A 144,179-nucleotide genomic window follows, 5' to 3' on the forward strand; every position below is an offset into this window, starting at 1 on the left:
GAGCCAGCAGTTCCCAGCTCGCCTCGTGCTCTTAGGAGAGTCTGGAGATTCCTCTCGGTGACAGCAAGAGCAGACGTGATGGTAATTCGTTTCAGAAGTACAGGGAGGAGTCAGCTAGAGAAAAGAATAGAATCTTACCTGTTGCCTGCACCCAGTCTTTTATGTAATTCTTCATGTTTTTCATCATTCTGCATTTTAATTGACAGTAATATATGTTTGTTAAAACAGCAAAGGCATTAAAGTATTGAGTCCTGTTATTCCCTATGCCTGTTACTCCTGTTTGCATTCACAATCGGCATTATCAGAATCACTTTAAACCAAAGCTTTTATATTCCCTGCACACATTGCCAAAATGATTGGCACTGTTACTTCTGCCCACCTGCTAGCTAATAGGATAGAAAGGATAAAGTAGGTACTAGTAGAGTCTGCAGCTCAGTCTACCCTTCAGGTAAAAGGAGAGGTGCTCCGTGTTTGCATTGAGGCAGCAGAATTCCCTTCAGCTCTGATGGAACTATATAGACATTGCAAACTGGAGCTTGTACACCGGCCAATCTTACTAACATCAGCTGACCATGGACACATTGACTAGCGATGCCTGAAGTTGGAAGTGTACTTTCTTCCTAGTGTCCTCACAAACTTATGATTGACTTGAAAGACATTTCAGGAAAGCTGTGAAGACATGTACATTATAGTCCGATGTCTGCTTTGTGCCATAGACACTTTGGAACATAAAAAAGAGTCTGCATTCCAGTGTATATGCAGCATTTGTCCACAAATAAGGATATCTGAGTCCCTTAATGACAGTTGAGAACAGTAAAGTTTGTGATTGTACTGAAAAGCACTTTTATGTTCATTTATTTTTTTTAGAATTTAATTTTTAAAAGCATATGTAACTAGTGGTGATTTTAGCATAAGCATTACTTAGAGGGGAAAGATAAGTAACAAAATTATATCTTAAACTCTAGTAGATACTTAGATTACAAAATGCCATATTCTAATTTTTCCAAAGACTTTTTGCCCACCTAGAATAAGAAGGGAGGACTAATGGAAACACTGAGATGAAAAGGCTTATGGGCAAAAGAAAGTGGGAAAGTGGGCCAAACCTTGCAATATACCCTATTCAAGCAAAAGCACCGTGTCTGAGGGTAAGAATACTTCTTTAAAAACATGATTGTTTTTAATACAATGTTCATTAGTAAAAGGTTTACATTTTTTCTATTGCTGTTGGTTTTAAAATTTGCTACTCTGCATTCAGAAATATTATAAAATCATTAATACCAAGAAAACTTTTAATGTCTGACATCTCTTACATTTCACATGGTTCTTTTTATTCAAATATCATCATAAATAAAAGTAAACTTGGATAAGTTTGAGAATAAACTTTAATTGTTACAAACTATAATTATCAATTTGTAAATTTACTTTTTGGCCTAATGTACATTTTTTTAATGTAGCCATTACATTCTTTATATTTAACCTATTAGTTTCTCTCTGTAAAAATTTTTAATCTCAGTTCAATGCTGGGCAGTTTATAATAATGTACAAATAATAATGTTTTTTTCCTACAAGGTTGACTTTTTGCACATTTTTGGAAGTTTTTAATTTGTACACTGATGTACTACTTTGACCAATAATTGTTGATGTGTGTATGAGCATCATGAATGTGTGCATTGAACTACTGTCTGTGTCTCTGTTTTAACTTCTGTCACCATGTGGTCGGTAACTGCACTGCTGTTACAGACTTAAATGGACCTTACTGCTTTTACAGCGGATGCTCATCTTGGTTCTCTCTTTGCTGAAGAACTCAGGAGTTCAACTCACTTTCTGATTTTATATGTATTTGAAAATCTATGACTAAGTTGAAAGTATGCTTGCAACTCCATGTATCAGGGGATGTTGTGTGTGGAAATGTCTCTGTCTGTCTGTAGGCACATTTATATATCCCAGAAATTTCTTGTTTTCATTTGTTTCTACATTTTTATGAACTTGTTTTTTATAAGGGTACTGTTTAGTTAGAATTAAATATATATAAATCTTTCTGAGAGATTATTTACTATATGAATATATTTTCAGCTGGCTGATCAAAAATATTTTTAAAATTTTGTTTTTAACCATGCAAAACTTGTTTGTATTTCCGAATTAGATACAAGTTTACTTAGATATAAGTTAAAAATACTCCTGGAAGGAAGAGCATTGATTCTCTTTTGAGAATTCTCTGAAGTGCAAATTAAGAGAAAAAAAGAGATCTTAAGCAGTAGCAAAAACACACTGCCAACTAAAATGGCCTTTGAATGCTCAGAGCTATGAAAAAACGTGAGAAAATAACTCATCTTGAAAAGATGCCAAGACTTTTATGTCTCCAGACTCTCTTGGCTGGTCCTACTGTTGTTGACTGTTTCCTTTATCCTACCCTAAAAGATGTTAACAGTTAGGTTTTCTCTTACTGGGCAAGGTCAGACCTCGTTTATGATTCTCTGCAATTGACTATAAATTGGTTTAGAAATGTCCAAACATACATTGAGTGTCTCTATACTGTACTGTGTATGCTAAGTAACTGGCAGAAAAAAGAATTGGCAATTAAATTTCCAATCTGACAATGTTATTGTACTTAAGGAAATCCTTGTTTTTAATATGCGGTACCACATAAGGTTACTTGTGTTAGGAATACAGTCCACTGTTGAAGTTGAATGTCACTAAGCTTATTATGTTACAAGAGCCAGTATGATTAACACCTCCCAGAAGCCAGATACAGCGTGGTATGTGCCACATTTCATGCATACTTTGACTTTGTGTTGTTCATTGAAAGTTGTGCTTGTAAAAATGTATAAAATTTCGGAGTTTTTATGTATTTGTTTTTCTTGCTGGTAAATAGCTTTTGAAAAATCTAATGTGAAAGAAACCATGTTTATATTTTGTTAGTGATCAGTGACTTTGTTTATATGGAAATTTGTATATTGTTGGCACACATTTTTTTAGATTTATCATGCATGAAGGCTGCAATAATTAGCACAATGAAAATTGCTTTTTTTTTTTTTTAAACATGTTAATTCATTTGAAAGATTGTGGTGCAAAGGGTTACTCTAAGTAACCTGGGTTATGGAATATAAATGAACGGCACTCTGCGTGTTAATAAAGCTAATATTTATTTCCACTGTGATGGTTTGTCCAAATCTGTTCTGGGACGCAGTGTGTTCCTCCTACTTGTCCCTCCCTGGCCTGAGCTGATCCCTTTCTAGGAGATCAAGCACTGACCAACCTAGAAACATTGCAACTAAGTCTTTCCAGGATGTAAACCTGTAATGTCCTACCCCCATGCTCTGGCATACCTTTTTCTGGACACCTTGATTACTCTAGTCAGAAGTTAACAGTGATGAGGAACAGCATAAACACTGCCTTTGAGCCTCACAGGTCTTGGGCGTAGCTTCATGGCCAAGCAACAGTGTAGAGTCCAAGGGCTTGTTATAAGGGCTCTTCAGCGCTCAACTGAACTGCTCTTTTAAAAACAAGGTACATTTCTAAAAAATAGCATGAACAAAGCCTACTTAGTCAAAGTGTAAGGAATGGGCGTTCCCACATTATTGGAGATCATTTAAATTATTCTTTTTTTATATTTATTTATTAAGTTGATTCGAGTGACATTGGTCAGCATAAACATATAGGCTTTAGGTGTGAGTTTGCATGTTACAAGATCTGTATATTACACCATGTGCCCACCACCCAAAGTCAAATCTTCTGTCACCAAGAGATCGTTTAAATTAATACTTTCACGTAGAGGGCAACTTAGCAATACAAGTTGAAAGCCTCAGAATCTTGTATATTTTCTAACCCAGCTATTCTGTATCTATGAATTAATTCTGTGGCAATGATTGCAACTTTTTTCTAACAATTGCTGGGTTAGAAAATATAGCTAATATATATAAAAGCCTAAGTGACCAGCTGGCCGCTAGCTATGACGTGCACTCACCACCAGGGGGCAGATGCTCAATGCAGGAGCAGAAACCACAGACATGGAAACATGAAACAGACTGATGAATCGAAGAGAGGAGGAGGGAGGGGAGAAGGTAGGAAGAGATTAACCAAAGATCCTATATGCATACTAGAGGCCCAGTGCATGGATTCATGCACCAGTGGGGTCCCTCAGCCTGGCCTGCGCCCTCTCGCAATCTGGGACCCCTTGGGGGATGTTGGAGAGCTCTTTTCAGCCTGCTCCCCGCAGGCCTGGCTAAGGGACCCCACTAGTGCACAAATCTGTGCACCGGGCCCCCCCCTCCCTCTGTAAGCAATATGCAAATTAGGCTGGGACGCCGTAACGGTCATGACCAGCTAAGGAGGAGGGGCCGGGCGTGGCCCGGAGCCTGAGAGAACAACACGAGGGGAGGTGTGCCCAGGCCACCACCCCCGCCTGCCGGCCCCAGCAGGCCCTGGAGTGGGAATGGTGAGGCAGGGGGGTGTGCCCAGGCTGCCTCCGCCACCTGCCCGGGAACAGGAGCAGAGAGGCGGGGGGGGGGGTTGTGCCCAGGCCACCACCTCCGGGAGACAGCGCCCCTGCAGTCCCGCCTCTGCACGTGAGCTGCAGAGGAAACACATTTCTGACCGCTCACTGGCTAAGCTCCCAGTACGCCACTCACACTGTTCTTGGTAACTTGGGTAATAAGAATCCAAGAAGGTGATATAGGGTTTTTCCACCTCACTCCTGGAGGAAAAAAAACGAAGGTCCACTGCTGGAGGGGATAAGAAATGTCATATCCTGCCCTAGCCGGTTTGGCTCAGTGGATAGAGCCTTGGCCTGCGGACTGCAGGGTCCGGGTTCGATTCTGATCAAGGTCATGTACCTAGGTTGCAGGCTCCTCCCTGGCCAGGGCCCAGGTCAGGGCTCATGCAGGAGGCAACCAATCAAAGAATCCCTCTCACATTGATGTTTCTCTCTGTCTCTCCCTCTCTCTTCCACACTCTCTAAAAATCAATGGAAAAATATACTCAGGTGAGGATTTAAAAAAAGAAAGAAAGAAATGTCATGTCAAGACCGGTTTGGCTCAGTGGATAGAGCGTCGGCCTGCGGACTGAAGGGTCCCGGGTTCGATTCCGATCAAGGGCATGTACCTTGGTTGCGGGCACATCCCCAGTAGGGGGTGTGCAGGAGGCAGCTCATCGATGTTTCTCTCTCATCGATGTTTCTGACTCTCTGTCCCTCTCTCTTCCTCTCTGTAAAAAATCAATAAAATATATTTAAAAAAAAAAAAAGAAAATGAAATTGCTATAGGATAATTAAAAAAAAAAAAAAGAAAGAAAGAAATGTCATATCCTCTGAAAGACACATCTTGAAAATGCCTGAAGTTGTCTTTTCGTGGTGAAGGGACTAGAGTCCGTGTTGATGAAAACACCTTGGCAGCCAGCAGTGGCAGCAGCAGCGGGGTGATGGGGGTGGCGTCTTCCACTGATCAGCCCACAGAGGGAGGTCAGACTGGTTTAGGCCTGCTCCCCGGACTGTGAGAGGGGGCAGGCTGGGCTGAGGGACCCCACCCACCCAGTGCACAAATTTCGTGCACCTGGCCTCTAGTCCTATATAATAAAGTGGTAGTATGCAAATTGACCCTCACACCCTCACAAGATGGCTGCCTATGACCAGGCCGGCAGGGGGGTTAGTGAGGGGCAACCAAACGACTGAACAAGCAGGCTGCGTGGGGCAACTAGGTCGGCAGGGGGGTTAGTGAGGGATGACCAAATGACTGAACAGTAGGCTGCATGGAGCAACCAGGCCAGCGGGGGGGGGGGGGGGGGGGGCAATTGGGGGCGACCAGGCCAGCGGGGGGGGGGGCAGTTAGGGGCAACCAGGCTGGCAGAGGGGGGCAGTTAGGGGTGACCAGGCAGGCAGGCAGGTGAGCGATTAGGAGCCGCAGTCCAGGATTGTGAGAGGGATGTCTGGCTGCTGGATGTCTGTTCTGGGGATCAGGCCTAAACCAGCAGCCGGATATCCCCAACGGGTCCCAGATTGGAGAAGGTGTAGGCTGGGCTGAGGGGACTCCCCACCCCCATGCACGAATTTCATGCACCGGGCCTGTAGTATAGCTATAAAAGCCCCAAATTGAGGCTGTATTCAACAATGGGGGTTACTGTAACCAAATACCACAGTCGGGCTGGTATCTTATAACATTAGAACTTTGTCAGCTCTGGAGGCTACAAGTTCAAAATCAAGGTGTGGGCAGGGCCATGCTTCCCGTGAAAGCACAGGGCAGGCTCCCGCTTCTCCAGCTCTCGGTGGCCCAGGTTCTCCGTGGCTCGTGCTGACAGCTGCATTCTCTGCCTTCTGTCTTCACACGGGGTCCCCCTCTTTCTGTCTACCCCTCTGTGTGTGTGTCCCGTTTTTATAAGGACACCACAGTCATATTGGACTAGGGCGCACCCTGATGACCTCATTTTAACTTGATTACCTCTAAAAACCCTGTTTCCAAATAAGGTCACGTTCCGAGGTACCAGAGGTTAGGACATCCAAACTTCTCTTCTGGGGGAAATGCAAATCCACTGTAGTCAGTTATGTGGCCCCTAAAAATTCACATTCTATTCACATGCAAAACACATTCATCCCATCCCACCATATACCAGTCAATAATTCCAGCATCCACGCAAAGGCCAATATTCGTCTGAACAACTCAAAATCATCATCTAAATCATTCAAATCAATCATTGGTTAGACTTGGTGTATGGTTCATGCTGGAGCAAAAGTCCTTTTCATCTGTGAACCTATCAAACCAGACTACTTAAGTGCTTTCAAGTGGGACAGATGGAGGGTAGACAGTTCTACTTCAGAAGGGAGAAAGCAGAAGGAAAAGGGCTTAGGTCCCAAGCAAGTCAAACCTAACAGGGCCAACAGACTTCAATCGATGGTAAGACTTGAGGGAAACCCTCATGGGCCCCTTGCTCTGTCCTGAGGAGCCCACTGGGTGGTGGCATTGCTCCCTCAGGACCAAGGAGGTGCCCCAAAGGCACCCCCCGCCCCCCCCCCCCCCGTGCCTGTGCCTCCCAGCCCATGCCCACAGCCACCCGCTAGCCTTTGAACTGCCTTCCAGTCACTCTTCCCTTTCCTTAAAGTAGAACGTGTTTGCAGCCAAACAGCTCCGTCAGTCCCTTTCCTGCCCACAGAGGTCCAGGTCTGGCAGCCTTCCTTCCTTTACTTCCTTCTGTCTAAACTGGCGGGGTTTCTGCCCCGATTGTTGGCTGTGCCCGTCAACCACAGCCTGATCTCTTTAGCAAATAGTTGTTCAGCCACACACCCTGCTGTTTTCTCCAGAGCATACTTTCTCATTATTTGTAGTATGATTAGGATGAGAATTTCCCAAATCTTCAAATTCTGGTTCCTTTTTGCTTAACAATTCCTTCTTCAACCAATCTCTTCCTTCACATTACTATTAGTAGCAAGGCTAAACCTTCAACTTGTGCTTCAAAGTTTTCAGCTAAATAACCAGTTTCATCACTTACAAGTTCTTTCCACACAACAGAACACAATTTAGTTAAGTCATCTACCATTTTAAAGCAAGGATCATTTTCCTCTAGTTTCCAATAACATTTCTCATTTCCATCTGAGCACTTAGCAGAATCACCTTTGATATCCATGTTTCTAACAACAGTCTCTTCAAGGCAATCTAGGCTTTTCCTATCATGCATCTCAAAATTCTTCCATCCTCTACCCATTACCCAATTTCTAAGCCACTCCCACATTTTTAGGTGTTTGTTACAGCAGCACATTCCTTTCATTTAAAAAAATCTGTATCAGCACTCTCCAGAGAAGCAGAACTTCTGGGTTGCATTCTAGAGGCATAATTTTTGTTTTTCTTGGGAAACTTGTCTTTGCTCTTAAGGCCTTCAACTGATTGGATGAGGCCCACCCACGTTGAGGGTGTTCTTTACTTAAAGTGTACTAATTGTAAATGTTACTTATATCTTAAAAATACCTTAAGAGTAATATCACGATTGGTATTTGACAAAACAACTGAACACCAAAGCCTAGCCAAGTTGACCATAATGGATTAAGCAAATAAATTGTAGGAGATCCATATAATGAAACTCTTACATTATTGATTAAAAGAGAGCAAGTTAGCCCTAGCCGGTTTGGCTCAGTGGATAGAGCGTCGGCCTGAGGACTGAAAGGTCCCAGGTTCGATTCCGGTCAAGGGCATGTACCTGGGTTGTGGGCACATCCCCAGTGGGAGGTGTACAGGAGGCAGCTGATGGGTGTTTCTCTCCCATTGATGTTTCTAACTCTCTATCCCTCTCTCTTCCTCTCTGTAGAAAGTCAATAAAATATATATATTTTTAAAAGAGAGAGCAAGTTACATGAGATGTATACTATGATCTCACTTTTTGTTTAAGAATAGAAAAAATATTGGGTGTCACTCAAGTGGTTGGAGGAGTTATAAGTGATTATTATTTTTGCTTATCTGTAATCTTAAACTTGTATGACAATGTGGGTGTTTTGCTTAGTACAAAATATTTTCTTCTTTTTCTCAGCTTTATTGAGATGTAAAAACTTACAACATGGTGTAAGTTCAAGGAGTACAATGTGTTGATTTGATACACATATACTGCAATATTACTACCATAGCATCATCCATCATACCACATAATTGCCACTTCTTTTTTTGTGGTGAGAACATTAAGATGTACACTCTTAGTAACTTTCAAGTATAATACAGCATTAACTATTATCAACATCTTGTAAATTACATTCCCAGAACTCACTCATCTTTTACTAGTAAATGGAAGTTTTACACTTTCACCAACATCTTCACATTTTCCCCACCCCTTAGACCCAAGTAACCACCACTCTACTCTGTTTCTAGGTCACATTCTCTTTTAGATTTCACATTTATATGATAGCATGTGGTATTTGTCTTTCTCTGCCTGACTTATTTCACTTAGCATAATGCCCTCAAAGTCCATTCATGTTACAATAACAGGATTTCCCATGGCTTGAATACTATTCCAGTGTGTGTGTGTGTGTGTGTGTGTGTGTGTGTGTGTGTGTGTGTGTGTGTGTGTGTTGTTTCCACATCTTGGCTACTGTGAACAATGCTGTAATAAATATGTGAGTGCAGCTCTCTCTTCAAGATTCTGGTTTCACTTCCTTTGGATAAAACCCAGAGGTAGATATCCTGGGTCATATGCTAGATCCCTGTTTAAGTTTTGAGGACTCTATACTGTTTCCCATAGAGGCTGCACCAATTTACATTCCCACCAACAGTGACAAGGGCTCCCTTTTCTCCACAGCCTCACCAACAATTTTGGCCTCTCATTTTTATTATGACAGCCGTTCTCACAGGTGTGAGGCAGTGTCTCATTGTGGTTTTGATTTGCGTTCCCTGAGGATCACTGCGGATGAGCACCTTTTCACGTGCCTGCTAGCCATTTGTATGTCTTCTCTGGAAACATGTCTATTCAGTCCCTTGGCCCAATTTTTGGTTGGGTTATTTTTTGCATTGAGTTGTATAAGTTTTAGTATATTTTGGATACTAGCCCCTTATCAGATGTGTGGTTTGCAGATATTTTCTCAATTTTGAGGTTGTCTTTTCATTTTGTTGATCTTTTGCTGTTGTGCAGAACCTCTTAATTTTCATGTAGTCCCACTTATTTTTGCCTTCATTACTTTTGTTGTCATATCCAAAAAATGTTGCTAAGATCAATGTCAAGAATTCCTTTCCCTATATTTTCTTTTAGGAGTTATATGTTTCCAGGTCTTATGTTTTAGTCTCTAATCCATTCTGAGTTAACCTTTGTGAGTGGTGTAAGATAGGCATCCCATTTCAGTCTTCTGCACGTGGTTATCCAGTGTTCCTAACACATTTATTGAAGAGACTGTCTTTTACCCATTGAGTATTGTTCACGAAATATTTTCTTAATTATGAAAATGTTATATTACTCATTCTTCCTCATCATCTCCTTCAGTAAAATAGAAGATTTGTTAGGAAGAGCTTTTAAAAGGACATGTTTGGCCCAGCCCTGTGGCTCAGTTGGTGGTAGCGTCATCCCGTACACCAAAAGGCTGTGGGTTCGATTCCTGGTCAGGGCACATGCCAATGTTTCAGGTTCCAGGTCGAGACATGTATGGGAGGCAACCAATCAATGTTTCTCATGTCAATCTCTCTCTCTCTCTCTCTCTCCCTTCCTCTCTTTCCAAAAATCAATAAAAACATATCCTCAGATGAAGATTTAAAAAATAGTTTTAAAAAGGACATATGTTTAACATTTCTATTTCTCAGAATTTGCTTTTAAGAAAACCACCCAAAATGCAGCTAAAGATTTATATCCAGGGATATCCATCACAGAGCTACTTATAATGAGATACACTGGAACCATCCCAATACCTGAAGTCATGGCGTGGGTAAGTAAAGAACGATATTGCCTACAGCGAAAAGTAGTCCTTGGGCATTCTTTTTAATGAAAGGTGAACAAAGCTTATGTCAGGAGAACATAAAATGATATATGTCCAAGTAATATCTTCATGGTGTAAAAGCACCTACAGGCAACATATATACATATATCCTGGACGAAAAGAAACCAAAATGCAAACTGTGGACAGCTAGAGGTGCTATGCGCGATTTAAGTAGCCTTCGCTATGCTTTCCTTTGTTTTCCAAGATTTTGCATGACATGTATTCCTTTAAGCGGAGAAAATAGTAAAATGCAAAAGCCAGTTTTAAAGGCTTGGCTCCTCCACTTCTTGAACAAGTGAAATTTATGTGAAGCAGGGACCAACACACCCATTCACTGAAGACATCTTCCTGAGACTGATCTCCGTGTGCACGTCCTGGGGCTGAACCTCAGTCTTCATTCACTCGGCTCATCACAACAGTTCCTCCACCGTGAACTACAACGGAGTGGAAGCAGGACTCCCAGGACCCTGCTTTTCCTTTCTCACGGACTGTTCCCCAGCTGGGGTGCCCAGTCCTCCCTCATCTGCCAGCCTCTTCACTGAGGTGTTCTCAGACCTTTCCTCCACACACAGGCATCCCCCAGGCAACCTTGATTAGTTCAACAGCTTCAGCACCAGACATGTTGACAGTTCCCAAGATTATATTTCTAGGTCCCAGAACTTCGGACTGATGTGCAACTGCTTTCTTGACATAGCATTTAATTGTCTAACAGGCCACTTCTATGGACTGGATTGCACCCTTCCCACAATTCATTTCTTAAAGCCCTAAACCCCAATGGGACTGTATTTGGAAATAGAGGCTGTGAGGAGGTGATCAAGGTTAAATTAGGTAATAAGGGTGGGGCCCTAATCCAACAAAGCTGATGACCCTATGTACGGCGTAAGGGACACCAGAGAGCTTGTCCTTCCCAACCCCCATGTGAGGGTACAGCAGAAGGTCAGAGGCGGTCATCTGTAAGCCAGGAAGAGAGCAAGACCTTGAGCATATATTTCAGTCTCCAGAACTTTGAGAAAATATATTTTTTAAAAATATATATATTTTTATTGATTTTTTACAGAGAGGGAGGGAGATAGTTAGAAACATCCATCAGCTGCCTCCTGCACACCCCCTACTGGGGATGTGCCCGCAACCAAGGTACATGCCCTTGACCGGAATCGAACCCGGGACCCTTCAGTCCGCAGGCCGACGCTCTATCCACTGAGCCAAACCGGTTAGGGTGAGAAAATAAATTTTTGTTGTTTAACTCATACAGTCTGCTGAATTTTGTTGTTACACTGGAGGAGACTAATACAGACCACTCACATTCAATACAGTATGTTTCCTAAGGACATCATTTATGCAGTTTCTCAGGCCCAAAGTCTTAGACTTATCCTTCCCTCCTCCAGCTCTGTCTTCAAAATACATTCAGAAGTGAACCACTGTTTGGGACCTTCACCCCTACCAACCACACTGGAAAAGCCAGCAATTTCTTTTATTTTTTTTAAATCTTTTTTCAGTTTATTTATTTTATTATTTTTTATTGCTTTCAGAGAGGGAGAGATAGAAACATCAACGATGAGAGAGAATCATTGACTGGCTGCCTCCTGCACACCTCACACTGGGGGATCAAGCCCACAACCCAGGCATGTGCCCTTGGCTGGAATCAAACCCGGGACCCTTTAATCCACTGAGCCAAACCAGCTAGGGCAGCAATTTCTTTTAAAATCAACTTTTTAAAAATTTCCGTTACAGTTGATATTCAGTATTACACTAGTTTCAGCCAAACCGGTTTGTCTCAGTGGATAGAGCGTTGGCCTGCGGACTCAAGGGTCCCGGGTTCGATTCCGGTCAAGGGCACATACCTTGGCTGTGGGCACATCCCCAGTAGGGGGTGTGCAGGAGGCAGCTGATCGATGTTTCTCTCTCATCGATGTTTCTATCTATCCCTCTCCCTTCCTCTCTGTAAAAAATCAATAAAATATATTTAAAAATATATATTACACTAGTTTCAGGTGTACAGCATAGTGGTTAGACACATAAACTATGAAGTGATCCCCCCCAATAAGTCTAGCACCCACCTGACACCATATTATTACAATATCATTGACTATATTCCCTAAGCTGTACTTTTACATCACAGGACTATTTGTAACTGCCAATTTGTACTTCTTAATCCCTTCACTTTTTTCACCCAGTCCCCCAAGCCCCTCCCATCTGGCAACCATCAATTTCTTCTCTGTGTCTATGAATATGTTTCTGTTTTATTTTGTCTTTTAGATTCCACATATAAGTAAAATCATATATTTGTTTTTCTCTCTCTGACTTTATTTCACTCAGCATCATACCCTTAGGTCCATAATATTGTCACAAATGGTAAACTGTCATGATTTTTATGGCTGAGTGATATTTCATTGTGTATATGCACCATATCTTTATCCTTTGGTCTTTTGACTAGAGCATTTAATACATTTACAATAATACAATAATTTGAAGTAATTATTGACAGGTATATAGTTATTGCCATTACATTGTTTTCGTAGTTTTTCTCTGTTCCTTTATTTTCTTGTTGTTCTGTCTTGTATGTTGACTTTCTGAAATTTTGTGTTTGGATTCCTTTCTCTTTATTTCTTGTATATCTCTGATTTGTGGTTACCATATGCTTCATATATACCAAACTATGTTTATAGCAGTCTATTTTAAGTTGATGATGGTTTAAGTTCAAACACATTCTAAAATCACTATCATTTTTACTCACTCTCGGCATTTGTTTTTGTCATTATTATTTTTAAAAAATATATCATTATTGATTTCAGAGAGGAAGGGAGAGGGAGAGATAGAAGCATCAATGATGAGAATCATTGATTGGCTGCCTCCTGCACATCCCCTACAGGGGATCAAGCCTGCAACCCAGGCATGTGCCCTTGACCGAAATCGAACCTGGGACCCTTCAGTCTGCAGGCTGATGCTCTATCCATTGAGCCAAACCAGCTAGGGCTTGTCATTATTTTTTACTTCTTTTGTGTATGTGTGTATTCCTTAATTTACTGTTGTAATTACACATGATCTTCCGACTTTTGCCTTTAAGCTTTGAACTAGCTTTAGTGTTGGTTGATCCATTGCTTTTGTTTGCCTTTGCCTGTGCGAATTTTTTTTTTTTGGAGATATTTTCTTATTCATATTTTTTATTCCTTTCTTCCCCCCCTCCCCCATTACTGTTAAGTCCCTTTAACATCTCTTATAATGCTGGGTTAGTGTGATGGACTTTAGATTTTCTTGTCTGGGAAGCTCTTTATTTCTCCTGTGACTCTGAATTTTTTTTTTTTTTTATAGCCTTTGTGAATAGACTCATCTTGGTTGTAGGTCCTTTGAATTGTGAACAAAAAAAAGGTGTGTGTGTGTGTGTGGGCGTTTTCCATGGAAAGTAATCTCTCAGGATAATCTGATCACAAATTCCTATCTGGGCAGGTCATGGTGGGCAGTCAAACCCCAGGCACATAGCTTTGTAGTAAAAGGCTTATCTTTGCCTTATGCAAGCCCTGCTCATTGTTTCTGTGCATCCAGGTTAACAGTTTTGAAATAAACTGAAACCACTCTCAAGAGAGCACATAATCTTGTTATCCAATTTCCACCCTGCTTTCTCTCACCTTCATGTTATCTTCCTTAGCTCCCTCCTTAATTTCAAATCTTTAAAAGATGCTGCAAAACTGTTATTCTTTGAAGCACTTGAGATCCTGCTCCCCAACGTATGTCATCAGTTTGGCTCAAATATAAAAATTCTCTACGTGTTTGGACATTTCTTACATTGATAGAGTATTTCATGCCAACCCCTCTGGCTTGCAGTTTCTGTTGAGAAGTCAGCTGATAGTCTTATGGGAGTCCCCCTGTAAGCTGCTTTTCTCTTGCTGTTTTTAAGATTCTCTCTTTGTCTCTGTCCTGTGCCATTTTAATGATTATGTTTTGCTGTGGGCCTCTTTGGGTTCATAAGCCAGACATTTCTCAACTCGAGTGCTGCAAAAAGAGGCATTTCAAAGGTGTGTTAACCTAGATGCACAAGAACAATGGACAGGACCCACTTAAGGTAAATACGGACCTTTGCTAAGAATACTAAAGGCCCAGAACATCACTGCCCACCCTGACTGCCCAGTTAGGGATTTGTAACCAGATCACCCTGTGCGGTTCCTCTTCCTAACTGCATTTGTCACATTTATTACAGAGCCCCATTTTGGTCCATACTCTGAACTGGCACACCTGCTGTGGACCTTGAGAAAGCAGGTACCTACTAAAAAGGGCTCAAATGAAAAAACAGCCACCACAGAGCCTAGCAGCCCTTTCCACAGGCCTCCCACTGCAAACCCCACTTCAGGGAGAAGCCTGCACACAGCTTCTGCCTCTGCGCTGAACTCCTGCCTGCTCAAGGCTCCTGCCAGCTGAGCAGCCTTACAAAGGACCGGGATCCTATTTCAACCAACAGACAGTGCCCATCCAACCAGAGCAGTGCAGTCTGCACCAAACTGGGAGGATTTATTTGATGAGGATGGACTAACCAGGGGCCAGGAAGGAAGACTTCTGTTTATACGTCAGCTCCTCTGGCTCAGGGAGCGCGCCTTCCCTGTGCACAGAAGAATGAAGATGGGGGGGTTTCCGCTCGAGACCAGCCTGGGGAGGGCAGAGCCAGCGCAGGGCAGGGGTAGGGTAGCGCAGCGCTGGGCAGGGCAGAGCCAGCGCAGGGTAGGGAAGTGTAGGGCAGGGCAGAGCCAAGGCAGGGCAGCGGGGGAAGTGTAGGGCAGGGCAGGGCAGGGCAGGGCAGGGTAGCGCAGGGCAGGGCAGGGCAGGGCAGTGTAGGGCAGGGCAGGGCAGGGCAGGGCAGGGCAGGGCAGGGAAGTGTAGGGCAGGGCAGGGAAGTGTAGGGCAGGGCAGGGTAGCGCAGGGCAGGGCAGCGCAGGGCAGGGCAGGGCAGGGCAGGGCAGCGCAGGGCAGGGCAGCGGGGGAAGTGTAGGGCAGGGCAGGGCAGGGCAGGGTAGCGCAGGGCAGGGCAGCGCAGGGCAGCGCAGGGCAGGGCAGCGCAGGGCAGGGCAGCGGGGGAAGTGTAGGGCAGGGCAGGGCAGCGCAGGGCAGGGCAGCGGGGGAAGTGTAGGGCAGGGCAGGGCAGGGCAGGGAAGTGTAGGGCAGGGCAGGGCAGGGAAGTGTAGGGCAGGGCAGGGCAGCGCAGGGCAGGGCAGCGGGGGAAGTGTAGGGCAGGGCAGGGCAGGGCAGGGCAGGGCAGGGCAGGGCAGAGCGTCTAGCTGGAGCCCCACAGCCTGCTGGGTCACAATGGAGCAGTTTTGCACTGAATATTGTTTCCCTTTCTGGGCATCCCAAGTTGGGGATTCCTATTGACATCGGATTGGCCCCGACGACATCTGTTGGACTGTTGCCCTCCCTTCCTCCAGCTCTTGGCCCCAATACCAGCCCCGGGGCGAGGGGTTCGCACTCTGGGCCCCGCTTCCTTTCGCCTCGGCTCCTAGCACCGGCGTGCGCCCGCGGCCTCCGTGGATCTCGGGGGCGGGCGGCCGGGTCCTGGCGTTGCTCGCCGTCCGGAGCGCGGCCGAAGCCCCGAGACCCTACCAGGCGCCCGAGGTGCTCCCGTGGCGGCGAAGGATGGGAGGAAACGCGCTCGGGTCACAGCTCTCTGCCGCCGGCCACGGTCCGGAGGCGGGACTTCCTGTGTCGGCACCGAGAATTTCCGGCTAGACCGGAAGTGTCCCGGGAACAGCCCTCGGAGGCCGCGCGTTCCCTGTGCGCGCCATGGGCAAGCGGGACCGGGCGGAGCGCGGTGAGCTTCCCCGCTTGGGCGCCTGGGGTGGGGCAGGGGCGCTGTCCGCCCGCGGGGCAGTGCGGGGGCAGTGCGGGGGCAGGGCCGGGCCCGCGGGGCAGTGCGGGGCGCTGGAGCCTGGCCGGCCGGGCTCCTGAGGGGCGGCCGGACCTCGGCGGCCCGGCTCACTGCGTGGGGTCCCGCAGACAAGAAGAAGGCCAAGAGGCGGCACTACGAGGACGAGGAGGAAGATGAAGACGACGCCCCTGGAAACGACCCGCAGGAGGCGGTGCCCTCGGCTGCGGGGAAGCAGGTGGAGGAGTCCAGCACGAAGCTGGACGAGTACGGAGCCAAGGACTACCGGCCGCAGATGCCGCTGAAGGACGACCACCCCTCCCGGCCCCTCTGGGTGGTGAGCGCGCGGCTGGAGCTGGCAGAGCCGGCCCGCAGGCCGCAGCGGTGCTGGCCAGGGGAGAGGGGCGGTGGCCTTCCTTCGTCTCTAATCCCTCCTTTCACTCTTTCTCTCCAGCTCTGCCGCAGATTTGGGAATACTTTTATCTACCGAATAAATGATATTTATGTAACATTTTAATTCCCAACTTTAAAATATGAATTGAAGACATATTTGCTAGGCAGTTTTTTTGCTCAACTTGGAGCAATTAATGTTCTACGTTCATTTGAAATCTAGCCAAACGGTAACTTGAAGATAGCTAGTGAGGTGAATTTTCATGTGAAGAGTAGTGGGAAGCAGCTACTGATTTTATAAACTTTATTCTATTTTCTCTGCACTGCTGTATCTGATCAAACTGGCCAACAGTTGGCCGAATGAATAGGCACAAAAATATCCCTGGTGTTGGGTAGGTTAACCAGTTAACTGCCACGTGTCCAAAACGGAAACTATCCCCACACGCCACAATATTTTGAATTTAATTTAAAAAATCAATTTGCAACGAATATTATAAAAAGAAATATATTTCAATTCGGGTGGTCTTGAATATTCTCAGTTGAAAATTCTTACAAAAATGATCTTAAAGCATCTATAGACGCTTATGGCGTAAAAAGGGTTAAAGACCACTTTTGGGGCAGCGTATCTTTTATAGGTATCTAGAGGCTTAATGCAGGAAATTTGTGCAAGAGTACACCTTCCTTCCCCAGGCTGTGGGCACCCTTCCCCTGCTTCTGGCACCAGCTTGCCTCTGGCACCTGGGACCAGGGCTTCCCTCCCAAACCTGGCTTCCTGGAAGGACATCCGGTCTAATTAGCATATTATGCTTTTATTATTATAGAGAGATGATATGGAAAAGAACCTAATAGTCTTTGAAACTCACTAGTTTCTTCGTGTCCGTTTGGTGTTTCTCAGGCTCCTGATGGCCACATTTTCTTAGAAGCCTTCTCTCCAGTTTACAAATATGCCCAAGACTTCCTGGTGGCTATTGCAGAGCCAGTGTGCCGGCCAGCCCATGTGCATGAGTACAAACTGACCGCTTACTCCCTGTATGCAGCCGTCAGCGTGGGGCTGCAGACCAGTGACATCACTGAGTACCTCAGGAAGCTCAGCAAGACAGGAGTCCCCGATGGAATTGTTCAGTTTATTAAGGCAAGTGGGGGCAAAGGCTGGCACTTCTGCTCTCCGTTGCTATAGTAATAATGGGGACAAGTGCGACACATGGTTAGCTGTGGAGCCAAGAAAGTGCCTGTCAGCCCTGGCCGGGGGCTCACTCGGTGGGAGCATTGTCCTGCCACCAGGAAAGTTTTAGGTTTGATTCCCGTTCAGGGCACATACCTAGGCTGCGGGTTTGATCTCAGGTCAGGATGTCTGTCTATCTCACATGTTTCTCTCTCTCTCTCTCTCTCTCTCAGGTCAGGATGTCTGTCTATCTCACATGTTTCTCTCTCTCTCTCTCTCTCTCTCTCTCTCAGGTCAGGATGTCTGTCTATCTCACATGTTTCTCTCTCTCTCCCTCTCTCCCTCTCTCCCTCTCTCCCTCTCTCCCTCCCTCCCCCCTCCCCTTCTCCCTCTCTTCCTCTCTCCTCCCTCTCTCCCTCTTACAGTCTCTCCCCCTCCGCCCCCCTTTCCCTCTGTCAAATCAATAAAAACATATCCTCGAGTAAGGATTAAAAAAAGAGAATGCCATTCAGAACTAGTGTGGGGAGCAAAATAACGGATTATTCCAGCTGCTACTCCTGTGGATCCAGCACTGTGTCCCTGCTGAGGCCACACTTCCCAGGAGCTGCCCTTAGCCAGTGGGCTCACACTGGCCAGGGTTATTTAGGAATGCAGCCCAAAGTTGTTGGTGTTACGTACTGAATTGTGTACTCTCCACAATTAATATCTTGGACCCCTAACCACTAACGAGTTGTATTTGGAGTAAGGAAGTAAGAGTGGGCCTGATCCAAAAGGATTAGTGTCCTTACAAGAAGAGACAGCAGAAGGCCTGTGCGCTCTTTCTCTCTGCATGTACATGGGAGTACACAGCAAGGAAGTAGCCTCTGTGAGCCAGGCGGGAACGGGGTCACTGGCACCTTCATTGTGGACTTCCAGAAGTAAGTTTCTGTTGTTAAACCACCCAGTCTTTGTTGTTCTATATAATAGCCAAGTAGACTAATACAGATGGTAAACTCCATCTAAGGTTGAGTATCTGCACCAGAAAACAGTCAACAATTTTCATTAGGGAAAGTCAGAAAGGACTTCAAATGTTGAAGTGGGCAGGGTTCCACGTGAAAGGCTATTGAGCATGCTTGGGTTTGTTATGCGCGATACGCGAATGCCGTTCAGAAGAGATGGACAATGGCTTTCCTTGCCCTCTGCTGACCTAAAGGAAGTTGGATTCAGACCCCAAGTCTGAGTGGCAGAAGGTGAGTGCCTCCGGCCTCCGGGGGACAGAATGCCTCTGCCCTCAGCAGCTGGCAGGCCCCGGGAGAGCTCTTCCCTTGTGTATGCAAGGCTGCCCAAGGAGAAGGGACTGCACCTTGCTGGCATGAGCCCCTATCACACCCTGCTGTCCTCAGTCCTTGCTGGGAGCAGCCTGCAGGAATGTGGGTGCAGTGGTGGGTCCTCTCAGAAGGACAGCAGCCCTGGGCTGAGGGGTGGCTTTTCGTGGACAACACCACCTCTGCTGCATACCACCCTGAAGACTGCTGGGACTGGGAAGGTTGTGCATTGTAGTCTGTCATAGAGAAGCTTGCAAGCTGTTGGGGAAATAGGGAATCTGGGAGGAGTCTAGGAGGCTTTGCATTTAATTTACACAGCACACAGTTACTGAGCACACGCACTGGCTAGCTGTGTGCTGGGAGCTGGAGGAATGTTGGTGAAGCAGGATGGACCTGTGGGTTAGGATGGGGCCTATGGGAGTGAAGAAGAAAGGGAATATAAAGATTGTAAGCCGTGTCTTAGTAATTAAGAGATGTGCATCAAAACTAACCAGGCAAGAGGAAGGTTTTGCTCTAAAAAAGAGGAGGCTGATAGAGAAAGCTCAGTCTAGGCAGTTCTGACCCTATTAGGATTGCATGTTGAGTCTCCCACACTAACTTGAACTCTCCACTTGGGTCATGGTGGTAGGACCTGGGAATGAGTGCGTTCTGAGTGAGCTACAGGCTGCTAATTTTGCCTTTTGATTTGTCACTTGCAGTTGTGTACTGTCAGTTATGGAAAAGTCAAGTTGGTCCTGAAGCACAACAGGTAAGGGATGCCATAACAGGCTCGTCGAAGGCACTTTCACTGGCCACCATGTTCCCCCAAGCAGTGGAGGTGAGGCTCAGATCCCGGCTTATTTGTCTTTAAAGTATGGCTTTGCCCACATCCCTCATAGGTTATATCATAGCCAGTGGTTCATAGCTCACACTTGGTGAAGGGTCTTGGGAGAGGCCTGAGGCCAGGTTTTTAGACCATGTAATTGAGCAGCGGAACCTTCTGAAAATGGTGGCTGGTCAGTAGGCACATCCTTTCTCTTGTAGGTACTTTGTTGAAAGCTCCCACCCTGATGTTATCCAGCATCTTCTTCAGGATCCAGTGATTCGGGAGTGCCGCCTGAGGAGCTCCGAGGGGGAGGCCACTGAGCTCATCACAGAGACTTTCACAAGCAGATCTGCTGTGCGTGAGCTTTTGGGTCCCTCTGGGGTGGGGGCATTTAGTACTGCAGCTCCCTCAGATGCTTCTAGTTCCGTCTTTGCAGCCTAGTGACCCTGCAATTTTCTTGCAACTATAGGACTTGCTTGGTAACAGTGGAGTTAAATGTTGCATGCTAATGTGGACCCTGTCTTTCTCGGACAGATTGCAAAGACTGCTGAAGGCAGTGGTGGGCCCTCCACTTCCCGGGAGGCAGATCCACAGGGTAAATCTGACATCCCCACGGACCTCTTTGACTTTTATGAGCAAATGGACAAGGATGAGGAGGAAGAAGAAGAGACACAGACAGTATCTTTTGAAGTCAAGCAGGTTAGTGAAGAGGTCCCCTCCTTGTTCCTTCTCTAGTTTAAAAAATGTGGCTCTCAGAAGAAATTTCAGTCGTACTGTTGATATTTGGCTCCGTTGACTGATGAGTTTGCCGATCACTGCCTTAGAATATGTGCTGCTCATGAGCAGGCTTTGGAGTTAAGACTAAACGCGCTGTGCTTCCTCCACAGGAGATGATTGAGGAACTTCAGAAACGTTGCATCCACCTCGAGTACCCTCTGTTGGCAGAATATGACTTCCGGAACGATTCTGTTAACCCTGATATCAACATTGACCTGAAGCCCACCGCTGTCCTCAGGCCTTACCAGGAGAAGAGCCTGCGGAAGATGTTTGGGAATGGGCGTGCGCGGTCAGGGGTCATTGTGCTTCCTTGCGGTAAGTCAGACTCAGTGAAGGAGGTGTCCAGGCTGCCTCCCCTCTCCCCGTACCCTTCTCTAAATCCACCCTGGCCAGGAGCAGCCCCGCTCAGACGACTCCCTGATTCAAGACTCGACAAGTATGTGAGTGCTGCTGTGCGCGGGCCCTGACCTCCACACTGGGGGGCTCCTGATCGTAGGCTGAGTCTCGTGAGGTGCAGGCAGATGCGGCAGCCCCTGGGCTCCTGTCAGACGGTGCTTGTCCTGAGTCCTGCCAGCTCCTGGCCTGCCTTCGTGGCCAGCAGTGGCAACAGACTCACCCAGTGGCCCTGTCCCTGACTTAAGGAGGCAGATGCTCAGGGGAGGGACCTGTGCCCTCAGGTGGTGGTTCTGTTAACGCTCCATGAGCTATTTTGATGCACATTCCTGATAAAGGAAGAATTGCTGTTTAGAGGAATAGCTTGATTTTTATCTTCATCTTCGAATGGTGAGTGGGAGTAAACGTGCAGGCTCTCCGTCTTCCCCAGCAGTGCCCACACCTGCACCTCTGATGTCTCAGCCAAGTTGGTTGTGGGGTGACAGCAGCTGTCCTGCTGTGGCCTCCGTGGTGCAGCCGTGTGCTGGGCAGACTGCCAGGCCCTGGCTTTAGTTTGACCATGTTAAAGTGGCAGTAATCGTGTCTCCTATCTCTGTTTTGAGATGTTAGCATTTAAACAAGATACACATAAAACGCTACAATAGGGGCTGGCACTTGTCTCTGCTTCTTACATTTGTGTGTAAAGTGGGCATGTGTCCTCTTTATCAAGAAGAAAACAGAGGCTCCAGAGCAGTTAGGGCCTCACAGTGTCAGCTGTGAAGATGGGTAGAAATAATTTGCTCAGATCTGTGTGCTCATGAGTCTGCCTGTCTCTGTCCCGTGTTTCAGGCTGGCCTTGGGTAGAATTATTCCTTGGTTTCTCGTAGGTGCTGGGAAGTCCCTGGTTGGCGTGACAGCTGCCTGCACTGTCAGAAAACGCTGTCTGGTGCTGGGCAACTCCGCTGTGTCTGTGGAGCAGTGGAAAGCCCAGTTCAAGATGTGGTCCACCATCGACGACAGCCAGATCTGCCGCTTCACCTCCGATGCCAAGGACAAGCCCATCGGCTGCTCCATTGCCATTAGCACCTACTCCATGCTGGGCCATACCACCAAGAGGTCCTGGGAGGCTGAGCGCGTCATGGAGTGGCTCAGAACTCAGGAGTGGGGCCTCATGATCCTGGACGAGGTCCACACCATACCTGGTGAGCAGGATAGGAGCTGAGCTGCCCACTCACTGTATGGCAGGAAGGGATTTCCAGCTGTGGGGTAGAGGGAGGGCCTTCCTGGGGAAAGCTTTTCCATAAGTCATAGCACGTGGGGTGAGGGCGGGCACAGTCACAGCTTCCTGAATCACTGGCCAGAGGAGTTCTTTAAGAGATGGTGTGTTTCTCCTCTTTGCATCTTACTGCTGGAGTTCAGCTTACCCTGCGAAAGGACTAGGAGTACTGAACATCCTTTGCAGTAGTGTTTGTTTCATTTGAAGGCTAACGTAGTGATCCTTAGTATGTTACTTCCAATATCGCAGGCAATCCATTTTTAGAAGTAGCTCTTCTGACAAAATTTATGAACTATAGCAGCCACTCATTACTAGCATACAATTCAGGATTGTTAGTGACTTGATGGAGCTGTATGCCGCTCACCATGCTCCAGTTTGAGACCTTCCTCCTCACGCTCATAGTCATCTCACTCCCCCCAGGCGGCCGCTGAGCTGCGCCGTGGCTGTAGCCTGGCCTTTTCTGAAACCTGTGAGCAGCAGCAGCCATCTCTTCCTGTGTCTGCTGCTTCCACCGCTCAGGGCTCTTCCCCGCTGGACATGTGTCGATAGTGTCCTCACTGCTGAGCAGTGTTCCAGGCAAACCTCTCACGACAAATTGGAGGAATTGGATGAATTTCATTAAGAATATGATTAATGAAATGGCAGCAGAGGCATTCTCACATGAGTATTCACAATATTGTCAGAATGGCTCTAGCATCTGCTCTGTGTGAATGGAGTACTCCACCTCTGGGTGTCTGACGATGCCTGGATGCTCACAGCACCAGGCGGAGATCAGGGCGCTCGGGTAGAAGGAACCGGGTGCCGGTCCTGAGGCGGGAGAGGACTTGGCATGGCCTGACCACAGCAAGGTGGCCCAGTGACCAGAGGGGGCAGAGGAGAGCAGTCAGGTTGAGGTGAGGGGCGGTGGGCAGGGTAGGCCTTGTGGTCACAGTAAGGCTGATACTCTTGGTGGGCGGGAAGCCATTGGAGGGATTGGAGCAGAGGTGACATGGCCTGACTCGGGCTGTTGTGCTGGCAGTCATCGAAGGAAGCGGGTAGAAGCAGCTAAGTGGGTTAGGTTGTGGAATCCCAACAAGAGGCGTGACCCAGTCAGAGTAAAGGTGGCCTGGTTCTGGATGTGTTGTGGAAGATCAGCTGTTGGATGTGGAGCTGAGGAAGAGAAGGTGAGATGGCTGTCGGGTGTGACGGGAGCACTTGGAAGGCGAGAGCGGACCTTACTTGGGAGGGGAAACTGGACTAGTAGAGGACAGGCCTGGAGAGTGCCGATGAGGATTGGGCTTCAGACGTGTTAATCGGATTGCCTGTTAGACATTCAGGCAATGGCAGAAATGGCAGAAATGGGCAGAAAACACGAAGAGACACTTGACCAAAGAGAATGTACAGATCCCTATTGGCCCTTGAAAAGGTCTGCATCACTAGCTCTCAGGGAAATGCATATTAAAAGCACAATGGAACACTACCACGCACCTGAGAGTGGCCAAATAAAAAGCTCGCAACCAAGTACTGGCGGAGCGCAGAGCAACTTCCACGCGTTGCCAGAGGAAGTGCAAAGCGCAGTCCCTGGGAGAGAGGGGCAGGGAGTCCCTGGGAGAGAGGGGCAGTTACCACGTGGCTCGCGGTCCCACCGCGGTGTCTGTGCCAGAGAAATGAAGATGTAACTTCACACAAAAACCTGTATGTGAATGTTTATTCCCGCTCTAGTCAGTCTCCAGAACAACCGTCATGTTCATCAGGAGACTGGAGATACAGACTCGGGCATCAGTCCCCGGACACTGCTCCGCAGTGAAGGCCACCCTGCTGCTGCATGTGACAGCCTGGCCTGTCTCAGGGTACTTAGTGTGCCGTGCCTGTGCTAGGACATTCTTTTTTGTTTGTTTGTTTTTGTTTAAAGTATTACATCTGTCTCCTTTTTCCCTGATTGATCCCCCTCCCCGCCACTCCCACCCCGAGGGCAGGTCCCACTGCCCCTGTGTCTGTGTCCATTCGTTATGCTAATTGCATGCATACGAGTCCTTTCGTTATCTCTAACTGCCCCGCCCTCCCCGCCCCTTGTCTCTGGATCTATTTTTGTTCATAAGTTTATGTTGATCATTATATCCCATATATGAGTGAGATCATGTGATATTTATCTTTCTCCAACTAGCTTACTTTGCTTAGCATAATGCTCTCCAGGTCCATCCATGCTGTGGCAAATGGTAAGAGTTCCTTCTTTTTTATAGCTGCATAGTGTTACATTGTGTAGATGTACCACAGTTTTTTAATCCACTCATCTGCTGATGGGCACTTAGGCTGTTTCCAAATCTTAGCTATTGTGAATTGTGCTGCTATGAACATAGGGGTGCATGTATCCTTTCTGATGGGTGTTTCTGTTTTGTTGGGATGTATTCCTAGAAGTGGGATTATTGGGTCAAATGTGAGTTCCATGTTTAACTTACTGCGGAAACTCCATACTATCTTCCACAGTGGCTGCACCAGTCTGCATTCCCACCAGCAGTGCATGAGGGTTCCTTTTTCTCTGCATCCTCGACAGCACCTGTCGTTTGTTGATTTGTTGATGATAGCCATTCTGATAGGTTGAGATGGTACCGCATTGTTTTGATTTGCATCTCTCAGATGATTAGTGACTTTGAACATGTTTTCATATGTCTCTCGTCTTTCTGTATGTCCTCTTTCGAAAAGTGTCTATTTAGGTGCCTTGCCCATTTTTTGATTGGATTGTTTATCTTCCTTTTGTTAAACTTTCTGAGTTCTCTGTAAATGTTAGAGATCAAACCCTTACTGGAAATATCATTGGCAAATATGTTCTCCCATGCAGTAGGCTTTCTTGTTGTTTTGTTGATGGTTTCTTTTGCTGTGCAGAAGCTTTTTATTTTGATGTCGTCCCATTTGTTAATTTTCTCCTTAGTCTCCATTGCCCCAGGAGCTGTGTCTGTAAAGATATTGCTACGTCATATGTCTGCTATTTTGCTGCCTATGGAGTCTTGTAGGATTTTATGGTTTCCTGTCTTACATTTAAGTCCTTTATCCATTTGGAGTTTGTTTTTGTGTATGGTTTAAGTTGGTGATCTAGTTTCATTTTTTTGCATGTATCTGACCAAATTTCTCAGCACCATTTATTGAAGAGACTGTCTTGACTCCATTGTATGCTCTTGCCTCCTTTGTCAAATATTAATTGAGCATAATGGCCTGGGTTGATTTTCGGGTACTCTGTTCTGTTCCATTGGTCTATATGTCTGTTCTTGTGCCAGTACCAGGAAGTTTTAAGAACCGTGGCTTTGTAATACAGCTTGATATCTGGTATTGTGATCCCTCCAACTTTGTTCTTTCTCAGGATTGCTGTGGCTATTTGGGGCCTTTTTAATTCCAGATGAATTTTTGGAGAGTTTGTTCTAGATCTGTGAAATATGCCATTGGTATTTTAATGGGGATTGCATTGAATCTATAGATTGCTTTGGGTAGTATGGACATTTCAATGATGTTGATTCTACCAATCCATGAACATGGTATGTTCTTCCATTTGTTTATATCTTTCTTTATCTCTTTTTTTCAATGTCCTGTAGTTTTCTGAGTATCGGTCTTTTATGTCCTTTGTTAAGTTTATTCCTAGGTATCTTAATTTTTTTTGGTGCAATGGTAAATGGAATTTTTTTTTTTTTCTTATTGGTGTATAAAAAGGCCATAGATTTCTGGGTGTTAATTTTGTATCCTGCTACATTGTCAAATTCATTTATTAGGTCTAGTAGTTTTTTGATGGAGTCTTTGGGGTTTTCTATGTACAGTATCATGTCATCTGCGAATAAAAACAGTTTTACTTGTTCTTTTCCAATTTAAATGTTTTTTGTCTCTTCTTGTCTGATCACTATGGCTAGCACTTCCAGTACTATGTTGAACAGGAGTGGTGAAAGTGAGCATCCCTGTCTTGTTCCTGTTCTTAGGGGAAATGAGTTTAATTTTTCCCATTGAGTATGATGTTGGCTGTAGGTTTGTCATATATGGCTCTTATTACATTGAGGTACGATCCCTCTATTCACACTTCGCTGAGAGTTTTTATCAAGAAAGGGTGTTGGGTTTTGTCAAATGTTTTTTTCTGCATCGATTGATAAGATTATGTGATTTTTGTCTCTCAATTTGTTTATGTGGTGTATCACATTTATTGATTTGCAGATATTGTACCATCCTTGCATCCCCGGAATAAATCCCCAATTGGACATGGCGTATGATCTCTCTAATGTAATGCTGAATCTGATTTGCTAGAATTTTGTTGAGGATTTTAGCATCTATATTCATCAAGGATAATGGCTTGTAGTTCTCTTTTTTTGTGGTGTGTTTATCTGGTTTTCGGATTAGGGTAATGCTGGCTTCATAGAAAGAACTTGGAAGTGTGCCTTCCTCTTGAATTTTTTGGAATAGTCTGAGGAGGGTAGGTTTTAGTTGTTCTTTGAATGCTTGGTAGAACTCCCCTGTAAAGCCATTCGGACCAGGGCTTTTGTTTGCTGGAAGATTTTTGATCGCTGCTTCAATTTCTTTGGTAGTTATCGGCCTATTCAGGTTTTTTGATTCTTCTTTATTGAGTTTTGGGAGCTTGTATTTTTCTAAGAATATGTCCATTTTATCTAGGTTGTCCATTTTGTTGGAATAGAGTTGTTCATGGTATTTTTTCATAATCCTTTGTATTTCTATGGGGTGGGTTGTTACTTCACCTCTTTTATTTCTGATTTTGTTTATTTGGGTCCTCTCTCTTTGCTTCTAGGTGAGCCTGGCTAAAGGTTCATCAATCTTGTTTATCCTTTCAAAGAAATAGCTCTTGGTTTTGTTGATCTTTTGTATTGTTTTTTTTGTTCTCTGTATCATTTATCTCTGCTCTGATCTTTATTATTTCCTTTCTTCTGCTTATGCTGGGCTTTTCTTATTACTCTCTTTCAAACTCTGAGTTGTAGGGTTAGATAATTTATTACCATTTTTTCTTGTTTTTCGAGATAAGCCTGTAGAGCTAGGAACTTCCGTCTCAGGACTGCTCTCACTGTGTCCCATAGATTTTGGATTGTTGTGTTTTCATTGTCATTTGTTGCCATGATGCTTTTTATTTCTTCTTTGATCTCTCTGGTAACCCAGTCATTGTTTAATAGCATGCTGTTTAGTCTCCATGTGTTTGATTTCTTTGGATTGTTTTTATTGTAGTTGATTTCTAGTTTTATGCCATTGTGATCTGAGAGGATGCTTGATATGATTTCAGTCTTCTTGAATTTGAAGAGACTTTGCCAGTGACCCAATATGTGGTCTGTCTTTGAAAATGACCCATGTGCACTTGAGAAGAATGTATATTCTGTGGCTTTGGGGTGAATGTTCTGAAGATGTCAATTCTATCTGATCTAGTGTGTCATTTAGGATTGATGTTTCTTTGCTGATTTTTTTTTGTTTAGAGGATTTGTCCAATGGTGTTAGTGGGGTATTTAAGTCCCCTACTATGAGTGTATTGCTGTCAATCTCTCCCTTGATATCCTTCAGAAGTTTTTTTTATGTATTTGGGTGCTCCTGTATTGGCTGCATATATGTTTACCAGAGTTATTTCTTCTTGTTGGATTGCTCCCTTTAGTATTATGAAGTGGCCTTCCTTATCTCTTGTTATGTCCTTCACTTTGAGATCTAATTTGTCAGATGTAAGTATTGCTACCCCAGCGTTTTTTTCATTTCCATTTGCCTGAAAAAGCTTTTTCCTTCCCTCTACCCTCAGTCTGTGTGTGTCTTTTTTTCTGAGGTGGGTTTCTTATAGACAGCAGATGTATGGGTCTTGTTTTCTTATCTAATCAGTTACCCTATGTCTTTTGATTGGGGTATTTAATCCATTTACATTTTAAGTTATTGATAGGTACTTGTCGCCATTTTTATTCTTTATGCCTGAGTTCCTTCTTCCCTTCCTATTTCTTCTTTTTACAGCAGATCCTTTAGCATTTCTTGCATTGCTGGTTTGGTGGTAATAAACTCTCTTAGTCCTTTTTTGTCTTTGAAGCTCCTGATTTCACCCTCAATTTTGATTGATAGCATTGCTGGGTACAGTATTCTTGGATTCAGTCCCTTGCTTTGCATGACTTTGTATATTTCATTCCAATCCCTTCTGGCCTGATGTGTTTCTGTTGAGAAATCAGTCGCTAGTCTGATGGGGGGTCCTTTGTAGGTAACTTTCTATCTCTCCAGCAGCCTTTAAGATTCTTACTTTGTCGTTGGTGTTTGCCAATTTAATTATAATGTGCCTTGGCGTTGGTCTTTTGGGGTTCATCTTGTTTGGGACTCTGTGAGCTTCTTGGACTTGTGTGAATTTTTTCTTCCTGATATCAGGGATGTTTTCTGTCATTATTTCTTCAAACAGGTTTTCTATTCTTTGCTCAGTTTTCTCTCCCTCTGGCACCCGTTTTATGTGGATATTGTTTCGTTTTGTGTTGTCCCAAAGCTCCCTTAGGCTCTCCTCCTGTTTTTTAAGTGTTTTTTTTCCCAGTTGCTGCTCTGCTCGGTGTTTTATCCTACCTTATCGTCTAGCTTGCTGATGCAGTCCTCTGCTTCTTCTAGTCTACTGTTGATGCTTTCTGTTGTGTTCTTTATTGCAGTGATGCCATTCTTCATTTCTTCTTGGTTCTTACACATCTTGTTGAATTAGTCTTCCATCCTTTTCAGCGACCTTATGACCATTGCTCTGAATTCTTTCTCTGACAAATTGCTTGCCTCCAAGTTGTTTACTTCCTTTTCTGGTGAGTCCTCCTTTTCTTTCGTATGGGGGCTGTTTCTTTGTCTCCCCATTTTCGCTCCTCTCAGGGTGTCTGGTTATGTTTTTCACTCTCTACCTGGTTGACCAAAAGGCACAAAATACAACTCGAAAAGACATGACACAGGGGGAACAAAACATGAATGTATTCACTATACCAATAACCCCAAATAAAGGTGACCACCAGAGGAAAGAGAATTAGGGGAGAGAAAAGAGCACAGAAGTGATACTGAGACAAGGAAAAAAAGGTAGGAGAGAAAAGGAAAAGAAGCAAAAAGAAGGGGAAAGAAATATACGTGTGTGGGGCGTAAACTCCATAAAGCCATCAACTAAACCAAAAAATGCAAACAATAAACACCCAGAAAAAAAGGAGGGGAGCTGAATCTGAAGAGGCAGAGCTTATTTCCAGAAGGTAAGGGTAAAGGAATTGAATGAATTGGGGGAATGGCCACGATTCAGTATAGAGGAGGTAGAAAGAGAACGAGTTTATGAGAGGAAAAGTAAAAAAATACTCAAAAAATTTAAAAAAAATATACTAGTATATATTAAATATATATATAAAAGAAAATTTATATATATTAAAAATAAAATTTTCTGCTTTCTTTGACCTATTTACATATTTATCTCTTTTTGGAAAAGGAGAATAGAGTAGAGAACAGATAGGCCTGAGTTTGGTGAGTGAAACTAATTAAGCTATTAGTAGAAGAGAACAGGCGAGGAGAGGAAAACAAAAGCATAAAGTAAAAAAACAAAAAACTAACAAACAGTCAAACAACCACAACAAGACAAAAAAAAATTGGCTAGTGAAAAAGAAAAGAGTAGGGTGCATGGACTTGATGCAGGGGAGGAAATTAGATATATGAGTAGGCCAACAGAGACTACTCTAATAGTAATGCATTGATAAAGTAGATAAAGAAAATCAATTGTTAACAAGGAGTAAAAAGAATAGAGAAAAAAACTAAAGCAGGAACGAGAAGAGAAACAATGAAAAAGGGTGAAGTGAGGAAGAAAGGATTGGCATAAAGGAAAGAATGAGATAGAGTAAAATAATGATAAAATTAGAATGTAGAACACTAATCCAAAAAAATTAAAAAAAAAGAAAGGTTAAAAAATAAAAATAATAAAAAAATAGGAGAAGGAAAAAAAATTTAGTTTAAGTTAAAATAAAAAGTGAAGTAGTGAAGTTTGTTCACTTCAGCTGAGTTTTAGTGTCCCATGGGGGCTGGTTTAAGACCTCTCTACTGTTCTGCCTGCCACGTCTCAGTTTCCTGTAGGTAGTCAGCACCGTGTTGAAGTTCCCAGCAATCCACTGCTCCTCTGTGTCTGTCTCCACAGCTTTGGTGTCAGGCAGGCCGGATGAATCTGCCAGCTTTATTTTTCTGCTGCTTTCAGTCGTATTTACACAAGCATCTATTTCTGACACGGCCTCTAGGTGGCGGTGTTTATTAGTTTCCCAGACCAAATAGCCCCTCAACCCAGTCCCCGAGGGCTCCCTGGGGGTATTTCAAATCTTTGTTTCCCTGCCCAGCTCAAGATGGTGCTGCTGCACTGCTAGGAGGGGCCTGGTCTTCAGGAGAAAAATGTCTGTTCAGGGTGGGAGGGATGGACTATCCCAGAGCTGGCTTCCTAATCGTCTCTCCCTATTTTGCTCCCCAGCTTCCACAAAACCACCTTCCCCTGCATTGCAGCCTCAGTGAGTGAGTGTAATTCAAAGATCCTATGCACTGGGTTTAGCGAGTAAAAACAAGGGAAATATAAAGACAGAGGAACCGCTCCGCTGCGCGTCTCATCCCCCCGGCACTGCACAGCCAGTGCAGAGCTTCAGGCTGCCTTTCTGGGCGCAGCCTCCCATGGCTGTGGTCTTAGATCTAGAGTCCCCTGCTGCCAGCAGCCCTGTGGACCCCCTTCCACATTTGAGAGCTACGCTGACCCCAAGGGACGTGGATTTGGTGCAGCGCAGTCTCCCTCTGAGACTAGTCCCAGCTGCGCATGTTTCTACCTCCAGCCCAGATCCCCGAGCCCATCTCTCTCCAGGCGACCTCTGACCTTTCTGTCCCCAGATTGTCTCACCAGCTGTGTTTAATTTGCCAATTCCGGGTGGATGTTATTCGATTCAGCTGTTTCTTCTATCTGTTCTGTGAGAAGGTGCAGGACCCATCTGCCTATTCAGCCGCCACCTTGTTTCCCCCTGGACAAACTTTTTAGGAGCCTGCGGCCGGGGAGGCTGGAGTCTGTGTTCATGGGTTCACAGCTGAGGCAGCCGGTCCCTGGGCATTGTGGCTGTAGGGTCCCAGGGGGTATCTGAAATCTCCCCAGGTGGAGGCCCTCAACTCTCCCCTTCAAGATGGCATGGTCTCTGTGGTAGAGCCGGCCGCTCCAGGAAAGATTTCAGTGGTAGTAGAGGCTTCCCAGCCAGGCGAGCCTGGTCCGACAGTCCCTGACAGTCCTGTGGAATATAACTCTCTAGGACATTCTTGAAAGAGAACTTTGGCGATGGGGACAGATCAGTGGGGGCTGAGGTGACTATAAAGAGAGGGCACAAGGGAGGATTTTTGGGGGTGATGGATTGGTCTGTATCCAGATTATGGTGGTGGTTACACAAATCTATACATGTGTTAAAATGTGTGATAACTTACAAACTAAACTAAAAACAATTGGGAAGATGGTAGGTATTTGGTCAGATTGGATCGGAAAATGAGGGTATAATCATATCATCTGCATTTGAAACTTAGGAAGGCTTGAGGCTTTCTGCCTGAATATGGATTTAGTATGTTCATGTTCCTCTTTCACATGGTCCCAGGTCCCAGCGGAGGGCAGCCAGGCTCGAGATCGGCTCTGTGGAGGTGAGGCTGTGCGGTGTGCCCCACACAGTCCACGCTCCCCTGCCTCTGTCTCTGCTGTGGTTAGTAGAAGAGGGAAACCAAACAGCTCTAAAGAGTTTTGAGGTCAGGCCCTCAGCTGAGCCGAGAGCAAATGTTAAGTAAGGGAATTCTAGCAAATTGGAGTTTCTTGACTGTTAGGCTGTGCTCTTTTACAGATCTTCCAAAAGGAGCCCTGTTAGGCCATTATATGAATAAGAAATTCTTAGTACAGTATTTGTATATATTAAGTGGTTACTGTATGGGAGGCACTGTGCCAATTTCAAGTATTAATATTGAGAACCTTTTAAGGGGCAGGCACTGTGCTTGGCACGAAACAAAGAATCACACAAGTAAATGTCAAACAGCAACTGACATAATGTGCAGCGAAACAGGCCACGCACAAGAAGCACCTGCTGTGACTGTTTATCTGAAATTCAGACATCCTGACGACAAGCCAGAGCCTTGGTGCCTTGAGGGAGAGCCTTAAGGGTGTTGACCAGCGGTCAGAGGAGAGGCTTTGGGTGCTAAGGTCACTCAGATCTTGACCTGGATGGCTCTGCAGGTGTGTACCTGTGTAAACATTTACCAGCCGTGTGCTTCAGCAGCTGGGAGTTCTTCCCCGGGGCAGCTGTCACGGCTGTCCGAGATGCTGCAGCCATGTCACTGGTTTGCAGACAAATGCTCCAGGAAGGGCGTGTTGGGGCTCGAGTACCCAGCAGCGTCCAACTCGTGCATCCCTGAAGCCGGTAATCCCTGGGCCATCTGTAGTGCTGCCTCCTGGGCCCACGTTAGGTTGGTGCCTCCATTGCCGTGGCAACCATGTCCTGATGTGGGGAACCTGGTCTGGAGTTCTCGGCTATTCTTTTGGAGCTACCCCAGACTCTGGTTTTTTGTTTGTTTCCCGTGTGTGTGTGTGTGTGTGTGTGTGTGTGTGTGTGTGTGAGTGATCCACGTTATGCTGCAGTATGTGGAACTCTGTAAGATCTTGTTGTTTGCCTGGGGTTGGACAGCCCTCTGCTATTTCACTGTTAGGTTTTGGTTCGTGTTTTGGTGTAGTCTGACCTCGAATTCCTCAGATCATTATCAGGTTTTACCTTTAACTGTGGTAAGATGAGCATTTTAACTTTCCTTCAGAGTACAGTTGACCCTTGAACAACTCGGGGGTTAGAGGCGCCGGTCCTCGTGAATCAAAAAAGCCTCTGTATAACTTAAGCTGGTCCTCAGCATACTCAGTGAGATTCCCCACCTCAGATAGAAAATACAGTGGTGTCATGGAGCCATGCATTTTAAACTTGTGGTGTTCAAGGGCCAACTATTAGAATTTGAAAAAGGTGAGCCCATGGAAACCCGTAAATTGGGTCTTTAAAAGTAAACCTCCTTTTATATGTTTATTTAATTTAATTTGATAAATCAGAAAGATACAACGTTCAAAAGAAAGGAAGACGGGAAGTCGCTGCTCTGCCAGCTGGTTGGAGGGCTGTGGAGAAGAGAGCTTCCTAAACCTGGCTCGCCCCCCTGCTCTCTCCTTGGTTTCTGGGGAGATGATGGGAAGCCATGCAGGTCTGGCTCCCTTGGTTCCTCTGGTCTCCATGTGCCCAACCATCTTGCTGGTAACCTCAGTGCAAGTCTCAGGGTGGCAAATCCTCTGGCTAATTCAGAGCTCGGTGGCATGGTCAGTGCTGTCGTTCCCACTTCGAATTGCCACTGGTGCTCTCAGGTAGGCAGTGCTGGCGTGCTCACATGGAGCTCCCTGGCAGCTGCTCCCTTGCTCTCCTGTCCCCCTTCTTTTTAGAGTTCTGGCTGTGATGACTGTGAGTCCCACATGGTCATTCCTGTCCAGACGGGCTCCTGTGGTCCAGGAACCCGGGGTCAGCCACGTATGTCACAGGCCAATGTGAAGTCGCAAGGCTGTATGTGGTACTTGAGCATTTACAAAAGTGACAGTGTGAATCACCGATTGTTTCCCCAGCCAAGATGTTTCGACGGGTGCTCACCATTGTGCAGGCCCACTGCAAGCTGGGTTTGACCGCAACCCTGGTCCGGGAAGATGACAAAATTGTTGACTTAAATTTTCTGATCGGGCCCAAGCTCTATGAAGCCAACTGGATGGAGCTGCAGAACAACGGCTACATCGCCAAAGTCCAGTGTGCTGAGGTAGCTGTCCCCTTCCTTGCAGCCTCTTGGGGAGTGGCTCCTCCTGGGGTCAGGGGAAGTGCATCAGGTACGTTCTTCCCAGACAGATACACAGCTCAGGTCCTGAGCAAAATTGCTGCCATCTCGTGCACCCTCTGTCCCCTGTGAGCTGGGTGCGGTTCTGCCACTTCACAGAAGTGGGAAACAACCACTGTCCAGGGCATGCAGGGAGTGGCCAGGTGAGGGCGCTAATCCAGGCTGGCTTGGCTCCAGAGTCCACTCGCCTCCTTTAGTGCCCACCTTCACTGGGCTGGTCCTACGTGAGCAGTCATCCTGGCCACCCCTACTGCCAAAGCCTAGTGGTCAACACCTGTGGCCCCCCATCACCTGCCAGTTGCCTCCCACAGAGAGAGACGACTGGCGGCAGGGGGCGGGACCGGCGAGCAGGCAGCGCCAGGCTGGCCAAGGCAGGTGCCAGCAGGGGGACCCTGATCGCCCCACCAGTCGCCCCACAGATCGGCCCTGATTGCCGGCCAGGCCTAGGGACCCTACCCATGCATGAATTTCGTGCATCGGGCCTCTAGTTGTTCTATAATGAATACCTACCTGCACAAGTATATGATAAAAATACATCCTCAAAGATAAGTCTTCTCAGAAGGAACAAGAACAAGAATTCTTTCTGGCACCTAAAAATGACTTAGTGGTTAGAGTAGGGTGGCCTTTGTCATGAAAGGGTGGAAAGGGGGCTGTTGGGTAAGGGAGAGTGTGAAGACCGTGTGCAGGTAGACTTGCTCTGTTGAAAACTTCCTTATCTCTAGTTGTGTCTCTGTAATCACCACCCATCCCATGAGACAGAGTTGCCAGAACCTTGGGAGCCCTGTCCCTCTCCAGTTGCATCTCCCCCTGCCTACAGCAGGGGGCCCGCTGTCTTAGGGCTATTAATCGTCCAATGTTGACAGACATTTGGGTTGCTAAGTTGTTTAAAGTTTTTAATGCTTTTATCAAAATTTAGTTTGCATTCTGCAACATTGACCTGTTTTAAGTAGATACTGTGATTTATAACTTATTTGATTTTAGTTAATGTATCCCCACAATCTTGTGTTAGAACATTTCCGTTATCCCCAAAGTTCCCTTGTGACCATTTGTAGTGAAGCTTTGCTTGTACTCTCGCTCTAGGTAGCCACTGATTTGTTCTCTGTCTCTATAGATTATAGCTTGTGACATTGCTGCAGATGTTTTTGTACCCATTTCCTGGGGCCCTCATGCCAGAGTTTCTCTAAAGCATTGTTGTTCACGCTGTGGACTGTGACATCACCATTTGGTGGGGCATGGTCAGGATAGAATAGAATCTACCAGAATGCATAATATGTATTAAGGGTATATATTGTTTCATAAAATTGTGTTTGTGTGTGTGAATGTTTAGTTTGTGATGTAACGTAATCCAGGTTTGTAGGCCACTGCTCTGGCACATCACCTCGAAGTGACACTGCCGGGTTGAAGGCTCCTCGTCATGCTCCGGCAGGCTTTCCCAGAGTGAGTGTGCCAGTGAACCCCATCGGGCGAGTGAGGGCATGCCACACCTCCGCTGCCCAGTAGCTACTTGTTTTCTTTAACTTTGCCAACCTGGTAAGTGTGAAATGGCATTCCTTTATGGTCTTAATTTGTGTTTGCTGCTTTACTAATGACAATGAGAGTCTTATCGGATAGTTACTAGCCATTTATGTTTCATATTTTGTGAATTGCAGGATTTTAAACACTTTACTGTGAGAAAAGAATTGCTGTGGTTATAAAGAATGAGAAATTCTAATGGAGTCATGACAGGAGATGACTCAGAGGAAACCAGGAAACATTAACCTTTTGCACTCGGATGTCGAGTGTGACTCAACACGGTTAGCATTAGAATAAAGGAATCGAGAAAAAAGCAAGCGAGTGCAAAGGGTTAACAGCAAAACTCACGGATTTGAGCGGCACGCAGGGGGTGGCAGCATGCAGTGGCTTGTGGTGCTCATGTGGAAGTGCACTGGTCCTGGCCAGAAACTCGGTCTGTTAGTGTGGTCTGTGTGGCCTGTTCCAGTGCGGAGCTCCCAGGGGGTCATTGTGTATTTGTATGCAGCCTTGAGACCTTTGAAACTCACAGCACATCAGTCATTGTATTTGCCTGAGCTTCCTTTAGCTTGTCAGCAGCCCAAGCCCAGGGCCTAGCACAGAAGAGGCCCTCGGCAGTGTTACTGTCATTCTTATTTGGGTGCTCAGATTGTTTTAGATGTGACCAACGAGGCAGACCACCTTCAAGCTGGCTTCTATGGCCAGATGACATGTCCCCATCATTCTGTGAGCACTTCCTTGCTTCCTGGCCCAGCAATATATTCCTGACTTATCTAATACTTGTCCTGCCCTCGCCCTGGAATCGGTCATTTTCCACGGAGCTCTTTCAGTGGAGAATGTAATTTGCAAACCAGTTTCTGAGTGTTAGGTGCATCCATTGCTACTAGGGTGTCATTCCTGGGCTCACTGAACAGGCAGAGCTAGGAAGTGTGTGTGCACTTCTCCCTGTGGAGGTGGGTCCAATTGAGAGGGACCCTCGCACTAGTGGTGGACAGTCTGGTGCCCTCGTGAAGCTGGTGTGAAAACAATTCCCTGCACACAGAGACACTGAAAGGTCTTCTGTTGTATCGCAAATCAGCGAGCTAGATAAGACGCCTTAATGAGCCAATTAGTTAGGAGTCATCTTTATTTGCGCTGCCCAGAGGGAGGTGTTTCCCAAATTTCTGAGCAAAAACATACAGGAAGTTTTCTGCATTTATACCTTTCGAGTTTCTTTGCAGATTTCACAAAGAGCTCTGTGTAGGTTATTGTTACAAACAGTTTGTAACCTTGAAAACCTAATGAATCAACACTTGGCATAAGAATATGGGACTTGCCGAAACCGGTTTGGCTCAGTGGATAGAGTGTCGGCCTGCGGACTCAAGGGTCCCAGGTTCGATTCCGGTCAAGGGCATGTGCCTTGGTTGCGGGCACATCCCCAGTAGGGGGTGTGCAAGAGGCAGCTGATCGATGTTTCTCTCTCATCGATGTTTCTAGCTCTCTATCCCTCTCTCTTTCTCTCTGTAAAAAATCAATAAAATATATTTAAAAAAAAGAATATGGGACTTACTATCAGTATTAGTCTGTTGCATCAGATGGCTAGCTTGTATGGTCAGACAGCTAAGTTTTTATCTTTTTTTATTATTCAAACTAAAACAGTTTTTTTACAGAATAAGAGACTATCTCCATAATAAAGAGCCAGGGTGTAGCAACCATTAGGACCGAAGCTTGACCAGACCGGAAGTCAATGCTGGGTTGCCATGGCAACCCAGAGCTGATTGCTTCAGCTGCAGGTGCGGTGCTCCAGCACTGACTGCTGAGGGGGCTGCGAATCAGGGCCAGAGAGAGGCCTGAAGAGAGAAGCAGGGACTGATCATTGCCTCTGTGGCAGCTTTGACCAGCACTTGCCTCTCTTTTTCTCTCCCCGTCTGGTCAGCAGCCGCGCCTCCATTTCTCTCCAGGCCTCCACCAGGGCTGCTGATCAACCCCACCTTTCTGGTCAGGCCCTGTTGATAGGCCCAGAGATGCTGACTGGCATAGAAACTGACCTATCAGAACCAAATCTGGGTAAGTGTGAGGAACCAATGGCTGCCTAGGAGGCAGAGCTTTTGACATTGACTGGCATAGAAACTGACTAATCAGAACCAAATCTAGGGGCTTAGAGGTGTTTCTGTCCAGAGAGAGGGGTTGATCCCAAGGCCGGCTCCAGCAATGGCCTTCCCAAATCTACAGAAAGTGCTCATCAGTGACAGCTTGGACCCTTGCTGCCAGAAGATCCTGCAAGATGGAGGGCTGCAGGTGGTGGAGAAGCAGAACCTGAGCAAAGAGGAGCTGATAGCCGAGCTGCAGACTGCGAAGGCCTTATCGTCCGCTTGGCCACCAAGGTGACCGCAGATGTTATCAATGCATCACAGGAGCTCCAGGTGGTGGGCAGGGCCGGCACTGGTGTGGACAACATGGATCTGGAGGCCACCACGAGGAAGGGTATCCTGGTCTTGAACACTTCCAATGGGAACAGTCTTAGTGCTGCGGAGCTCACCTGTGGGATGATCATGTGTCTGGCCAGGCAGGTTCCCCAGGCGATGGCTTCGATGAAGGATGGCAAATGGGACCGAAAGAAGTTCATGGGAACCGAGTTGAATGGAAAGACCCTGGGAATTCTTGGCCTGGGGAGGATCGGGAGAGAGGTGGCCGTCCGGATGCAGTCCTTCGGGATGAAGACTGTAGGGTACGACCCCATCATCTCACCAGAGGTCTCGGCCTCCTTCGGCATTCAGCAGCTGCCCCTGGAGGATATCTGGCCCCTCTGTGACTTCATCACCGTGCATACCCCTCTCCTGCCCTCCATGACAGGCCTGCTGAACGACAGCACCTTCGCCCTGTGCAAGAAGGCCGTGCACGTGGTGAACTGTGTCCTGCTCTGGGCCCTGCAGTTGGGGCAGTGTGCAGGCACAGTGCTAGACGTGTTCATGGAGGTGTCACCTCGGGACCGCGCCTTGGTGGACCACCAGTACGTCATCAGCTGCCCCCACCTGGGCGCCAGCACCAAGGAGGCCCAGAGCCGCTGCGGGGAGGAGGTCACAGTTTAGTTCGTGGACATGGTGAAGGGGAGAGCCCTCGCGGGGCTCATGAATGCCCAGGCCCTTACCAGCGCCTTCTCTCCACACACCAAACCTTGCATTGGTCTGGCAGAAGCTCTGGAGACTGATGCGAGTCCGGGCAGGGTTCCCCAAAGGGACCATCCAGGTGGTAAAGCAGGGCTTATCCCTGAAGAATGCCGGGAACTGCCTGAGCCCCGCAGTCATGGTCGGCCTCCTCAAAGATGCTTCTAATCATGCGGATGTGAATTTGGTGAACACCAAGCTGCTGGAGAAGGAGGCCGGCCTCAATGTAACCACCTCCCATAACCCCACTGTGCCAGGAGAGCAAGGATGCAGGGAAGGCTTCCTGAGCATGGCCCTGGCAGGTGCCCCCTACCAGGCTGTAGGCTTTGTCCAGGGCACCACACCTGTGCTGCAGGCACTCAGCAGAGCTGCCTTCAAGACCAAAAGTGCCTCTCAGCAGGAGTCTGTCCCTGCTCTTGTTCCGGGCTCAGCCCTCCAACCCTGCCATGCTGCCTACCATGATTGGGCTCCTGGCAGAGGCAGGCGTGCAGCTGGTGTCCTACCAGACCTCGGTGGTGTCCGATGGGGAGACTTGGCACGCCATGGGCATCTCCTCCCTGCTGCTCAGCCTGGACGCCTGGAAGCAGCATGTGACCAAGGCCTTTCAGTTTTATTTCTGACCTTGGGGCTCACCAGGACCAGCCTTGGGGGCTTTGTGATCAACATTGACAGGTCACATTCCTGGGGCTGACACCACTTATGTGGTCTGACCCCTGTGATAACCACTTAATAAACCGCCCCCCCCCCCCCCCAAAAAAAAAGGGAACCAAATCTGGGTCAACTGTGAGGAGCCAATGGCTGCCTAGGAGGCAGAGCTTTTGACTCTGACTGGAATAGAAACTGACCAATCAGAACCAAATTGGCTAGCAGGGGAGGACCATTGGGGGTGAGATCAGGCCAGCAGAGGAGGGCAGTTGGGAGCGAGATCAGGCTGACAGGGTGGGGTAGTTGTGGGCAACCAGGCCTGCAAGGGAGGGCAGTTGGGGGCAAGATCAGGCCAACAGGGGAGGGCAGTTAGGGGCAATCAGGCAGGCAGGCAGAGGCAGTTAGGGGTGATCAGGCAGGCAGGCAGAGGGGTTAGGGGCAATCAGGCAGGCAGGAAGAGGCAGTTAGGGGCGATCAGGTAGGCATAGGCAGTTAGGGGCGATCTGGCAGGCAGGCAAGTGAGCGGTTAGGAGCCAGTGGTCCCAGATTGCAAGAGGGATGTCTGACTGCCGGTTATCCCCCAAAGGGTCCCCAATTGGAGAGGGTGCAGGCTGAGCTGAGGGAACCCCCCTCAGTGCACGAAGTTTGTGCACTGGGCCACTAGTCTATATATATAAAAGCCCAGCCACCGGAACAGCAGAACAACTAGAACGACCAGAACGACTGGTGGCTGTGACCCACACTACAGCAAGCAGCCAACCAGCCTGATCCAGGCCTGATCGGCCCCCACCCCCAGGCTGCCTTGCCCCTGATCGGCCCCCAACACCTCGAGGGCAGGGCCAGCTGGCCAACCACCTTCAGCCTCTCTCACCCATTGGCCTGGCCCAATGGGCCCCATTCATGCACGAATTTGTGCACTGGGCCTCTAGTCTAAAAATAACAGAGTTGACCTACAGGATAAGAGACTAAGAATAACAGAGTAGTTCAAACAGCATTTTCAAACAGCAGTTTTCCAAAGGGGGGATCACTATGCTTCACTCCAAGCAGTGTTTTAGCATGTGGAGTGCCCTGGCTCCACGTTACCTATTAGGTCTGGTTTTGGTTTGTGTGGGTGTGTGTCTCTGTGTGGGTGGTGTGTGTTTACAGTTGTATTGAGATATAATTTACAAACCTTTGTTTTAAAGTTAATTCTGCTAAATGAATGGTCTTCACAAGTTTCTAATTGTGAAATATTTAAACTTGCACACTAACCTGTGATTCTTATTGTATCACAGGTTTGGTGCCCGATGTCTCCTGAGTTTTACAGGGAGTATGTAGCAATCAAAACCAAGAAACGAATCTTGCTGTACACCATGAACCCCAACAAATTCAGAGCTTGCCAGTTTCTGATTAAGTTTCATGAAAGGAGGAATGACAAGATTATTGTCTTTGCTGATAACGTGTTTGCCCTGAAGGAATATGCCATTCGACTGAACAAGTAAGAATTGAAAAGTTGAAGTGGGCTCCTAAGCCAGTTACCTTCCCTTTGTGAGAGTGCAGAAGTGCCTGGTTTTTTTTGAAGCTTTTAGGAACTTCTAGGATCCAAAGGTCTGGTTCTGTGGCCCCAACCCCAGGAACCAGGAAAGACAGAGGAGCAGGGACTAGAGTAATGCTGCTTTGGACCTGGACTCCCAAGGGTGGACAGAGGTTGGCATTGGGAGTTTCAGACCAAGTGAGCACTGTGGGTTGTGATGAGGTCAGACTGTATGGGCCAGGGACCAGGGAGGCAAGGCAGACTGGGCCAGCATCCCTCTTATGGCCTCCCATTGAGAAAGAGCTTCTTAGGACATATCAGAGTCCTCACCAGCCCACCTGCCTGTGTGGAAAGCCTGGCTGTTGTAAATTCCCTGCCAGTGAGGAGGATGAGGACTGTGCTCTGTCTATAATGGAAGAACTGCTGTGCTGGAGACACGCTTATGGGGCAGGTCTTGTTTCAGTGGGGCTTTGATGCTCACGGAGTCTGCTTCTTGAATGTGTCACTTATGAATGTGAGTAGTTGAAATCTGGTGTCATCTCACACTGACCACTAGGTACACTGGCTTCTAGATCTCCAATGGGGTGCAGGTCAGCTACTGTCTGAGGCCACCCAGCAGGAGCTACAGCGAGAAATGTAGTTTTCTCCTCTTTGCTTGGGGGTTGGAGGTTTTGGAGCTGTCTGGCAAGAGCTGCAGTTTGTTAGGTTAAGCTGCGATAGGGCTGGCCATTTATATGCAAAAGCCGCTGTGTGGAGCTTGGGTGTGTTTGTAGATTGTGCAGGGCAGGGTCTCAGGGCGTCACTAGGCTTGGGTGTGGCAAACAGCGATGGCTGCCAGTCAGCCGTCTCTGCGTCTCTGCGTTTCCAAGTCCCCGTGTCCCGCGCTCCAGCGCAGTAAACAATGATTGCTGGGCGCACCTCTGCAAGAAAGTCACCCTCACTTTCCGACCCGATGGCAGACAGTCCAGCTTCTCCCAGAGGAGTTTGGGTCCCCAGCGTCTCCCCAGAAACTGGAGTTCAGAGTAATTGGGAGCTTGTCTCCCTTCGGGTTAAAAAAAAAGTAGAGCACCCAGTTGCCCGCCGCCAGCCCGATTCGCGCGCCTCCGTACCTCAGCTTTTCAGCGCTTGTGCACGTCTCAATGCTCTTTTCTCTTTCCTTCTAGTTGTAGAACTTCCACTCAGCCAGCTTTCCCATGGTTCTGGGTGATAGACGTTTTGTCTTTTAGTTGTAGTTTTGAAATTGTTGTGCGAGGCAGCAATTTAGGTGTTTACCTATGCCGCCATCTTGGTTTCCCTTGATTTTGTCTTTAACTCTTGGAATTTTAATCATTTTTTGGTGTGGGCCTCTTTGGGTTCCTCGTTTGGGTCTTTCATCAGGTAAGGGATGTTTTCTGTCATTATTTCTTTCCATTTATATAAAATATATATTATTGATTTCAGAGAGGAAGGGAGAGATAAGAAACATCAACGATAAGAAAGAATCATTGATCGGCTGTCTCCTGTACGCTTCTACTGGGGATTGAGCCCGAAACCTAGGCATGTGCTCTGACTCTAGGAACCAAACCGCAACCTCCTGGTTCATAGGTCAACCCTTAACCAATGAGCCATGGCACCTGAGCTCTGTCATTATTTCTTCAAATAGGTTTTCAGTATTTTGCTCTCTCTCTTCTCCTGGCACACCTATAATGTGAATGTTGGTACACTTAAAGTTGTCCCAGAGGCTCCTTACATTCTCTTCATATTCTTCTGATTTTTTTCTTTTTGCTCTCCTGAATAGGTGTTTTTTGATTCCTCATATTCTAAATTGTTGATTTGATTCTTGAAATCCTCTACTTTACTGATGAATCTGTAAACTTCTTTATTTTAGTTAGTGTATGCTTAATTTTTGACTATTCCTTTTTCATGTCTTTAACATTCTCACTAAAATCCTTGAAAGTCTCACTGGGTTCCTAGAAGCTCTCATTAAGATCCTTGAGTTACCTTATTACCATGGTTTTGAGCTCTGTATCCAGTAGTTTGCTTGTTTCCATTCCGTCATTTGTAACATGTTTCTTTTTCTCCACATTTTGGCTGCTTCCCTGTGTTTGTTTCTATGTATTAGGAAGAGCTGCTATGTCTCCTGGAATTGGTAGAGTGGCCTTGTGTAGTAGGTGTCCTGTAGGGCCCAGTGGCTCAGCCTCCCCAGTCACCTGAGCTGGGCACTCTGGGTGCACCCGTGTGGGCTGTGTGCACAGTTTTGTAGTTGAGCCTCAATTGCTGTTGGCATCTCTGGAAGGAGTTGACCTCGAGGCCAATTGGCTGCGAGGACCAGCTCTGACTACAGTGGGAGAGCTGCTGTGCAGGAGACACTCTTATGGGGCAGGACTTGCTTCAGTGGGCTTTGGTGCTCACTGAGTCTGCTCCTTGCATGTGTTGCTTGTGGATGTGTGGAGTTGTAATCTGCTGTGGTCTGAAGCTGTCCACCAGGTGCACTGGCTCTGGTGCCTCCAGGGAGGGGCAAAGTCAGCCACTGGCTGGGGCCACCTGACAGGAGCTACAGAGAGATCTGCAGATAGGCTTGGAAGTGCCCAGGTGAGGCCCAGCTGTGAAGCAAGGCAGGCTGGTGCTAGAGCTAGGTCTTGGGCTTTTTATTTATAGGTTTGGAGTACACTGACACCAGCTGCTGCTTGTTCAAGAGATTTTAGGAAAGTCTGAGGCCTGAGCCAGAACAGGCCATATGGAAAGCTGTTGCAAACAGCTTGGGTAGAGCTGCAGGTTGGAATGGGATGGATTCTCGGGGAATTACCAGGGTGGAGCAAACTGTGTGAGCCAGGCTGATGGAAAGTCAGATATGACTGCCAGTCAGCTCAGTGACAGGGGAGGTCCTAGCACAGGAGCAATGACCCCTGAAGGCACACCCTCCTCCCCCCTGCCTCTTTCTGAGACGAGGCCACTGCTGAGTTCCTTTCCTGATGCCAGACAATGCAATTCCTCCCCTTATGTGTCTGGATCCCCCAGTACCGCTGCCCGGTGCTGGAATCCAGAGGAAGTGGGGCCTTGTAAGTTCATGTGCTGGCCCTTTAAGAGGAACTGCCTGGGGCTCCAGCAGCTTCTGTGTCACTCAGCCACAATCCCCTCTGGTTTTTACAGCCCAACATTAAGGGACTTTTCCCAGCTCTGGAATCCTGGGCTGGGGGTCTGGTATGGAGCTAGGACTCCTTGCTCCTCAAGAGGTCTCTGCAGTGGAGAAATCCCTCCTGATTAAAAACATGCCACACCAGCCTGTTCTGCACCTCTGCCCCTCCTACCACTCTCGTTGTGCCTTCTTCACTTCCCTAGTGGTAGGACTTTCATTCAGCCAGATTTCAGGCCGTTCTGAATGATGGTGGTTCTGTTTTAGTTGTAATTTTGACATGGTATGAAGGCAGCGAGTACTGGAGGTTACCTATGCTGCCATCTTGGTTCTCCCCAAGGCGAGCCACCTTCAACTCTATTCTCCATATTTCTAAGTAATAATTTATATAGCAATTTCTTTATTATTAACTATAGAGATTGCCTGTTAACTTTCTAATATGTGTTTAGGACTTAGCTCTCTTGCATGTATTGCCCCCATTCTCGCAGTATGTTTGGTGTTAAGTTAGAATTCAGTGACTGACTGTATATGTATTGTTCAAGCCAAGGCACATAATAGTGTATTATGACTACATTATTTTTGTAAAAATATTTTTTTCTGCCCCAGCTGGTGTGGCTCAGTGGCTGAATGTCAACCCAGGAACCAAGAGCTCCCTGGTTCAATTCCTGGTCAGGGTTCAGGCCTGGGTTGTGGGCTTGATCCCCAAAGGGGAATGTGCAGGTGGCAGCCAATCAGTGATGCTTCTCTCTCATCAATATTTCTCAATCTCTTCTCTCTTCCTCTCTCTTTAAAAATCAATGTAAAACAAACAAAAAAACACTAAGACTTAAAAAATATTTTTTTTTCTGGAGTTAGTAATTACCTTGTCATTGCTTTAGTTTTTGTGTGTTTTTTTTTAAACATACTTAATTGTTCCTCTTCAGACCCCTCCTGCAACCATGAACCCTTCTCCACAGGGTCAGACACATTAGTACTTTCTAAATCTCTCTCCCTGGTGGGGTGCCTACCAGCATACCATTCTCTGACTAGAACAGCTGCTCGGCAGAGTCGTGGGCTCCCTCTGACAGCACCCTGTCCTTCCCTGACCGCTTCCCTGTGTGGGAGCCCCCTTTTCTGTATCGCAGGTCTCCTCTTTCTTGGTCACTCATTTTGAAGGAGCATGTCCTCCAGTAGATTTCTGAGGGAAGAAACATTTTTGAGTCTTTCCTTGCAAATTACTTATTCAGCTTTACACTTGACGAGTAGTTTGGCTGAGCCTCAGAATGTTAAAGGCAGGCTCAGTGTTGCTGGGGCTTCCATTGTGACTGCTGGGAAGCCTGGTGCCCTTCGGATCCCTCTCTGCACAGGATCTGCGGTAGTACCTGTTTCCTTCTCAGAAAGCTTTTAGAATCTTTTTTTGAGATTTCAAAACTGTATGTCTAGGGTGGTCATTTTCTTTCATTGTGATGGGCAGTCTTTAACCCTTTTTTGGTTAATCCTCACCTGAGACACATTGATTGGTTGCCTCCCGCACACCCCCCAACCTACCGGGCCTGGGGTTCGAACCTGCAACCCAGGTATGTGCCCTTGACCGGAATTGAACCTGTGACCCTTCAGTGCTTGGGGCCGATGCTCTAACCACTGAGCACCGGCCAGGGACATTAGACCTTTTTAATATGAAAACTCGTTTCAGTTTTGAGAATTTCTGTTTTTTTCTTTGTTAACTCATCTTCTCTGTTTTTTTCTGTTCTGTCTTTCCTTGAATCCCTGTTGTAAGATGTTAGATCTTTGAACAACTTCCCCAGTTCTCTTTTTTCTATTTTTTTCTCCCTTTGTCTGCCAGCCCTTCTGTTGAAGCATTTGTTAATTGGAGGGCAGCAGGTCATGGCTCTCTCAGGGATACTGGAAAGATCATTACAACTTTTACTTCCCTTTCTTGTGTACCTCTGGCCTTTAAGTATATGAAGTGCTTTTGCTTGTCTTGTTTTCTTGCTTTAAAATGATCGTGTGGGTCCTGGGCATGTGCTTAGGACTGAGGTGGGGCAGGGAGTCTCCGAGCTCTGGTTCATCCAGCCTCGCTAAGAAAGGAGTAGGTGTCCCTCAGCACTTTGCAGGAGAGACTGGGGTTGTTTGGTATATGAGGTGGGAATGACACCACTTTGGATTCTGACGGCTGGATCTGACTCCCAGCAGCTCCTCCTGTTAGCTGTGCCCCCTCAGGAGTGCTGTGTACCTCTCCTGGCCTCCTCTCGCTCTGTCACGTGGGCTCACCTACCACCCCCCGCCTCAGGATTCTTGTGCCCAGCATTAATCGGTGCTCGGCTTATGTGAGGGGCTCCTCTGCAGGCCGGCTCCCCTTCTGTTTCATTTCCTGTGTGGGGAGTCTTCAGAAACAGGGCTCGCCATCATGTGAGTAGTTTCTTACGATGGGGGAGGAGGAGAACCACGTAAAACTTGGGTGTTGAGAGACAGGTTCTGAAGAGGGGTTTTCCCAGCATGACACGCAGAGGCAAGAACCAGATTTGTGTGGTGCCTGAACACTCTTGTAGGACTGGCTTGCAGTGTTTGGGGTGAACCAAGGCCATCCACCCGGGTGTCCATCTGTCCCAGGCCCCAGCCCGCTTCCCCACGGCAAGGGTTTTGTGCTCTCAGGTACACCCATTCCTCGTTAGCAGCACAGGGCTGGGAAGCGTGTGGAGGGTCAGAAACGGTGCTTCCTGAGCCTCCATGTAATGGCCTGAGCGGTGCACGTTTACACTTGGGGTCAGCCTCTTCAGTCTCCTGCCCCTCAGTTCCTCATGTGTGAGCGGGGAACGTGAAGCGTACCTTTCACAGGCAGGACGGTCGGCAGGGATGTATGAATTTTTTTCAACATGGTGTCTTGCGTGGTGTTTGGTGTGTGGGGGACCTGTGTATCAGGTGTCGTCCTCGTAATCATCATCATCACTGTTATCACCCTGGGAAAGCCACAGAAACTAGGTCATCCCATGAATGGCATTGCCAGGTGCCAAGAGGTGATGGATGACCAGCGAGGCCGGCAGATACGGTTGTGCTCTTTGGCCAAGAACTGGGAATTAAATAGATGGGTTTTGAACTTGGTGTTGAAGGAGGTCAGTAGAGAAAAGTCTGGAAGGGGCTCTTTGCGCCTTTCTACCCCTTTCTTGGAGGAGAATGTCTGTGTCGTTAGGAAAAGGGTTGTTTCCAAGCTTTGGTTTGCAAATAGCATTGTTCCCTTTGCCGTCCCCATTGAGCTTCCTGAAATCCGGGGGTTCTCTTTGTATAGACACTGAACTTGGAGCTAGAGACCCAGTCCAAAAACAGGAAAAGGTAAAGAAGGGAATCCCAGGGAGAATGGTGACCTTGACCCTCACTCAGCGGTGAAGGGTGGCGCGTGTGTGTTTTGGAAGGGGGTGGGGAAGATGCATTGCCACTCATGTTAATGGGCCTCCTCCAGGCGTTCTTGGGTGGCCGGCCTCCTGGGGGAGAGTACTGGGCAGGAGCTCCTTTTCCCGCTCGTGTTTCTAGGATAACTGCGAGTGATTCTGTGGTCTTCCTAATATGGTCTTGTTCTTCTCTAGACCCTATATCTATGGTCCTACATCCCAGGGCGAAAGGATGCAGATCCTCCAGAATTTCAAGCACAACCCCAAAATCAACACCATCTTCATATCCAAGGTCTGTCTGTGTGGCATGCAGTGGTGGGAGGCCCTCGCAGCCCGAGGCCTGGGGGACACTGGTGATATCTGGGCAGTGAGGTGGTGTTGGTTGAAGGAACACCATGTGTTGGTTTTCCTTCCCGTGTGTCTGGGCAGTAAAGAAGCAGGTTTAGGATTTATGTATTATGCAGAATCTCTGAAGTCCTTCTGCTTGACTAAAGTTTTCCCATCTCTTTTTGGGATGCAGGAATTTTAAGTTGTATTTTCTTTATAAAAGGGAAAAAGTTCATGACCTCCTAGGGCAAAAGTAGGCATTTGGATGAGATTCTCTATGGAGTTGGCGGTTCCTACAGGTGCAGGTGGCCTTGGGCCTGGCTCCTGCTGTGCTGTGGTGGTTCTGAGCTTGTGTCGGCCAGGCTTGGGGATGGCTTTCATTTGCAGTTAGAAGCTGTGGCCCAGCTGTTTGGAACAGTCATTCAGATTAGAATAGACCCAGAACCCCCCCAAAATGAGATTTACCCATAAAAGTGACCTTGGCTGGGTCTGGAAGTACCAAACTTAGATGTCGGGGGAGGGGAGGGGAAAAGGGGGGATCTCTGTGGTTGTAGCCCCCAAACTGACACAGTTGCTCTGAATCAGAACCCAGCCATTAGGTTACCTGTCTGACACGTGCTGCTGGTCCCAGTGGCCTCCGTTTAGGAGTAAGAGTGTGGGTGGTTTGATGCAGACGTATTTCTGTAGCAAAAAATAAGAAGAGCAACTCACCGACAGTCTGTGTTGACAGGACCCTCTTGTCTTGTCTTGGTCTGTTAGCAGCCCACAGAGTGTGGCTGAGAGGATGGTGGTGCCTGTGGGTCCTGATGGGTAAGGGGTACAGCTCTCAGGAGCGTTCGCACTGGGTTCGAGGGGCTGCTGCATCTGAAGGGCCTGGCATAGAGAAGAGGGTCATGATTGCTTTTCTAGATTATCTGCAGAGCTTACTTAATGTGAGGCCAGTTTATGTTTTTCTCTTGTCGCCTCATATATGAAAACCTTCCCAGACACACAGCTGCTTCATTTCTGTAGGTGGGTGACACATCGTTTGATCTGCCAGAAGCAAATGTCCTCATTCAGATCTCCTCTCACGGTGGCTCCCGGCGGCAGGAGGCCCAGAGGCTAGGGCGAGTGCTCCGAGCCAAAAAAGGTAAAGGTGGTCTTTCCCTTCTGCTCTGGGAGGTCCCTCCTGAGCCACCGCAGATGGGAGGGGAGGGCTGAGCTGCTGTGCTTGTGTGATGGTGACCTGGTGCTCCTGGGCCAGGCATACTCTGAGGACGGCAGTCCCAAAGCGAGGACTGAGGGGTCCTTGGCCCTTGTTATTTGTCATGCATTGGGGCTGAGTATGTGGATGTTTTCCATGACAGCTGCCTGGAACTCACGCATACCCTCTAAATTGAACTCTTACACACGTAGATAGTAAGAGGAGCTAGGATGCAGTGCTTAAGGACGTAGACATAGAAGGGCAAAAGCGGAGCTCGACCGCCGGTGCAAGTGTCAGAGCTGCAAGTTGTCCCCTGAACCTCCAGTTAGGAGTAACCACAGGTTACTGAGCAGCCCCAGGTGGCCACTCCCTCCCAGTCTGTGATTGTGGTGCCCTGTGAAAGGGGAAGCGCAGGGCGTGGGTGCTCTGCTTGTTAATTGTGGGCGGTAACAGGCCTTGGACTTCGGTTGTGCTCAAGGAATCCACGTACTTAGGAGGCATCTGGACCGGTAGGAGGTTTGAAAATGACAAAACGGGTGGGCACATGGTGGAAGCGTGCTGTATCTGAATATGTTTAAGAAGTATAATTGATTGTGTTGAAAGTGGACAACAGGGCAAATTAGAAATAGCAAGCATGGACTTGAGCACAGGCCACCGTGTGGCCTTGGACAAGTAATTTGTCCCTCTGAGCCTTGATTTCCCCTCTAAAGTAGGAGGCACAACCTATGTTGCAGGACTATTATGAGGAGTGAGACTTACATAGCAGAGTATAGTAGGCTGTTGGACAAATTATAGCCTGACATGCATAATCTGATTAACATATGTTAAAGTAATTTATGACTTATTCCTTACTTTTCTCCACAAAAAAGAAACAATTGTAATTTGAAAACCCCTTTGAATTTGAATTAGAATTAAAAAAAAAATATAATATATATATATATATATATATATATATATATATATATATATATATATATTTGACTTATTTCCCAAGTATTACTCTGATACCAAAGACAGAAAAGGACACTATTGAAACGAAAATTACTGGCCAATATCCCTAATGAGTATAGATGCAAAAATTCTCATTAAAACACTAGCGAACTGAATGTTGGCAAACTAGCAATGGTGAAAGCTTGAAAGCTTTTCCTCTAAGATCAGGAACAAGACAGGGATGCCCATTCTCATCACTTTTATTCAGCATAGTGAAGGCCTAACCAAAGCAAGCAGGCAGGAAAAAAATAAAAGTCATCAGAATTGGAAAGGAAGAAGTAAAATTGTTTTTATTTGCAGATGACATGATTTCCAATAGAAAATCCTAAAGACTCCACCAAAAAAACTGTTCAGATCTAATCAATGAATTCAGTAAAGCTGCAGTTTATTAAAATGGTAACACATAAATATTAGCATACAAAAATCAGTGTTTCTCTATATTAACAATGAATTTTCTGAAAGAGAAATAAAGAAAATGATCCCATTTACAGTAGCATAAAAAAATAATAAAGTACTTAGGAATAAATTTAACCGTGGAGGTGAAAAGATCTCTACACTGAAAACTACAAGACATTGATGAAAGAAATTGAACACAAGTAAATGGAAAGATATCCTGTGTACATGGATTAGAAGGATTAATATTGTTAAAATTAATATTGTTAAGATGTGCTACTCAAAGCCACCTATAAATTCACTGTAAAATATCTATGAAGACGCCTATGTCATTTTTTACAGAATGAGAAAAAAATCCTAAAATTTATATGGAACCACAGAAGACCCTGAATAGCCAAAACAGTCCCAAGAAAGAGGAAAGGGGGGGGCATCACCCTATAGATTTCAAGCTATATTATAAAGCCAAAGTAATCAAAGCAGTGTGGCACTGGCACAGAAACACACAGACAGTGTTACAGAATCAAGAGCCCAGAAAGAAACTTGAGGGAATATGGTCAGCTAACATGTGACAAGGGGGCCGAGAATACTCAGCGGAGAGAAGAAGTTTCTTCAGTAAATGGTGCTGGGAAAATTGGATATTCACATGTAAAAGCATGAAACTAGACCCCATTCTCATACCACTTAGAAAATTAACTTGAAATGGATTAAAGGCTTAAATGTAAGACCAGAAAATGTAAAACTCATGCAGGAAAAAAACTCCTTGATGCGTGTCTGCACCATGATTTTTTGGATAAGACACCTGAAGCCGCAAGCAAAAATCAACAGCTGGCCCTGCTGCTCAGCAGGTAGGGTGCCAGCCCGTGCACCGCAGGGTCTCAGGTGCAGTTCCTGGTCAAAGGTTCGATCCCCGGCCCTGGTTGATGCGTGTGCGGGAGGCAGCCAATCACAGCCAATGTTTCCTTCTCCCCCCCCCCCCCCCACCTGCTCTCTAAAAGTCAATGGAAAACATATCCTCTGGTGAGGATTAAAATAAAAAGTTGAAATCACCTCAAACTAAAAAGTTTCTGCACAGTGAAAGAAATGTTCAGCAAACCTATGGCATAATCAGCAAAACTATGGAATTGGAGAAAATATTTGCAAATGATATCTTAAGAGGTTAATATGAAGACCTCATACAACTCAATAGCAAAAAGCCAAAATAAGCCCAATAAAGACATACAAATGGCTGACAGGTACGTGAAAGGATGCTCATCACTAATCATCAGGGAAAAGCAAAGCAAAACCACGGTGCCTGTTAGAATGGCTGTCATCAAAGAGACAGGAGAGAAATGGTGGCAAGGATGTGGGCAACAGGGCACCCCTGGTGCCTACTGTTAGTAGGATTGTAAATTGGTACAGCCCCCATGGGAAGCAGTATAAAGATTCCTCAGAACCTTAAAGGTAGAACTACCATGATATCCAGCAGTTCCACTTCTGGGTATATATCTGACAGAATTGAAAACAAAAGGTCCGAGGAAACCCCACCTCGTGTTGATTGCAGCATTGTTTACAATAGCCAAGACGGTATAATCGAAGTGCTCTGAGAGGTAATGTGTAAAGAGAATGTGGTACCATACATGCGAAGAGTGTTCTGTAAAGTCCTGCCATTTGCAACAACATGTTGGACTTTGAGGGCGTTATGCTAGGTGAAGTAAGTTAGAGAAAGACTAAACTGTATGATCTCACTTATATGCGAAATACAAACAAAAACCCAAACCAAACTCATAGAAAAAGAGTTCAAATTCAGGGGCAAGGGGTGGGGCTATTGGATGAAGGTGTTCAAAAGGATTACACTTCTAGTTATAAGTTACTGGGGATATAATGTACAATATGACTATAGTTATAAAAAAACATAAACTGGGCCACTTTAAAATGGAGTGGAGCTGCCATCCTGGGGAGCTGCCATCCTGGGGGAGCCGCCATCCTGGGGAGCCGCCATCCTGGGGGAGCCGCCATCCTGGGGGAGCCGCCATCCTGGGGAGCCGCCATCTGGAGGAGCCGCCATCCTGGGGGAGCTGCCATCCTGGGGGAGCCGCCATCCTGGAGGAGCCGCCATCCTGGGGGAGCCGCCGTCCTGGGGGAGCTGCCATCCTGGGGGAGCCGCCATCCTGGGGGAGCCACCGTCCTGGGGGAGCCGCCATCCTGGGGGAGCCACCATCCTAGAAGAGCTGCCATCCTGGGGGAGCCGCCATCCTGGGGGAGCCGCCATCCTGGGGGAGCTGCCTTACACATCGTCCTTCAAACCTCTGGATGTGAACGCAGGGCAGAGTGACCTGCGGGCTGGGCCCAGCAGCCCGGCCTCGGGAAGCACTGTGTGCAAGGATTCCCAGAGAGCAGGTGTCGTGAGCACCAGACTGAACACCGAGCACCTTGTCTAGAACCAGCGTCGCGGTGTTAGCTCGTCTGCCCCAGAGGAAAGCCTCCTCCTGGGCGCGGAGTCGTCCCTCCTCGATGAACACCTGGCCTGGGTCTCCTCATCAGACACTGTCTGGGCTCCTGCCTGAACATGTGCTTACCAAATAGCTTTTCTTTTTTATTTCAAATAAATTCTTGTTGCCTCTCACTTTGGCCTTTTATTATTTTACTAGAGGCCCAGTGCATGATTAAATCATGCACTTGTAGGGTCCCCTACACACTTTTGCTTTCGATCGCGGGGGAGCTGGGTGGCTGTCCGCTGGTGCACCAGCGCGGCGGAGGCTTCTGAAAGGCCTGGTGCACCAGCAGACAGGCACCCAGCTCCCCCGCTTTTGATGGTCCGTGGTGGGACGTGAGCTCGCTGCCCCAGAGGCCCCTTCTGTGCCGCAGCACAGCCATGGCGCAGACACTGAGCTCGTGCCGCGGCTGGCGACGCGAGCTCAGCGGCCCAGTTGACCACCCTGGCCACCCCGAGTCCCGCCCCCCGCGCCTCCTGGCCAATCATGGGCATAGCGAAGGTACGGTCAATTTGCATACTTGTCTATTAGGTAGGATTTTAAAATTTTGATTCTTTCACACTGGATGGCTCAATGTGTTCGCTGTTGTCTCTTTTTTAAAGTCATTGATATTTTAGAGAGAGGAGGGTGGGGGGGAGAGAGAGAAACATTGATCGATTGCCTCTCGTATTCAACCTGATGGGGTGTCGAACCCACAACCTGGGCATGTGCTCTGACTGGGTATCGAACTGCGACCTCTTAGTTCATGGGTCGACACTCAACCTTTGAGCCACACTGACGGGCTGTCTTATTATTGAGTTGTAATAGTTCTTTATGTAACCTAGATACAAGTCCTTTATCAGATATATACTTTGTAAACATTTCCTCCCATTCTGTGGGTTTTTTCAATTTTTTGATGGTGTTCTTTGAAGTGCAGAAGTGTTTAATTTTGATGAAGTCCCCATGCAAAATCAGGGCAGTCGCCCTGCCTGCAGAACTCTCCCACCGAATTGATTGCTTTTGAGCTCTGGACCCTGAGTTCCTGCGTGCTCACAGCTCATGTCCTTTCTCCTGCCCTCTCCCCAGGGATGGTTGCAGAGGAGTACAACGCCTTCTTCTACTCGCTGGTCTCCCAGGACACACAGGAAATGGCTTACTCAACCAAGCGGCAGAGGTTCTTGGTAGATCAGGGTTATAGCTTTAAGGTATGTTTCTATTTGGTCTTTGGTCAGAGCAGGACCACAGCTTTTCTGCACTCGGGCTTCTAGAAGTGGGGCCCTGTAGTCCCAGGGTGGAGCAGAGCTCAGGCGCGCTGCCAGGCTGGGCGCCCTCTGCAGACGCCCTCTGTGAATTGCAGGGGGCTGTGAGGGAACGTACTGCGTGGATCCCCTCCTGCCACCATCCCAGCGAATGGTCAAAGAACCTCTGAAGCAAGAAGCTGGAATCTGCTTAGTCACAATTTACAGTTGTCTTGTGCAAAGAACATTAGATGTTGGTGGGAAATGTGCAAGGCTGAGAGGACTTGAGGTGCTAAGAAACTGGCCCTAAGTATGTTAGTCTGAGCGCCGGGAGTTACTTTCTTAAGGGGCACTCCCTCCAGGTGCCTGGGGCAGCTCTTGCCATAGTCAGCTGGTGAGTCTGGGCCTCAGTGGGCCTCACAGACATGAGAGCCACCCGGTCTACTACAAACCAGGTATTTGAATAACTTGGGAAATTCTAAAGCTTTAGCTTTCATTTGCTGAGGCATTTTCTTTCCTGCTGACACAGATAGTAAGCTTTTATCAGGGGTTAGTGTCCCCGGAGGTTTTGTTTGAGGGGTGGGGAGGGAGATGCTGGGAGCAGGGGACTAAGAGGACCACTAGGACTTGGTGTACAGGCTTCCAGGGTCTTGACTTGAGAGACTACGGTGTGTTGACAAAGCTTCTGTTAGCAGCCTTAGACAAGAGGGTGGCGTGGTCTGACACCACCTCCCTTAGCCAGAGGCAGGGACACGCGGACGTGCCCTGCTGGGCTGGAGGACAGGGCTCCGGGAGCAGTTCTGAAGGCCTTGCAGCGTGGCCTTGGCTTATCTCGGGAAAGGTGCTGCTGACAGCATTCCTGCTCTGGTCCCTGGGCCAGGTGGGGTCGCAGCAGCACCGGCTCAGGAGCGCTCTGGGCTCTCTGACGGGTGCGCTTGACGAGAAGGCCCTGCCACGGGGTTGTCGGTGGTGGTGGCAGCTTCTCTGTGGGCCTCACCCTTGGTGCTGCGGGGTGAGCAGCCGGCCGGAGTTCCCAGAAGCGTGACTCGCGGGGCGGGCTGGCCAGCGCAGAGGGGCCCCATGTTGTGCTCCAGGTCGTGGTCACCGGGAGAGCCAGCCACATCCTTGCTTCTAGGCGTTTTCTTTTAATTAAAATTATAAGAAGAATCAGAGAGAGGAAAAAGGTTCCCTTTACATAATCAATCCAAGTTTTTTGCAGGGATAGGTAGGCCTTGTAGTAAGTTATCTGCAAAGAAATAAAAACCAGTTGCACCAGGCTGGCATCCTGCTCTTTGAAAAAATATCCTATAAATCTGTTCTCGACATTTTGTTATTTGTAAGTGCTCCCTCCTGCTGGGAGCCCTGGGTCCAAGCCAGGAGGTTGCAGCCCTTCTTGGGGGCCGGGGAGGAGGCAGCCACTGTGCCTGTCCGCTCTGGTCCCCTTCATCGCCTGCTGCAGGGGCTTTAAAATTGCCAAGGTCCTGCTGATCTGTAATGATCATTTAGCTGCCGTGGCTTGGGAGCAGATTTCTCTGGAATTTTCTTAGCATTTGTCTTGCAGTCATGGGTTACTCTCTGTTTTGAAGGTGACTCCTAAAGCTAGTCTCTGGACTGCCCAAGGAGCCCCACTGCTAGCCACCTGCTCTGGGGGGCGCTCCATGGCCTGGGGAGGGCAGTGACTGAGCAAGTGAGGCCAGCAGAAGGCGGGGGGTGGGGTGGGGATGAAGGAAGAGGAGATGGATGAGTCGCCTGCTGGTTTTGGCTTTGCAGGTGATCACAAAGCTTGCTGGCATGGAGGAGGAAGAGTTGGCATTTTCAACGAAAGAAGAACAGCAGCAGCTCTTACAGAAAGTCCTGGCCGCCACTGACCTGGACGCTGAGGAAGAGGTGGTGGCAGGAGAATTTGGCTCGAAGTCCAGCCAGGTGAGTGAGTGGGTGAGGTTCCAGGTGCCCATTCTCCGGAAGGAACGAGTGGTTAGACACACACGTACCCTCATGTGGGAATGTGCCTGTGCAGCTTTCTGAAAACGTGTAGAGAGGAGAATAGTAATGACTTGGTACCCTGTTGGTATGTCTCGTTCCTTCTTTTTAAAAAAATGTTTTTATTGATTTCAGAGAAGGAAGGGAGAGGAAGAGTGGGATGGAAACATCAGTGATGAGAGAGTTATTGATGGATCGGCTGCCTCCTGCAGGCCCCCCACTGGGGATTGAGCCCGAAACCTGGGCATGTGCCCTGACTGGGAATCAAACCGGTGACCTGGTTCATAGGTTGATGCTCAGCTACTGAGCCATGCTGGCTGGGCTGTATCATTCCTTCTGTACATACTGTTTTCATGGCTGAGCCCACAGTGGCTGTAATTGGTCTCTTGCTCTGTTCACAAAACAGCCTGGTGTGAACATTTGTTAGTGTTTTTATGTTGGAGCCCAGGATGGCAAGCCTGGCCCCAGGTCTCACCAGGGTGGCTGCGCCCAGGAGTGTGACAGGCGGGGACGCCACTCTGGGCCTTGGGCAAGTCACTCGTCACTCGTTTCCTCCTCAGCCACGGAGCTGAGCCTTCCAGCCTGTCAGACAGTCTGAGGACCAGCTCGTGTAGTTTCAGTACTTACTTTGAAAAAAAGTAGGTTCGGAAAAGACTCAACGTTTTATTTTGCCAATACTTATTGAATGCCTACTGTGTGTCAGGCAAATATAGGGCGTAATAGATGAAAGTATCATTATGGAAAATTCTTAATCAGGCCCTGCAAGGCGAGAAATGTGAGTTGGTGCTTTTGAAAGTAAACTGGAATTAGAGCCGAAAGGTGAGCAACGGTTGGAACAAGGAAAGGGAGAAGCCGCGTCACCTGGGGGCAGGGGTGCTGCCCTCCCTGCAGCCCGAGACCCTTTCCCCTGGGGCTGAGCTGGGGCTGGATCTCGGGACCCTGCAGGGAAGCCCTGGGAAGCGTCTTGCGTCTGACCGAGTGAGTCCACCTACAGTGGGCCCCTGCGGCCACGCTGCTGGAGGCGCTGGCCGGGCCTGTCTCCTTGGCTGTGATGCCCACGGGTGGCCGGGCTCTGGGTGTCTGTTCATTCCACCCAGGCCTGGCAAGTGTGTTGTCCCCCTGGAAGTGACGTCACTGGCGCAGGCTTTCGTGTGTGCCCAGGGTCACGTGTTGCGTAGAGCCAGGCTCGGCACAGGGCCCTGGCTTTCCACTCGCTTACAGCCTCATGGCGGGGCCTTAGGGAATTTTGAGGGACGTCTGCCCTCACTGTTAGAAAATTCTCTTCAGAACGTGTCGTGAAGAGAGGCAGGGCAGCGTCGGGGTGAGTAAGGGACTCCGCAGCCAGCCTGCCTGTGTGCCAGTCCTGCCCCTTCGAGAGCTGACTGCTCGCCTACAAGCTACTTAACCTCTGCGTCGGCCCCTCCTCTTAACGCGGGGGTGGTGAAGGCGTGAGCTGGGTAAGTGAAAACTTGCCACCGCCTGCGTACCGCTTAGAACCACGCCTGAGACGTGGGGAGTGGGTCGGTAGATGTGGTGTTACAAGTAATGAGTCGTTAAACGGAAACACTGTATCAGCTGTGGTAAATGTCCCCCAGGTGTCCCGGCGCTGTGGGACCATGAGCTCCATGTCTGGGGCGGACGACACCGTGTACATGGAGTACCACTCGGCGCGGAGCAAGGCCGCCAGCAAGCACGTGCACCCGCTGTTCAAGCGCTTCCGCAAGTGAGGCGGGCCGGCGGCGAAGCGGCTCTCCTCCGGCCTTGGCCAGGCTGATGTCGGTTTAGGGTCTGACTGTTGAAGAAAATGCGTAAGAACGTGGGTCTGTCTTCATGCATTAGTCCAGGGTTTAAAAAAGTAGAGGACTCTATTTTTATGGTCTTTTCAGACCACTTTTCAAACTTGTTGGGGAGTGGTTGTTCCCGTATATGAAATTTGCAATATTTAAGGTATACTTTCCTTACTGTTCTCTTGAATAAACAAATGGACCATTGAACCACTCTTCGCTATGGATGTCCTTATTCTTGTCAGAGGCACGGGTCACGTCTGGGTGCTAGCCCTCCATCGAGGCCACCCTTGTGGCAGGCAGAGCAGTGAGGTGGAGCCCTTCCCAGGGAGCTGCTGAAGTGTTGGGGGACGGGGTACAGGGAAGAGCTTGAACAGCTTGCGTGCTGCCTGTTCCTGCTGAGCCCTGGGGGGTTCCACAGAGGGCACTCCGGGTAGGTCCTCTAGGTGCCCGAAGGCCATCCATCACCCGTGGGAAGCACAGTGCACTCAGCTCCTGATGGCGGATCTCTTATTCTCCCCAGGTGCATTTCTGGTACTTCCGGGAGGCTGGATTCCTCTTTTAATAGCAGCTGAGTTCCTTGAGCCTTTAGGAGCTAGTTCCTTTATTCTGAACAGATGGGCTTTTTTTCTCTTGCTCCTGGTATGAAAGAAAAGGTGTTAAGGAAAAGACAAGGCAGAATTGCTCCCTAAAAGACGGCGCACACAGGCATCGGTCAGGAAGGAAACTCCTTCTAATGTGCAGCAGCATTCCCGTGGGGTGTGCCGAGAGCCTGTGCCAGTGGCAGCCCCGACCTTGCGTCAGCATCTGCTCCCCAGCCTCCTGCCCTCACTCCACAGGCTGCCCGTGAATCCCCAGCCTCCTGCCCTCACTCCACAGGCTGCCTGTGAATCCCCAGCCTCCTGCCCTCACTCCACAGGCTGCCTGTGAATCTCCAGCCTCCTGCCCTCACTCCATAGGCTGCCTGTGAATCCCCAGCCTCCTGCCCTCACTCCACAGGCTGCCCCCACTCCACAGGCTGCCCCCACTCCACAGGCTGCCCTCACTCCACAGGCTGCCCTCACTCCACAGGCTGCCCTCACTCCACAGGCTGCCCTCACTCCACAGGCTGCCCTCACTCCACAGGCTGCCCTCACTCCACAGGCTGCCCTCACTCCACAGGCTGCCCTCACTCCACAGGCTGCCCCCACTCCACAGGCTGCCCCCACTCCACAGGCTGCCCCCACTCCACAGGCTGCCTGTGAATCCCCATCCTCCTGCCCTCACTCCACAGGCTGCCTGTGAATCCCCATCCTCCTGCCCTCACTCCACAGGCTGCCCCCACTCCACAGGCTGCCCCCACTCCACAGGCTGCCCTCACTCCACAGGCTGCCCTCACTCCACAGGCTGCCCTCACTCCACAGGCTGCCCTCACTCCACAGGCTGCCCCCACTCCACAGGCTGCCTGTGAATCCCCAGCCTCCTGCCCTCACTCCACAGGCTGCCCCCACTCCACAGGCTGCCCCCACTCCACAGGCTGCCCTCACTCCACAGGCTGCCCCCACTCCACAGGCTGCCCCCACTCCACAGGCTGCCCCCACTCCACAGGCTGCCCCCACTCCACAGGCTGCCCTCACTCCACAGGCTGCCCCCACTCCACAGGCTGCCCTCACTCCACAGGCTGCCTGTGAATCCCCAGCCTCCTGCCCTCACTCCACAGGCTGCCCTCACTCCACAGGCTGCCCCCACTCCACAGGCTGCCCCCACTCCACAGGCTGCCTGTGAATCCCCAGCCTCCTGCCCTCACTCCACAGGCTGCCTGTGAATCTCCAGCCTCCTGCCCTCACTCCATAGGCTGCCTGTGAATCCCCAGCCTCCTGCCCTCACTCCACAGGCTGCCCTCACTCCACAGGCTGCCTGTGAATCCCCAGCCTCCTGCCCTCACTCCACAGGCTGCCCTCACTCCACAGGCTGCCCTCACTCCACAGGCTGCCCTCACTCCACAGGCTGCCCTCACTCCACAGGCTGCCCCCACTCCATAGGCTGCCTGTGAATCCCCAGCCTCCTGCCCTCACTCCACAGGCTGCCTGTGAATCCCCAGCCTCCTGCCCTCACTCCATAGGCTGCCTGTGAATCCCCAGCCTCCTGCCCTCACTCCACAGGCTGCCTGTGAATCCCCAGCCTCCTGCCCTCACTCCACAGGCTGCCTGTGAATCCCCAGCCTCCTGCCCTCACTCCACAGGCTGCCTTCACTCCACAGGCTGCCTGTGAATCCCCAGCCTCCTGCCCTCACTCCACAGGCTGCCCTCACTCCACAGGCTGCCCTCACTCCACAGGCTGCCCTCACTCCACAGGCTGCCCTCACTCCACAGGCTGCCCCCACTCCACAGGCTGCCCCCACTCCACAGGCTGCCCTCACTCCACAGGCTGCCCTCACTCCACAGGCTGCCCCCACTCCACAGGCTGCCCTCACTCCACAGGCTGCCTGTGAATCCCCAGCCTCCTGCCCTCACTCCACAGGCTTCCTGTGAGTCCCCAGCCTCCTGCCCTCACTCCACAGGCTGCCTGTGAATCCCCAGCCTCCTGCCCCCACTCCACAGGCTGCCCTCACTCCACAGGCTGCCCCCACTCCACAGGCTGCCCCCACTCCACAGGCTGCCCCCACTCCACAGGCTGCCCCCACTCCACAGGCTGCCCCCACTCCACAGGCTGCCCTCACTCCACAGGCTGCCCTCACTCCACAGGCTGCCCTCACTCCACAGGCTGCCCCCACTCCACAGGCTGCCCTCACTCCACAGGCTGCCTGTGAGTCCCCAGCCTCCTGCCCTCACTCCACAGGCTGCCTGTGAATCCCCAGCCTCCTGCCCCCACTCCACAGGCTGCCCTCACTCCACAGGCTGCCCCCACTCCACAGGCTGCCCCCACTCCACAGGCTGCCCCCACTCCACAGGCTGCCCTCACTCCACAGGCTGCCCTCACTCCACAGGCTGCCCTCACTCCACAGGCTGCCCCCACTCCACAGGCTGCCCTCACTCCACAGGCTGCCTGTGAATCCCCAGCCTCCTGCCCTCACTCCACAGGCTGCCTGTGAATCCCCAGCCTCCTGCCCTCACTCCACAGGCTGCCTGTGAATCCCCAGCCTCCTGCCCCCACTCCACAGGCTGCCCTCACTCCACAGGCTGCCCTCACTCCACAGGCTGCCCCCACTCCACAGGCTGCCCTCACTCCACAGGCTGCCCTCACTCCACAGGCTGCCCCCACTCCACAGGCTGCCCTCACTCCACAGGCTGCCTGTGAATCCCCAGCCTCCTGCCCCCACTCCACAGGCTGCCCTCACTCCACAGGCTGCCCCCACTCCACAGGCTGCCCCCACTCCACAGGCTGCCCCCACTCCACAGGCTGCCCTCACTCCACAGGCTGCCCCCACTCCACAGGCTGCCCCCACTCCACAGGCTGCCCCCACTCCACAGGCTGCCCTCACTCCACAGGCTGCCCCCACTCCACAGGCTGCCCTCACTCCACAGGCTGCCTGTGAATCCCCAGCCTCCTGCCCCCACTCCACAGGCTGCCCTCACTCCACAGGCTGCCCCCACTCCACAGGCTGCCCCCACTCCACAGGCTGCCCCCACTCCACAGGCTGCCCTCACTCCACAGGCTGCCCCCACTCCACAGGCTGCCCTCACTCCACAGGCTGCCTGTGAATCCCCAGCCTCCTGCCCTCACTCCACAGGCTGCCTGTGAATCCCCAGCCTCCTGCCCTCACTCCACAGGCTGCTCCGCGAAAGTGCAAACCCTGGAGATGGCCCTGAGCAGTTGTACCCGAGGCCTGTGCCAAGGCCTGCAGACCTGCCTGTCCCTCCCCAGTGGGCGGGCACCGGCTGCTTCCTTCTTCCCTAATCTAACGTTGAATTTTAACTGAGCTTTGTGACCTTGAAAAGCAGGGGCGTCAAATCCCCATTTTCTGTGTTCTGGAAAACCGTTTGTGCAGAGAGCCGCCTTCCCATATGATTAGATAAGAGCCATGGGTGCCCCTGGACTGCCTGTGATAAGCCCGGACACAATACCCATCCGTTGCCTCAAACGATCAGTTGACTTGTCTCCCCACTGATCAATTGGAACAAAATGCTTATTACCCAAACCTTGGTTTTTTTAGGCTTCTCCTTCCGCCTGGCCCCAGGGTTTCGGCCCCCCTTGCTGACAGCCCCTCCCGAGAACAGGCTGACTCGTAAACTGACTGGCGGTGCCTCCCCGGCGGTCCTCCTTCCTGACACGCTTCCTCCTCGTTTCCTCCTCCCGGTAGGACTCGGCCTAACCCTTAAGACTAGGTCTCCCAGTCGGCGTGTTCTCCCTTGTGCAATAGCTGCCCCACCCCCTTTGAAATAATTCTTTCACATCAAGTCTCTTTTACCAAGTCTGGGTTTGTTTTTTATTTGACTCCATGTAACAAATGCCTGTTTATTCTCTGAAAGGAAGCTGAGAGCATCCCCAGGAAGCTCGCTCCTGCTCCTACCGCTGAGAGTATCCCCTGCTGTGCTATGTCCTTCCTGCTCTCTCCCTCTTTCGTTTTTCACGTGTGTATCTTCTCAGTTTGAGTTTTATCCCTACCCCGATAGCTGGCATATAGTAGCTACCCAGTGATTATTCAGTTGGACACTTTGCAAAGCTTATGGACTTGAACCCAGTAGCCTCGCCTGTCTGTGCCTTAGGAAGGCTGAGTGAGATGTCCACTGGTGACAGTCTACCCCGGGATCAGCCCTCACATCCAGCGGCAGGGGGTTCGCAAGAACAAGACCAAAATCGGAGAGCTGCACAAGGGGCTGTAGAGGTTTGCGCAGGGCCCCTCGAGTCCCCCTGAGCACTGGTGAGCATGCCCAGGAGGGAGCTGCCTCAGTGGGAAGGAGCCACAGGACAAGGTTAGGGAGAGCTTACCCAGGGTTGGACTGCGGAACAGGAAGGCCGTGCCCACGGTGTGCTGATTTAAGAATCGGGAGCGATATCTCCGCTGAGGAGTCTCCCCTGAGGAGTGAGGTGTCCCAGGCCCACACTGAGCTGCTCAGCCCAGAGCTCCAGTGCTGGGAATAGAAGTCTCCCTGACATGGTGGAACCTGCGGGATTGCACTGAGTGAGCGGGAAGGCTGCTGGAGACGGAGGCCCTGCAGTCTGAAGGGCTCCTGCACAGACTCAGACTCCCTGGGCTCCCGTGTAGAGGCAGCAGCTCAAAACCACCAGGGACCTAGAGGAAGAAACTAACTGGCCAGCTTCAGGGCAAGGGCTGGGGGGCGGTCAGGCCTGCTCTCTCCGAGGACGAAAGAGCTGGAAGGCACCAGTTGTTGAGCCCTCTCCCCCACCCAATGGACCAAGGGGCGAGTGCCAAATCTGAGCTCTCTATCAGTGAGTGGCTTTCCCACACAAGTGGCCCTCTCAGCTCATGTTGCGGACTTTCCTAAAATCTTTCAAAGGTCCCTAAATTCCAAACAAGCCATAGCTGGCCTCTGCATTCCTCATACCTCTTGCTAGGGAACCCCAAGTCCAACGCAAGCAATGATGGGTATCAACTGGCATTGTAACTTTATCAGGTAACCCAAGCCTGGCATGCACAGTGGCCAGTCTCTGCTTGGAACATAGCCTCCATTAAGTGGCGCAAACCTGTCCCACATGGCAGCTTGCCTCAGCTCACAGGGAGGTGTTCTAAGCGTGACACAAGCGGTAGCCAGCCTTGGTTTGCAGAACAGCTTCTTCCAAGCACCTCTAAGCCCAGCACAATGGCAGCCAGCTGCAGAGCACTTTGTAGCTCCTCCCAGGTGGCCTGAGCTCGGACAAGCAGGTGCTAACATTGATCTGCACCCAAACCCCTCCCACGAGGCTTCAGGACCAACACACCCAGTGGCCCGCTTCAGACCACAACAAAGTGCCAGCCACCAGCTCTACAAATGACATACCTCAAGGGTGGACTCAGCTGACACTAGAGCTCTGCAAAGTGATTCTGCTCCATGGGGTCAGCCCCACACAGCAGCTCACCTGCTGCAGTCATGGCCAGCCTTCACAGCTCGTCAGCCTGAGGGACAACGCCATCCATTGACATGCTAACAGCAGTCAAGGCTCAACTACAACAGGAGGGCACACACAACCCACACAAAGGACACCCTTGGAGCACCAGGCTCAGGTGACTGGGGAGACTGCCGCTGGACCCCACAGGACGCCTACTACTTAAGGTCACCTGCTAAGATTGAGAGATGGAGCAAATTTACCTAATATATAGAAACAAACACGGGAGGCAGCCAACATGAGGGGACAAAGAAGTTCCAAATGGAAGAACATGGCAAAATTTCAGAAAAAGAACTAAACAAAACGGAGACCAGCAATCTCTGAGATGCAGAATTTAAAATGTTTGTTACAAGGTTCAAGGGACTTAGGGGTAGAATAGATAAACTCAATGAGAACTTCAACAAGAGATAGTAAGCATAAAAAAGGTCTGGAAACAAAAAAGAACTAGCCATAAATGAATACAGTAACTGAAAGGAAGAATACACTAAAGGGAATCAACAGTAGATTTAAGGAAGCAGAGGACTCAGTAGATAATCTGAAACCAGGAGTAGATGAAACTTTCTCAAACCCATGTAGGGCATCTGTCTACAGGAAAACCGACAGCTAGCATCACATTTCATGTCGAAAGACGGAATGCTTTCCTGCTAAGATTAGGTGCAAGGCAAGCATGTCCATTTTCACTCCTGTTGTTTGGCATTGTCCTGGAGACTCTAGCCAGTGCAATAAAAGTAAGAAAAAAAGTAAAAGTAATACAGACTGGAAGGAAAGGAAATAAACTATCCTTACTTACAGATTAAATATTTATATAAAAAACCTCATGGAATCTACAGAAAAAGCTCCTAGGACTAATGAATGAATTTGCATGGTTTCAGGATATAATATCAACATATAACAGTTACTACAAACTAGCACCAAAAAAATTGAAACAAAAATACAATAGCAAAAATATGAAGTGCTTAGGGTTAATATAACAAAATATACCAATTCTGCTTACCTTATATATTAAATCTACTAGAGGCCCAGTGCATGAAAATTCATGCACTAGAGGAGGGGTCCCTCAGCCTGGCCTGCCCCCTTTCACAGTCTGAGAGCCCTCAGGGGCGGGAGGCGACCCGGCAATCGGGAAGGCCCCATCACACCTCTGCTGCTGCCACTGCCGGCAGCACAAGCCTCAGCCAGCCCTGGTTACCTGAAACTCAGGCGACCCTGGATGGCTGGGCAGCCGCCATCCAAGGCTTGCCTGAGCCTCGGGCTGACGCTGGGTGGCCGGGGGGCTGAGGGGACTGGGATAATCTGGAGGCAGCCGTGCGCCTGCCACCCTGGCGGGGCTGAGGGGACTGGGCACCACCATCTTGTGGCTGTGGGCACCACCATCTTTGAGGGCGGGGAAATCAGTTAACATATTCCCTACTTATTGGTTGTGGGCACCGCCATCTTTGTGACGGCATGAGGGTCAATTAGCATATTCCCTCTTTATTAGGTAGGATTTTAAATCACAATATTAACCAGGCGTTTATGGAAATTTACAAGCTAATTATGGAATAAATATCAAAGAGTAAAGAAACAAAAACATTAAAGATAATTTATAAGAAGACTGCTGTAGGCACAGGAACAGAAAATGTCATGAATGGGATGAAATAGAAAGCCTAGAAAAAGGCTCATTGTTTAAAATTTGATCTGTGATAGAAGTAGCATGATGTGAGTGTCTATACACACCTCATGCTTATACATGCATTTAGTATCTTACCTAATAATAGAGAAACATGTAAATTGACCATACCTCCGCTATGCCCACAGCCAATCAGAGTGAGTATGCAAATTAACCCAACAAAGATGGTTAATTTGCATACATACCTGGGTCCTGGGAACCTCCTCGGCACCCAGGTCACTCCCAGCTGGCCATCGGGTGGAGGCTTTAGGCTTGGGAAGGGGCTGAGCCTGCGATCAGAGGGGCAGGGGGTCCCCTTCCCAAGCCTAAACCTGGGGCGGAGGCTTTTGGCTTGGGCAAGGGCCCAGCCTGGGATCGGAGGGAAGGGGAAAAAAATCAATGGAAACGTATCCTCAGGTGAGGATAAAAAGAAAAATAAAGAAAGAAATGTCATATCCTATGAAAGACACATCATGAAAATGCCTAAAGAAAGTTGTCATTTTTTTCTTGGTGAAGGGCCTGGAGTCCATGTTGATGAAAACACCTTGGTGGCTGTGGTGACTGGCAGTGGCTGCAGCAGCGGGGTGATGGGGCTGGTGCCTTCCCCTGATCAGCCCGGTCACCTCCCACAAAGGGAGGCCAGACTGGGGCTTAGGTCCACTCCCAATGGGGATCGGGCCTAAGCCGTCAGTAGGACATCCCCTGAGGGCTCCCAGTATGTGAGAGGGGGCAGGCTGGGCTGAGGGACCCTCCACCCCCAGTGCACGAATTTTGTGCACCGGGCTCCTAGTTATCTAATATTTCCCTCCCTTGTTCCCTCCCTCTTTATTTCTTTCTTCGTCTTTCCTTCCCTACATTTATCTATTATCTATCTATCTATCTATCTATCTATCTATCTATCTATCTATCTATCTATCATCTATCATCTATCATCTAATCAGCTATCATCTATCTATCTATATCAGCTATCAGCTATCCACCTCCCTATGAGTTCACATTAAAACCTGTAATTCTCATTCACCACACGACATGTACTTTATCCTTCTTTTCATGTTACACTTCTCTCTCTGACAGCGAGAAACCGCTCCCATTCAGACAACATCTTTATTTGCTCTTCCTAGAATGCATGTCAGGTGGTTTCAGAAGCCTTAACTCCTGCCTCTGTGGAAAAGCCGTTTTGTAATTAGAGTTCAGTGTTTGCGTGTGACGTTGGGCTTTTACTCTGCTGGCATATAGTTCTAACACTGAGTCAGACATTCCGTGGGTCCTTTCCCCAGGCCCCTCACTGTGGTTGTTATTCATTCAATATATGGTTTGGTTCATTTGCTTTTGTTATTAAATTTTACATTGTATTAAAATTTCCCCATCCGTAATGACTTTCCTTATTTTCCTTTTTGAGTATGTGAAACATTAACATGACTCCAAAAGTCTGGACCCCATCAAAAATTATATTTGGAGAAGTATTTCTCCTGCACACGTATTTCCGCTGTCGTTCCCATTCATTCCCTGACAGGCCTGTAGGCGCCCAGTCTCTGCTTATGGGTTACCTTGCCTGTGTTTATTATTGCTCAGACGTGTAGATCATGTGTATTTTCTTTATTATTATTCCTTTCTTACACAATAGATAGTACACTCTAAATAACGTTTTGCACTTTGCTTTTTAAAAACTTAGCAAGTGATTCCCGGAAATCATATCAGTTTGCAGACATCTTCCTCTGTTTATGCTTTACTACCCCATAGTGGCTCATTGTGAGTGTCCATAGTTCAGTCACAGTTAGTCTGTGTGCTCTCAGGATCCTTACGTTACAGCCTTGACCTTTGGGAGGGGACTGGATCTGGGTGAGGGTGGGGCCCCCAGGACGGGGTTAGTGCTCTCACAAGAAGAGGAGGAGACACAGAGCTCGTGCTGCACAGGCTGGTAGAGAGGAAACCCGTGAGCACACAGAGGGAGAGAGAGAGAAACATCAATGAGGGAGAGAATCATTGATCAGCTGCCTCCTGCATGTCCTACACTGGGGATCAAACCCGCAACCTGGGCGTGTGCACTGACCAGGAATCGAACCGTGACCTCCTGATTCATAGGTTGATGCTCAACCACCGAGCCACGCCAGCCGGGCAAGAGTCCATTTATTAAAGCTGGGGACAGTGAAACAAAGGGCGGGCTTGGTGGGGAGGAGTGCAGGCCATTTTCCCCCTGCGTGTCTGCAGTCAGGGAAGGTGGGGTTTGGGGGTTAGCTAGATAACTGTAAACTGCTCGCCCACTGAGCTATCGGTCTCAGTTTCCCTATTCCACATGTCCTGGCTCACTCACCCCTCAGAGACTCCATCCCTAAAATCTTTCAGGGTTGGTGAGGGAGGAAGGTCCATCTTCAGTAACTGCTTCCTGTGACGAGGGTTGTGGCTCCTGCCTGACCTAAGGAGATAGGGGACTGGGTCTGAGACTGGGTCAGGGGCTAGGCGCTGGCTCTTCCACAGCGGGGCTGGGCGGGAATTCCTGGAGCCACATCAAGCGTGACCCGAGGCGCCTCTGGCACGATGGCGAGGTTGGCGGGGGTGGAAGGAAGCCTCTGGCACCCTCAGCTCCGGAGCTGCAGCCATCATTGGCTTGGAGGCTAGAAGTTCCCCTTGGAGCCTAGGACCCTCACTCTGGCAATGGCCTTTCCTCTCCAGAGGGCACAGTGCCGGAGGCAGCCGAGCCAGAGCTCGTTGTGGACACCCCGCCTTACTGCACGGGTCCCTCTGGTCGCAGGAGCAGCATCACCCTTGAAGTCTGTTGTAGCCGCACAGCGACCCCGAGGTGCCGCAGGGCTTCAAGCTGTGGCCAGCAAGTGAACCTTCTGCTTTCGTCGGGATTTTTGGTCTCTGCCCTGTCTCAGCTGTATAAACACTGGACGTGGGGGTCTGGGGTCCCAAGGCTAGTTTTTTAACTTTCTGCTAATGTCTGGGGCTGCCTGCTGGGTAATATGCATCCCCAGAACTGCTCAGAATCGGCAGGCTGGGGGTCAGTATTTGTGTACTTCCGTTAAACTTCTGTTAATTGCCCCCGAGAAAGCCCCGGTTTTCATCATTTCCTTGAGTATCCCCTTTCATTTTGCATAATTACAGGCTTGATAATACATCTTTTCATCCAGTCTATGAGACAAGGAAACAGATGAGTCCGGTGCTGCCTTCCTTCTCGTCCTTCATCTGTCCCTGCCTGATAGACCCAGTGAGCGTCCCGACCTGAGCTGTGTCTCCCTCAGGCGGGAGTATGCGATGTGCAGCTAGTTGATCAGCAGTGGCCTCTGTACGTGCTGCCTTTGATCTGCGGTGTAGCAGCAGGAGAGGACAATCTGGAAATCTCTCCAAATTAAGTCACAAGTCAGTGTTAGGTGATTGAACCCTCTGTGAATTTGCTAGAGTCCTCAGAAAACTGACTGAGTTTTTCTTTGCAAAAGGCCAGGTCAGAAATAGAGACGGCAACATGTACCCAAATAATTCCTCAGGGTACGGCTGCTCTGTAGTGGAGGAGGGATTATACACTGGGTGGCCAGATTATTATGACCACCTGACGTTTGTAGGCAATTAGCCGTACACTGCATCGTATGGGATATGAAAGCCGAAGGCCTGTTCGAACACCTTTGCTGTCTGCAGTTACCGAGATAAAACGTCCCCAATTCGCACAGGAACACAAGGATTGGACAGTCGAGCATTGGAAAAAAGTCATGTGGTCTGATGAATCACGTTTCCAGTTGCATCGTGCAGATGGCAGAGTGAGAATTTGGCAGAAACAGCATGAAAGCATGCACCCCACATGCATGAGTACAACCCTTCAAGCTGGTGGAGGCAGTGTTATGGTTTGGGGCAGGTTTTCCTGGCATGATTTGGGCCCTTTAATTTGTGTGGAACAGTGGTGGGCAAACAGTGGCTCGCGAGCCACATGCAGCTCTTTGGCCCCTTGAGTGTGGCTCGGCGTTAGAACCACTTCTTCCAAATAGACTCGCCCAGGCCGAAAACCGACTTCTGCGCATGGGCCACGAAGTTTCAATCGCACTGTACGTGCCCACCCGACGTATTTTGTGGAAGAGCCACACTCAAGGGGCCAAAGAGCCGCATGTGGCTCGCGAGCTGCAGTTTGCCGACCACTGGTGTGGAACAACGTCTGAATAGCACAACATACCTAAGTATCGTTGCTGATCAAGTTCATCCTATCATGTTGATGGCGTATCCCATTGGAGATGGCTTCTTCCAACAAGACAATGCGCCATGCCACAGTGCTCGTATTGTGCAGGAGTAGTTTCAAGAACATGAGGGAGACTTTACCTTGCTTAGGTGGCCCCCACAATCACCAGATCTCAATCCAATGGAGCATTTGTGGGACGAAGTTAAAAGAGCCATCAGGCAGCTGGTTCCACAACCATCAAATCTCACAGAACCGGACAGTGCTATTCATCAGGCATGGTGTCAGATTCCTCGCATCACCTTTCAACATCTCGTGGAGTCAATGCCAAGAAGAATCGCTGCAGTATTGAAGGCAAAAGGTGGCCTAACGAAGTACTGATGGGGTGGTCATAATAATCTGGCCACTCAGATTATGGTGGCTACATTTTAGGGGACAGCAGGGGAGTGAGCTGGGAAGCAGGCTGTCCTGTTTGACCCATAGGGACAGAGTGGGCATCTTGCTGGGCTGTGAGGAGGGTGTCATCGAATTCGTCTGGCACTGTGGCAATGCACATACTACAAAACTTCCTTAAATCCCTATCTTGCTAAAGGGCCATGAACGCTGAATACAGGATATTTCACTCCATTTGCTTTCATTTTTGCAAAACAAATCTACGGTAACTGGAAAATAGTATTATCATTCAGAGATCCAGTTACAGGCCTGACTCCCCAGTCATCGAGTTTGTCCTGAGGCCAGGGGGCACAGTGAGGGAAAATGAGGCTTGTCCCCCTTTTGGTCCTCGCTCTTAAAGGTGGCCCAATAAGAAGGCACCTAGGAGGAATCTCGGGAATGCTTTTGGCGCTGCCCATTTCATCTCTTTTTTACCTGGCAATACAGCTGACGACTGGTTATGAACCTTCAGTACCAGGATGTTGGACATGGGATGAAGCATCAATTAAATTTATCCCTAGAGTCTGGGCTTTGAATGGTTTCTGGAGCCACACCTCTGGTCCTGTAAAGACTTCATTTGTAAGACAAGGACATCATTTTTAATATCTCAAGAATTGGATTGTCACCCAAATGACTGACAAATCCATCCACCCATTTTTGGAATGTTTCTTTCCATAGATTTTAAAGATGAAACCTATTTGCAAATGCATCATAGTAGAACAATGATTATCTGGATATGATAAACTTAAAATGACATGATTATAGACCTGGTTATAATGCAATTGATAAAGAACTTTTTTCCCTGTAAGATATAACATTACAAGATAACCATTAGAATTACGAATGAAAGTATATCACAACTTTCTAGAATGTTGGAAATCCTATCTAATAAAAGAGTAATATGCAAATTAGCCATCACTCTGCTACACCCACAAGCCACGCCCCACAAGCCACGCCCATCAGCCAATCAGGAGCGAATATGCAAATAAACCCAACCAAGATGGCTACAGCCACAGAGAGCAGGAGGGAGGTGTGGGTTTCCCAGGCAATAGAGGGAGCCAAGCTTTCTGCCTGCCCTTGCCGGCCTAGGCCTCCACTCAAGGCTACAAAGTTTCAATTATAGAAGGTAAACAAATCCAAACAGAAATGGTGGCAGCCACGAAGCTGGAAGAGCAGGAGGCTAGGGTTGCCCCTGGCAATGGAGGAAGCCAAGCTTCTGCAGCCCTGGCCTGCCCAGGCCTCCGCTTAAGGCTACAAAGTTTCAATTATAGAAGATACATAAGTTCCAACAGAAATGGCTGCTGCCACGGAGCAGGAGGCTTGGCTACGCTCAAGGCTACAAAGTTTCAATTGTAGAAGATAAATAAACCCCAGATACTAGGACCTCCGCTTGGGTCGCCAGGGGGTGTGGCCGGCCTGCAAACCACCACAGGCTCCTCGCCCAGGCTGCCCCATTCCCCAAGGGAACCCCACCCTGATCTGGGACACCCTTCAGGGCAAACCAGCGGGTCCCCACCCGTGCACCAGGCCTCTATCCTATCTAATAAAAGAGTAATATGCAGATTGACCATCACACACACAAGATTGTTGCCCCCATGGGGTCAAAGATCCTGCCCCCATGTGGACACAAGATGGCTGCCACAAGATGGCCAGCAGGGGAGGGCAGTTGGGAGGGACCAGGCTGGCAGAGGAGGGAAGTTGGGGGTGACCGAGCATGAAGGGAAGGGCAGTTGTGGGGGACCCAGGCCTGCAGGGGAGAGCAGTTGCAGGGGACCAGGCCTGCAGGGGACAGCAGTTAGGGGTGACCAGGCCTGCAGGGGAGCAGTTAGGTATCAATCAGGCTGGCATGGGAGTGGTTAGGGGGTGATCAGGCTGGCAGGCAGAAGCGGTTAGGGGCAATCAGGAAGGCAGGCAGGTGAGCAGTTGGGAGCCAGCAGTCCTGGATTGTGAGAGGGATGTCCGACTGCCCATTTAGGCCCGATCCCACTGGATCGGGCCTAAACGGGCAGTCGGACATCCCCCAAAGGGGTCCCAGATTGGAGAGGGTGCAGGCTGGGCAGAGGGACCCCCCCCCCCCGTGCATGAATTTTTGTGCACCAGGCCTCTAGTTTTTATATAATCTCTAAAATATCCATTTTGATAAAAAATTATTGTGTACAAATAGAACATAGTCATTATTATTTTTTATTTGTGAAAGCTTCCCATGTACTTTCAAAGCATATAAACTAGACCTAATTAATTTAAAAATTCTCTTTTATAAGGAGAGAGAACAAATCCTTGAGGAACTCAAGGAGCCCATTGGAATAACCCAAAGTCATTTCTAGATTGAGAAAAAAAAGTTTCTTAAAATTTAAACCTTGGGAAAGTTGTCAAACATAAGATATTAAGTAAAAGATATTAACATAAACTTCTTATAAACCCAGGTAAAACAAACATATGTTTTATGGTATTAACTCTAAAGACATCAACCAAACTTAAACCAGTTTTAGTATCAAATATTTTCTCCAGACCATGTGATCCTGCTTATGAGCATTTATTATCTTTAAGCTAATAAAATATTACATCATAGTGATGCCATCCAGAGGCAGAAAAGGTACCACATATCATACATAGATGAGTGTATGTCACGAAAACACCATACACATGATCTGAATCACTATGTAGAGAAGGCACAATATGTTTTTTCACTTGCTATTGACAACGTTCAAGGAGACTGGAGAAGGGGAGGGAGATTCTAATTATCCAGCAGGAAGACCTATTACAACTGTAAATGAACCCTTTAAGGGCAGTCAATGGACAGTGAAAACAAAAAATCTCTACCCCAATTCAAGAAATTACATATGTAACATCATAAAAGTTGTTAAAAGTGGTGACAGTAGATAAGATGTGACATGACAAGAATGAAGTTGTCAAAACTGCTGTGATAAATGCTCCAGATGGAGAACGAGAGAGAGAGAGAGAGAGAGAGAGAGAGAGAGAGAGAGAGAGAACACTGGTCGGTGTGGCTCAGTTGGTTGGAGTGTTGTCCAGTGCACCAAAAGGTTCCTGGTCAGGGCATATGACCAGGTTGTGGGTTCCATCCCTGGTTGGGGTGTGTGCAGGAGGTAACTGATCGATGTTTCTCCCTCACATTGATGCTTCTTTCCCTCTTGCTTCCTTTCTCTCTCACATCAATAAAAACATAAAAGAGAGGAGAGGAGAGGAGAGGAGAGGAGAGGAGAGGAGAGAGAGAGAGAGAGAGAGAGAGAGAGAGAGAGAGAGAGAGAGAGAGAGAGAGAGAGAGAGAAAGAAATACAAAGAGAAAGTGTGTTTGTCTTGTGGACATTTTTACCATGTGACCTGAGAATGGTCTTACCAATTATCATGGTGGTGGCCAGGAGGGATTTACCCAGCTCAGACAGGGGACTCAAGTCCACACTGGCAAAATGAGGGAGGAGGGGTCCTTTTGGACATCAGGGGTGATCAGGTCCTGACTCACTGGACTCTGTCACCTAGGTGTCACCTGAGAATGGTCATGTGGGTAGATGACTTCATGTGCAGAGGTCAGGCTTTCCTTCCATCTCAGCACTGATGAGGTGTGTGTGTGTGTGTGTGTGTGTGTGTGTTTGTGTGTGTGTTTTAAATATATTTTATTGATTTTTTTACAGAGAGGAAGGGAGAGGGATAGAGAGCTAGAAACATCAATGAGAGAGAGACATCTATCACCTGCCTCTTGCACACCTCCTATTGGGGATGTGCCCGCAACCAAGGTACATGCCCTTGACCAGAATCAAACCTGGGACCTTTCAGTCCGCAGGCTGACACTCTATCCACTGAGCCAAACCAGTTAGGGCTGATGAGGTGTGTTTTGACAAAGGCTTTACTTGGCTGCTGACAGGTAGGTTTCCCCACACCGATGATGAGGAGTGCAGGAAAGATGAGTTAGAGAGAAAGTACAGAGAAAACAACTCGGGCCCATCTGGGCTGCCAAAATATATCAGCAGAAAGTGTCAGGGTCCAGAGCCGGTCTGCCTTGGGCTGGCCAGTAGTGTGTGGGTTATTGACTTCATGTAGGAAAGCTTCAAAAAGAATAAAATACCTAAGAATAAATTAAATCAAGAAATTAAAAGACCTGTACTCAGAAAATTATAAGACATTAAACATTAAAGACATGGAAGAAAGAAATAAAAAAAGATACAAATAATACATACCGTGTTCATGGATAGGAAGAATTAACATAATTAAAATGTCCATACTACCTAAAGCAATCTGTAGATTCAATGCAATTCCTATCAAGATAACAACAGCATATTTCACAGAACTATAACAAACAGTCCAAAAATTTATATGGAACTACGAAAGACCCCAAATAACAACAGCTATCTTGAGAAAGAAGAACAAAGTTGGAGGAATCATGCTACCGGATATCAAACTATACTACAAGGTCATGGTAATGAAAACAACATGGTACTGGCACAAGAACAGACACACAGATCAATCGAACAGAATAGGGAGTCCAGAAATAAACCTGTGCTTATAAAGTCATTAATATTTTACAAAGGAGGCAAAAGATCATAATGGAGCAAAGATAGTCTACTCAATAAATGGAGTTGAAAATACTGGACAAATTTGTGCAAAAATGGTGAAACGACCATCAAACACAAGAATAAACTCAAAATGGATTAAAGACTTAAATGTTAGACTTGAAACCATAAAAATCCTAGAAGAAAACATAGACAGTAAAATCTCAGACATTTCTTATAGCAATATTTCTTGTGATGCATCTTCTCAGGCAAGATAATAAAAACAGAAATAAAGAGGACTACATCAAACAGGACTACTCAGTGGGAGGACATATTGACCAATGATACATCTAATAAGGGGTTAATATCCAAAACTTATAAAGAACTTATAAAACACCAAAAAACAAGTGATCCAATTGAAAAATGGGCAACAGACCTGAATAGACACTTCTCCAAAGAGGACATGCAGATGCCAATAGACATATGGAAAGATGCTCAATGCCATTAATCAATAGAGGAACACAAATTAAAACCCCGATGAGATAGCACCTCCCACCTGTCATAATGTCTATCATCAACGAGTCAACAAAGAGCCAGCGCTGCCGAGGATGAGGAGAAAGGGAGCCTCGTGCACGGCGGGTGGGAGTGAGATGGTGCAGCCGCTGTGGAGACAGCGTGGAGCTTCCTCAGAAAATTAAAACTGACACTGCCTTGCAGCTGTCCCACTTCTGGGAATATATCCTAATAATCCTGAAATCCTAAATGGAAAGAATATGCAGTGTCATTTACAATAGCCAAGTGCTCATCAGTAGATGAGTAGATATACGTATAAAAGCTGTGGTACATTTACACAATGGAATACTATTTGGCAGTAAAAAGAAGAAAATTTTACCCTTTGCAACAGCATGGATGGACCTGGAGAGCAATATGCTAAGTGAAATAAACCAGTCAGAAAAAGACAAGTACCATGTGATTTCACTCATGTGGAATCTAATGAACAAAATGAACTAACAAGCAAAATAGAGACAGGCTCATAGATAGAGAGCAGGCTGACAGCTCTCCAGGGTGGGGTGGGGTGTGGGCCGGGTGGGGAGGGCAGAGGGATAGAGGGGAAAAAGGTAATACCTCATGGACGTGGACAACAGTGTGGGAGAGGGTGGGGGGCAGTGGAGGAAGATATGGGGGGGCTAAATGGTGGTGGATAGACATTTGAAGTGGGTGGTGAACAAACAATACAGTGTTCAGATGATGTGTTGTAGAGTTGTTCACCTGAAACCAGTACAATTTTGTGTCACCCCAATAAATTCATATTAAAAAGTCCAAAGTTAGGAGAAGGAAGGAAGTAATAAAGACAAGTAAATGAAATTGAAGTTAGAGACCTCACTCTCCCTGATTTTAAAGTATATTCAAAAGCTATGGTAACCAAAACAGTATGGTACTTGCACAAAAACAGACATATAGGTTAATGGAAACGAATTAAGAGCCCAGAAATAAACCTACCTTAAAAAACCACACACACCCATATATTTTTATTTATTTCAGAGAAGAAGGGACAGGGAGAGAGAGAAGCATCGATGATGAGAGAGAATCATTGATCGGCTGTCTTCCACACACCCCCTACTGGGGATCAAGCCCCCAACCTGGGCATGTGCCCTGATGGGAAATTGAACCATGACCTCCTGGTTCATAGGTCAATACTGAACCATTGAGCAGCACTGGACTGGCCTTATCTTTTTGTTGTTGTTGTTAATCCTCACCCAATGATATTTTCCCATTGATTTCAGAGAGAGAGTGAAAGGGAGGAGGGGATGAAGAGAGAGACAGAGAGAGAGAGAGAGAGAGAGAGAGAGAGAGAGAGAGAGAGAGACACATTGATTGGTTGCCTCCCACATGCATCCTGATGGGGGCCTGGAATTGAACCTGCAACCTAGGTATGTGCCCTTGACCAGGAATCAAACCTGCGACCCTTAGGCAAGAGGGCCAATGCTCTAACCACTGAGCAACCGGCAGGATCAACCCACACTTTTTTTTTTTTTTAATATATTTTATTGATTTTTTACAGAGAGAAAGAGAGAGGGATAGAGAGTCAGAAACATCAATGAGAGAGAAACATCGATCAGCTGCCTCTTGCACACCCCCTACTGGGGACGTGCCCGCAACCAAGGTACATGCCCTTGACCGGAATCGAACCTGGGACCCTTGAGTCTGCAGGCCGACGCTCTATCCACTGAGCCAAACCGGTTTCGGCCAACCCACACTTTTATAATCACTTAAGTTTACAACAAAGAAGGTGAGCGTGTACAATGGGGGAAGGTCTTCAACGAATGCTGTTGGGAAAACGGGACAGCTGCATGCAAAAAATTTTAAACTGTACCACTTTCTTATACTATACCAAAAAACCCTCAAAATGGCTTAAAGGTTTAAATTTAAGACCTGAAATCATAAAATTCCTAGAGGAAAACAGGAGGAAACTCTCTGACGTCAAGTCTTAGAAATACGTCCTTGGGCAAGGGCAACAAAATAAACAATAAACAGGTGGAATTACACTAAACCAAAACACTTCACAGTGAAGGGAACCATCAACAAAACATAATGTCAAACTCCTGAATGAAGGAAGATATTAGCAAATGATACACTGATAAGGGGTTGGCATCCAAAATATATAAAAATGTATAAAACTCTGCATAAAAAAAGATATTCAATTAAAAAATGGTAGTAGACCTGAAAAGACATTTCCCCAGGTAAGATGTATGGATGGCCACGTGACATGAAAAGATGCTCAACATCCCTCATCACCAGGGAAATGCAAGTAAAACCGCCACGAGGTGTCCTCGCACAGCTGCCAGCACGGCCGGCCCAAACACAGGAGACAAGCGTGGGTGGGTGTGGACCACAGGAAACCCTGTGCACTGTGGGTGGGATGGCAAATTGCACGGCTTCTGTGGAGAGCTGCGTGAAGTTTCCACAAACAGAATGGAAGTGCCATACCATCTAGCAGTTTCAGTTCTGGGCTTTTATCTGAAGGAAACAAGAAGGCTAATTGGAAAAGATAGCTCACCCCTGTGTTCACACAGCATTATTCACCGGAGCCATGATATGGAAGCAGCCTGGGCGGCCATTCATAGATGAGCAAAGAGGATGTTACTCAGCCATAGAGAGAATGAAATCTTGCATGTGTGACAACGTGGGTAGACAGACCTGGAAGATGTCACGCTAAGTGAGATGTCATAGAAAGACAAATACGATTTCATTTCACTTATATGTGGAAACTAAAAAACTAAACAAACAAAAACAAATAAAACAAAACAGACAGACTCATCGATACAGAGTACAAACTTATAGTTGCCGAGGGTTGGGCAGTGGGGGATGGGCAAAAAAGTGAAGGGGATTAAGAGGTACAAACTTATAACAAAAATAAGTCACAAAGATTTAAGGTAGGCATAGGGAATACAGTCAATAAAATCGCAGTAACTTTGTGTGGTGATGGATGGCTCTGGCCTTCTCCTGGTGACCGCTTTGTAAGGCACAGGAATATGGAGCTGCTAGTGGGGAGGGCATGTGATGAGGGCAGCCACAGTTGTCTAACGATTGTCACCTTACTCAGTGCGGATGAGGAGTTTTCTTACGGATGAAACAGACTGTGAACAGGTAAGGTGCCTCGATGGGCCCACGACTCCGAGAAGACATACGTCTTGAGAACAGACAAGGTCAGGACGCGCTTTGACTTGGTTGCCCAGACCCTGACCCCCTCGGGCGTTTCTCTCAGGAACACTGACCAGCCTCTGGTCCCAGGAACGGGCTGAGCTGTGTCACATCACCTTGTCATCGGACTCAGCTCCTGCAGGCTGCCTGCAGACCCTCCCGCTCCTGGCCTTGCTGCACTGCAGTTGCATGTAGCTATCTTCTCCCTCGTGTGAGTAACCGGTCAGCTGGCGAGGGGTTGGAGCAGAATTTCCAGTGTGACGGACTGCTCCCCACACTGCCGGCAGGATCGGAATAAACATGCCTGAAGCATCCCACCCTGTCTCTGCTTAGTTTGGCTCAAGTAGTGACAGGCAGCATGGACCCCCTGTGTCCAACAAAATCACCCTGTTGTTCACCTGAAACTAAGATAATACCGTAAGTCAACTGTACTTCACTTAAAGCGAGCGTTACCGCCCAGGCCAGGTGACCCAGGTTATTGGAGCACTGTGCACCAAAGGGCTGTGGGTTCGATTCCTGCTTAGGGCACATACCTAGGTCGTGGGTTTGACCCCCAATTGGGGTGCACACAGGAGGTAACTGATTAATATTTCTCTCTCACATCAATGTTTCTCTCCCCCCCCCCCCCCGCTCCCTCTTCCTCTCTCTCTAAAAATCAATAAACATATCCTCGGGTGAGAATAAAAAAAATGTCTTCTTTGGGGAAATGTCTTTTCAGGTCTTCTACCCATTTTTTTCCAGAATGAAAAAAATTAACTAGTTTATTCTTTTGATGCTGTTGTAAGTGAACTTGTTTTATTAGTTTCTCTTTTGGTTGTTCATTGCTAGTATACAGAGACACTACCAATTTTGTATATTGACCTTGTAGCTTGCAATTTTGCTAAACTTGTTTGTTAGCTCAAATCGTTGGCTTTAGTGTGTGTGTCTTCCTTGCAATTTTCTATATGAGAGTTCATGTCATTTGCAAACAGAAATCGATTTACTTCTTCCTTTCCAATATGTTTTTCTTTTTCTTGTCTAATTGCCCTGGTTGGCACCTCCAGTGTGTAATCCTATATAATAAAGAGGTAATATGCAAATTGACCCTCACACCCTCACAAGATGGCTGCCTACAACCAGGCGGACAGGGGGATTAGTGAGGGATGACCAAATGACTGAACAAGCAGGCTGTGTGGGGCGACCAGGCCAGCAGGGGGGACAGTTGGGGGTGACCAGGACAGCAGGGGGGGGCAGTAAGAGGTGATCAGGATGTCAGGGGGGGCAGTTAGGGGTGACCAGGCCAGCAGGGGGTTGTGCAGTTAGGGGTGACCAGGCTGGCAGGGCGGGCAAAATTTGGTCAAGGGCCTTGGCCCCAGCCCCTGCCCCTGCCCACTGCCGCAGCAGCTGGGGGCCTCTGCCGAGGTCCCCACTCACTGCTGCCACAGCCAGGGGCCTCTGCCACCACTGTGGCCCCCGCCTGCCGCTGCCGTGGCCTCTGCCTGCTGCAGCTTTGTCTGGAAGGAAGGACGTCTGGAAGGACATCCAGTCTAATTAGCATATTACGCTTTTATTATTTAGATTATTGCAAGGTTTTTAAAATGAAGTAAAATTAATTTTAATAGAAATGATTTCCAGTGGCATTTTCCTCCTTAATGTCTGCTCCAAGGGCAACAGCTTAAGTTCTAACGTTCTCTGAGGCTGAGATCTGCCCTCTGCACACCGTCCTCCCCGTTTCACTCCATTTGCATGGGCAGATCTTGCTGATCTTTGTTGCTGGACAGTTTTCAGACATCCCCTGAATTATGTTCTGGAATGACACTGTAAGTAGGATGATCTGACTCTCACTTTATTCTTCCAGGGAGATGAGCAGTGGCTCAAGAAGAGAAGTGTATTGAGACAAAGAATTCTGAAGTTGAAAGAGTCAGACATTTTTTTTTTTCCAGGAGAAATCAACCATGTTATTGCTGATTTAATTAAAAGAATCTACATCTTCAAGAGCCAGGCAGAAGATGGAGAAACTGTGACCAATGTCAATGACCTTTTCTTCAAATAGTCAATGGAAGGTGAGGTGATGTCAGCAGGTAGAAAAGATGGGAGAATGGTCACTTGCCAAAAATGGCAGTTATCACTTATTGAGCATTTCTTGTGTCCCAGGCTGCCGCAACCTTTTGCAGCAAGGATTCAGGATCTGGAAAAGGGCCGCACACGGACGAATGCACGAGACAAGAAATGTGAACTTAGAAGGCATGGGGCCAGGCTGGAAACCCCCCTCTAGTGGGGAAGCTCCCTGACTCTGGGTCCCATCTGCTTTTATTCACTTGAATACACATTTGCCCTTTAGGAAGGCAAACAGGCATATCAAAGGTAAAGTTTGGTAGACAGTAAAAGGATTATCAGGTTAGGGAATTGCCTTCAGCCATTTGGCCAACAGCAGGGCAATAGTATGCTGATTTTCAGCCCTGCTTAATATCGCATTAACATGCTAACTACAGCTGGTTTTGACCTCCGGCACCAGGCATCATGCTAAGCCTTGTGTGTACATACATGAAATCCTTACAGTGCTAACGAGCCAAGTGTACCACCACTATTTTACAATGGGGAAATTGAAAAATTGCCCCACCTTTAGTGACAGAAATTTAGTTTTAAATACAGATCTTTTAAACTCAAGAAACATTTTCCATATACTACACATTCTGTTTAGCAGAATGGCTCCATTTATATTGTTGCTTACACTATTAACATACAAATACACCGCTGAAGTTTTTGTTTAGAGAGTTCTTACTTCCACTGGAGCAGGTATAGCAAAGGAGCGTCATTATTAGTAGCTGCCAAGTTAGAGAGAGGACGCACTTATAAACATCAGTAGGAATAATAAAGGAGAGGCAGTCGATGGTTTTTTTAATAAAGAAAATCTGCAACAGCTTTTTTCTAATACATTTGAAGATTTATATAAAATGTACAATTTACTAAAAAATGTGAATTACACAAATTGACCCAAAAGAGAACAGACCCCAGCTGTGGCTGCATTGAGTCGGTGGCAAACAGAAGGGCTTCCACGATGTTCGGAGCCGGCAGTCTGTCCGAACGGCCACCACCTCACAGGGACAGAGGAGGGGGGCAGCCCCGGGCCCACCGGGGGACAACGTGAGAAGGAACACTGCAGGCCCCGCTGAAATGTTGGGGAAAAGGAAACGTCGGCAAGTTAAATCCAGCAGCGCCGGGACCAGGAGGGCAGCCGCACCCAGGAGGCGGGGTGGCCAGGAGAAAGCCCGCCGACTGCGCCGGTCCCCATGACAAGTCAGAGGAGGAAGATTACAGAATGCCCCCCCCCCCCAATAACGGGTAAAATCCAACAGCCACGGAGGGCCTCCGCTCCCCGAATCAGGGTGCCCGCCCCCCCCCCCCAGGACGAGCACGGCTCCGGCCGCCCCCCGCCCCCCGCCCCCCGGCCGCCCCCCGCACCCCCTCGGCCCGCAGGCGGACGCCCTCCCCTCCCTGTCTTCCTGCGGCAGCCTCGGGACCGGAGCCCCGCGGGGACTAAAGCCGTGGGCGCCGGGCCGCGCCTCGGAGCCGGAGGAGCCGCACGGACGGACGGTCCGCGGGAAGGGAAGGGCCCTCGGAGGCCGGGTGGGTCACAAAGAGCCCGGGCTCCGCGGGCTGGGAGCGGAGGGAGGCTTCGCTCTGGGGCCGGGGGCCCGCCCCCCCTCCCCGGGCACAGCGGCTGTCCGGTGCGGTGCCGCCGCCCTCACGGCTCCCCGTGGGAAGAGGGGCCTCCGGTGCTCCTGCCGGTCACAGCTCCCCAAGAAGCAGTGTTCGCTTCTGTATGAAAGACATACCCACATTAAAACTGGCCAAATGAAAAATAATTCGGTTTTCTAATCAAATCTAAATACCAACAGATGTGGAAGAACTGAAAATTGGACAAGCGTCATGGGAAACTATTTCAAGGAAAAATAAATGTATGACCAGACGCGCTACAGACAAAACCATGTGTTTGCCTTCAGGGTGGTGTTTGCACGTCCGACCCCGGAGGCACTGCTGCTGCTCCTGTGAGGGTCCAGCGGCCGCAGTGCTGCTGGCTGGTGCCGGCAAACCAACAGGATTGTGTAATGCTCTGCGCATCATCACTGAACCCTTGCTCTCAATTCCATAATTGATTTTACACAATCAATGCAATATTATTTTCCTTCTAATATATACCATGAATCATTCCCCTCTTTAATCATTCTGCAAAATAAGCCTTAAATGAAACAAATATTATCCCTGTCACTTTAACAACAAACCTACCATCTTTGTTGTTAAAGTTGTTAACAAAAAAAAACAACCATTGAAACCTGTAAAGAATTTTTTGTGAGTTTCTTTGAGCCAAACTGTCGACATATGCCGGGAAGCAGAACCTCAATGAATTGAGATAATGCTCCAGAGAATGGAGGGTTACATCTATATTTATACATTGCAATCAAAGGAAAGGGATGTAGGGGAGTTACATGAAATTCATTGGTGACAGATTAGGGAGGTGGGACAAAGCAAAGCGGGGAAACCTCTGGGATAGGGCAAAAAGTGAAATGATGGACATGTGCTTCTCTTACAGAGATGGACACAGGATACTTTAACGTAATTAACAGTTGATAATTAACTTGATAACAATAACAATGAGGAAATGTCCTGGTGCCATTTGTTGTGCCCTGAGGAGTCTGGGATAAAAGGGAAGTTACAAGTTACCCAGACATCTCACAGATATGTTATCTTAGAGGCAAAAAGGCAAATGGGCTCAGTAAAGAAGATCTAAGTTGATCTTTGTCAGGGAAGATATCGGCCTAGGACATGACTACCCACTATTACCTGTTTGTAGTTAAATATTTAATTTTCAAACCATCTTTTGTGGTTATTTCAGGTCTCTGAGTTTGCAAGACTGCCACGTAGGCCTCCCCTGAGCTATGTCAGGTCAGCATGTGGCTCCTTTCGTCCACACATCCCCCTTTTGGTCATAAATCAATCCAAAGGATGCATTGATGACCAACCTTTTGGTTGGATGATGGAGTCCCATGATGCTAGGAAGGCTCATTCCTAGGATGTCTCAGTGTCAGCATGTCTTGCTGAACAGGTGGACCACTGGGATGGGGGCAAGACTATAACCTTAGATGGCATTTAAGGTCGAATTATATATATTTTAAAAAGGCAGGTAAATGGGAGGCAGTCAGATTCCATATGTCCTTGTTAAAAAGTATTCTGGATCATTTCTAATTTTTGAGCCACCATGATCCGAGTCTTTTTGCTGTTTGTCTTACGTTTTGCTTTTCTGCATCTAATATAACATTTACATATCATGGAGAAAAGTAACAATAGTAAACCAATAACACTTGTCGTTTATTGATGGCGGCCACCTGTGAGGTGGTATCTCATTGTGGTTTTAATTTTCATCTCTCTGATGATTAGAGACTGAGCATTTTTCATGTCTATTGGCCAATTGTATATCCTCTTTGGAGAAGGGTCTATTTAGGCCCTTTTCCCATTTTTCTTCTCTCTTCTGAGTTTTATTTAATTAATTAATTAATTAATTAATTAATTATTTTAGAGAGAGGAATGGAGGGAGAGAGAGAAACATTGATTTGTTGTTCCACTTATTTATGCATTTATTGGTTGATTCTTGTCTATATCCTGATGGGATCGAACCCACAACCTTGGGGTATCAGGACAATGCTCTAACCAACTGAGCTACTGGGCCAAGTGTTTTTTTTTTTTTTATTCTCACTTGGGGGTATGTTTTTATCAATCTTAGAGAGAGAAGGAAGGAAGAAGAGAGAGAGAGAGAGAGAGAGAGAGAGAGAGAGAGAGAGGGAGAGAGAGAGAGGGGTGGAGAGAGAGAGAGAGAGAGAGAGAGAGAGAGAGAGAGAAACATCGATTGGTTGCCTCCTATATGTTCCTAGATTGGGGATTGAACCTGCAACCTACATATGTGCCCTGACCAGGATTCAAACCTGTAACCTTTGGTGTACAGGACAATGCTCCAACCCACTGAGCCACCAGCCAGGGTCCTCTGCCCATTTGTTAACTGGATTGTTTGTTTGTTTTCCTGGTGTTGAGTTGTATAAGTTCATGTATTTTGGTGATTAACCCCTTAACAGATTTATCATTGGCGAATATGTTCTCCCATAGAGTGGGCTCCCTTTTCTTTTTATTTATGGTTTCTTTTGCTGTGCAGAAGCTTTTAATTTGATATAATCACATTTTAAAAATTTTTCTTTGCTTTCCTCGCCCTAGGAAACATATTGGCAAAAATATTGCTACAAGAGAAGTTTGAGATTTTATTGCCTATTGTTTTTTTCAAGAATTTTTATAGTTTCTTGATTTACATTTAAGTCTTTTATCCATTTTGAGTTTATTTTTGTGTATGGCGTAAGCTGGTGGTCGTTTCATTTTTTTGCATGTGTCTGTCCAGTTTTCCCAGCACCATTTATTGAAGAGACTGCCTTTACTCCATTGTATGCTCTTGCCTCCTTTGTCAAATAGTAATTGACTATATAGGTTTGCACTGATTTCTGGGCTGTCTGTTTTGTTCTATTGCTCTATATGTTTGTTCTTATGCCAGGACCAGTCTGTTTTGATTATAATGGCCTTGTAGTATAGCTTGATATCAAGTATTGTGATCCCTCCAACTTTGTTCTTCTTTCTCAAGATTGCTGAGCCTATTTGGGGTCTTTTTTGGTTTCATATAAATTTTTGGAATATTTGTTATAGATCTGTGAAATAGGTCATTGGTATTTTAAAATTTATTTTTCTTTTGTAATGTTAAGTTGTTTATTGTTGACATTATTACAGATGTCCCCCAGACATTGGTATTTTAATAGGAATTGTGTTGAATCTATAGATTGCTTTGAATAGTATGGAATTTTAATGATGTTAATTCTTCCAATCCATGAATATGGTATATGCTTTCACTTATTTGTATCTTTTTCAATTTCTTTCTTCAATGCCCTAGAGCAGTGGTTGGCAAACCGCGGCTTGCGAGCCACATGCGGCTCTTTGGCCCCTTGAGTGTGGCTCTTCCACAAAATACCACGTGCGGGCGCGCACGTACAGTGCGATTGAAACTTGGTGGCCCATGCGCAGAAGTCGGTTTTCGGCCTGGACGAGTCTGTTTTGAAGAAGTGGCATTAGAACACTCAAGGGGCCAAAGAGCCGCATGTGGCTCGCGAGCCAAGGTTTGCCGACCCCTGCCCTAGAGTTTTCTGAGTACAGATCTTTTACCTCTTTGGTTAAATGTATTTATTCCTAGGTACCTTATTTTTTGATGCAATAGTAAATTGGATTGTTTCTTAGTTTATTTTTTGATAGTTCATTATTGGTGTATAAAAATGCCACTGATTTCTGAATATTAATTGTGTAATCTGCTACTTTGCCAAACATATTTATTAGAAGCAGTATCGTTTTGGTGGAGTCTAGGGTTTTCTATGGACCATATCATGTCATCTGCAAATAATGACAGTGTTACTTCCTCCTTTCCAATTTGGATGTCTTTTATTTATTTTTCTTGTCTTTTTGCTGTGGCTAGTATATGTTGAATGAGAGTGGTAAAAGCGGACATCCCTGTTTTGTTTTTGATCTTAAGGAAAATGCTTTTAGTTTTTGCCCATTGAATATGATGTTGGCTGTCCGTCTGTCATATATGGCTTATATTACATTGAGATGTGACCCCTCTATTTCTACTTTGTGGAGAGTTTTTATCCTAAATGGGTGCTGGTTTTTCTCAAATGTGTTTTCTGCACCTATTGATATAAACATATGGCTTTTATCCTTCATGTTGTTTATGTGGTGTGTCAAGTTTATTGACTTGCAGATATTGTACCAACCTTACATCCCCAGAAGAAATCTCACTTGGACATGGTGTGCAATTTTTAAAAAATGTAATTCTGGAGCCAGTTTGCTAATATTTTCTTGAGGATTTTAGCATCCATGTTCATCAGGGATATTGGCCTATATTCTCTTTACTTGTAGTGTCTTCATCTGGTTTTAGAATTAGGATTTTAGCATCCATGTTCATCAGGGATATTGGCCTATATTCTCTTTACTTGTAGTGTCTTCATCTGGTTTTAGAATTAGGGTAATGCTGCCTCATACGATGAGCTTGGGAGTCTTTTCTCCGCTTGCATTTTTTGGAATAGTTTTAGAAAGGTAAGTGTCAGTTCTTTGAATGTTTGGTAAAATTCTCCTCGAAGCCATCTTGTCCAGGGCTTTTGTCAGATTTTTTTTTTTTATTACTGCTTTAATTTCACTCATTGTATTCTGTCTATTCAGGTTCTCTGATTTTCCTCATTCAGTTCGGAGGATTGTGCATTTCTAGAAATTTATCCATTTCACCCAGGTTGTCCAATTTGTTGGCATATATTTTTTATAGTATTTTGTTAAAATACTTTGTATTTCTGTGATGTCAGTTGTTATTTCTCCTCTTATATTTCTGATTTATTTATTTGTGTCCTCTCTGTTTCTTGATTAGTCTGGTTAAAGATTTGTCAATCTTTTTATATCTTTTTTAAAGAACCATCTCTTGGATTTATTGATCTTTTGTTGTTGTTGTTGTTTTTAGACTTTATTTTGTTAATCTCTGCTCTGATCTTCATTATTTCCTTTCTTCAGTTCACTTTGGGCTTTGTTTGATGTTCTTTTCCAGTTCCCTTAAATGTGAGGTTAGATTTTTTGTTGTTGATATTAAGACAGATTTTCCCCATTTCCTCCCTTTTGCCCTTCAACCCCCAGCCCCTCCTACCCCTCCCCTGGCCATCACCACTGTGTTGTCTGTGCCCATGGACTACGCATATATGTTCTTCGGCTCCTCTCTTCACCGTCTTTATCCAGCCGCCCTCACCATCCTCCTCTGACCTCTGTCAGTCTGTTCCATGTATCCATGCCTCTATTTGGCTCATCAGTTTATTTTTTCATTAGATTCCACAAATAAGTGAGATCATATGACATTTGTCTTTCTCTGACTGCTTTATTTCACTTAGCATAATAATCTCGAGGTCCATTCATACTATCAAAGGGTAAGAGCTTTTTCTTCTTTACAACCAAGTAGTTTTCTTTTGTGTAAATGTACCACAGCTTTTTTATCCACTCATCTACAAAAAACATATTAGCACCAACAAACAAGTTCAGCAAGGTTGGAGGACACAAGCTTAATATACAAAAATCAATTGTATTCCTTTTAAAATATATATTTTTATTGATTTTAGAGAGGATGGGAGAAGGAGAGAGATAGAAACATCAATGATGAGAGAGAATCATTGATTGACTCCCTCTTGAACACCCCCTACTGCGGATTGAGCTCACAAACTGGGCATGTGCCCTGACTGGGAATCACACCGTGACCTTCTGGTTCATAGGTTGACACTCAACCACTGAGCCACACTGGCCAGGCCAGTTGTATTTCTTTTAAAAAAACATTTTTATTGAATTGTTTTAGAGAGAGAGAGTGAGAGAGGGAGAGAGAGAAACATTGATGTCAGAGTGGAACATTGATCAGCTGCCTCCTGCACGTACTCACAGGGAATCAGACGAGCAACCCTTTGGTGCATGGGACAATGAGCCACACTGCCCAGGGCAAAGTCAGTTGTGTTTCTATACATTAGGAATGAAAAATACAAAAATTAAATAAACAAATAATTCCACTTACAATAGCATTAAGAAGAATAAAATACTCTGGAATAAACTTAACAAATGATGTATAAGACTGCATATGAAAACCAAAAAATCTCATTGGAAGAAATTAAAGAAAATTTAAATAAATGGGAAGATATTCCATGCTCATGAATTGGAAGATTTAATATTATTAAGATGGCAATAGACCCCAAATAGATTTACAAATTCAATGCAATCCCTATCAGGACCTGAGTTGTTTTTTTTGTAGAAATTAACTAGCTGATTCTAAAATTCATATGGAAGCCCAGAATGGCTAGAACAGTGGTCGGCAAACTGCGGCTCGCGAGCCACATGCGGCTCTTTGGCCCCTTGAGTGTGGCTCTTCCACAAAATACCACATCCGGGCGCGCACGTACAGTGCGATTGAAACTTCGTGTCCCATGCGCAGAAGTCGGTTTTCGGCTCTCAAAAGAAATTTCAATTGTTGTACTGTTGATATTTGGCTCTGTTGACTAATGAGTTTGCCGACCACTGGGCTAGAACATTCTTTCAAAGAAGAATTGAAATAGATGAAAATCTGAAAATGTCTCACATTTATGGTCAATTAATTATTGACAATGGTGTCAAACCAATTCAATAGGCAAAAACAATTCCTTTCCATAAATGGTGCTGAGACCACTGGACATCCACATGCAAAACAATAAAAACCAAAACGAAGTTGAACCCTTACCTCATACCACATATAACAATTAACTCAAAATGGATTAATAACCCAATGTAAGAGCTAAAGCTCTTTGTAAATTTATAACTTTGGGTTTGGTAATAGTTTTTAATTATGGCATCAAAAACATAAGAAACAAAATTTAAAAATAAATTGAACTTCATTGAAATTAAACACTTTTGTGTTTCAGAGGGCACCAGCAAGAAAGTAAAAGCTAACCCAAAGAATGGAACAGAATATTTGAAAGTCCTATATCTGATAAGGACTGTAACCAGAATACGTAAAGAACTCCTATAACTAAAAAAGACAACCCAGTAAAAAAGCAATGAATCTGAATAAATATTTCCCCAAAGAAGATATTCAAATAGCCAAAAAGCACATGAAAATATGCTCAAATTCATTAGTCATTAGTGAAATGTGAAATGCAAATCAAAAGCACAATGAAATACAAGTTCACACCCAGTAGGATAACAATGATAAAAAAGACAGTTAGTAGCAAGTGTTTGCAAGGATATGGAGAAATCCAAACCCTTATACATTGCTGGTGGGAATATAAGATGGTACAGCCACTGGGGAACAGTCTGGCAGTTTAGGTACTCACCTCTCAACCAATTACTGAGGCCAGGAGGTGGGTCAAACTACATGGCTGAGGGGAGAGTCAAATCCTTTATAGAAGAAGGTGCACTTTTTCAACAAATGATGTCCATTAATGGACCTTATTGGATTCTTTGATGTTGAAGCTGCTTGATGAGCTCCTGAAATAGCAGACTGAGTCACTATTTTACCCAGCAATATCACCCCTAGCATATATCCAAGAGAAATGAAAACATATATCCAGACAAGACTTGAACATGAATGTTCATAGCAGCATTTTCATAGCAGCCAAATGTCTATCAACTAGGGAACAAACAAATGTGGCATATTCATACAATGGAATATTATTCAGCCATAAAAATGTGCTGATTCATGCTACAACATGGATAAAATTTGAAAACAGTAAGGTAAGTGAAAGAACCCCACAAAGGGGAATATATTGTATAACCCCATTTATATGAAATGCCCCCAAATAGTCAAATCTATAGAGACAGAAAGTAGATCAGGCTGCAGGGGGTGGGGGCTCACGGGACATAATGGCTTCAAAGGTAAGGGGTTTCTTTTTGGAGTGATGAAAATTTCTATTACTATTAAAGCAGTAATAGTTGCACAACAATGTGAATATACTAAAAACCATTGGGTTGTACACTTCCAATGTGTGAACTGTATGGTATGGGGATTAAATCTTAATAAAGCTGTTAAAAATGCATACAGATGTTTTAGGAGAAATCTTGAGACGCCAGGAATCCCTGTCCCTGTCAATCTATTACCGAGACCTTTTGCAAGAGACATCTGAGAATCTCTGTGGGTCCCGTAACCCGTGCTGGAAGAGAGGCAAGCCCAGAATCCCAGGCAAAGTGACGGCGATGAAGACTAACTGGCTAATGCTGTCCAGCCCGTGGGGACAAGGGTCCTTCCAAGTTCTCAGGGTGCGTCGCCTCCCTCCGCTGGGTTTTAAGGAGCATGTCAGTTGCACACGCTTCCAACTCAGCCATTCTCCAGGGAAGCCTCTTGGAGCGCCTCAGCTTTAGTCCCAGCTGCCATGTGAGTCCAGTGCACACTGACAAGCTCACTAGCTGATCAGGGCAGTACAGGTGAGGGGCCAGCTCATCCTCCCCTCAGGACATGAGGCCCTGGGCTCTGAGCCCTCCTGAGCCACGCCTGTTGCTGAGAACAGTGAGTACAGTGTGTGCGCCTCAAAAGGCCCTCCCCTGGAGCCCTGAGTATTGCAGACGTTACCCATGTTGCAGCATGAATCAGTGCACTTTATGTTCCTTCCTGGAACAGAGCCTGGGCCTGCCATGCTGCTTGAGAGTGTTTTTCGGTCCCTCCCCTCAAATCCAGCTTTAAAGGCCCCCTCCTCCAGGGCCTGCCTTGATTTTGCCAGGCATCTCTGATTGAATCCTGTAATGACGAGACCTGAACTTGGCCGATGAATAGATCAGTGCTGTGTGAGAGGTAGGTCTGTCCAGTGTGAGGGGGACTCTGGCCCCAGTAGTTCTTTTCAGCCTATTTATCCTCTTTTTGGGTAAATTAATATACTGTGCAACATGAATATTAGTTATAACTGTTTGGTTGCAAGTGACAGAAACCCAACCCAAAAGCTTGAGTAGTAGCTGTGCTGACGGGCCTCAGCGTCACCAGATGCCCCTCTTTGGTGACTCCTGCTTCTGTGTGGATCTGCCCTTATTCTCCCCCTCGGCCCTCTTCGCACAGCGAGGAACACGACCTCCGCCTGCCCCCCCAGTTCAGAGACTCCCGGGAAAAGCTCGCGTGGTCAGACTGTGGCTGAGGGGCAGAGGGTCTGACCTCTGTAGAGGAATGTGCAGGTGAAAACGGTTTGTCCCACGATGCTTACTGGATTCTTTGATGCTGAAGCTGCTTGGGGTGATAGCTGCTGAGACAGTGGACTGAGGTTGACATTTGCTATTTTTTTGTCAGCCTAACACTCACCCCCTTTTCCATAACAACCACCTCGGCTTCCTTTGGGGACCCCCTACTTCTCTCAGCCCACGTGTTGGGATGAGACAACGCCCACCCCAGCCAGGAGTGGACCATGGCCCAGCTCGCCAGTTAGCTGGTCGGCTCCCTGGTCGGGCCACTCAGTTGTGGACCGCCCCCCCCCGCCCCCCAGCAGTGGTTCCCAGACCTGGATGACCAGGGCCCCTTCTCAGATGTCTGAACCAGCAACTTGGAGCTGGCCCCGGCATCTATATTTTAATAAGCTTCCTATGAACATGGATGATTAGGTCTGGGGCCGTGGTCGGGAAACCACGGCTCGCGAGCCACATGCGGCTCTTTGGCCCCTTGAGTGTGGCTCTTCCACAAAATACCACGGCCTGGGCGAGTCTATTTTGAAGAAGTGGTGTTAGAAGAAGTTTAAGTTTAAAAAATTTGGCTCTCAAAAGCAATTTCAATCGTCGTACTGTTGATATTTGGCTCTGTGGACTATGAGTTTGCCGACCACTGGTCTGGGGGTCATTGCCCACACCGTGTTTGTATACTGTAGGTGCTTTATAGTTGCTGATGTAAGGGAAGGCTGGAGTCAGCTTTCTGACAGGCATGCTCATGCCGCTGTCTCTGAATTGCCCATGAAACAGGACTGGCGGGACTCGCAGCGTGTGTTTGGGCGGGTGGTCCCAGTCCTCCGCGGTGAGGTGGCACTGCCCACGGGAACAAGGGCCCCCCCCCCCCCCCAGCTGAGGAGCAGAGGCCAGGACACCCGAGAAGCTGGCTGGGAGCCCCAGGCAGGCCACCTCAGAGGGCAGGCATGTCAGGGCTTCTAAAATTAACCTGCAGCCACCCACCCAGCCCTCCCCCCGCAGAGGGAACTTGGGGAGCTGGGCCGGCACCACCCCATCATTCAGTCCCTCAGACATGGGTCTGAATTAGACTTTGCTAACAGACAATTTCCTTCTGCTTTTCCTGTTCCTTTACCTTTTTTTAAAAAACCCTCCCCTCTAACTGCATGCAGAGGCTATTTTTATGGCCAAGGGTTTGATTTCTCAAAAGGAGGGTGACAGGTGATGGATATTTTAGTACTCTGTCCTTCGGTCTAATTAAAGGAATTTAGGTACACACTAAATCCAAAGTATACAAAGCTGTTTAAGATTTTTTTCTGATTAAAAGTGTTGAGTATAATCATTGTAAAACAACTCAGATGATACCGAAAGCTCTTAAGATGAAAGCGATAATTACTGGGAATCCATCTTCTGAGAGAAACGCTTGTTGGCATATTGATCATTTCCTTCTGATGCTTTTTAGCAAATCCCTCAATCCCAGAGATTAAGAAACAGGCTCCGGAGGGAGAGCCGGCGTGGGGGGTCATTGCCTTTACACGGCCCTCCACGCCCACGCCTGTGGTCACACAGAAGCTTCTGGAAGGCAGTTTGCACTGTGTAAACACCGACCTGCCAGCTCTCTGAGGCAGCAAACGTGACGAGGAAGTTTATCCAGACTTCGTGGGTTGGGGCGACTCGGAGTGGAGGGATTGCACAGGCCGCCTTGGCCGAAGGCAGCACCCGCGTCCCATTTACCCCCTCCCGCTCCCAGCAGCCCCGGCCGCGTCGGCTCCCTCCCACGTCCTCTCCTGCTTTTCGCCCCAAAGATAAGGTGACCAGACGTCCCGCTTTTGGCGGGACAGTCCCGATTTTTAACCATTTGTCCCGCGTCCCGAGGTGTTTTAAAAAAGTCCCGATTTTTGGAAAGAATGCACGACAAGCTAGGGAACAGCGGGAGAACGGAAGGGAATATACGGTTTTCGGCGGCCATGTGGCTATTTAGCCAGGATATGAGTTTTATATTATTTTTGTTAATTTTATAATGTTAAACTTTAATAATAACAAATAATTGTTGAGAACTGATTATCGAGAACTGCTTATCAAAGTTCGCATTGTTGATCAGTTGTTAGAATTCGACCACCGTTGTTTGGACTTAATGAACAACGGCATTTTTTGGGATTGGCAACGACGAAAACATTTTGTAACTGTCTCTCAGACGATACACATCGTACTGCGTGCTAGTAAGCTAGTTAAACAAGTGATGTCATTACAAATCAGCTGTTCAGATAATTTAGGTAAGGAATTTATTTATTTATTTCATAAATTTTCTTGAATTTAGCAGACAGTACTCGTATTATTTATATTTTATAGTGGCGGCAAAAAGTCTAGCGCCGGCCTTGAAAGTGACACTTAGGACTTACGTTACGGCAAATTCATGACCTTTTAAACAACAACAGCAATCTACTAAAAAAAAATTCACTCAAATGAGAAATATGCCAAAGAATAAAATAATACTATACATAATTTTTTATTTATTATATTTGTAAATTGTACTTACGTTGAAATTTAAAAAAATATTACAATACTATTTTTGCGTTCTATGAAAATTTTTGTTGCTCCATATAGACCAAATTTTTAATCAAGAATCCTCCCCCCCTCCGCCCTGGTCAATGGTGTCCCGCTTCACCAATGTTAAAATCTGGTCACCTGACACTAATGGCAAATTTGGTTATGTGTATTTTACCACAGAAAAGAAGTGTCATTCTCCAAGAGAGACACCAGGAGACTTGACACCTCCTCTCTGTGTCAGGGTTAGGCGAGCAGCTGGGCAAAATCAACACTGAGACAGGCAGAGCAGAGGATGGGCAACCAGCTCACCGCTCACCGCTCACCGGGGGCAGGGCTGAGCTGCTGAAGCCGTGCCCAGGCTCCATCCTATGGGTCAAGGTTCAATATCAATTATTTTAGAAGATTTTCCTTCTCGTTTCTTAGTGCCACTGCTTACTTGGGCTTAGTTGGCCTGCTGGTGGTTCAGCAGTAAGCAGTGACATCAATCTTCATTCAAGACTTGGAATCAGAGGATTAAAAGTTAGTCAGAGTAAGTGGATGCTGCACTAACACGCTCCCAGGGACAAACTGGAATTACAACTAAAATACAGAAAAACTTCCTGAATAATCAATGGAAAACTCACAGGAGAGAACCCTGACACCCGAGGACCGAAAGTGGAGACCACATAGAGACTGGTAGGAGGGGCAGAGGTGTGAAAGGGCTGGCCGGGCTCCCACAGACAGCAGCTGAAGTTCCAGAGAGATAGCTCAGTTGTGGGGGGGTTGCCATGGAGAGCTCTGGGATCTAATCCCCAATTTGGGCTTCCCAGCAGAGAGCACCAAACTGAGGAGGGTACCCACATAACATCCAGCTATTAAAAGCAGTGGGGTGCTGTCTGCCAGAGAGTAACAGCTAAAAATTCAGGCACCCTCTTAAAGGACCAAGGCACAAAATTCCCTGTGGAGCCACCCACCTTGTGTTCTGACAAAGGGAGGGTGAAGTGGACTGGAACTGTGAAAGCAGAAGCCAGGACTGGGGACTTGGGAGATAGAGCTCAGAAGGCAGACACCCCAAGTTTCGTGGGCTGAGTCATTCCCTCACACAGCAGAGGACATCTTTCCCACATAGACCTTTGCCTTGCCTGGGGGAAGACAGTTGACACACCCTATTGGAAAACACCTTGTCCTGAGGTCACTGAAGAGATTAAAAATAACAATTAGCCTCCAGGCAGAAGCAACTGTCCCACCCTGTTGAAAAAAACTCTCCCACACCTGAGGATGATTGCCTGGTGGGCAATTCAAGTCAGAATCCTATCAGTCTGTAGGAAGAGGTGGTCTCTGGAGGCCTTGAGTCTTTGCTTGATGTTATTAGTCAGAAACAACCTTTAACAGTCCTGCACTAGAGATTGAGATGTGTAGGAGTATCTACCTCAGTGATGGGCAACCTTTTGAGCTTGGTGTGTCAAACTTCACCAAAAAACTGAGCATAACTCGGGTAGTGTGTCACTTTGAGGAAAAAACTAACTCCAAGACTCTAGTCACAAATGTTTCATCCTCAGGAGCAGCAAATGTTTCATCCTCGGCGTGCGGCCGCATGTCATCAGAAATGGCTACGCATGTCAGTGCTGACACGTGTGTCATAGGTTCGCCATCACTGATCTACCTAATACATAGTCACAAAACCAAACAGAAAGCCAAAATGAGGAGACAAAGAAGCAACCCCAAAATGAAAGAACTAGAGAATTGTCCAGAAGAAGAGATAAATGAAGCAGAGATAAGAAATTTATCTGAAACAGAGTTCATAGTAATGATGGTAAAGATGCTCAACAGCGTGAGAAAAGATATAGTAACTATGAAAAAAGAACAGTCTGAGATAAAGAATGATATAACACAAATAAAAAACACATCAGATCACAGTGGAATGAAATTAGAAATCAACTACAGTAAAAACACTAAAAAATATTCAAACACATGGAGGCTAAATAGCATGTTATTAAACAACTAGAGGACTGGTGCATGAAATTCATGCACTCCGGAGGGTCCCTCAGCCTGGCCTGCACCCTCTTGCAGTCTGAGAGCCCTTGGGGGATGTACAACTGATGGCTTAGGCCTGCTCACCATGGGCCTAAGCCATCAGTTGGACATTCTTAACACTGCCGTGGAGGCGGGAGAGGCTCATGCCACTGCCGCTGCGCTTGCCAGCCGTTAACCCAGCTTCTGGCTGAGTGGTGTTCCCCCTGTGGGAGCGCACTGAACACCAAGGGGCAGCTCCTGCATTGAGCATCTTCCCCCTGGTGGTAAGTGTGCATCATAGCAACTGGTAGTTCTGCTGATTGGTCGATTTGCATATTAGCTTTTTATTATATAGGATGAATGGGTTACCAATGAGGTCAAGAAAGAAATCATAAACTTCCTGGAAACAAATGAAAATGGAACACACAACAACTCAAAATCTCTGGGACACAGCAAAAGCAGTCCTGACAGGGAAATTCATAGCACTACAGGCATAGCTAAAAAAAAAAAAAAAAAATCAGCAATAAACTGTTTAAATCTACAACTTAAAGAACTAGAAATACAACAACAAGAAAAGCCCAGAGTAAGTATAAGGAAGGAAATAATAAAGACTAGAGCAGAAATAAACAACATAGGGACTAAAAAAAAACACAATACAAAAAAATCAATGAAACCAAGAGCTGGTTCTTTGAAAAGATAAACAAAATTGATAAACCATTAGCTAGACATATCAAGAAACAAAGAGAGAGGACACAAATAAGTAAAATCAGAAACAAAAGTCGAGAAGTAACCTCTGACACCACAGAAATACAAAGGATTGTAAGAAAATACTATAAACAACTATATGCCAACAAGCTGGAAATGTGAAAGAAATAGACAAATTCCTAGAAAAATACAATCTTCAAAAACTGAGTCGGGAAGAATCAGAAAAACCTGAATAGAACAAAACAACTGATGAAATAGAAGCAGAAATAAAAAAAAAAACCTCCTACCAAACAAAAGCCCAGGTCCAGACAGCTTCACAGGGGAGTTTTACCAAACATTCAAAGAAGAACTAACACCTATCCTCCTCAAACTATTTCAGAAAATCCAAGAGGAAGGAACATTTTCAAACTCTTTTTCGGAGGCCAGCATTACCCTAATTCCAAACCCAGATAAAGACACTACAAAGAAAGAGAATTACAGGCCAATATCTCTGATGAACATGGATGCTAAAATCCTCAACAAATTATTAGCAAATTGGATCCAGCAATATATTAAAAAGATCATACACCATGACCAAGTAGGATTTATTCCAGGGATGCAAGGCTGGTACAATATTCACAAATCAATCAACCTGTTACATCACATAAACAAACTGAAAAACAAAAATCATATGATCATATCAATAGTTGCAGAAAAAGAATTCCATAAATCCAACATCCATTTTTGATAAAAACTCTCAGCAAAGTGGGAGTAGAGGGATCATACCTCAACATAATAAAAGCCTTATATGACAAACCTACAGCCAACATCATACTCAATGGGCAAAAACTAAAGCCATTTCCCCTAAGAACAGGAACAAGACAGGGATTCCCACTCTCACCACTCCTGTTTGATATAGTACTGGAAGTACTAGCCATAGCAATCAGACAACAAGAAGAAATAAAAGGCATCCAAATTGGAAAAGAAGAAGTAAAACTGTCCTTTTTTGCAGATGACATGATACTGTACATAGAAAACCCCAAAGACCCCATCAAAAATTATTAGACTTAATAAATGAATTCAGCAATGTATCAGGATACTAAATTAACACCCAGAAATCTATGACTTTTTTTATACACCAATAAAGATCTAACAGAAAAAGAAATGGAAAAAAAAATCCCATTTACCATTGCAACAAAAAAATTAAGATACCTAGGAATAAACTTAACTAAGGATGTAAAAGACCTGTACTTGGGAAACTACAGGACACTGAAAAAAGAGATAGAGGAAGACGTAAACAAATGGAAGAACATACCATGTTCATGGGTTGGTAGAATCAACATCATTGAAATGTCCATACTACCCAAAGCAATCTACAGATTCAATGTACTCCCCATTAAAATACCAATGGAATATTTCACAGACCTAGAACAAACTCTCCAAAATTCATCTGGAATAAAAAAAGACCCCGAATAGCCACAGCAATCCTGAGAAAGAAGAACAAAGTTGGAGGGATCACAACACCAGATTTCAAGCTGTATTACAAAGCCACTGTTCTCAAAACAGCCTGGTACTGGCACAAGAGCAGACATATAGACCAATGGAACCGAATAGAGAACCCAGAAATAGACCCACGCCATTATGTTCAATTAATAATTGACAAAGGAGGCATGAACATACAATGGAGTCAAGACAGTCTCTTCAATAAATGGTGTTGGGAAAATAGGACAGATACATGCAAAAAAATGAAACTAGATCACCAACTTACACCATACACAAAAATAAACTCCAAATGGATAAAGGACTTAAACATAAGATGAGAAACCATAAAAATCTTAGAAGACTCCATAGACAGCAAAATATCAGACATATGTCGTAGCAATATATTTACCAATACAGCTCCTAGGGCAATGGAAACTAAGGAGAAAATAAACAAATGGGACTACATCAAAATAAAAAGCTTCTGCACAGCAAAAGAAACCATCAACAAAACAACAAGAAAGCCCACTGCATAGAAGATCATATTTGCCAATGTTATCTTTGATAAGGGTTTAATCTCCAAAATTTACAGAGAACTCATATAATTTAACAAAAAGAAGATAAACAATCCAATAAAAAAATTGGGCAAAAGACCTAAATCGACACTTTTTGAAATAGGACATACAGAAGGCCAAGAGACATATGAAAACATGCTCAAAGTCACTATTCATTTGAGAGATGCAAATCTAAACGACAATGAGGTACCATCACACCTGTCAGAATGGCTATCATCAACAAATCAACAAACGACAAGTGCTGGCGAGGATGCGGAGAAAAAGGAACCCTCATGCACTGCTGGTGGGAATGCAGACTGGTGCAGCCACTGTGGAGAACAGTATGGAGTTTCCTCAAAATATTAAAAATGGAACTGCCATTTGACCCAGTAATTCCACTTCTAGGAATATATCCCAAGAAATCAGAAACACCAATCAGAAAGGATATATGCAACCCTATGTTCATAGCAGCACAATTTACAATAGCTAAGATTTGTAAACAGCCTAGGTGCCCGTCAGCAGATGAGTGGATTAGAAAACTCTGGTACATCTACACAATGGAATACTATGCTGCTGTAAAAAAGAAGGAGTTCTTACCATTTGCAACAGCATGGATGGAACTGGAGAGCATTATCCTAAGAGAAATAAGCCAGTCAGAGAAAGATAAATATCACATGATCTCACTCATTTGTGGAATATAATGAGCAACATAAACTGATGAACAAAAATAGAGCCAGGGGAAAAATATTTTAGAATATACTAGAAATAATCCTGTTATTTGCAGATTTTTAATATTTCCTACAAGTTTTGTGATATTATACTATGTTAGTACAGTTTTGGTAATATTATTATATTTGAAATATTTTTTTCTTAAAATATTAATATTTATTGCATGTAATATATTTAAAATCATTTTCTTGAAATATGGTAACATTATTATATTTAAAATTGTTTTTCTTGAAATATGGATGTTTATTGCATGTAACATATTTAAAATAGTTTTTCTTGAAATAAAAAATAATGTAAAAAAAAAGAGTTGGAGTCAGACTGATGAAGGCTGTGTGGAATGGGTGTGGTCTCCCTGCATGGCGGCCCCTCAGGGTAGGCCCCCCACGCCCGCCGTGAGGCTGCGTGACCTCTAGGACAGGGCCTGTCAATGCTGCTGTCGAAAAGACACACACAGACATGCATGAGCACCTGGGTGCATGTCCTGTGCCTCAGAGACGGCCATTTTCAGACCCTGCCCATGGGACTGAAGGAAGTGCACGTCGCTAGAAGGGCTGCTGGAAAACTGATTCAACCAAGGAGACTGGAGCTCTGGCCTCAGGGGAGGTCTTGGCCCCAACGCCTGACTTCCTGGTCCTTGTGGCAGGGGATGCAAAGAGGGGCCATCAGGGTGAAATAGGTCGAGGCCAAGGGCCGTTAGGTTTGACCAACCATTTCCGTTAGCACTAAGCCAGTCTCACCCAGAAATTCCTAGCTGTTTTGGGTCCTCCCAGAGCAATGCCCCCATGGGAAGAGGACATGCCAGCCACATAGGGGAACCCAGGACCTTGGCAGCTGAACTTTTTACTGTCAACTCATGTATTGGTGTCTGACTGTTGCAGGTGTCTGTAATGAGCCCAGTGGGACTGACTGGGTGCCATCCACTCCGAGAGGCCACCCCATCGCTCCTAGCTCGTCCTCACAAAAAACCTGTGTTTAGGTGCTGTGTGCCTCACAGCTCAGGAAAAACAAGTGAGTGCTCTGCCCTTCTCGTAGATAAGGGCTTCTCTAGGGACCTTCTGCCCCAGGTGTTGACATAGAGTGATGCCCTGACTGTTGGAGAGTGGGAATTTTTGAGCATGCTTCCAGAGAGACCGTGGACTGTGCTCCAGATAGAGTTGTCAGTGCTGACACCAGGCCAGGCCTTGAGATAGGGTCTCATGGCCCCTTCCCAGCACGTAGCCTTCTTTCACAGAACACAGTCAGCTTTCTGAAGAACAGGATGACCCTGTGAATAACATGGTCGTCATTGGCATGATCCTGACGTTGCTTGGGAAAAACTGTTTTGTCTTGGGTTACTTGTTCTGCAAAAACCGGATGTGGTTAATGTGCTTAAAAGCGGTCCTACACAAAGGGTCGCTGCTGCTCTCTGGTCTCCCTGCGTGGAGAATGGCAGAGCAGTCACCGGGTCGTCCGGCCGCCCGGCTAATAAAGGCTCCCTAAATTTTAATTTGGTCTGGGCTCCAGTGGTCATTCACTCGCATCCACTCCACAACACTGACAGGGACAGATGAATGAGGGGCGAATCATTCCATGGGACTGGGACTCTTCGTGTCTGCGTTTCAGGGGCAAGAGGGTGAGTGGCCAGGCTGACTTGTTAGGACACATGTCCTGGACTTGGTGAGTTGGCTGACAGGATGCTGAGCATTGTCCATAGATACTTCCTGGGCAGGCAGCGGAGATACCTGAGCTCTTCTGTACACCCACCCATCCACCCACCATCCATCCACCCATCCTTCCACCCACCCATCCACCTACCATCCGTACACCCATCCTTCCACCCATCCACCCACCATCCATCCACCCATCCTTCCACCTATCCTTCTTTTTTTTTTTTTAAATTTCTTTATTGATTAAGGTGTCACATATTTGTCCTCATCCTCCCATTCCCATCCCACACCCCTCCCCATGGATGCCCCCACCCCCTGTTGTCCTTAACCATTGGTTAGGCTCGTATGCATGCACACAAGTTCTTTGGTTGATCTCTCCCCCCTACCCCCACCCTCCCCTACCCTCCCTCTGAGGCCTGACAGTCCGATCAATGCCTCCTTGTTTCTGGGTCTGTTCTTGTTTATCAGTCTATGTTGTTCATCATTTCCCCTAGATGAGCGAGATCATGTGTTACTAGAAATATACTTATAAGAACCGAATGTGAGACGAGCAATAATAGTTATGCTGACAGGCAAATGAATCAGTCTGTAGTGAGTTTCTTTCTGGACCAACAGTTCTTTTAAGACCCAATTTCAATGTCCACCAGTTCCTTATGTGCACATGTCAGCACTGACTTTTCAGCTCTGGATGGTGGACAAATGGTGGTAATGCAGGTCCAACTCCCTCTGGTTTGGTCTCGCCCAGACCCAGGGGCGCAGCCTCACCTGGACCTGGGACCCAGCATCACCTGGTTCCCAGGGCACGTGGCCTCACCCAGACCCAGGGGCGCGTGGCCTCATCTGGGCCCGGGACCCAGCCTCATCCAGACCCAGGGGCGTGTGGCCTCTCCCGGACCTAGGGGCATGGCCTCACCTGGACCCGGGACCCAGCCTCACCCAGACCCAGGGGCGCATGGCCTCACCCGGACCCGGGATCCAGCCTCACCCAGACCCAGGGGCGCACGGCCTCCCCCGGACCCAGGGGCGCACGGCCTCACCCGGACCCGGGAACGTGCGGCCTCACCCGGGCCTGGGACCCAGCCTCACCCAGACCCAGGGGCATGTGGCCTCTCTCGGACCCAGGGGCGCACGGCCTCACCCGGACCCGGGATCCAGCTTCACCCAGACCCAGGGGCACGGCCTCACCCGGACCCAGGACCCAGCCTCACCCGGACCCAGGGGCGCACGGCCTCACCCAGACCCAGGGGCGCATGGCCTCACCCGGATCCAGGGGCGCGCGGCCTCACCCGGCCCTGGGGGGGTGCGGTGTCACCTGGGCTCTGGTCCCAGCCTCACCCAGACCCAGGGGCGTGTGGCCTCTCCCGGACCCAGGGGTGCGCGGCCTCACCCGGGCCCAGGACCATCCATCTATCCTTCCACCCACCCATCCACCCACCATCCATCCACCCATCCTTCCACCCACCCATCCACTCACCATCCATCCACCCACCATCCATACACCCATCCTTCCACCCATCCACCCACCATCCATACACCCATCCTTCCATCCATCCATCCACCCATCCATCCTCCCATCCATCTACCCATCCATCCATCCACACCATCCATCCACCCATCCTTCCACCCACCCATCCACTCACCATCCATCCACCCACCATCCATCCACCCACCATCCATCCACCCATCCATCCACCCACCCTTCCACCCACCATCCATCCACTCATCATCCATCCACCCATCCTCCACCCACCCAACCACCCACCATCCATCCACCCACCATCCATCCACCCATCCTTCCACCCACCCATCCACTCACCATCCATCCACCCACCATCCATCCACCCATCCTTCCACCCACCCATCCACTCACCATCCATCCACCCACCATCCATCCACCCATCCACCCACCATCCATCCACCCATCCTTCCACCCATCCACCCATCCATCCCACCATCCATCCACCCATCCTTCCACCCACCCATCCACCCACCATCCATCCACCTATCCATCCATCCACCCATCCACCCACCATCCATCCACCCACCATCCATCCACCCATCCTTCCACCCACCCATCCACCCACCATCCATCCACCCACCATCCATCCACCCACCATCCACCCACCATCCACCCACCATCCATCCACCCATCCTTCCACCCACCTATCCTTCCACCCACCCATCCACCCACCCACCCATCCACCCACCCACCCATCCACCCACCATCCACCCACCCACCCATCCACCCACCATCCATCCACCCATCCTTCCACCCATCCACCCACCATCCATCCACCCATCCTTCCACCCACCCATCCACCCACCATCCATCCACCCATCCATCCACCCACCATCTACCCATCCATCCACCCATCCTCCCTTCCTTCTTTCCTTCCATGAAGCAGTGTTGCTTTGTGCAGGTTCCCAAACTCAGTTGTTTACGGGACCATGGGGTATCATGAGTGAGTGGACCAGACCAGAAGGAGGATGATCAGTGGCCTTTGATGCTCTCATTTGTGCTGGAGATGCAACAGGAAGTGGTGAAGACTGGGGGAAGTAGGGAGAAGATGTGAACTCAGTGGGGCCTGATAAAAGGATTTTTCTAGAGAATCCAGAAACATGAACTTTTATGTAAAATCTGATTGTCAAATGTTGACAACAAATCCAATTTAAAACACCGGGCAGGCGGCAATCATTTGAGTCAAGTCAAACCTGTGTACAGGCTGCAGTCGGCACCAGGGCCCTCGCTTGGCAGCCTCTGATGAGGTATCCAGAACACAGGCTTTGGAGTCAGATCCTACCACTGGTTTTCAGAGAGATTTGGGGGGTGTCACTCAGCTACTCAGAAAGAGGGGATGAGATCAGAGGGTTGGTATGAGGTTAAAGTAGAGACTGCATGGGGAGCACATGCACAGTGCCTGCTGGGAGCACAGGCTCAGCATGGGGCTCTCGGTAACTGTTTATCAACAGCAGGGGTCCTCAAACTACGGCCCGCGGGCCACATGCGGCCCGCCGAGGACATTTATCCGGCCCGCCGGGTGTTTTTGCCGCCGCTGCCTGTCCTGCGTAGCAGCTGACTTAGCAGTGTGCATAGGAATTTGTTCATAGTTTTTTTTTAAACTATAGTCCGGCCCTCCAACGGTCTGAGGGACAGTGAACTGGCCCCTGTTTAAAAAGTTTGAGGACCCCTGGTCAACAGCATGAGTGTCTTTTCTGAACTTGGCACAGTGGTAGGCGTGGTAAGCAGGGAGCCTCCTGGGGCGGCGCCCGCAGGTGTGGTGGTGACAGCCAGGCAGTTCTCAAGGATTAGGGGGAGGAGGAGGACACGGGGGAGCAGGACAACAAAGAGGAGGACGAGGAGGGAGAGGACGAGGAGGTGAGGAGAAGGGAGCGGTCCTCCCAGTCAGTACTGAGACTTCCCCTTTCTCTCTACTTCCACCTTCCCGTGCCTCCTTCCCTAGTCTTCTCTGGTGACTTCTGAAAGCAAAAAGAGGAAAAAGAAATGTAAAAAAAGCAGAACAGAGGTTTGGGCTTCATTTTTGTTTGTGTTTAAAGCCGATTTAAAGCCCCAGTTTCCAGAATAGTCAGCGTAGGTCCTGGTGTGAGTGTTGCGGGAGTGGTTTTGTGGGTGTGAGTGTTGCGGGAGTGGTTTTGTGGGTGTGAGTGTTGCGGGAGTGGTTTTGTGGGTCGGGGCTGAAGGCCTGGGCACTGGAGACCCCAACTCTGAGGAGCCTTCCCCCCCCCCCCCCCAGGTCTCTGCTCAGTGAGTGCTCTGTGGGAAGAGGGCTGAGTGAGGAGTCAGGGGAGGGGAAGTGGCATGGGGACCGGAGCCCTGGACTATCATCTGTGTTTGTGCCATGCATCCTTGCTTGCTTGAGTTGACCTTATTCAGTGTCTGTTATTCGAACCTGAGATGGAGTTGTTTCAGTGTCAGAGCAAAATGAGTGGCCACATTCTTACAGACTGAGGAGGAGTTCCCTGAGGCCCAGTGGCTCTGCTCCGGCTCGGGCGGGCACTCCGGCTCTCCTCTTGCTTCCTGTGGTGCCACCACAGCTTCTGTCCTCCTGGGATGCCGTAGGTTCAGCTGCAACTGCTTCCGGCTGGGCCTGGCTCTGCATGTTTGCTCTCCTCTCCCCTCCACCCTCCCACATCCCCCTCCCTCCCCAGTCCTCTTTCCTTTCCTCACTTCAATCCCCACCCCGTGTTCCTTACTTTGGGGGTGTTTCCCCCTCATGAATTTTCACTTCAGCATACCTTGCTGACCAGCTGATCTCTGGGTTCCCAATTCAAAGAAGAAGAAACCTGGGAGAGGGGTTCTGGGAAGTTTCTGGTGGCTGCACTCATCACCAGTGTAATCCTGTCTTGGTGGCCAGCTTCTTCAGGACTGATTGCCCTGATGGATCAGGGTTAACTCCAAGTACTGTGTGAACTTTAGCAAGTTCCTTCACCTCTCTGAGCCTCCATTTATCCCATCTGCCAAATGGGGGCAATGTTTGTTTTATAGAATTGTGAGAACAAAAATATAATCCTGGTGCTGTGAGTTCCTTGAGGTCATGGACCATGCCTTATTCATGTCTGGGTCCTTAGATTCAGGTTCAGGATAGGTGCTGAGTAAATATCTGTTAAATTAAGTTGTTTGCAAGTGGTGTATCTTTGTGTCAATTAAAATGCTTTTTTTTTTTTTTTTGCTACAAAACAACAACAGAAAATCCCATTTATAGAGGCGTAGTCATATGACAAGATTCTCCAAACCAGGGAATTGCTTGCATTGGTTCCACAGCTCATGAGGTCTTAGCTGCAATTCCTTTTGTTTGTTGCCTCATGATTCCCAAATAGTTGTAGCAGCACCAGGCATTATATTTGTATTCAAGATAGCATGAAGGAGAAAAGAAGTGCCAGTTGTATATTTCCTTTGATCACAAAAAGCAGAAACTTTACCCAATCCCAGAAAATTTTCACTGAAGCCCCATTTCCCAGAGCTACGTCCAATGTCCACTCAGTTTGAGGGGTGCTAGTAAAGTAAGCATTTAACTTTCTCAGGCTTTTGAGGGAGGCAGCAAGGGATTGTGGGAGAAATCCCATTGTTTGAATTAATTGCTGTCTGCTGCCCAGTTCATGGTCCTCACGCCCTCCTTTTTCAGGTGGAATTGTGGGAGAGAAGCATTTTGTGAACTTGTCAGGTGTGCCTAGAGGACACAGGAGAGAAAAGTCAAGTACAGAATTCAGAACAGGAGCAGGAAGTTTGCTTTACTAGATACATGGACATCAGCTAGTTAGTTCTCCTCTCTGGAATTTGGTTTCTAGACTCCTAAAATGAGGTGGCTGAACAAGATGGTGTGTGATGGTCTTTCTAGCTTTTATGATCTAGCTTCATGAAATCAGAAGGTCAGAGAGGAAGGAAGAACAGGGTGAAGGCAAAGAGTTGTGTATGCATGTGCATACCATAGAGATGGATGCATTTATAGGCATTGAACAGCATCCCCGACTTCTGGTCAGGATGGTGGGGGAGGTAAACACTGTGCTCGCCTCCTCCCACAACCACATCAAAGTTACAACTAAATTCTAGAACAGCCTCATTGGGAACCACCTGCAGACCAGTACCTCTTGCTAAGTGGCCACAAGGCAGGCACTAGTGGCAGTCACCCTCAGTTTACAGCTTAATATCTAGCGTCACGTCTAAGCCCAGCACAAGTGGCAACCATTTCACATCACTTTGTAGCTCATACCAGGAGGTGCAGTGCAGGGAACAGGCAGCAGTTGAACTTGGCCTGAACCAGAAGCCCTCCCAAGAGGCCCCAGAACCAAAACACCTGGTGGCTAGCTTCAGATCACACCAGACACCACCCAAAGGTCATCCTAGATGACACCCAAAAGGCAGAATTAGCAGGCAACAGAGCACTGCTAAAGTGAATCCCTGCACAACAGCTCATCCATTGTAATCTTAGCCAGTCCTCACAGCCAGTCAGGTTGAGGGTGAATCCCTCCCACTGGTGTGCCAATAGCAATCAAGGCCCGAGTACCACAGGAGGCACATAAAACCCACACAAAGGACACACCTGGAGCACCTGGCTCAGATGAACAGGGAGCTGATGCCACTGGGCCCCATTGGACACCTGCTATGTAAAGTCACTCTCCCAAGACCAAGCAGCTCTACCTAACATATCGGAACAAATCCAGGAAGGCAGCCAAAACAAGGAAACAAAGAAACATGTCCCATAGGAAAGCACAGAACACAAACCCAGAAAGAAACAACAGAAAATAAAGATAAACAATCTATCAGATGCAGGGTTCAAAGCACTGGTTATAAGGATGCTTAATGAACTTAGGTGAATAACAGATGAACTCAGTGAGGAACTTATACAAAGAGAAAAGAAACATAAAAATGTAAAAGGAAAATAAGGAACCAGTCAGAAATGAAGAATACAATAACTGAAATGAAGAATACACAAGAGCAGATTAGATAAAACAGAATTGAATCAGCAATTGGGGAGATAAGGTAACAGAAAACACCTACTCAGAACAGCAGAAAAAAGAAAAAAAAAAACCCTCTAAAAAATGAGGCTAATTTAATAGGCACTGGGACAACATTAAGCATATCAATGTACATTATAGGCATACCAGAAGGATCAGAGAAAGAGAAAGCAAAGAATTGAAATCTATTTGAAGAAATAATGACAGAAAATGTTTTTAACCTGGTAAAGAAATAGACATACAAGTTCAGAAATCACAGAGCATCCCAAACAAGATGAACCCAGAGAGGCCCACACCAAGACACATCATAATGTAAATGTCATAGGTTAAAAACAAAGAGAGAATCTTAATAGCAGCAAGAGAAAGACAGTTACCAACAAAGGAGCTCTCATAAGACTGTCAGCTGATTTCTCAACAGAATCATTTCAGGCCAGAAGGGAGTGACAAGAAATATTCAAAGTGATGAAAAACAATGATCTACAACAAACATGTCAAACTCATGGCCTACGGGTCGCATGCGGCCCACAACGAATATTTTTGTGGCCCAGCCAATATAATGGTGTGTAAGAAACATTTTAATAAAAATTTTGTAACTTAATTTTTACAATATCCTATTATACCACTACATAATCATTAATACTGAACTATAACATTCGCTAATGACTGATTACTATAATTGTGTTGCATTCATTTCCCTTATGCACCTCACGCGCAGGTGCACCATTTTTTTCCACTAATACTAGCAGCGAATATTGCTACTTTATTAGTCTTGTACTGACTTGCTTGGTTTGCGCAACAGGGAATATTTCGCTTTCGGAGAACAAGAAAAATAGGTTTATTTGCATTATGCTTATTAATTTGTGCAGTTATTCAGTGTCTGGTAAGTTAATGTTCAAGAAAAAGTATTAATTTTTATTAAAATGTTCTATTATTTTATGTTAATGATTACTCATTTATTTCAGCCCTTTGTATTCAGCATGTCTCTATCAAAATAAACCTACATTTCTATGAAAATGGAAGCTTTTTTTTTTTTTTGCAGCCCACATAAACTTAAACCTTGTTTATTTGACCTGTGTTAGCCTTTGAGTTTGACATGCTTGTTCTACAACTAAGACTACTCTAACCAGCAAGGCTGTCAGTTAAAATGGAAGGAGAGATAAATAGTTTTCCAGACAAGAAAATGCTAAAGGAGTTCATCATCACTAAACCAGTATTATAAAATATGTTAAAGGGACTTTTTTAAGAAGAAAAAAAAGGGTAAAAAATGAATAAGAAAATGGAGATAACTACATATTTATTAATAATCACTTTAAATTTAAATAGCCAAAATGTTCCAATCACATGCTGAATGGATAAGAAAATAAGACCATACATATACTACCTATGACTCACTTCAGATTAAGAGACACATAGACTGAAATTAAAGGGATGGAAAAATATTTCATGAAAAATCTGGGGTAGAAATACTTATATCAGACAAAATAGATTTAAAAACAAGGACTACAACAGGAGACAGAGAAGAACACAGCAATTCAACTTCTGGATATTTATAAAAAAAAAAACCAAAACACTAATTCAAAAAGACATATACATTGATATATGTTCATTGCAGCATTGTTTGCAATAGCCAAGATATAAAAGCAACCTAAATGTCCATTGATGGTTGATTGAATAAAGAAGAAGTGGTACATATATACATACAATGGCATATTAGCCATAAAAAGAATAAAATTTTGCCATTTCTGATGTGGATGGACCTAGAGGATATCATGCTAAGTGAAATGGGTCAGAAAGAGAAAGACAAATGTCATACGATTTCGGTTATATGCTTAATTAAAAAAAATAAATACACCAACAAACAAAACAAACAAATTCATAGATACAGAAATCATTTTTAAAAAAATATATTTTATTGATTTTTTCAGAGAGGAAGGGAGAGGGATAGAGAGTCAGAAACATTGATGAGAGAGAAACATCGATCAGCTGCCTCCTGCACACCCCCTACTGGGGATGTGCCCCCAACCAAGGTACATGCCCTTGACCGGAATCGAACTTGGGACCTTTCAGTCCGCAGGCTGATGCTCTATCTACTGAGCCAAACCGGTTAGGGCCAGAAATCATTTTGTTGGTTGCCAGAAGGGAGGGAAAAATAGGGGTGGAGGGGATGGGTGAAAAGTGTATGAGGTTAAGGAATACAAATTTCAAAAACATTACAAATTATAAAAAGAGTCATGGGAATGTAAAATACAGCAAGGGAATATAGCATATAATATTGTAATAATTCCATATGGAGTCAGATGGGTACTAGACTTATTAAAGTGCTCACTTTGTAAGTTATACAAATGGCTAATCACTATGTTGTACAACTAAAACTAATATAATATTGTATGTCAATGCTAACAGAAAAATAAAAAAATCCTATATAGTAAAAGGCTAATATGCAAATGACAGAACAGCAGAACAACTGGTTGCTATGATGTGCAGTGACCACCAGGGGGCAGACGCTCAACACAGGAGCTGCCCTCTAGTGGTCAGTGCACTCCCATAGGGGGTGCATCGCTCAACCAGAAACCCAGAAGCCGGGCTCACGGCTGGCAGTCAGACACCCCCCAAGGGCTCCCAGACTGCGAGAGGGCATAGGCAGGACTGAGGGACCCCCACCCCGAGTGCACAAATTTCATGCACCAGGCTTCTAGTTACTTAATAAAACAAAAATAAAAATGATATAGATGTATAAAGTAATGTGTTGGGAAGAGATGGCAATAAACATGATGTCAAACATTAATAACATTTTAAATATATCCTACCTTATAATAGAGAAACATGCAAATTGACCGCACCTCCGCTATGCCCATAATTGGGCCTGCCAGAGGCTGGGGGCGGGACTCCGGGTGGCCTATCCGGCAGTTGGGAAGACCAAGATGGGTCCGCGGGGCAATCGCCACCCAGGGGGGGCGTGTCCGGGCCGAGCCCGGCACTCCGCGTGGGTCCCGGGGGGAATCGCCACCTGGGGGGGCAGGTCCGGGCCGAGCCCGGGAGCTCAGCGTGGGTCCCGGGGGCGATGGCCAGCCGGGGGGGCGTGTCCGGGCTGAGCCCAGCGTTCAGCGGGGGTCCCGGGGGCGATCGCCACCCTGGGGGGGCGTGTCCGGGCCGAGCCCGGCGCTCAACATGGGTCCCGGGTGCGATCGCCACCCGGGGGGGCGTGTCTGGGCCCAGCCAGCCGCTCCCGTGGCGGGGGTCCCTGGGCGATCGCCACCCTGGCCTAAATGGCTGGTGCTGAGAGGGATCAATGGGGCCCGTGGAAGGATCGGGAGGTAGTTGACCAATGAGGGCATCTGCAGCAGCTGGATGCAGAGCTCCGGTCTGCGTTCTCCAGGTTGGCCTCCGTGGGGTCCGCGTTGCACCCATAGTTGCTGAGTGGGGATGCTGCATGAGGCCAGATTCCCAAGCCAGGCTGCCGAGGGAGGGAGGGCCTCTGGGCTGGGAGCACTCCCCCACCCCAGAGGACAGGGCACAGCGAGGGAGCAGCAGAGAGCTACTAGCGGTGGTGGGTGTGGTGGCCTGGCTTCCAAGAGGCTGGCTTCAGCTGCTGTGGCCTGCGCTGAGGTGGCTGGTGGTGGGGGCAACTGCGGGGGCGCATCCGAGCCTGGGGCACTGGGAGACGTGGGACTGCAGCCCAGAAAGCGAGGCTCCGGAGGACCTGGTCACCGACCCCCGGCATTGAAGCCTCCTCCTACAAGATGTATCCTAGCCTAGGTGTGTGGGAAGCAGGTTCAGGAACCTCTCCCTTTGCGGCGCCAGAGCCCAGGCCTGCCAGCGCCCCAGAGGAGACCCCCGCCAGGATCGGGGGCTTGACCAGTCTCCAAACCAGGGCGGCCATTAGCCCAGGCCTGCCAGCACCCCAGAGGAGACCCCTGCCAGGATTGGGGTCATGGCCAGCCTTCAAACTGTGGCGGCCCCTAGCCCAAGGAGGCCTCCTGGCCGAGGATGCCTGAGTCTGTTCTTGACCTAGGGCCGGGCTCTCCCCGCAAGGGACTCAGAAGCCGCCAGAGTCTAACTGCCAGTCTCTGGGAGTGCATCCACTGTCCACCAAAAAGTAGGGCCATCAAACCATTCAGTCTCAGTGCAGGCACAGGTCCGTGGCTGTCGGGGTGGAGGCCAGACCAAAACAAAACAGCAGAAACACCCTGCCCACCTGGGCGGGTACTGCTGTAGTCCACGTGGCCTGGGCAGTGTAGAAAGCGCTACCTTCTCCCAGGTCCTGTGCTGGCACCGCCGCCTCGCTCACCCTCAAGCCCCCCTGAGTCCTGACAGCAAAGTGTGTGGGGCATTCTGCAGGAGTTGTGCCGTTCTGGGTGCTTTTGCCCAAAGACACACTTTGGGATGAATTCAGAGCCACATCTCATTTCCCATGAGACTGGAAGAACCATGTAAAAGGATTTTGACAAAAGCTTTCCACATCTCTGTTTATTCTTTTGAATCCATAAAACGACCTTAAAAAAAGCATTTGGGCCACCTAAGAAAGAATGCACTTTCTGGCCAGAGCACGCAGGATTCTTTTGCCCAACAAGTTAAAGGGAGCAGAGCTGGCACAGTGGGAATGGCCCTGGTGCCCTATGAGGAGACCGGGGGAATGGGGTTGCCGAAATTCCATAAGCCTCTTGCCACCTTCTCCTTTGCAAACCACACCATCCAGATCCACCAGGACTGGAGGCAACTGGGAATCACAGCCGTGATTTGGGACATGGTGAGCAAATCTTGAGGGGCCTCTGAAAACATCTGCAACTGATTATAAGACTGGTCTTTATTTAAAAAGAAATAAAAGAACAGCTTTGTTGAGATATAACCCATATACTGTACATGTCACCTAAAGTGTACAATGAACTGGTTTTTTAAAGTAAATTCAGAGTGGTACAACCATCACCATGCTCAATTTTAAATATCTTCATGACCCATCCCCTCCAAAAAAAACTTCTACCCACTGGAATCACTTTCCTGATCATCTTCCCCAAAATAGATTGCACTTTAAAGGTGGGTAAAGGAAAGTTGAGGGAAGTTAAAACACTGCACAAAGGATATTGTAAGATGACAAAGCCCAAAGTGAAGATCATGTGTTTTCTTTAAAATATATATATATTTTTAAAATTTCAGAAAGGGAGAGGGAGAGAGAGATAGAAACATCAATGATAAGAATCACTGATCAGCCGAAACCGGTTTGGCTCAGTGGATAAAGCGTCGGTCTGCGGACTGGAAGGTCCCAGGTTCGATTCCGGTTAAGGGCATGTACATTGGTTGCGGGCACATACCCTGGTGCGGGGTGTGCAGGAAGCAGCTGGTCGATGTTTCTCTCTCATCGATGTTTCTAGCTCTCTATCCCTCTCCCTTCCTCTCTGTGAAAAATCAATAAAATATATTAAAAAAAAAAAAAGAATCCCTGATCAGCTGCCGCCCACAGGCCCCCTACTGGGGATTGAGCCCGAAACCCAGGCATGTGTGCCCCTGATCAGAATCAAACCTGGACTCTTCAGTCCACAGGCCGATGCTCTCTCCATTAAGCCAAAGTGACCAGGGCCATGTGTTTTCTTCAAGTTCTGCGTGGTTGTAATGGTCCCCAAATCTATACTAATAAAAGGGTAGTATGCTAATTAGAGTGGTTGTCTTCCGGACATCTTTCCAGACAAAGCCGCAGTGGCTACAAAGGCCAAGGCTCAGGCAGCCATAACCAGCTGCAGTGGCAGCAGCATTGGGGTTATGGGGGTGGTGCCTCCAGAGGGAGGCCAGACGGGGGGCCAAGGCACAGGCAGTTTGGGGTGATCAGGCTGATAGGGGAGGGCAAGGTAGGGGCAATCAGGCTGGCAGGAGATCAAGGTAGGGGCGAGCAGGCAGGCAGGCAGTGGGGTTAGGGACAATCAGGCAGGCAGGCAGGTGAGTGGTTAGGAGCCAGCGGTTCCGGATTGTGAGAGGGATGTCCGACTGCTGGAAGTTGGACATCCCCTGAGGGGTCCCAGATTGAAGAGGGTGCAGATTGGGCTGAGGGGAACACCCCCCTTACCCCCCCTCCCACCAGTGCATGAATTTCATGCACCGGGCCTCTAGTTTAAACATAAAAAAGTGAAAAGCAACCCTTGCACCGAGTCAACAAGACAGGTAGAAAGCTGCAGTCCGTGTGCGAGACGGGACCACTGGACGGCACACCCTCAGAGTGGCTCCATCTCCATGGCTGGCTCAGGCGGAGTGTGGGGAAGAGGCAGCGTGGACAAGCCCATCATTTTCTGCCATAAAATAATGAGCCAGGGCACCTGGGCTCCTGAGTTGGCCCCGCCTCCAAGGCAGCCACCTATTTGTGATTCCTCCAACAGCACCAGGAACGTCTGCTCTTTCTAAAGCCGATCTGGGCCGATAGCAGTGCTTGTCATTTATACAGAAAAACAAGTGTGGGCTTAAATAATATTTTACAAATAGATTTGTTTTTTAAATTATTTTTTAGTTCAAAGGAATGATACAATCTTTTATAGAAGTCACTCATTATAGAAAAATACAAAAACTGAATTTGTGCATTTTTGCCATTTCTTTTTGTTCTCACCCAAGAACATTCTTCCATTTATTTTATTTTATTTTATTAAATCTTTACTGTTGAAAGTATTACATATGTCCCCTTTTTATCCCATTGACCCCTTCTAGCCTGCCCCCACTGCCCTATTGTCTGCATCCATGGGTTATGCATATATGCATACAAGTTCCTTGATCTCTTCCCACACACCCACCACCCTCCCCGCCTTGCCTCTTAGGTTCTACAGTCTGTTCTATGCTTCTGTGTCTCCGGAACTATTTTGTTCATCAGTTTATTTTGTTTATTAGATTCCACATATGAGTGAGACCATGTGATACTTGTCTTTCTCTGACTGCCTTATTTCACTTAGCAAAATGCTCTCCAGGTCCCTCCATGCTGCCTCAAAGGGTAAGAGATCCTTCTTTTTTTACTGCTGCATAGTATTCCATGGTGTAAATGTACCACAGCTTTTTATCCACTCATCTACTGATGGGCACTGGGGCTGTTTCCAGCTCGTAGCTTTTGTAAATTGTGCTGCTATGGAGATAGGAGTGAATACATTCTCTCTGACTGGTGCTTTGGGTTTCTTAGGATATAATCCTAGAAGTGGGATCACTAGCAGTTCCATATTTAATTTTTGAGGAAACTCCATACTGTTCTCCACAGTGGCTGCACCAGTCTGCGTTCCCACCAGCAGTGCACAGGGTTCCCTTCCCGCCACATCCCCACTTATCGTTTGTTGATGTGTTGATGGTAGCCATTCTGACAGGTGTGAGGTGGTACTTCATTGTCGTTTTAATTTGCATCTCTCGGATGATCAGTGACTTTGAGCATGTTTTCATGCCTCTTGGCCTTCTGTATGTCCTCTTTGGAGAAGTGTCTATTTAGGTCCTTTGCCCATTTTTTAAATTGGATTGTTTGTCTTTCTTTTGTTAAGTTGTATAAGTTCCTTTTATACTTTGGATATTAAATCTTTATCAGATGTATCATTGCCAAATATATTCTTCCATACAGTGGATTCCCTTTTCATTTTGTTGGTTTCTTTTGCTGTGCAGAAGCTTTTTATTTTGATATAGTCCCATTTGTTGATTTTCTCCTTAGTTTCCTTTGCCCTGTCATTAAGAGAGATGTCTGAGATTTTACTGCCTATGAATTCTTCTAAGATTTTTATGGTTTTCCATCTTATGTTTAAGTCCTTTTCCATTTTGAGTTTGTTTTTGTGTATGGTGTAAGTTGGTGGTCTAGTTTCATTTTTTTGCATGTATCTGACTAATTTTCCCAGCACCATTTATTGAAGAGACTGTCTGGTATTGTGATTCCCTCCAACTTTGTTCTTCTTTCTCAAAAATGCTGCAGATATTCGGGGTCTTTTGTGGTTCCACATAAATTTTTGGAATATTTGTTCTAGACCTGTAAAATATGCTGTTGGTATTTTAATAGGGATTGCATTGAATCTATAGATTGATTTAGGTAGTATGGGCATTTTAATGATGTTGATTCTACCAATCCATAAGCACAGTATATTCTTCCACTTGTTTATATCTTCCCCTAGCTCTTTTTTCAGTGTCCTGTAGTTTTCCGAGTACAGGTCTTTTATCTCCTTGGTTAAGTTTATTTCTAAATATCCTTTTGTTGTTGTTCTTGCAATGGTAAATGGGATTTATTTGTTTAGTTCCTCTTTCTGAGAATTCATTATTGGCGTATAAAAATGCCATGGATTTCTGGGTGTTAATTTTGTATCCTGTTGCATTGCCCAATTCATTTATTAAATCTAGTAGTTTTTGGGGGTATTCAATGTACAATATCATGTCATCTGCAAATGACACTTTTACTCCCTCTTTTCCAATTTGGGTGCTTTGATGTTTTCTTCTTGTCTGATCACTGTGGCTAGGATTTCCAGTACTATGATGAGTAAGAGTGGTGAAAGCAGACATCCCTGTCTTGTTCCTTTTCTTAGGGGAAATGTTTTAATTTTGTCTGTTAAGTAGGTTTGTCATATATGGCCTTTATCATGTTGAGATATGCTCCCTCTATTCTCACTTTGCTGAGGGCTTTTATCAACAACTAGAGACCTGGTGCAGAAAATTCATGCACAGGGATCGGGCCTAAACTGGCAGTCTGACATCCCTCTCACAACCCGGGACGGCTGGCTCCTAACCACTAGCCTGCCTGCCTGACTGATTGCTCCTAACCACTTCTGCCTGCCAGCCTGATCACCCCCTAACCACTCCCCTGATGGCCTGATTAACACCTAACTGCTCTGATTGCCCCCAACTGCCCTCCACTGCTGGCCTGGTCGCCCCCAACTGCCCTTCCCTGCCAGCCTAATCTTGCCCTCAACTGCCCTCCCCTGCCAGCCTGATCTCATCCCTAATTGCCCTCCCCTGCCAGCCTGATCGTACCCAACTGCTCTCCTCTGCCAGCCTGATCGCCCCCAACTACCCTCCCCTGCCAGCCTGATCTTGCCCCCAACTGCCTCTGCCTGCCTGATCACCCCTAACTGCCCTCCCTTGCCAACCTGATCTCATTCCCAACTGCCCTCCCCTGCAGACCTGATGTCGTTCTAACTGCCCTCCTCTGCTGGCCAATTTGGTTCTGATTGGTCGGTTTCTATGCCAGCCAGTGTCAAAAGCTTCGCCTCCTAGGCAGCCATTGGTTCCTCACAGTTGACCCAGATTTGGTTCTGATTGGTCAGTTTCTATGCCAGTCAGTGTCTCTGGGCCTATAAACGGGGCCTGATCAGAATGGCAGGGCTGATTAGCAGCCCCAGTGGAGGCCTGGAGAGAAATGGAGGCGTGGAGCTAAAGAGAGAGGCAAGTGCTGATCAGGCCTGGAGCTAAAGAGAGAGGCAAGTGCTGATCAACAGATCAGACCCTTCTTCTCTCTTCAGGCCTCTCTCTGGGCCTGATTCGCAGCCCCCTCAGCAGTCAGTGCTGGGTCACCACAGCAACCCAGTGCTGACTGCAGGACTGACTTCAGGTTGGTCGAGCCTCTTGGTCATTGTGGACCCAGGGTTTTTATATATTAGGATGGGTGTTGGATTTTGTCTAATGTTTTTTCTGCATCAATTGATATGATTATGTGGATTTTATCTCTAAATTTGTTTATGTGATGTTTGTTTTTTTATATTTTATTGATTTTTTACAGAGAGGAAGGGAGAGGGATAAAGAGCTAGAAACATCGATGAGAGAGATTCATCGACCAGCTGCCTCCTGCACACCCCACAATGGGGATGTGCCCGCAACCAATGTACATGCCCTTGACCGGAATCGAACCTTTATTGATGTGCAGATATTGTACCAGCCTTGCATCCCTGGAATAAATCCCAATTGGTCATGGTGTATGATCTTTTTAATGTATTGTTAGATGTGATTTGCTGGTATTTTGTTGAGGATTTTTGCATCTATGTTCATCAGGGATATTGGCCTGTAATTCTCTTTTTTGTAGTGTCTTTATCTGGTTTTGGGATTAGGATAATGCTGGCTTCATAGAAAGAGCTTGGAAGTACTCCTTCTTGAATTTTTTGGAATAGTCTGAGGAGGGTAGGTTTTAGTTCTTTGAATGTTTGGTAAAACTCCCCTGTAAAGCCGTCTGGCCCAGGGCTTTTGTTTGCTGGAAGTTTTTTGCTTAATGCTTCAATTTCCTCAGTAGTTATCGGCCTATTCAAATTTTTTTTTTATTCTTCCCGATTGAGTTTTGAAAGCTTGTATTTTTCTAAGAATATGTCCATTTTGTCTGGGTTGTCCATTTTGTTGGAATAGAGTTGTTCATAGTATTTTTTCATAATCCTTTGTATTTCTGTGGGGTTGGTGGTTACTTCACCTCTTTCATTTCTAATTTTGTTTATTTGGGGTCTCTCTCTTTGCTTCTTGGTGAGCATGCCTAGAGGTTCGTCAATCATGTTTACCCTTTCAAAAAACCAGCTCTTGGTTCTATTGATCTTTTGTATTAATTAATTAATTAGCTAATTAATTAATATTTTGGTATCTATGTCATTTATTTTCACTCTGATCTTTATTATTTCTTTCCTTCTGCTTACTATGGGCTTTTCTTGTTGCTCTCTTTCTAATTCTTTAAATTATAGGTTAGATAATTTATTACAAGATTTTCTTATTTTTTGAGGTAGGCCTATAGTGCTATGAACTTCCCTCTCAGGACTGCTTTCAATGTGTCCCATAGATTTTGGATTGTTGTGTTTTCATTGTCATTTGTCTCCAGGATTTTTTTTTTATTTCTTATTTTATCTCTTTGGTAACCCAATCATTGTTTAATAGCATGTTATTTAGCCTCCAAGTGTTTGATTTTTTTATGATTGTTTTTATTGTTGTTGATTTCTAATTTTATGCCATTGTGATCTGAGAAGATGCTTGATATGATTTCAATCCTCTTGAATTTGAAGAGATTTTGCCTGTGTCCTAATATATGGTCTATCTTTGAAAATGTCCTGTGTGCACTTGAGAAGAATGTATATTCCATAGCTTTGGGGTGAAATATTCTGAAGATGTCAATTAGTTCCATCTGATCTAGTGAGTTGTTTAGGATGGATGTTTCTTTGTTGATTTTTTGTCTAGAAGATTTTTCCAGTGATGTCAATGGGGTATTAAGGTTTCCTACTATGATTTGCTATTGATCTCTCCCTTGATATCTTCCAGAAGGTTTTTTATGTATTTGAGTGCTCCTGTATGGGGTACATATATATTTACCAGAGTTATATCCTCCTGATGTATAGATCCCTTTAGTATTATGAAGTGGCTTTCCTTATCTTTTGTTATGGCCATGCTGCCCTGGGAGTGCCTACAACAGTCTAGGACAGCCCGATCTGCCAGTCCCCGGGACTCCTGAGATATCTAACTGACCCTCATTCACCCACTCACATACAACACATGTCTACACATGCCCCTCTCACTTCTTTACTCTTACACTCTCCCCTCCCTGCTTTCCTGTCAGCCACCATGTTGGTTCTCTCTCATTAAGCATTCCTTTTTTATTTTTTTATTAATAAATCTTTATTGTTCAGATGATTATTACAGGTGTTCCTCTTCTCCCCCCCCCCGATAGCTCCCCTCCACCTGATTCCCCACCCCACCCCATACCCTTACCCCCTGCCACTGTCTTCATCTATAGGTGTAATATTTTTGTCCAATCTCTTCCTGCACCCCTCAGACCCCCTTCCCCCTGAGAATTGTCTGTCGCCTCCCTTTCTATGTCCCTGATTCTATTATATTCACCAGTCCATTCTGTTCTTTAGATTTTTTTATTCACTTGATTTTTAGATTCACTTGTTGGTAGGTATGTATTTGATGTCTTTTTGTTGTTCATAATTTTTACCTTTACCTTTTTTTTCTTCTTCCTCTTCTTAAAGAATACCCTTCAGCATTTCATGTAATCCTGGTTTGGTGGTGATGAACTCCTTTAGCTTTTTCTTGTCTGTGAAGCTCTTCGTCCGACCTTCAATTCTGAATGATAGCTTTGCTGGGTAGAGTAATCTTGGTTGTAGGTTCTTGCTGTTCATCACTTTGAATATTTCTTGCCACTCCCATCTGGCCTGCATAGTTTCTGTTGAGAAATCAGCTGACAATCATATGGGTACTCCCTTGTAGGTAATTAACTGTTTTTCTCTTGCTTCTTTCAAGATTCTCTCTTTGTCTTTTTCCCTTGGCATTTTAATTATGATGTGTCTTGGTGTGGTCCTCTTTGGATTCCTCTTGTTTGGGGTTCTGTGCGCTTCCTGGACTTATAAGTCTATTTCTTTCATCAGGTGGGGGAAGTTTTCTGTCATTATTTCTTCAAATAGGTTTTCAGTATCTTGCTCTCTCTCTTCTTCTGGCACCCTAAAAAATTCAGATATTGGTATGCTTAAAGCCGTCCCAGAGGCTCCTTACGCTATCTTCACACTTTTGGATTCTTCTTACTTTCCGCCTCTCTGGTTGGGTGTTTTTTGCTTCCTCATGTTCCAGATCTTTGGTTTGACTCTTGAGGTACAGTGATCTACAGTTGAGTTTCTGTATATTCTTTATTTCAGACAGTGTATGCATAATTTCTGACTGGTCCTTTTCCATTTTTTTTGGTATTCTCATTAAGGTCCTTGAAGGTCTCTTCAAGTTTATCAGCGGTTTTTAGAAGATTCTTGAGTAACCTTATAAATGTGGTTCTGAACACTGTGTCATCCATTAGTTTACTTTCCTCCATCTCTTCTATTCGTGACCTGCTTAGGTGTCTCCACATTTTGGCTGCCTCCCTGTGTTGATGGAGTGGCTTTGTGTGGTCAGTGACCTATAGGGGCCGGTAGCTCAGCTTCCCCAATCTCCCTAGGTGGTCGCTTTTGGTAACCCCCTTTGTGGGCTGAGTGCAAGTCTTGGTGTTGTTAAGCCTTGATTGTTGTTGGTACACTGGGAGGATTTGACCTCCAGTCCAATTGGCTGTGAGGATCAGCTGTGTCTACACTGGGAGACAGCCTTATTCAAATAGACTTGCAAAATTGTAAAAGCCTCTGTGCTCAGCTTGGATGGGACAGAGTTTCAGGGTGGAGCCTACAGCCTTGGCTTCCCGTCAGCTCCGCCCTATGAGGTTCCTGGGTCTCAGTGTCCCTCAGTGTCCCTCTGTACTCCCTGCAAGCACCTCTGAGAGAAAGGCACCCTGGAGTTTCGCCCGCTGCCAAACAGTCTAGTCTCTCCCCCAATGAATCTGGATTCCCAGATTCTCGCCCAGAACTGGGTTTCAGTGCAGTCGGAACTGGGGCTCAGCACAGTCCGGAGCTTTTGTCTCCTTCCCGCTAGGGCAATTCAGCGGCACAGTCAACAGTCCGTCCTCTGCGCACATTCCCGTGCACGCCTCCGGAGCTCTGCCTTTCGCCGTTCCCCTGAGTTTCCGCCTTACAGCCCAGATTCCCCCAGTATGAGCCTGGGTCCCCAGGGTCTCACCCAGAACTGGGGTTCAGTGCAGTCGGAACTGGGGCTCAGCGCAGTCCAGAGCTTTTGTCTCCTTCCTGCTAGGGCAATTCAGTGGCACAGTCAACAGCCCGTCCTCTGCGCGCATTCACGTGCGCGCCTCCGGAGCTCTGCCTTTCGCCGCTCCTCTGAGTTTCCGCCTTACAGTCCAGATTCCCCCAGTATGAGCCTGGCTTCCCAGGGTCTCGCCTGGAACTGGGGTTCAGTGCAGTTGGAGCTGGGGTTCAGTGCAATCTGAAGCTTTTATCTTCTTCCCGCTAATGAATGCCGGCCAGGCACTCAGCCGCCCCGTCCTCTCCGGCTCTGTCCTCCCCGCATGCGCGCGCGCCCGTGTCTCCGCCCATGTCTCTGTACCTCAGGCTTTTACGGCTCCTCTGATTTTCCTTGTGGTTTTCTCTTTCCTTCTAGTTGTGGGCGTTTTAGTCAGCCAGCTTTCCTGTGGTTCTGGATGATGTCCGTTTTGACTTTTAGTTGTATTTTTGAAATTGTTGTGCAAGGCTGCAGGTTAGGTGTTTACCTATGCCGCCATCTTGGTTTCTCTCTCTCATTAAGCATTCTTATAACCATTGTTTTGAACTTTGTATCTAGTATTCTTGTTTACATTTCATTTATTTCTTTTTTTCTGAATATTTCTTCTGTTCTTTCATTTGTGACATATTTCTTTGTCTCCACATTTCAGCTCTTCCCTATGTTTGTTTCTATGTATTACATAGAGCTGGGCACTCTAGGTGTGCCCCTGTGTGGGCTGTATACACTGTCTTGTTGTAGTTGAGCCTTAATTGCTGTTGAGGTCACTGGGAGAAATTGACCTCAAGGCCAGTCGGCTGTGAGTACCAGCTGTGTCTGCAATGGAAGAGCTACTGTGCAGGAGACACCCCTATGGTGCAGGATTTGCTTCAGTGGGGCTTTGGTGCTCACTGAGTCTGACCCTTGAGTGTGCTGCTTGTGGATGTGTAGAGTTGTAATCTGGTATAGTCTGAAGCTGTTCACCAGGTGCACTGGATCTGAGTCTCCCCTCCCCGCCCACACACAAGAAGTGCAAAGTCAATCACTTCCTGTGCCCTGCCTGAGACCACCCTTCAGGAGCTACAGAACGATCTGCATATGGCTGCTACTTGTGTTGGGGTTGGAAGTGCCCAGGAGAGGCCAAGCTGTGAAGCAAGGCAGGCTGCTGCTAGTACCAGGCCTGGGGCTCTTATTGAGAGGAATGGGCACACTGATGCCAGCTGATGCTTGTTTGAGAGCTTTTAGGAAAGTCTAAAGCCTGAGCCAGGACAGGACATTCATATGGAAAATCCATTGCAAACAGCTTGGTTGGAGCTTCAAATTGGGTGGGGCCAGCTGATGCTTGTTTGAGAGCTTTTAGGAAAGTCTAAAGCCTGAGCCAGGACAGGACATTCATATGGAAAATCCATTGCAAACAGCTTGGTTGGAGCTTCAAATTGGGTGGGGCAGTGTCTCAAGGAATTACCAGGGTGGAGCAAACAGTGTGATCCAGGTTGATGGAGACTCAGATATGGTGCCTGAAAGTCAGCTCTGTAGTGGGGCGGTCTCAGCATAGGAACAATGACCCCTGACTGGAGATAGCTGCCCCCAAGTTCTTGCTCCAATGCCAGACTATCCAATTCCTCCCTGTCTGTCCCTGGATTCCACCAAGCCACTGCCACAGCACTTGAGCTCAGAGGGAATTGTGTCTGAGGAAGTCTTTGCACTGGCTCTTTATAAGGAACTGCCTGGGTATCCAGTAGCCTCTGTGTCACTCAGCTTCAATCCCTGCTGGTTTATACAGCCAAAGTTACATGGGCTTCTCTTAACAGCACTGGAACCCTTGGATGAGGTGTCTAATGTGGGGCTGGGACCCCTTGCTCCTCAAGGGAGGCCTCCACAGCCTAGATATCCCTCCCAATTAAGGAAACACCATGTGTGGTGTCAGACCAGCCCATTCTTCACCTCCACCCCTCCTACCAGACTCAATGTGCTTTCTTTTTTACTTCTCTAGTTGTAGGACTTCCATTCAGCCAGATTTCAGGTTGTTCTAAATGATTGTTATTCTGTATCTTAGTTGTAATTTTGATGAGGTTGTGGGAGGTGGTGAATACCATGTTTATCTATGCCACCATCTTGGTTCTATCCTAGGATTATTTATTTTACTTCTGTGAGAAATGCTATTGGTATTTTGGTATGGATTACATTAAATTTATAGATTGCTTTGGGTAGCTGCCAGGGTGATTCTTAGCATCTAGAAGGGTTCAGGAATCTGGAGAAGGGCTGTGAGTAAATTAATAAAGAGGCTAGACATGAAATATAAATTTGGAAGGCATTTTGAGGAGCCAGAGTAGACTAGCTTCAGTAACCAAGTTCTTTGAGTCTCTGGATCCCTAGCTTTTTATTAACACAAATTGCCCTAAAGTAAAGCAGATATACATATCAAAGGTAAGGTTTGGTATACAGTAGGCATTGTCAGGTTGGGGGAACTGCCTTCGGCTGTACCAGTAGCAGGCAATAATATATGCAGATTTTCAGGTTTGGGGAAATGCTTTCAGCTATTCCAGCAGGCAATAATATGTATTTTCAGCCCTGCTGAAGCCTCAAGGTCCACCAACCTTTTGATGAACTTCTTGCATTTATGACCTGCTGGAATTAGCTCTCAGCAGGTAGCATAGACATTTTAACAATGTCAATTCTTCTTATCATGAGCATGATATATGCTTCCATTCATTTGTGTCTTTTTCAGGTTTTTTTTCCCTTCAATGTCTTGTAGTTATTTGAGTACAGATCTTTTAACTCCTTGGTTAAATAGTATCATGACCCATATATATGCTGTGTACAAGAGACCCATCTCAAAACAAAGTACTAGCACATATGGAAAGTGAAGGGATGGGAAAAAATTTTTTAGGCAAATGGAAATGAAAAAAAATTTAGGGTAGCAATACTTATATGTGACAAAATAGGGTGGATAGGTGGGGGCATAAGTGATAACCAAAGAGCTTGTATGCATAGAAGCATAACCAATGGACACAGACAATGGCGGGGGGGAGTGAAGGCCAGGGCTGGTGGACTGGGGCAGGCTTAAGAGGACAATGTGGGGGAGGGGAAGGGGGGACATCTGTAATACTTTCAACAATAAAGAATTTTTAAAAAATACTTAATGAGAGCTTCAAGAGACTTAGTGAGAATTTCAAGGAAATTAGTGAGAACATCAAAGACATGGAAAAGAACCAGTCAGAAGTGAAGGCTACACTAACTGAAATGAATAATTTACAGGAAATCAACAGTAGAGGATGCCAAGAATAAAATCAGCAATTTGGAATATGAGAAAGCACAAAACACACAATTGGAAGAGAAAAAAGAATGAAGATAGTGTAAGGAGCCTCTGGGACAACTTCAAGCATACCAACATTCACATTATAGGGGTACCAGAAGGAGAAGAGAGAGAAAGATATTGAACACTTATTTTGAAGAAATAGTGACAGAAAACTTCCCCTAACTTGTGAAAGAACTACACTTACAAGTCCAGGAAGTGCAGAGTCCCAAACAAGAGGAACCCAAAGAGGCCCATACCAAGACACATCATATTCAAAATGCCAAAGAAAGAATCTTAAAAACAGCAAGAGAAAGGTAGTTAGTTACCTATAAGGGAGTGCCCATATGACTGTCAGCTGATTTCGCAATAGAATCTTTGTAGGTCAGAAGGTAGTGGCAAGAAATATTCAAAGTGATGAATATCAAGGACCTACAACCAAGATTACTCTACCCAGCAAAGCTCTCATTTAGAATTGAAGGTCAATAAAGAGCTTCACAGACAAGAAAAAGCTAAAGGAACTCTCAACAAGGTGGGAATAGAAGGCTCATACCTCAACATAATAAAAGCTATTTATGATAAACCCACAGCAAACATCATACTCATGGGCAAAAACTAAAACCATTTCCCCTAGAACAGGAACAAGACAGGGATGCCCACTCTCACCACTCCTGTTTGACATAGTACTGGAAGTATTAGCATCGCAATAGGCAAGAAGAAGAAATAAGAGGCATCCAAATTGGAAAAGAAGAAGTGAAGCTGTCCTTATTTGCAGACATGATATTGTACATAAAAACCCAAAAGATTCCATCAAAAAATTATTAGACTTAATAAATGAATTCGGCAAGATAGCAGGATAAAAAATTAATGCCAAGAAATCTATGGCATTTCTATACACCAATAATGAACTTACAGAAAGAGAGATTAAAAAAGCAATCCCATTTACCATCGCACCAAAAAAAATTAAGATACCTAGGAATAAACTTAACTAAGGAGGTAAAAGACCTATATGCAGAAAACTACAGGACACTGAAAAAAGAGATAGAGGAAGACGTAAACAGATGGAAGAACATACCATGTTCATGAATTGGTAGAATCAACATCATTAAAATGTCCATACTACCCAAAGCAATCTACAGATTCAATGCACTCCCCATGAAAATACCAACAGCATATTTCACAGACCTAGAAAGAACTCTCCAAAAATTCATCTGGAATAAAAAAAGACCCCGAATAGCCTCAGCAATCCTCAGAAAGAAGAATAAAGTAGGTGGGATCTCAATACCAGATTTCAAGCTGTATTACAAAGCCACTGTTCTCAAAACAGCCTGGTACTGGCACAAGAACAGACATATTGATCAATGGAACAGAATAGAGAACCCAGATATCGACCCAAACCACTATGCTCAATTAATATTTGACAAAGGAGGCAAGAACATACAATGGAGTGAAGACAGTCTCTTCAATAAATGGTGTTGGGAAAACTGGACAGATACATGCAAAAAAATGAAACTAGATCACCAACTTACACCATACACAAAAATAAACTCAAAATGGATACAGGACTTAAACATAAGACGGGAAACCATAAAAATACTAGAGGAATCCACAGGCAACAAAATCTCAGACATATGCCACAAGAACTTCTTCACTGACACTGCCCCTAGGGCAATGGAAGCTAAAGAGAAAATTAACAAATGGGACTACATCAAAATAAAAAGCTTTTTTACAGCAAAAGAAACCATCAACAAAACAACAAGAAAGCCCACTGCATGGGAAAACATATTTGCAAATGCTATCACTGATAAAGGTTTAATCTCCAACATCTACAGGCAGCTTATGCAACTCAATAAGAGGAAGATAAATGATCCAATAAAAAAATGGGCAACAGACCTAAACAGAATATTTTCAAAAGAAGACAGAAGGAAGGCCAAGAGATACATGAAAACATGTTCAAAGTCACTTATTATCCGAGAGATGCAAATAAAAACAACAATGAGGTACCATCTCACACCTGTCAGAATGGCTATCATCAACAAATCAACAAACAACAAGTGTTGGCGAGGATGCGGAGAAAAAGGAACCCTCGTGCACTGCTGGTGGGAATGCAGACTGGTGCAGCCACTGTGGAGAACAGTATGGAGTTTCCTCAAAAAACTGAAAATGGAACTCCCATTTGACCCAGTAATCCCACTCCTGGGAATATATCCGAAGAAACAAGAAACACCAATCAGAAAGGATATATGCACCACTATGTTCATAGCAGCACAATTTACAATAGCTAAGATTTGGAAACAGCCTAGGTGCCCATCAGCAGATGAGTGGATCGGAAAACTGTGGTACATCTACACAATGGAATACTATGCTGCCATAAAAATGAAGGAATTCTCATCATTTGCAGCAACCTGGATGGAATTGGAGAACATTATGTAAGTGAAATAAGACAGTCAATGAAAGAAAAATACACATGATCTCACTCATTTAGGGATAGTAAAGAACATTATAAAGTGGTGAACAAAAAGATAGATACAGAGACAGTAAAGCATCAGACTTTCAAAGTACAGGGGGAAAGTTTGGGAAAGGTGGGGGAGTTATGAAATCAAACGAAGGACTTGTATGCATGCATATAAGCATAAACAATGGACGCAAAACTCTGGGGGGGGAGGGCATGTGTGGGTGTGGGGTGGGGGGTAATAGTAAGATATGTACACATATAATACCTCAATAAAAATATTAAAAAAAAATAAAAAAAATTAAAAAAAAAAAAAGGCTAAAGGAGTTCATCATCACTAAACCAGTATTACATGAAGTGTTGAAGGTATTTTTTAAGAAAAAGAGGAGGAAAAAAAAAAAGAAGAGGAGGAGGAAGAGGAAGAAGAGGAGGAGGAGGAGAAGAAGAACAATAAAATGGCAATAAATATATAGCTATCAACAATTGAATCTAAAAATCAAAATAAATGAACAAAGAATCTAATGAAAAAAATAAACTGATGAATAAAACAGAATCAGAGGCATGGAAACAAAACACACTGATGAACCTTAGAGGGAAGGGAAGGGCAGTGGGGAGTGGGAAGAAATGAAACCGAAGAACGTGTATGCATTACCTATTGATCTTTATATTGCCTTTTTAGACTATTTAATTTATCTCAACTCTTATCATTATTATTTCATTCCTTCTATTTACTTTGGGCTTTGTTTTTCTTTTTCTAGTTCTTTTAGGTGTAAGGTTATATTGAGATTTTTCTTGTCTCTTGAGATAGACTTATATTGCATAAATTTCCCTCTTAGAACTGCTTTGACTGTGTCCCATAAAATTTGGCTCATTATGTCTATATTTTCATTTGTTTCAAGGCATCTTTTTATTTCTTCCTTGTACTTGTGTTTAACCCATTCATTGTTTAGAAGCATGTTATTTTGGCTTCAAGTGTTTGTATGCTTTTTTTCCCTTATGTAATTGATTTTTAGTTTCATATTATAGTGATCAGAGAAGATGCTTGATATATTTACAATCTTTTAAAATTTATTGAGTCTTGTTTTGTGGTCTATCCTGGAAAATGTTTCATAGGAAATGGTCAATGTATCCTTGAAAAGAATATGCATTCTCCTTTTAGGGGCAATGTCAAAAGAATATTGCTGAAATCCATCTGGTTTTCTGTGTCATATAAGGCCACTTAAATGATTTTCTGTCTATACAATTGAACAGCCATTGATATGAATTGGGTGTTCAAGACCCTTAGTATTACTGTATTACTGTTAATCATTCCCTTTATGTCCAGCAATATTTTCTTTATGTATTTAGGTGCTCCTACCTTAGGTGCATAGTTGTTTGTGAGAATTATGTCCTTTTATAAATCAATTCATTTATTATTGTGAAATGCCCTTCATTGGCTCTTATTATAGTCTTTGTTTTAAAATCTATTTTGTCTAATATAAGTACTGTTACCCCAGCATTTTTTTTCAACTGTGTGAAATATCTTTTCTATCTCTTTACTTTCAGTTTGTGTGTATCTTTGATCTGAATTGGCTGTCTTGTATGGATTTTGTTTTCTTATCCTTTCAGCCACCCTATGACTTTTGATTGGAGCATTTAATCTATTTATTTAAAGTAATTATGGATAGGTATGTAGTTATTGCCATTTTATTGATTGTTTTCTGAATTTTTATGGTTCCTCTCTGCTCCTTTCTTATTCCCCTGCTCTTTCTTTAGTGTTGTGTTTAGATGTCTTTTTTTCTTGCATATCTCTTGAAGATTTTTTATTTTGGTTACCATCTGTTTCATATATACTAAACAATATTTAATGCAGTTTAAGTTGATGTTTGCTTAAGTTTGAACACATTCTAAAATCACTACAATTTTTACTCACCCCCTCCACATTTATGTTTTTATCATTATTTTTTACTTCTTTTTTGTTTATCCCTTAACTTATTATTGTAATTACACATGATGTTTCTACTTTTAATCTTTTTACTATTTTTGTAGTGGATGGTCTACTGCTTTTATTGTGTTTGCCTTTGTTAGTGAGAAATTTTTTCCTATTTTTTTTAATCTTTTCTACTTAAACATTTCTTGTAATACTAGTTTAGTGCTGATGGACTCCTTTGACCTTTTATTTCTCTGGAAAACTCTTTGTAAATCCTTCAATTATAAATGATAGCCTTGCTATGTAGAGTATCTTGGTTGCAGGTCTTTGCTTTTCATCACTTTGACTATTTTATGCCATTCCCTGCTGGCTTGCAAAAATTCTGTTGAAAATCAGCTGACAATCTTATGGGAGCTCCTTTGTACATGACTAACTGGTTTTCTCTTACTACTTTTAGGATTCTTTTTTTGTCTTTAACCTTTGATATTTTAATTATGTTTTGTCTTTGGGTTCATCTTGTTTGGGACTCTGTGCTTCCTGGACTTGTATGTTTATTTCCTTTGCCAGGTTAGAAAAAAAATTTAGTTATTATTTCTTCAAATAGGTTTTAAACTTTATTTTCTCTCTCTTCTCCTTCTGGTACCCCTTTGAAATGAATGTTGGTATGCTTGATGCTGTCCACAAAGTACATAAAACTCTCCTTATATTTAAAAATTTGTTTTCTTTTTGGTGTTCTGAGTATGCATTTTCTGCTACCTTGACTTCCCAATTGCTGATTTGATCCTCTGCTTTATCTAATCTGCTATTGATTCTCTCTAATGTATTCTTCATTTCCTTTATTTTATTTTTTATTTATGACTGGATCTTTTTTATGGTTTCTATATTTTTGTGGGGTTCTAAGTGAGTTCATCTATTCATCACCTAAACTCATTGAGCATCCTATAACCAGTGGTGTGAACTCTGGAGATGGTAGATGGCTTGTTTCAATTCCATTTTGTCCTTCTTTTTCATCTGGAACATGTTTCTTTATCTTCCCATTTTTACAGCCTCTCTATGTTTGTTTCTATATATTAGGTAGATTTGCTATGTCTCCAAGTCTTGGCATGGTGGCCTTACATAGCAGGTGTCCTATGGGGTCCAGTGTTGCAGTCTCCCTGGTCATCTGAACTGGGTGCTCCAGGTGTTTTCCCTGTGTGGGTTGTGTATGACCACCTGTTATAGTTGAGCCTTGATTGCTATTGACACTATAGTTGGTGGGATTGGCCTTTAGGCTGACTGGCTGTGAGGGCTGGCTATGACACAATGGACAAGCTGTTGTGCAGGAGCTGCCCCTACTGAATGGGAGTGACTTTAGCAAGACTCTGGTGCCACCTGAGTCTTCCCTTTGGGTGTGCCATTTGTGGAGTTGGATGGGTGGTGCTATGGTGGTTGAAACTGGCCACCCAGTGTGTTGGTTCTGGAAGCTGTTGTTGTGAGGGTTTCAGTGTGAGAATTCAGCTGCTGTTTTTTTTTTCTTCTTCTTTTTTTTTCTGAGCTTGGGGCTTCCTGGTGTGTGCTACAAAGTCATCTTCAGTTGGTTGCTGTTTATGTTGGACTTGGAAACACTGGGAGACCTTATCCTGTGAACAGAGACTGGATGCAACTAATGCAGCTTGGTGCACTTTGATGGGCACCGTGATGCCGGCCAAGGCCAGTTGCTTGTGCTGGGTTTTTGGCTGCTTAGTTGAAGCCACCTTCCAGACCAACACTGGCCTTAGCTTATGCCAGGCTTGGGGCCACTTGATGGGAGTTACAATGCAAGTTAAGACAGGTCACTGCTTGTGCTGTGCTCAGGGCTGCTTCGCAAGAGGTAGAGGGCATGCTGAGGCTAGGTGCTGCTTGTTTGCAATTTGTGGACTTTTGAGGGTTTTTAGAAAAGTCTGCAGCATCAGCCAAGGCAGGCCACTTGTGTGAAAAGGCTGCTGGAAACAGCTTGGGTTGGTCTCATGAGTTGGGTAGACAGGGTCTCAGGGAATCACCAGGGCAGGGCAATAGTGTTAATAGAGATCAGATTTGGTCCATATGTGCACCTGATGACTGGATGGGGATAAGAAGGGTCAAGAAAGGAGCAATGACACCTGCCAGCTCTTTTGTCCAGAAGAGAGCCTTCCTGACCCCTCCACTTCCAGCCCTTGCCCTGAAGCCGATCAATGTTCCTCCCTATTTGTTCCTGGCCCTCTTTGAGCTATTGTTCTCACACTGGAGCTCAGAATGAATGAGTCTGTAAGTGAGTGAGTCCATGTGTAGCCCCTCAAGAGGGATGCCTCGGACTTCAGAAGCACTTTGTCTCATTCAGACACAATCTCCATTGGCTTCACAGCCAGCTGTTACGGGGACCGTGTTCCAGTGCTGGTGCCTAGGCTGGGAAGCCAGGTGTGGGGCTGGGACATTTTGCTCTCCAGGGGGCCCTCCACAGCCGAGATATTCCTCCCTATTCTTAATGGCCACACTGTGGGAGGAGAACCTGCCTGGCCATGTCTCCACCCCTCCTACCAGTCTTGTTGTGTCCTTCTTTAGACCCTAGTTATAGGACTTGTGTTCAGCTGGTTCAGCTGGTTCCCAGTGATGGTGGTTCTATAATTTTGATGCAGTCACGGGAGAAGGCAAGTACAGCATTTACTTACTCTGCCATCTTGACTAGAAACTGTGTCTTTCCTTGTGTGGGTGCTTTTGTTTCCCTTTGCCTTTGTTCAGCCCATCTGGACTTTCAAGGATAAAAAAATTAATAATTAGTCTTAAACTTCAGTCAGTAGTTTTTGTCCTCTGAGTAAACTTTAAAATTTTAAAATTATTTGATACATATTGTAGGTTAAAGTAAGTAAATATACTAATTTAAGCCAAGATTTTCAGTTTAAGAGAAGAGATATCCTATCTAATAAAGAGATAATATGCAAAATGACCGTCACTCCAACACACAAGATGGCCGCCCCCATGTGGTCAAAGATGGCCACTCCCATGTGGACACAAGATGGCTGCAACAAGATGGCCAGCAGGGGAGGGCAGTTGGGGGCAATCAGGCCTGCAGGGGAGGACAGATAGGGGTGACTGGGCTGGCAGAGGAGAGCAGTTGGGGGGAACCAGGCAAGCAGGGGAGGGCAGTTGGGGGGAACCAGGCAAGCAGGGGAGGGCAGTTGGGGGTGACCAGGCCTGCAGGGGAGGGCAGGTGGGGGTGACCAGGCCTGCAGGGGAGGGAAGTTGGGAGGAACAAGGCCTGCATGGGAGGGCAGTTGGTGGGGACCAGGACAGCAGGGGAGGGCAGTTGGGAGGACCAGGCCTGCAGGGGAGGACAGTTAGGGGCGACCAGGCCTGCAGGGGAGGGCAGTTGGGGGAGACCAGGCCTACAAGGGAGGGCAGTTAGGGGTGATCAGGCCTGCAGGGGAGGGCAGTTGGGGGCAACCAGGCCTGCAAGGGAGGGCAATTGGGGGTGACCAGTCACCAGGGGAGGGCAGTTAAGGGTGACCAGGCCTGCAGGGGAGGGCAGTTAGGGGTGACCAGGACAGTAGGGGAGGACAGTTAGGGGCAATCAGGCCAGCAGGGGAGCAGTTAGGTGTTGATCAGGCTGGCAGGGGATTGGTTAGGGGGTGATCAGGCTGGTAGGCAGAAGTGGTTAGGGGCAATCAGGCAGGCAGGCAGGCAGGCAATCAGTTGGGAGCCAGCAGTCCTGGATTGTGAGAGAAATGTCCCAGATTGGAGTGGGTGCAGGCTGGGCTGAGGGACACACAGACCCCAACCCCCGTGCACAAATTTTGTGCACTGAGCCTCTAGTATAAATATAAAATAAAAGAAGTTAAGGAGGAAAAACCCTATAGCATTACATTTGAATTAGAAATATCAATTAGAATGCATGTTTTTTGTAAACTTTTTTCTGGTATGTCCACTAAAAGGGCCCAAGAACAATCACATATAGGGACCAATGAGCCCCCAGATTTTGTTTTTTGTTTTTTTAAATACCACTTTCCAGTTAAAAAAAAATGAGATCTCTTAGAGAAAGGACTGATTTCAGGGATGGAGGGATCAATACAAGGTGAGTTTTGGATATCTTATGCCAGCGATTAAGAAAGCCTTTTGTGATGGTAAATTTTGTGTGTCAACTTGGCGAGGCTGTGCTGCCCAGTCATTTGGTCAAATACAAGTCGAGATGTTGCTGTGAAGGTATCTTATAGATGTGTGAACATCTACAATCAGTGCGCTTTAACTACAGAGGTTAACCCTTGGCAATGTGGGTGACACATCTTAAAGTTGAAGGCTTTCGGGGCAAAAGCTGAGGTTTTCTAGAGCAGAAGGCATTCTGCCTGAAAATAACATAAAAACCCTGTGGGTTGCTCCGTAGATTTCAAACTTGCTCATTCCCAACAAGTATGTGAACCAATCCTTACAATAATATATTTATATACATACAAATTTACATACATACACACACATATGTTTCTCTGGAGAATCCTGTCTGAGACATCTTCAAAGACTAATGGGGCATATTAAAAGGACAAGGAGTCAGGTGTCAATAAACACCCAGGAGTCCAGAGCAATTGGGACTCACGGGTTTTTATTTGAAAAGAGAGAAAGATAAAGAGGAAAAACCCACCTTATTTAACACTATTGATGACTATTATACCAATTCCTTATTCTGAGAATAAAGAGAAAGAATTAAGCATTTATAGTATATTTTAAGCAGGAAATGTACAAGTATAGTTAGAATTAGAAAATAGCCATTTTGCATTCCCAATGAATAATAAATAGTTGAAAGCTTGCTGAGGATACAATACTTACGTGGTGCCAAACTACTACACCACAGCTCATCTGCTAATTGCAAGATGAAATACCTTCACAATGGGGAGCGCAGGCTGCCACTACCTTAGCCTAGGGACCAAACCGAGTGTCACTCACAGTGGGACCCGCTGCTATTAGGCACTTCCTGTTGTGATATAGTGTGAAGTACACAGCACCTCAGGCCAAGGGCGCCTGCCAGAGAGGGGTTAGACTTAGCTTCCAGTTTACCGTCACCCAGGGAACAGGTCAAAGCAAACCCCCAGGAAACATAATTTGGAATATGGGACATTCTATAAGACACTTGACCTGGTGTCTTCCAACAGGCAATATCATAGCCTCCAAAAGGTGAGGGAGGGGCTGTTCAAAATGGACTAAAAGGTCTCAGCAACAAATACAATGTGTCACCCCTCATTGAATCCTGTTCCTCCACAAAACCTCACCCTATAAATATGTATTTGTGACAACTGGCAAAAGTAAATCTAATGTAATATGCATTGGATATTAGATGATATGAAACATATTATTGCTAAATTTTTTAGATGATGAATTTATGAAATCCCTTATTCTTAGGAGATGCACACTGAAGTCTCTAGGAATGAGGTGTCATGGTATCTGCAACTGACTCTCAAATGGTTCATTCATATTATACATGTAAGCACTACATATACTATACATCATAATATACCATATAGTTTACATATAATGCACATGTAATTTTTACCACACTTACATAATTTTTAGCACATATATAACACGTGGCAAAGTATTCACATTGTTGTATTGAGGTGATGTGTATGTGAGTGTTGTTTAATTCTTTCCATTTTTCTTTATGTTTAACATTTTCCATTAGAAAAAGTTAGAAAAAATGTGATGAAGGCTATTGTTTTACTAAAAATAAATCATGTTTTTAGGGTGACCAGTGATGCCAGCTCTTGCTGCTGTTTTAATTTCAGGTGCAACGTGCCCATAGAACTATATGTCATGAAAAGACTCCATTTTCCAACAACTTCCTCTCCCCAAACTTTTGTCAAACCCTTTAATGGAGCATTTTGAAGTTGTTTGCCCTTCTCTTGGCTTGATGCCAATACTGACATGTAAAATCTGCCTGTTCTTTTATAATTTTCACTAGAGGCCCGGTGCATGAAATTCGTGCATGCAGGGGGGGTTGTTCCTCAGCCCAGCCTGTACCCTATCCAATCTGGGACCCCTGGAGGGATGTCCGACTGCCTGTTTAGGCCCGATCCCACCGATTGGGCCTAAATGGGCAGTCGGACATCCCTCTCACAATCCAGGACTGCTGGCTCCCAACTGCTTGCCTGCCTGCCTTCCTGATTGCCCCTAACCACTTCTGCCTGCCAGCCTGATCACCCCCCCTAACCACTCTGCTGCCAGCCTGTTTGCCCCCAACTTCCCTCCTCTGCCGGCCTGGTCACCCCTAACTGCCCTCTCCTGCAGGGTTGATCACCTCCAACTGCCCTCCCTTGCAGGCCTGGTCCCTCTCAATTGCCCTCCCTTGCAGGCAGGGTGCCTCCCAACTGCCCTCTCCTGCTGGCCATCTTGTGGTGGCCATCTTGTGTCCACATGGGGGCAGGATCTTTGACCACATGGGGGCAGCTATATTGTGTGTTGCAGTGATGATCAGTCTGCATATTACTCTTTTATTAGATAGGATAGAGGCCTGGTACAGGGGTGGGGGCCAGCTGGTTTGCCCTGAAGGGTGTCCCTGATCAGGGTGGGGTTCCCTTGGGGCGTGGGACAGCCTGAGCAAGGGGCCTGTGGTGGTTTGCAGGCCAGCCACGTCCCCTGGCAACCCAAGTGGAGGCCCTGGTATCTGGAATTTATTTTCCTTCTACAATTGAAACTTTGTAGCCAGTAGCGGAGCCAAGCCTGGGGCTCCCTCCGTGGCCAGCAGCCATTTGTGTTGGGGTTATAATTGAAACTTTGTAGCCTTAAGCGGAGGCCTGGGCCCAGCCAGGTGTGTGGAAAGCTTTGCTTCCCCTGTTGCTGGGGGAAACCCTGGCCTGCTCTCTCAAGCTCCATTCTGCCGCCATTTCTGTTTGAATTTGTTTACCTTCTATAATTGAAACTTTGTAGCTTGAGTGGAGGCTTAGGCCTGGCAAGGGCAGGTGGAAAGCTTGGCTTCCTCTGTTACCTAAGAAACCTTGCTCTCTGTGGCTGTAGCCATCTTTGTTGGGTTAATTTGCATACTCGCTCTGATTGGATGGTGGGCATGGCTTGTGGGTGTGTCGGAGGTATGGTCAATTTGCATATTTGTCTATTATTAGGTAGGATGAGACATGGTAATTTACTTGATGCCAATATGATCCTAAATGGAAACATAAATTCCAGCCTGGTGTGGCTAATAGCACCCAGTCAGCAGGTAGATAATCCAGGGTGACAACATTGACGGGTGATGACAGGTGGTTCCAGGCTGCGGGCACACTGAGTATAGCACTGTGTCTGCTTTAATGCTCACGTTCCCAAATGTCCTTGTTGCTAAGCATGGCATGTGATCTAGTTCTGGCTAATGAGATAGAAGCAAAAGTCATTCATTGTGGGGCTTTTGGTATAAGGGATCTGCTCGGAGAGCATGTAGCTTCAGTCCTCTGCTCGTTGTCCTCCTTTCTCCCTAACTAAAATGGAGATGCAACATCTACCTTGCAGCTGCAAAGATAAACATCCCACAGACTATTACTAGAGTCATGGAGTTGGAATATGGAAGGAACCTCTGTCCTTGATGACACCCTTGAACCATTCCATCTGCCATAGACAGCCTCTCTCCAGACCTCTAATTTCATAAGAAAAAATAAATTCATGAGTTTGAGCTAGTGTTCATTGAATTAACTTGCAAATAAATACATCCCTGGTTGATTAATGCAGATTATCCTAATGCTAGATGTTTAGATTATCATATGTGTCATGAATGTAATGCAAAAATTCTTAACAAAATCCTATATAATAAAAGGACAGGTGACCAGTCAACCAGTCTCTATGACGTGCACTGACCACCAGGGGGCAAGTGCTCTGATTGGTAGGTTAGCTTGCTTCTGGGGTCCGGCTGATAGGGACTGAGCGAGATGTGCCAGACATACCCTGGAGCCCTTCTGTGTGCGTGGGCCATGCATGTCCATTTAAGCTCTTAGGATCCAGTATCTGGAACTGGCATGGCAAAATTTGCTATAGCTCCATTTCCAGACAATTGTGCCTGCACTCGGAGATGCAGGGTGATACGGTGCAAAGAATGTGAATGTGACTGCAGGTCAGACGCACCTGGCTGGGTGCTGCCTCTTCCCTTCACTGGCTGTGGAGGGGCCCGGGCGGGCCTGTGCCCTGTCAGCCCACGTCTGCACTGGCATCCAGCTCCCACCCACCTGGGCAAGTTACACGATCTTGCTAAGTTTCAAAGCCCTTGTTTGTGAAACAGGAATAGAAATCCTACCTAATGAAAGAGTAATATGCAAATTGACCACACCTCCGCTACACCCAAACCACACCCACCAGCCAATCCACGCCCACCAGCCAATCAGAGTGAGCATGCAAATTAACCCAACAAAGATGGCGGTTAATTTGCATACGCAGGTGCTGATTGGCCTGGGTCCCGGGAACATCCTCAGGACCCAGGCTGCTCCTAGCCTATAGGCCTGTAGGCCCTGAGCGGCAGGGGTCCCAGAATGCCCCCTGGCCACTTGGAGCCTATGAGTGCAGGCGCCAAGCAGCTGGGGGAGGGGTGGGAACGTCCCCGTGTCACTATGGTGACATCCCCGCCTGCAGCCACTTGGGAATGCTCTAGCACCAAGCGGTGGTTTGGGTCCACGCCCCCAGCCTGGGGTCTCAGGCCAGCAGCGGCGCTGGCACCCATGCGGTGATCAGGCCTGTGCCACCAGCCTGGGGTCTCAGGCCGGCAGCGGCGTGCAGACCTACGCAGTGATCCCCTCCCGGCCCAGCCTGGGTTCTCAGCCACTGAGTCATACCAGCCAGGCAGATGTGGAGGAATCTTAAATATTTCTTTTTTTATATATATTTTATTGATGTTTTACAGAGAGGAAGGGAAAGGGATAAAGAGCTAGAAACATCTATAAGAGAGAAACATCGATCAGCTGCCTTCTGCACAGTCCCCATTGGGTATGTGCCCCCAACCAAGGTACATGGCCTTGACTGGAATCGAACCTGGGACCCTTGAGTCTGCAGGCCATTGCTCCATCCACTGAGCCAAACCAGTTAGGGCTGTCCAATATGTTAAAGAAAAAACCCTATGTAATAAAGAGGGAATATGCAGGGGAGGGCATTTGGGGGTGACTGGGCTATCAGGGGAGGGCAGTTGGGGACGATCAGGCCAGCAGGAGAGCAGTTAGGTGTCAATCAGGCTGGCAGGGGAGTGGTTAGGGGGTGATCATGCTGGCAGGCAGAAGTGGTTAGGGACAATCAGGCAGGCAGGCAAGCAGTTGGGAGCCAGCAGTCCAGGATTGTGAGAGGGATGTCCGACTGCCTGTTTAGGCCCGGCAGTCGAACATCCCTCGAGGGGTCCCAGATTGGAGAGGGTGCAGGTTGGGCTGAGGGACACACATACCTGTGCACGAATTTCGTGCACCGGGCCTCTAGTCCTATATAATAAAAGCCTAATTATGCTAAGTGTTCGGTCGTCCGGTTGTCTGGTTGTCTGGTCATCTGTTCAACCAATCAAAGTGTAATATGCTAATGAAATCTAAGGCTGCTCAACCGCTCACTATGATGTGCACTGACCACCAGGGGGCAGACAGTCGACTGGTTGACCAGTCACTATGGCGTGCACTGACCAACAGGGGGCAGATGCTCCAACTGGTAGATTACCTTGCTGCTGGGGTCTGGCTGATCGGGACTGAGGGAGATGGGCTGGACACTCCCTGGAGCCCTCCCGCAATCCCTCCCAGAGTGGCCAACCTCCTGTGTCCCTCCCTGGCCCTGATTGTGCACCAGTGGGGTCCCCTGGCCTGGCCTGCACCCTCTTGCAATCCAGGACCCTTCAGGGGATGTTGGAGAGCTTGTTTTGGCCTGATCCCACAGGCCAGGCCAAGGGACCCCAATGGTGCACAGATTCGTGCACTGGGCCTCTAGTATCCTATATAATAAAAGTGTAGTATGCAAATTGTCCCCTCAACCAGTTGTCTAAGAGTTCAACCAGGGGGCAGGGCCAGCTGTGGGAAGGGAGAGAGGCCCTGGCTGGCAGCAGCCGGTGGCCGGGGGAAGGGAGGAAGTACCTAACCAGCAGCTGGAAGCTGCTAGGGACCCTATCAGTGCATGACTTTTGTGCACTGGGCCTCTAGTTAGCAAATAAAATTCAGCAATACATAAGGTAAATTATACACCATAACTAAGTGGGATTTATTCCTGGGAGGCAAGGCTTGTTCAATATTCAAAAACCAATTAATGTGAGTCATCCTATTAACAGTTTAAATATTTTTTCTTGATATTTATCAAGAAAAAATATATGATCACATCAATTGATGCAGGAAAACATTTGGCAGAATCCATATATGATCACATCAATTGATGCAGGAAAACATTTGGCAGAATCCAACACCCATTCACGATAAAAATTCCGAAATTGAGGAATAGAGGAAATGTCCTCAATCTGATAAAGAACACTAAAAGAACCCTACAGCTAACAGCAGACTTAATGGTGAAAGATTGCATGCTTTCCCCTGACACTAGGAACAAGGCAAGGATGTGCACTGTTATTCAACACAGTACTGAAAGACCTAGCAAGGGCAGTACATCAAGAAAAGGAAATTAAAGGCCTATAGATGAGCTAGATAGAAATTAAGCTATCCCTATTTGCAAGTAAGATCACCCTGAAATTTATATGGAAAGGCAAAGGAACTAAAATAGCTACTCCATTTAAAACCCAATATTCTGGCATGAATGGGTGTACTGCAGTGAAATTCTGATATTAATTGAAGTTAGCACAGACCCCACTAATTAACAGTCAATAAAACTATGCCCACTTTAGATGCCAACTACAAGTGGGGTCCCAGGACACTTTCATTTCTGACCAAATGGCTACAAACCTGGGGATTCCCGTGACCTACTCCTGTTTGGTGATTCCCTAGAATGTCTCAGAGAACACAGGAAAAGGCTACACGATGATCACAGCACTATTATAGGAGGCACCCAGCCAGTGAAGACACAGGACGTGGCTGGAGGGCACCGGGGCATCGGCGCCCTCTTACGTGGAATCAGGACACGCCCTCTCCTCGCACATCCGTGTGCTCACCAACAGGAAGCTCCACAGAGCTTCTGTGGCCAGAGTTTTTGCTGGAGTTTCATTAAGGATTGCATCATTGGCCACATGATTGAACTCAGTCTCCCTAGGCACTGACTTCCTTAGATGCTGGGCTGATAACTTGTGGCTGAGAGTCCCAACCTGCTTATCACAGGATTGGCTTTCTGGTGACTACCCCATCCCAAGTCATTTCATTGCTTAGCATAAACTCAGGAGAATGGCAGACTCCTGAATGACAGAAACTCGTATTACTTGGGAAATTTCAAGGATTTAATCTCTCTTCTGGGAACCAGGAACAAATGCCAGTCAAGTGCTTTATTGTAGCCCAGCAGGTGTGGCTCAATGGTTGAGCATCCCACCCATGAACCAGGAGGTCATGGTCTGATCCTGGCCAAGGCACATGCCTGGGTGTGGACTCAATTCCCAGTAGGAGGTGTGAAGGAGGCAGCTGATGAATTATTCTCTCTCATCATTGATGTTTTCTCTCTCTCTCCCTCTCCCTGTCTCTCTGAAATCAATAAAAATGTTTAAAAAATTCTTTTATATATATATACATATATATATATATATATACATATATATATTATAATAAATCTTTATTGTTCAGGTTATTACAATTGTTCCTCTTTTTTCCCCCCATAGCTTCCCTCCACCCAGTTCCCACCCCACCCTCTGCCCTTACCACCCCCCCCCACTGTCCTCATCCATCGGTGTACGATTTTTGTCCAGTCTCTTCCTGCTGCCCCCACACCCCTTCCCCCCGAGAATTGTCAGTCCACTCCCTTTCTATGTCCCTGGTTCTATTATATTCACCAGTTTATTCTGTTCCTCAGATTTTTTATTCACTTGATTTTTAGATTCACTTGTTGATAGATATGTATTTGTTGTTCATAATTTTTATCTTTACCTTTTTCTTCTTCTTCCTCTTCTTAAAGAATACCTTTCAGTATTTCATATAATACTGGTTTGGTGGTGATGAACTCCTTTAGCTTTTTCTTATCTGTGAAGCTCTTTATCTGACCTTCAATTCTGAATGATAGCTTTGCTGGGTAGAGTAATCTTGGTTGTAGGTTCCTGCTATTCATCACTTTGAATATTTCTTGCCACTCCCATCTGGCCTGCATAATTTCTGTTGAGGAATCAGCTGACAATCTTATGGGTGCTCCCTTGTAGGTAACTAACTGCTTTTCTCTTGCTGCTTTTAAGATTCTCTCTTTGTCTTTTGCTCTTGGCATTTTAATTATGATGTGTCTTGGTGTGGTCCTCTTTGGATTCCTTTTGTTTGGGGTTCTGTGCGTTTCCTGAACTTGTAAGTCTATTTCTTTCACCAGGTGGGGGAAGTTTTCTGTCATTATTTCTTCAAATAGGTTTTCAGTATCTTGCTCTCTCTCTTCTTCTGGCACACCCATAATTCTGATGTTGGTACGCTTGAAGTTGTCCCAGAGGCTCCTTACACTATCTTCATATTTTTGGATTCTTTTTTCTTTTTGCTTTTCCGGTTGGGTGTTTTTTGCTTCTTTGTATTTCAAATCTTTGATTCTTGTGATCCTCTAGTCTGCTGTTGGATCTCTGTATATTATTATTATTTTTTAAAAATATATTTCATTGATTTTTTACAGAGAGGAAGGGAGAGGGATAGAGAGTTAGAAACATCGATGAGAGAGAAACATGGATCAGCTGCCTCCTGCACACCCCCTACTGGGGATGTGCCTGCAACCAAGGTACATGCCCTTGACCGGAATCGAACCCGGGACCCTTCAGTCCGCAGGCTGACGCTCTATCCACTGAGCAACACCAGCCAGGGTGGATCTCTGTATATTATTATTTATTTCAGTCAGTGTATGTTTAATTTCTAGTTGGTCCTTTTTCATATCCTCGAGGGTCTCACTAAATTTATTGTCGGTTTCTAGAAAATTCTTGAAAAACCTTATAACCATGGTTTTGAACTCTATATCTAGTAGTTTGCTTTCCTCCATTTCTTTCATTTGTGACCTCTTTCTTTGTCTCTGCATTTTCGCTGCTTCCCTGAGTTGATAGAGTGGCTTTGTGTGCTAGGTGTACTATAGGGCCCAGTGGCTCAGCCTCCCCAGTTACCTGAGGTGGACACTCTTGGTGCACCCTTTGTGGGTTGTGTGCACAGTCTTGTTGTAGTTAAGCCTTGATTGTTGTTGGTATCACTGGGAGGAATTGACCTCCAGGCCAATTGGCTGTGATGACCAGCTGTGTCTACGATGGGAGAACTTCTGTGCTGGAGACACCCTTATGGGGCAGGACTTGCAGAAGCCTCTGTGCTCAGCTTGGATGGGGTGGAGTCTCAGGGCGGAACAGACAGCAATGGCTTCCCGTCAGCCCTGCCCTAATAGGCCCTTGGGTCTCAGTGTCCCTCGGTAATCGCTGCAAGCACCTTTGAGAGAAAGCCACCCTTGAGTTTCGCCTGCTGCCAGACAGTTCAGTTTCTCCCCAAATGAGTCTGGGTCCCCAGAGTCTCGCCTGGAACTGGAGTTCAAGCAGTCAGGAGCTTTTCTCTCCCTCCAGATTGAGAAAGCCAACTGCATACTCAGTTGCCAGCCCTCTCCACGTGTGCGCTCCTTCATTCCTCTGCCTTCTGCAGCTCCTGTGAGTCTCAGTGTGCTTTTCTCTTTCCTTCTACTTGTAGAATTTCCACTCAGCCAGCCTTCCTGTGGTTCTGGATGATGTCTGTTTTGTCTTTTAGTTGTAGTTTTGAAATTGTTGTGCGAGGCAGCAGTTTAGGTGTTTACCTATGCCGCCATCTTGGTTTCTCCCTCTTTATTATATATTAATAGCTAAAACAATTTTGAAAAAGTGTAGAAAGGGAGGAGCTACTTTGATTTGAAGACTTATCATGGAGCTACTGTTATTAAGACTATGTAGCATTCATTGGCAAAGGAATAGACATGTCAATCACTAGAACAAAATAGAGAGCCAAGAAATAGACCCCCACACATATGGCCAACTGAGTGTTGACAAAGAAAGCATTTAGAAAAGGAATATAGGCAAATAGGTAAAATTCTTTAGGGCCTAGCCTGGATGAAGAATTTTTAAACATGACACCAAAAGTGAATTCACTAAAGGAAAAACAATGAATAAATTGGACTTCAAAATGAAAAGCCTTTTCCCTGCAAAAGACCCTGTTAAATGGATGAAAAGACAAGCTACAGACCATCAGAAAAGACTTGGGAACTACATTCCCAACAAATGAGTATTATCTAGAATATACTAGTACAAAGAGCTCTCAAAACTCAACAGTGAACAATCAGAGAACAGGCAGGAGACATGAAGAGATCTCACTGATGAGCAGACCCAGATGCAAACAAGCAGAGAAGATGCTCAGCACGAGGCCATTAAGGAAATCGTGACGAGAACTACTGCACACCTGTCAGAGAGGCACGGTGAAGAACAACGAGAACACCAAAGCTGCGAGCGTGCGGAGAGCCCGTGCGGAGAGCCCGGGGCTTCACACTGTGCTGGTGGAAATGGGAAGTCGTTCAGACACTCTGGAAAAGTTTGGCACTTTCTTAAGAAATGAAACACATACTTACTACATGACCTGGCACTTTTACTTGTGGGTATTTACTCCAGATAAATTAAAACTTATGCTCACACAAAAACGTGTACACGATTGCTCATACAGCTTATTTGTAATAGTCAAAAACTAGAGTCAACCAAAACACCCCTGGCTCAGCGAAGCCAAGTGAGCATCCAACCACACAATCGAATACTGCTCAGTAATACCAAGGGATGAGCTATTGGTGGATGCAGCAGCTGGGGAGGATCTCAATGGCATTGTGCTGAGTACAAAGCTAGTCTAAAAACATCACGTGCTCTATGATTCTACAGATATAACATTAATGAAATGACACAGGTATGTAAATGGAGAACAGATGAGTGGTTGCTAGGCCTGAGGGGAGGTGGGACGGGAGGGTGTGACCCTGAAGGGGTTGCACCAGGGAGGTTTGTGAGGCTGGCATAGTTCTGAGGTCATTTATATGAAGCTGCACATGTGGCGAAATGGCAAAGAGCTATGCAAATACGCTGTGCCAATGTCAGTTCCTGGATTCAGATTGTTTATAGTTATACCAGGTGTTACCATTGAGGAAAACTGGGTGGAGGGTACCTGGGATCTCTATACTACTTTGCAACTTCCTGTGAATTTCCCATATATAAAAAATTAAAAGTAAAGGAGAAGTGGTGGCAAATAAATACTTCTTCAGAAAAAGCTTACAATAGAGTGTATGGACCTCCTTGCACACCTCCCTATACCTCACACACCTCCCGGGCCCACAACCCCAAGCTGAGAATCCAGAGGTGGTGTGGGGAGGGCTGGCTAAGGCCATGATGTGCAGCTGCTCCTAGGTGAGGTTCGGATGAGGTCAGCAGTGCTTGGGGCAGAGCAAGCCCCCAGTCATAAAACAACATTGCTTTCTCCCACCCACTCCCTTCCTCCCAAGCATCTGAGTATATTAGGCACCAGACGCACTTGGGCACTGAGGATGTGCCAATGAAGAGGTGGGCCTGCTCCTGTGAGGGATAGATAATAAGGTGGAGTGAGTGCTGTGGGTCTCAGAGCAAAGTTGCTGGCCCAGTGGCGAGCCTGGGAGGCTTCCTGGGTGGAGGGCTCTTGGGCCAGAACCAGTTAGAAAGAAGGTGATGCTGGTCAGGCAGAGGGAACAGCTTGTGCCAAGGCCCGGAGTCGAGGGTCAGCAGGGAGGGCTGGTTGAGCCTGGGAGTGTGGGAGGGGAAGGTGCAGCGGCAGATGGGAGCAGGCCACCAGGGGCTGCATGCTAACCTCAGGTATGTGGGATTTAATCT

At 46.6% G+C, this 144,179-nt stretch overlaps 1 protein-coding gene, 1 non-coding gene and 1 pseudogene across 3 annotated transcripts; all 3 read left to right on the forward strand.

The window, feature by feature from the left end:
• The first annotated feature begins 3,384 nt into the window (after positions 1-3,384).
• Positions 3,385-3,515, forward strand: LOC129150820 (small nucleolar RNA SNORA50). Its single transcript, XR_008557565.1, has one exon. It is a non-coding gene; the product is annotated as a small nucleolar RNA SNORA50 (small nucleolar RNA).
• A 12,625-nt stretch (positions 3,516-16,140) lies between these two features.
• Positions 16,141-80,336, forward strand: ERCC3 (ERCC excision repair 3, TFIIH core complex helicase subunit). Of its 2 annotated transcripts, none has more exons than XM_054722941.1 (15): positions 16,141-16,214; positions 16,400-16,605; positions 17,554-17,790; positions 19,823-19,872; positions 20,148-20,283; positions 20,464-20,628; positions 20,817-21,021; positions 21,966-22,280; positions 33,939-34,123; positions 40,770-40,972; positions 47,678-47,774; positions 48,821-48,938; positions 53,912-54,030; positions 55,834-55,986; positions 80,132-80,336. In XM_054722941.1, exons 1-15 carry the CDS (start codon positions 16,187-16,189, stop codon positions 80,324-80,326), a joined length of 2,412 nt encoding a protein of 803 aa, XP_054578916.1. In that variant the 5' UTR covers positions 16,141-16,186; the 3' UTR covers positions 80,327-80,336. The 2 variants fall into 2 exon arrangements, with proteins under 2 accessions (XP_054578916.1, XP_054578917.1); XM_054722942.1 differs by lacking the exon at positions 80,132-80,336 and adding an exon at positions 57,639-58,040.
• Positions 37,898-39,514, forward strand: LOC103301217 (D-3-phosphoglycerate dehydrogenase-like; annotated as a pseudogene).
• Positions 80,337-144,179: the final 63,843 nt, after the last annotated feature.

This window comes from Eptesicus fuscus, chromosome 11 (genome assembly GCF_027574615.1).
Source record: "Eptesicus fuscus isolate TK198812 chromosome 11, DD_ASM_mEF_20220401, whole genome shotgun sequence".
NCBI classification, from domain to species: Eukaryota; Metazoa; Chordata; class Mammalia; order Chiroptera; family Vespertilionidae; genus Eptesicus; species Eptesicus fuscus.

Excerpts from the sequence above, each read along its gene's own strand:
- ERCC3 (XM_054722941.1), top strand. The coding sequence starts at position 16,187 with ATGGGCAAGCGGGACCGGGCGGAGCGCG. Across the intron at positions 20,629-20,816 it reads TATCTTTTGAAGTCAAGCAG|GAGATGATTGAGGAACTTCA; the intron begins GTTAGTGAAGAG and ends CTTCCTCCACAG. Across the intron at positions 40,973-47,677 it reads TATGCCATTCGACTGAACAA|ACCCTATATCTATGGTCCTA; the intron begins GTAAGAATTGAA and ends GTTCTTCTCTAG.